The following is a 144179-nucleotide window of genomic DNA, read 5'->3' as shown; positions in this document are numbered from 1 at the left end:
CCCTTCAATAGGACCTGCACTTTCATTCTACCAGAAGTCACCTCACTTCTGAATCACCTCACCAGGCACCGTGGTCTCCTGCCTTACATCAGAGGCTGTAAGAGACAGAAATGGTCAGTGAGTTCGCAAATGACATCAAAATAGATGGTGTAGTGGACTGTGAAGAAGATTACCTCAGAGTACAATGGGACCTTGATCAGATGGGCCAATGGGCCGAAGAGTGTAGATGGAGTCTAATTTAGATAAATGTGAAGTGTTGCATTTCGGTAAGACAAACAAGGACAAGACTTATACAGTTAATGGTAGGACCTTGGGGAGTGTTTCTGAACAAACACACCTAGGGGTACAGGTGCATAGTTTCTTGAAAGTGGAGTCACAGGTAGACAGGTTGATTAAGAAGGCGTTTGGCAGGCTTGCCTTCATTGGTCAGAACATCAAGCATAGGAGTTGGGATGTACTGTTGCAGCTGTTCAGGACATTAGTGAGGCCATTTTTAGAATACTGTATACAAATCTGGTCGCCTTTCTGTAGAAAGATGTTGTTAAGCTTGAGTGGGTGCAGAAAAGATTTACAAGGATATTGCCAGGATTGGAGGGTTTGAGCTACTGGGAGAGATTGAATAGGCTGGACTGTTGGAGGCTCAGGGATGACCTAATAGAGGTTTATAAAATCATGAGAGGCCTGGATAGGGTGAATAGTCAAGGTCTTTTTCCGATGATACGGGAGTCCAAAACTAGAGGGCGTAGATTTAAGATGAGAGGGGAAAGATTTAAGAAGGACCTGAGGGTAGCTTTCTCACACAGAGGGTGGTGTATTATGGAACAAGCTGCCTGAAGATGTGGTGGAGGAGGGTACAATTACAGCATTTAAAAGGCATCTGAATGGGTATATGAATAGGAAGGGTTTGGAGGGACATTTGTGAAATTGTCAGACTGGGATGTTGGTCAGTGCGGTTGAGTTGGTTTGAGGTCTCTGTTTCTGTGCTGTATAACTCTATGATCAATTCTAAATCAAGTTAAGGCCTGTTGTTGGAGAAAGTGAGGACTGCAGATGCTGGAGATCAGAGCTGAAAATGTGTTGCTGGAAAAGCGCAGCAGGTCAGGCAGCATCCAAGGAGCAGGAGAATCGATGTTTCAGGCATGAGCCCTGAAGAAGGGCTCCTGCTGCGCTTTTCCAGCAACACATTTTCAGCTAAGGCCTGTTGTTGACAAGTACTGGCCTTCTCTTGACCTTTTCTGCCTGACTCTTTCTAGATTGATGTGGGGGTCTGGCAAAGTTGACAAATAACTTTGTTGCCAGGACAGAATTACTCAACGCTGAGAGCGGTGGAGCTCCACCTGGATTCAATCTCACCACTTGGCAACAGATCATAGTGGCATTAACAGCCGGTACAGAACAATACAAAAATCAACTGCCCTCTCAGGCTAGGTCACACTTATTGCAAAATTTTCCATATCCACCAGAAAACCCTGAAGGGCATTCCAGCCCATGCCTCCATTTGCTTTCTAGGCATTCTTTATTGCTGGGTTTAGAAAACCCAAAACAGGAACAAAATACTGCAAATACTGGAAATGCTCAGCATATCCGGACAGAAACCACAGAGAAATGTGGCCAGTTCGTATTGCAGGAATAACTCGTTTGTCAAATTAAGAATAAAAAATTTGAATAGTTTCCAACGATGCCGTTAAATTTATCGGTGGCTTTGAAATGAACTGGATTTACTAATGCATTTACACTATTGTAATGTTCCCATATTTCACTACGCTGTGGCTGTGTTCTATTAACTGTACAGAAAAAGGTAAAAACTGAGCAAGCATTGAATGAAGTTTAATGTTTTTGTAGATAAATATGGTATTGCTATTTGAAACACAGAAATTTATGTCTAGACATAACCACTAGATGACGCTATTGTTTACACCTTTGCTCTGTTCAAATCTGATCTACAATTGGTACTCAGCCCTTCTCTGCGTCATATGCTTTCAAATTTTCATAAACTAAAATCTATTTTAAATAATACCTTAATTGTTTTGCATGCACTGCTGCAATTTAAATGTTCTGGATCTTTCATTAACAATATATATTCCCTTTATGTGCTTTCATTGTCTCTGTTTTAAAATGCCGTGTAATATGTCTGATTTACCAAGAATCAGACTATACTATACAAGTATAAACTTGTAACTTTAATGTCAAGACCTCTAAAATCAGACAGTTAAGCCTACTTTTTCTTATCCCTGCAATTAAAACTTTTCAAAGAACCATATTTTATAAGACAATTTTTGCCAGACACTTTAGATAGCTAAGCTTGAATATGCTTGTTAAATTATTATTTCTGTTATCATTTATGTTTAACAATAACAGAAATGAACTCAGGTCAGCTAAGAAGTGAAAATTAATGAGACTAAGTGATTCACCTGTACACAGATGGTGTTTCTGTTTCATTGCAACTGTATTCTTTTTAGACATCAAAAGTAGCAGTAACCAGACAGCATTGTTGACATGGTGTTCTGTTCCTTTCAAATAATCTTTCAGTGCAATAACATTTTAATTAAAAAGAAATGTTAAACCTTTAGGCTTTCCTCTGTGCTGTCAATAGCTATCGTATTTCTTCTTTCCACAAGGGCTGTTAGTCACTTATACACAGTTTTTATTAGTTCACTTCATGATGAACTAATGGACAGAGCATTAATGCTGCATGGGCTCTGCTGAATGTTCTCATTCCAGCAACCATTGTCAGGATACAACTCTGTTGTTGTGGTGGGTTACAATGTCGAACAAACCCAGTGGTGAACTTACAGTGAGTCTAAGGGCTGAATCTTCCATTTTTTGGCAAAGCAATATTTTTGTTGAGTTTCCTGCAGAGTTTCTCTCCATGAGATGGCACATATTTTCTCATGCTACCATTCAACCCTGGCCTCATTAACTCCCTAAGACATCCTTCACATCTAGTGCTAGCCCAATTCTACCACTGACTGTTGCTTGCTGTTCTTGGAGCTGCTGGAGTGTCCTGGGATAAGATGGCATTTCTGGAGCTGGTGCCATCTTGGAACCCGAGCTATTTATCCACTCAAAGCATTGGCAGGGCAGGGCTACCCTTCAGCATCAATCTCATGGCACTGCAGTTACAAAGTGATTCTTCCCAGAGCACATGGATGGCATAGTTGTCACTTCTTTGCACATCTAACTGCATGTTCCTACATTTATCACCGTTTAAATCACACAGTTTAGCTGTCCTTAGCCACATCCCATCTGACAATCCTGTCACGATTACCCTTGCCCCAATGCACACGAGAGCCGATCGTTTTATCGCTGTTCAATGTGGGCCATCACAGACAGGGAATCCTTCATTCACCAAAAAAAATCTCTTTCATTTACAAACACTAAATGCAAACCGAAATCATACAAACAGAAGCTGCATTTGATTCTCAGAACACATAAACTAAACTGCTTTCATATTGAGTACCAGTACATCTACAGTCAATGCGTGATCATTGTTCCCAGCTCCCATCTACTGGAACCGGGTATCAATTAACTCCAGTCTGGCTTGTAACACCTGATGCAGCTGTTCTCTACCATGCACTAGTGATGCTCTTCCTGCCCAAAGTCTTTAGGCTCTTCCTTGGAATTCTGCTGCCACTGTCCCAGTTCATCAGCCCTTATCACATTGTCTCCCTGCATGCTCCAGTAGTGAACATCACAGCATTCTAGGAATATGCAGCACAATCCATCTGGAATACACCACAACACAAGTCCAAACTCCATCAGGCCTATTGCCTGCTCAACCAATGCTCTTAGAGATGAATGAACAGTATTATATCTGCCTCAGTCAGGCTGCTGTATTATGGAGTCATCAGTTACCATTGTAGCTGGTAGCCTGTGCTTCCTACTAACCATCCTTGTAAGGCTTCTGGTCTCTCAAATATAGCAGGAGTACAAGAGTTCTCAAGGGTTGGACGGCTCCCAAGGAATTGGGCACAAACTTCTAGGCAATAGAATTGATGATATCAGATCACTTGTATATTGATGATATGGAACCTTTTTCAATCGATGAACTCCCTTTTTTATAATATGACACTCTCAGCATGACATGTTTTCAAATTCAGCCCAGTCTGTTAGAGTCATAGAGACGTACAGCATGGAAACAGACCCTTTGGTCCAACTCATCCACGCCAACCAGATAGATAATTCCAGTCCCATTTGCCAGCATTTGGCCCATATCCCTCTCAGCCCTTCCTATTTCTATACCTATCCAGAAGCCTTTTAAATGTTGTAATGATACCAATCTCCTCCACTTCCTCTGGCAGCTTATTCCATACACACACCACCTTCTGTGTGAAAAAGTTGCCTTTCAGGTCCTTTTTAAATCTTTCTCTTCTCACCTTAAACCAGTGCCTTCTATTTTTGGACTCCCCCACCCTGTGGCAAAGACCTTGTCGACATACTCTATCCATGCCCCTCATGGTTTTATAAACCTCTATAAGGTCACGCCTCAGCCTCCTCTCCCTGGGGGAATCCAGCTATGTTGTTGAATGCCTTGCTCAGGCTGCAACAGTGATATTTTCACAAGGAATCGAGATAAAGCAATGTTATCTGAGACAAATGGCATTGTCCGCGGTCTTGTTGAATTTGTGCGTTGAGGGTTGAGAAATCCCGCACGGTTCCCTTACAAGCAGGCAGTCCAATAAAAGTTCTCAGCAGCTGGCACTTTGACATCCACTGGAATAGAATGGTGCCCACTCCTTCAGGTCACAGTTCCCATTCCTGTAGTTGATATAACTCAGTGACAGTGTCCCAGGATATCCTGAGTATGAGCTGCCATTGCACCATGTACCTCCAAAGGATAAGTATTGAAGACAATAAACTCTGTCTTTCTTGTATCTCCTGCACATCCTGAAGGGCTCTTCAGCTGTGGTCTCTCTCTCTGTGCAGCCTGTTGAGTATTTGCTGGAGCTTACTGCTGGTCCTGAGCTTGCTGAGGCATCGATTCCTAATTCATTGCTCCATTCCTTTGATAAATTGCAGCAACAGCAATGATACTCTCTGCTTTGGCTGGATCCATCAGTTACAATGAACCTCTGTGGGAAGCAGAAGGAAAGAGCAGTAACATATCAATGTGAGTCAGCAATCTCATCGCATACAAATTGGGGCTTTACTACCCAATCAGACATCGGACCCTGGATTGTTTGGCAATGCTACCCTTGACTGACTTTATCTGAACCTCCCTGACTGACATGACTGAGGAAGTATGCCGCTTTACTTTTCAGAATGGGCCATCTGGTTGAAGCACATGCAATTTGTTTGCCATGTACTCTAATAGCACATTGCTGTAGTTGTGAGATTGACACAGCACTGTGCAGTTCAGCAACATGTCCAGCCCCTCAACTAATGATTCCTGACAACCATGACAAGCTGCCTGAGATTGTCTTTACACTAAACTGTGAGTACTGCAAATACTATGAGCCTTTAAACTGCGGCTGAAGAGGATAAAATGCTAAAATGTAAGACAAGGCAAGAAGCTAAATCTGCAAGTGCTAAGAGAACAAGTGAGGAGTACTGAGATACAGCCTTGTCTAATTCCTGAGCTGGATACCTGTCTCTGACTGCAAAGTGTCCATGTAGCACCTTTCAGGGCTAATAGTTGGGTGTACTCCAAAGTGCAGAAAAGGTCTGTGAATTGGAAATATGCCATAAGTTTGCAGAAAGATCGGCATGTGTCAGATACCAGCCTCTGTGGACATGGGTCCATGCAGTCACTACACCTGAAGCGTGCCCTGAGATGATGCTAGGTGTCCAGGATGGAGGACTGCAGGAGCATGGTCAATAAATAGTCTCCGCAACTTTCATGTCAGGAATTATCCACATGTAGTTTCTGTTCAGCAAGCAATTTAAATAGAAGAGTGCATGTTAATGAGGCAAGATAAGCAATAATGAGGGTGATAATGAGCAATAATTCCTCTTAATGGACCAATCATCAGGATCTCATTCTGACATCCGGAACTTAGTTGGAAAACATGAGTTATTGCTCCCAACATTAGACAAGGTTTCACTCAACCTTTGATACCATTGTCTCAAATTTCTCACCATAGACTGTACTGTTCACGGCCCAGCAAGATTCTGCCTGAAATGTTAATGGCAGCTGGGATTCAAACTCAAAGACTCTTGAGTTGAGACCTAAACCTCTTCAACGTGGGTTTCCTCCGGGTGCTCTGGTTTCCTCCCACAATCCAAACATGTGCAGGTTAGGTGAATTGGCTGTGCTAAATTGACCGTAGTGATAGGTGAAGGGGTAAATGTAGGGGAATGGGCATGGGTGGGTTGCGCTTTGGCAGATCGGTGCGGACTTGTTGGGCCGAAGGGCCTGTTTCCTCACTGTAAGTAATCTAATCTAATCTATAACAACTGGTCCATCATTTTACTGAAAAAAGTAAGATGTGCTTATAAGAAATTTATACAATGGATTATACATGACATAGCACTATAAAGTCTGCTAACTACTTTATCATTAATATTCTCTGAAATCAATGGCATTATACTCGGCCTACAGAAACAAACATGGACACTACAATATATTTTAAAGCTTTACTTCTTTTTTTGGTTTCAAACCATCATCCTTCAAGAAACAAAAGATGAAGTGATACCAGTAATGCTGAGAAAGTGAAAAGCTGGGTTAATGTTTCAGACAGATATTCTTCTGCATATCTTTGCTTCTACTCTCTTCTTATCCGTGTATTTTACTGTGTCATGTGGCATAAAATACACTTCAAGAAACGAAGTAAGCCAAAGAAAGATCAAAATCTGAACTGAAAAGTATTAAAATATGACTTGATTTGAAGCTTGTCCATAATTGTTCAAAGTTAATCTAAGGCCAAATGCAGCTTTGTTATAAATTCATGATCATTAATTATTTTAATATTTCATTAAATGATTTTACCATGTAATGAACTAAGTGATTGATGTCATATTGTTTCCCATAAAATTAGAAGTTACAGTATTAAGGAGACCATTCAGCCCAAATATTTCTGGTTAGTGCTAGCAATTCAACTGATAGTACTGACTTCAATTCCACATCCTTGCACTTTAAATATCCCTTTCTACATTCCTCCTCTCCCCTCCTTTTCAAATATTTATTCACTTACCTTTTAATTCCTGTTAAGGTCCATGTATTAATGGTCACAGATGGTCATGGATAGTCATGCATTCCCATGTCCTCACTGTAATCTGTGTTAAATAACATTCCATTAAATTCCACCATTGTCCTTCTGGTAATAATCCTTGATACTAATTTAATGACCGATGGAGATAACCTTTCTTTTTCACCTACCAAAATCCTTTTAAAATTTTGAACACCTCTCTAGAATTCTCTCTAAATTGCTTTTCCTACTAGGATGCCAATAGTACATGATCTTTTCATTTTAGCTACGACTGATCATTCCTGGTGTCATTGTAATAGACCTTCAGTATACTCTTTCTACAGCTCTGATAAAGTACGAAGGCAAAAACTGCATCCAGTACAAAAATTGTGACCTAGCCCATATCTTATACAAAGTCAACATATTTCTATTTTTGTGTTTCATTGAGAGTGAAAGTCCACCCTGCTGAAAAATAAAATGGACAGTAACAAATTGGGAATCCTTTCACACTCCCACCGAGTTTCTATTGCATTCAATTTGAAACAGAGTCAGGTGGGCTATATAATAAGCAGTTGATTTGCTGCATCTTTAGGTATGCCCTCAACAAAGCTGAACATCATCCCAGTGACTCATGCACATGAAGTAATCTTTTCAACCTGCACTCCATATCTCTTTCCCCAAAACGTGCAATTTCACAAATTTTTACATTGAACTGCATCTATCACACACCTCTGAGTCTCTCTCTCTCTCTCTGTTTTTTTACTAGTCTTCTATGTTCCCCCTCACAGCTACCCATACCCTTTAATAAGATCCTTCCAGCCAACTTTAGTAATCATCTCACTTTTCCTCATGTTAGAATTATCTGTATATCAGTAAATGGAAAACAAATGTAGCCTTGGAATTGATTTCCTTACTTATTTGACTATCCATATTAAACCAAACTAGAAACATTCAATGAATCCTATACTCTGCTTTTTCAGAATCAGAGAATTGTGACAGTACAAAAGAAGACCATCAGACCACTGTGTCTATTCCCAACATATATCTCTGTCAAATCAGGCGCATCCTTGCATTGCATCTTACTAAATACCTCCAGAAAATTAATTTGTACATCTTTCACTACATGACTGTTAACTATATATTTTTGGTTCCACAGGAACAAAAGTATCCATTTCATCCCTCATACCTATTCTGCTGTTGAATTCACTCTTGGCTGATCTGTACTGCAACTTCGTTGCCTTTCATTTACTTAGTAAAACTATACAGGAAAGCATGACCATACTAATGAACTGGGTCATGAATTTTATTGGTTTTACAAGGTGAATTTTAAGAATTTGTTTTGTTGGTGCAGAACTTCATATAAAGGAAACTCATTTTAGGAATTAAGTGCAGCGATAAGTAAAAGCATTAAAATTAATTGATAGAGAGTCTTTTGAATTCTTCTCAGATTTTGTTACTTGAATTGCTAATATGCATTTAAAGCAGGTGTAGAAGTTCATAAAGTGTGTCTTCAGACCTACTAACACCGAAGATAAAGCTACCTGGACTATATATTCCTATCTTTTTAAAAGATATATCCTATGGGTGGAATTCTTCCCTCTTTGGCATACGAGAAGCAAAGGGAAGAAAGTTGTGAAAATGGAGAGAATGAAATAACAGAGTCTTGACATTGAAAAAAATGTTTTGTGATTTCTCCTTAAACTTTAGATTTCAGAGTGATGGCTGCCTAATTTCTGAGAATTTGCACCCCATTAATATCTCAATGTAACTTAATTTCAAGGTACTTCTAATTCTGCTCTTCAGCCCCAAGAATGTAAACTGCACAAATTCCCAACATGGAAATCAAAGTGTGTCGCTGATAGCTGCAGCTTGATGATTGTCTGTCCCAGCCATCATCTGAGTGCAATATCCCTGCAAATTCCATGGCCACTATAGTCCTCAACCTTTCATCCACACAAGTTGGCATTAACAAACCACCAGATTCATCACATCATTGTGCCCCCTCGCTCTTAGACCAACTCACACACCACTTCAGGCCTTCAAGTTTAGAGCTGAGGCACTCCTAAAACCTATGGTTCTGCCAGGTCACCCAGAGACACATATGCATCTCATGTGTCTGCACAGCATGCATCTTATAGCTATTAGTTTGCTTTCTCACTCACTTTGTGCTTACAGACTGTCAGCTTCTCTGTACCTCACATTGATTTTCAGCACGCAGCGTATTCAGTGCTCAGATGCAAGCTGCCAGTCTGTGTGACTTGCATTGTAGAGGGCAACGCAGGAATTTGCCATTTCTGAAGCAAATCCCATTCCTGCTTTTGCCAACTCTTCATCAGTGCTTTTTTTTAGTATTCTGTAACAGAGATCATTTGTGCTCAATTTATTTTCCACATTAAGACGCACGTATAAATTATTTCTTTGTGACTTTTCAGCCTTAGTAGTGTCTCTTCCAAATGTTTCCTCAGGTATATCCAAAGTTCTATTTTTATTTGCTGCTGTAAAAACTGATGAAAAATACTATTAAAATTTATCACAATTTTCTAAGCCCCAACTAGGCTTAATTCATTTCTTAGCTGGCCCAATTTACCTGGACAATTATACATGTGCTGATAAATGCCATTAGTGTTTCTCCTTTATCATCCATTGTTATTCTAACATATTGCTTCACAGTCCTTCTAAGTTCCATTTTAGCTTTCTTTTTATGTACATTTATAATTACCGTAACTTACCTATGAAGGAGTGAGGGTCAAACAATAAGGAATTAATACAGGAATATTAAGGTGAAATTTACTTCTGATACATTCACAGTAGAGAATACTTTCACAAGGTCAGAACTAGCAATGAAAATACATTATGGTGAACTCCCTTTGTAACAAGTGAACTCATTGATAAGAAATACACACACCACAAAAATAATATTCTATAGTCATTGATATTATGCTGACAAGGAAGCACGCAATGCTCATTCTAATAATTAAAACCCAATCAGATAAAATAGTACTGGATCTCATGTCTTATCTTGTTGGTGCTGGACCTTGACTAAGCAAAATTGACCAACATGACTGAAACTTACACTCCTTTTAAAGAACAAATTCAAACAATATGTTGTAGAAAATGAATGGACATTTTCATTATAATAGGCGGTTAATTAATCAGTTATGGGTGGTATTTAATATAAAAGTGCTCCAAAATGATTCTCAGAGATGTGAGGAGAAAGAATCAATGTAGATCCAAAGAAAGTGACATTCGGAGAAAAAAAATAAACAAACACTTAGTCAGCAGCCTTTTTTTATGTGGGTTTTGTAGGAGAGAGAGTTGGAATGGTGAAAGTCTTTATTGAGGGAAGTGCCAGCAGATGGATTTGACTGCATTCCCAATTGGTTTATATTTCTTCTTCTTCAACTGTCTGTGTGCAGGCAGGTCTGACCCCTAGCGATGTGAACTCTAACACATGTAGGGCAAGGACACTGATCCTAAATATACTCCAGATGGAATGGGGATCAAGCCCTGGGCTAGTGACATGAAATGGATCCCCACCAGCCATGCAGCCAACTGAGCTGATCAACTCTGTCACAAGAAGTCTGAGTTGCTGGATCTACACATACTTTCACATGCATGGTATAGCTTGGAGATATGGATCTTTTTTGATTTGATTTATTATTGTCACATGTATCTAGGTACTGTAAAAAGTTTCATTTTATGTGCGGTACAGGCAGATCATACTGTACAAAGTGCATTAGGGTAACAGCACCGAATGAAAAGTACATTGTTGTGGCCGTACAGAAGGTGCACAAAGAGCAAGATTAACGTTAAATTTAAAATTTGAGGGGTTCATTCAGAAGTGTACAGTGCTGTTCTGAAGCAGCAGAAAAGCTTCTATAGGACTGGTTGGAATCGGTGGACTAGTCCATATTCAAGACCTCAGTGGCCAAGCTAATTGAGTATGCCACTATCATTACAGATGTCTATTCATCACATGGCTGACAAGGAACCTCTCCTACCCGTCTTGCTTGCCAGTGGTGTTGGAGAGAATTACAAATTGGTACTCAAGCTATTTGGCCACATTATACACGCACCTTCCTTGGCATGTGACTTGAACCTAGAGCTTCTGGCCCAACAGTGGAAACAGAAGCCATTGTGCCTCAAAGGATGAATTGTATTTAAATTGTTTATAACACACCTGTGAATTGAATACTTGCTTGTTATATATCAACGCATTCTATGTCTGCATACTCAATTGTTGGGAGTTTTATACCTTCTTTTCATGCCCCCCCATCCCACATTTCCCCTCAACAACAGCATGCAAGTGGGATTGGAAATTGGATTTGATGGCAGAGGATTCTGTGCCTGTTACTGATTATTTGCCTCCACTGGCATTTTACCAACAGGGGCTCTCCACATTGTTTTGAGCCTCATGCAGATGAATAACTTTAAAGGAGTGATCTGAGTTCCCAGATACAATTGAAAGTATTAAATGACAAGATATCAAGTTTTAAGACTTGTATTGTAACAAGCAAATTAAAAGAAACATTGTCTAAGCTCTTATTTTAGTAGGTAACATATAATAACTACAGGAAACATATCACCCCCTTTAACTTCTCCATGACCAAAACTCCCACTGTTCACTATTCTCATAGTCGCAGATTTTATAGGAACTGGTCCAGCATCATTCCTAGATTCCAGTAGGTTGCTATGCTTTGTTTCACTGAGTTAAAGTGTCAATTTCTGGAGAATTATCAAATGGAATATAAACGGTACGATTTATGTTAATTATTTCTCCTCTTGGCACTGCAAGGGTAAATCCCTTGGACTGTCCTTCCCTCTAAAGTCTGTCTGGTAGTTCATAGAAAATATGTGTGTGTGTGCGCGTGTGCGCGTATGTGTGTGCGTGTGTGCGTATGTGTGTGCCAGTCCTTTCTGACTCCCCCTCTGAATCAACACAACTGTATTTTCAGGTGTAAGCATTTTATACTTTGCTTACATTATATTTCAGCCTGAATCTCACTATCCTCAAGAGATGGCAGCCATCTGATTGATCAACAATACTTGGATTGGGTCATCCTCCCACATGGAGGTGGAAGCCATGACCTCTGGCAATTAACTGCTTGGTGACTGTACAATCCAATCATGGCTTTCTAAGCTAACGGAGGTAGGCCAACTCTGACATTTCAGCCATTAGGCAGGTCCAGTTCCTACCTGTAAAATCTAACCTTACATCTGCACACTGTGTAGCATCTGCACACTATATGTATTGTACTTAAATCTAGCCACTGATCCACTGATAGACCTGTCATTTTTTTTCCAAATAATTAATGTGGATTTTGTCTGTTTGTTTTTAACTGAAATTTGCTAAATTCCAATCTAAAACATTTCCACTTTTCACATTTCTACTTTTCTAATCATAATGTCATTTTCCAGTTACTTCATTAACCACTTCAGGCAGCAGTTAACAATTAACATCACTGGTATAGGACTACAGTCACATAGTCATCGAGTCATAATCATACAGCACAGAAACAGATCCTTCGGTTCAACTCGTTCATGCTAACCATAATTGCAAACTAAACTAGCCCCGCCACCCTGCGTTTGGCTCATTTCCCTCTAAATCTTTCTTATTCATGTACATATCCAAATGTCTTTTAAACATTTTAACTGTATCTGCATCTACTACTTCTCTGGCAGTTCATTTCGCTCTCAAACTACCCTCAGTGTGAAAATGTTGCTCCTCAGGTCCCTTTTAAATCTTACTCCTCTCACCTTAAAAATATACTGTCTAGTTTTGAATTCCTCTACCTTAGGGAAAAGACCTTGCTCCTCACCTTATCTATACCCCTCATGATTTTATAAACCTTTATAGGGTCAGCCTTGGATCTCCTAAGCTTCAGTGAAGAGTCCCAGCCTCTCCCTATAACTCAAAGCCTCCAGTCCCAGCAGCAGCCTGTAAATTTTTTCTTAGGCCTCTGCAAAAATACTGTACAGGAAAGAACGCATTTGAACAAGAGATTTCTTTCCTTAAAGGACACAGGCAAACCATAGTACAAAACAAACCAATACCTTTGTGATCAATTTTATTGATATTTCATTTGACATTAATTTCATAATTTATTTCAAACTAGATTCAAATTTGCAAGCTGCTGTAATGGGACATGAACTCACATCCTTTGCAGTTTTAGTTGAAGGTGCTGATTTGTTAGTCCAATAACATAATTGTTATTTGTTAGTTGAAATTCTCTTTATAATATTAGTTGATACCAGCCCTTCTTCTTGTTTTTAGTAGAATGGTTTAGTGGGATGAATTTGTTGAGGGTTGATACTGTACTGGATGGTGGAGAACTTTAAAATATTATTAGATGTATTGGGCAATAAAAAGCATGATGGCTCAAGAAGAGTTGAGAGCAGTCTTGAGGTATAGAGAAGTACAGTAGGACAATGTAAAATGACAGAACAGAGTAGAAAGTAATGAAGAGATTGACACTCCTGTGAAGTTGGAGAGATGGTAATGAGAGTGACTAGGAATGCAACATTGAAATTGTTGTTTGAGCTGAGAACTCAAGGCAAAATTCAACACCTTATCAGAATTGTTGGATCTTGAATTTTTTTTTGATACTTGCTTATGGGAAGTGAACATCACTGATAAGGTCAGCATTTGGAATTACCTTTGTGACATTGATGATGAGGCAACCTTTCAAGCTGCCATAGTGTAGGTATACTCAGAGTGCTTTTACAGATGGAGTTCCAGGTAGTTGTTCTCATGACAATGAAGGAAGAATAATATAGTTCAGGGTGGCATATGACTTGTTGGGCAATGTGCAGGTAGCAGTGTTCTTTACAAAAGTACCCAGAAAGTAACTCACCTTAAATAAACAATCAAGATTATTAACATGAATAACATGAATATAAATTCTTATGTCATTTATAGGTGAAGTAAGCCGTTTCCAATGACCTGTAAGCAATGCACCACAAAAGTTATAAATGTTCTGTGAAATTAGATCACCCTTTTCAGAAACAGAAATGGAAAACATCCTGAGCTTTCCTTAATATTGTCATGTCTCACTGAAATCAAAGTACTCATGATAAGTGCTTGCTTCTTTTTGTGCAAGCCAGGAATAGTCAGACTGCAAAATCACTTCATTGCAGCATAGTTATTGTTAATATGCAAAGTTGTACCTTAGATATAAATAAACACTCTGGTTCTACCCATGGCACAATACCTTTATTAGTAAAATATGCTTCCATATGGTCCTGATTCTTTCCTGAATTTACTAAATTTTTAACTTCCTTTGTGTCTGTGCATAAATTAAAAAAAGTGCTGAAATTTATTATTCAACTGAGAGGTAATTAATATGCAAAATTATGCAAATTAAGATGCAATTAGGCATCAATTCTCTTGTGGAATTTTCCATTAAAATTTAATACAATGTAACAGAGTAATTGGTGTCACGTGTAATTACAGTTACTCATATGTACTTCTAAACGTGGGTTGTATTCTCGACAAAAAAAATCCTCGCATATTTCATTATGTTTATTGTTTACTGATGAATTCAAATCGAGGATTCTTTTTGTTGGTAATAGAAAATAGATGGAAGCAGTGTTGTCAGTGCATATATATGTGGTGATAAGACACAAGCCAAAGGCAGGCTATAGCCAAGAGCATGGTTAAATAGCATTTTCTACTTTGATTTCTTTTTTAGAGCATTGTCTTTATTAAATCAAAAATCCAGACACACAAATGTCTGGTTGCACCAATCAAATGGAGTACCGGCTTACTAATAAGGTGTTTGCTAAGATGACTATTGAAGCCTCAGAGTGGTATGTGTTGACAGCAAGAGATTCGCACAAGGGATGAACATCTGTGTTGTATGCTGCAGGCAATAATACCTATTCCAACAAACCCACAGTGCAGACAACAATGGCATTCACAATTAGTCAATAAATCCTCACGTTAACCATTTTAAAATTACTCATTAGCCAGAACCTGCAGTTACTGGCTACACTAGTCTCACCACTTATTTTCTGGTCTTTAATTGCTTAGGTAGCCCATGATCAAGGTTACAATAGGAAATTCTATTGATACTACCTTCAAAAAGGAAAAACAAGAATTAACATTGATCTGCATCTTGTGAGGTGTTCTATGGATTCAATTATAGCATAATGCAGGATTCTATTATTTGGTGGTTTTATTGGAAATGTTTCTGAGAAGGCAAAGTTACCAAATTCTTCACAGCACACATAATGCTGGGTTCTGCAAAGCAATGAGACAGTTTGTTTTGTGCTTTCCCTGATTCCTATATCTATTCCCATTGCAATTAGGCACTTCAATCTATTAGCTAAGCCCTTTCAAACTACAGTTGAGCACAGACTGCAAAAAGAATATTCCTTTTCTATCACAGTTGTAAATCCATTCTTGGAAATTTCATTTTTTTGCTTTGTTTTATAATCTAATTTGTTGTGAACTGTGTGAATAATTGCAAACCATCAGACTCCACACATTTTTATAGATTATTTACAAGTGTATAGCAGCATGCAAACTCCAGTAAGACAGCTTGGTGCTATGGCTTTTAGCACAATATATTACCTTGATGGCTTTGAAACAAGAAAATTGAATCCATCCAAATAGAAGAAGCTAGGAAGGGAAATCTCAATCCTGTTCATTCAGCACATTTTGCAAAGATTACCCAGAGTTCTGTATTAGTTAACCATTTTGCCTCAAGAGTGATAATAAATGCATAGGAAAATGAATTATCAGTAGAGAACATTCTCTGGGGGTTATAGTTAAAGCTCGAGACATTTCTGGTGCCTCTGCAAGTCTATCAAATATCACTTACCTTGCTGAGTACAGAATCTCATCTGATGCTTAAACCTACTATTGCTTATAGCAGAGAATAAAATGACTGTGCTATGTAAGCTTTGACCCCATTTTCTATAATGCTTTCACATTTGACAATGTTTCTGTCACAGCCCAAGTATCAACTGTAGCCACATTTTGGAATGAGAAAGTTTTTTTTCCCCACAAATTACACTAAAATGTTCTTTTTTGACTATGCATTTTCAGCCAATCAGGTATCAGCTCAAGTTGCATGTTGGTGGAGTAAATTTCTATTGGGCAGAAACAAGCTTGTGGTCTCAATGGGGGATGGAATCCTAATGAATTCTAATTAATGTTCATGCTGGGACCTCATGAATGATGCAGGATCCAGAATCTTAAAGGAAGGTACAGCTGTCTCTAAGGAAGTTTAATCCCTGAGAGATCTCTTTGGAAGAGCCTACATGGTCTCTTTAAGGACTATTGGTTCAGATGCATAACACTTTATATCAAAATTACAGCCAACACACAGCATCAAATCCTTATTTACATACTATTTTGGTCAGAAGTCACATCACACCAGGTTGTGACTTATAGCCCAATAGGTTTATTTGAAATCATGAGTTTTTGGAGCACTGCTGCTTCACCTGACAAAGGTGCAGTGCTCCCAAAACTTGTGATTTCAAATAAATCTGTTGGACCATTACCTGATGTCATGTGACTTCTGACTTTGTCCACTCTGTCCAACACCAGCGCCTGCACAGCACAGTGTGTAGGTGTGGAAGAAATGATTTTCTACATTCTAGCCTGCTCTATGACAGTGAAATAGGTATTGATGAGAACTGACCGCTACAAATGAAAACTCACGATGAAAATAAGATTCTAGCTACATTCTGTTACTCTTTTGGGAAACCAACTTCATCCTCATACATTCCTATGGTAGCTACAAAATATGGAAAATACAATGTACTGACCTACAATGTGCATTAAATCTGAAATATGCAATGTTAACTGTCTTATGTGAAAAAATCTTCTTTCACTTAGCCTTAGCAGTGCACCTCAATTTCCAACTTATCATCTACTATGCAAATATGAATTTTTTTAACTTACTTAGCAACACATTTTTGGCCCTTAAAAAAATGGCTGATAATTTACAATATTCTTGGTAGCATTCAGGTTGACAGTGATGAGGAACTAAATCGATATCACCAAAACCCGCATAATTTTGGATGCCAAAACTAACCATCTCATCTCCTCACAGTGATGAGGTAAATGAAGTGCAAAATACTTTATATTTAGTGTATTTTACGTCATCAGAATATCTTGGAATATAAACATTAAATCACAGAAAGAGGCTACTAAGCACATTTTGTTTGTGCTCATTCTTTTCCATAGCAATCCAAATCAAATCCCACTGTCTAATCTCTCCTTAAAGACCGATATCAACCTCTTCTCTGAATGCTTCTTCACATCTCCCTTAAAATGATTTTTTTTCTCAATCAATCCCTGTCTTACAGTGTTGTAGGCTCCAGAAATCCTCAGCATAAGACATTTCTCCTAACTGTCTTCACACTGTTTTGGTGACAATGTTAAGCCAATAGCCTCTTGGGTTGAAGCACTTTACACAATGAATTAGTTTACAAACAAGTGATTGTGATGTTGTCATGTCATTTTCAACAACTAATTGAACTGGATGGTTTAAGTTATAAGGAGAAACTGGATAAGCTGAGGCAGTTTTCCCTGGATATCTGGTCAGCACAGACGAGTTGGACTGAAGGGTCGGTTTCCATGTTACATGACTCTAGGACTCTATAAAAGATGAAATAAATTAGAAGAAAATCATACGAAATACACGTATTCAATAAATAAAAGAGATTAACACAAAAATTAAGAAAAATAAGTATGTTTATCGTCGGTTAGAATTTCCAAAGATCAGCTGAATGCTGAGACAAATAGCATAAATGATCACTATAATGTTTCTGCAGAATTTTCACTGACATTTTGCCAGAATTATGCTGGGAGTTTTTGCTTAAATGCAAAATTTCAGAATCAATACCTTGTAAATGGCAATTTGTTGCAAAGCTGCCAACATCATCAAAGACCCTTCGCACCCCGGTAATGATCTCTACAAACTATTCCATGAGGAGGAAGATATAGTAGCCTGAACACACACACCAGCAGGTTCAGGGATTGCTTCTTCCTGGCCATTGTTAGACTATTGAATGGACTCTCTAGCCTCAAATAATGCTGATCTTGCTAACGTTCATCTCTCTTGTATGCCCTCTGCAATGTTACTTGTACGCCTCCAACTGAATGTTTTGTTTGGTACATCCTTGCTTACTATGATCTCCCTCTACTGCTCATAAACAAAGCTTGTCACTGTACTTCAGTACAAGTGACAATAAATAAATATAGAAAAAATATATAAAGATTATTATTGTTCACGTCAATTTTGTTCCAATTGTCTGACATGTTTAAACTTCATCATAAGATACGCTGATTGACACATCAATGTGTGGTAGCAAATCTCCAGTACTGATCCTATGACCATGGATAATAAATATGAATGGATTCTTTGATCACTTGGTGGAATCTTGTGGAGGTGTCAGGTCTTCCACCAGCCTGCGGAGAGCTGGTGAGTGGTGTGCTCAGCTTCTTCCAGGGAAACCTTGTTGAATAACATGCCAGTGCCAAGGCCACTGGAATCAAGACATCAGGAAATCCTACCCAGCACAAACTTTGTTTTTATTCACTGACATGAAATGGGCATCTCTGGCTAGGCCAGCATTTATTGCACATCCCTAACTGCTCTGAGGTAATTGGCAGTCAAATGTGGTTTGGAGTCACATGCAGGCCAGACCAGATTGCTTTTAGGAACATGGAAAGAGCAGTTTCCTTCCCTAAGTGGCATCAGTGAACCAGGTGGGTTTTTCAGACCTGGTCATCATTAGATTCTTAATTCCAGATTCTTTTATTGAATTCAAATACCACCATTTGCCACAGTGAGGTTTGAACCTGGACCCAAGAACATTAGCTGGTGCTCCAGATTAATTGTCTGGTAATAGTACCATTCGGTCATCGCCTCCCTGGCTATTCAGAGGCTAGCAGCTCTTCTGTTCAGCAGTGCCATGGAAGAGCCCATTGCTACAGATACAGGATAAAGGTAAGAAATGCACTGGGGTTTGGTTCTCGGGTTGGGGCGGTGGGGTGAAGGAGCAGGGGCACTTCATGGGCACTCCCATGTCCAATGTCCAATCCCTTGTTCAGGCACTGATTCCTTTTATTGATGGAAACCCTCTCTCTGAGATAACAATTTCACTACACTCATAAGAGCTATCATGAATGCCATCTAGTAATAGGTCTTCCTGAAGTGGAAGCCCTTAAGTAGATCCTTGATTGTGACCCAGACTTTTCCTAAATTGCATATTAATGAAGTTACTGGTTTGCTGTACAACATGAGAAAACCAGGGATGGTCTCAAAGCATTTCAACAAATCAAACTGACATGGTTTCACAGCTTCATTTTGAATTCCTATAGTGGAGAAAGAGGCCATTCAGCCCATTGAGTCTGCACCAACCCTCCAAAAAGCATCCACCCAGAACACCTTATTCTTGGAACCCTACATTTAGCATAGCTAATCTGTACATCTTTGGGCTGTGGAAAGAAACCAGAGCACCTGGCAGAAAACCACACAGACATGGGGAGAACATGCAAACTCCACACAGATGGTCACCGAAGGCTAGAATGAAACCCAGGACCCTGGCACCGTGAGACAGCAGTGCTAACCACCCTGCCACCATGCTGGCATGTACCACAGCTTTTCATTTTTTTACTATGTCATATTGATCTGCTTTTCAAGAGTAAAGCAGGTAATTTTATCAAATTAATGTGCTTTGATAAATTACTTATACCTGCTGGTTTTATCACAGACAAATCTTTGGTGAATGATTTTCATGTAGCAATTTAACATTTTTAAAAACAAACACGAGGCCTAGTGTTGTTTAGCACCATTAGGCTGAAAAGGTTAATTTGAAAATTTTGGAATAGCTCCGCCTACTGTATCTGGGAAAAGCTCGCCAGTTTCTTGTTTGTTGTTAATCAGTTCTACTGTCTACAGTGTCATAACAGACTTAATTACTATCTCTTCAGAGATAACAATATCTCCTAAATAGTATTAATGCAGTTAACGATTCTTAAACTAATAGAACTTGTTATCTCACAAATATGAAATTAACTATTCTATAGACTGAAGTATATGCACCTTCTGAATTAAACTTATTTACTACTTAACAAGGCCCATGGACTAGTATGAGAATCAGAGTTTGTGGTACTATATCTAGCTAAAAGAATATATTATCACAACCAGGTGTCAGCTGCTGTCATCTCCAACAGCACGTGCTACAACCACTCTTCATTGTAACCAGTTCATAACCTGTCTTTCTGCAACATTGTTAACCTGGAACAGGGTGGCTGTCAGGAGACTGGCCACAAACTTTCATGATGAGCTGGCTCTGGATGCAAACTGAATTCTGAGGGAATGGAATTCCTTTTTATTCAGAAACTAATCACAATAATGTTTGGAAAGTGAATAGGTGCTATCTGTTGCATCTTGTTCTACAAATCAGCCTGCAGTGCAAGTAAAGCCCAGTGGTTTCCTATTCTGTTGTGTTCTCCCATAGGGGAAATAATGTGGCTATATCTTCTGACAGTGCAGAAAGCCTTGGCTACCCCTATGCACTGTGTAATATTGCTAAGGCCACCCACTGCAGCCTGTTTACATAAAGTTAAGGGTCACGATGGCCTTAACTGTCACATGCAATGTTATCCATGCCATGGGTTTGAGGCTGTACTTGTGGTTCCAGTCAGTGTCATAGATCAATGATAGGCTCCTTTTCAAAGAGAAAGAGCCTGAACCATTGCAGCTCTGTGAATTGTAGGTGGGTGAAGTGCTCTTCTGAGGATTTGGCTTCGTGTCCAGTGTCCTCCTCCTCTCTCCCCTCTATAATTACTTCAGTCTTCTTGAATGCATCCCTTCACTCTCCAGCCTCTGAGACGGACCCACCAGACCATGCAAAACAAAATTATCGGTTTGAGAAAGGGAAAAAGTGACACCCCACCAACAAAAATGTCTCCAACAATCAATATTCATACACGACATGAGAAAATAGGTTAACAAATGCCTAGAGTAAACCAACAGCCCTATGAGGAATTTAACCTGTTTTTAGTGAAGGATCCCATTTTGTAGCAACACTGAAGAAACCTTGCTGCATGTTAGTGCCATTAGTTGTTGGATGAGTTTATCATCTGGCCTCAGGGGAAGCACAATTCCACAAATCAATCCTGCAATAAGATTTGGACTCTAATTTAAATACTTTCAGAAAATAACCTGGATGTCAACAGAAGAGCTGGATCCAACTTCGGTACAATGCAGGCAGATGCGAGCTCTCACTTGGATTTTCAAGCATACTTCTGACATCCATATACTAGATACAGCACCAATGAATTGTCAAGCTAAGATTCGGAGATGATGGGAAATTGGGATATAATGCCTATAGAGAACTCAGCCAGAAATTATAAAAATATTGCTCAAACCTTTGCTTACCAGTCAGTCCAATCTTTGAATTCTGTGGGCAGTCATGTGGAGATGCATTTGGAGACAAGACTGGGGAACAAAATGTGGAGAAGTCTCAGCTCCCCAACATGTTCCTATCTTCAAGTCATCATTCTGGGTGTGGAATCAGAGCAACACAGGCTACCCACCCACAGAGTCTGGAGGGGGGCAGCAGCTTCTGGTAACTTCCCACTAGCAGATGGGAAAGCCATTGGGAACGGCAAAAGTGAAAAGGTCCCAGCCTTGGCCATAAGCCACATTCTTTGGGAGAGGTTTGCCCTGTACCTGGATGGTCCTGTGGGATGTGGGCTTTCCATACTGTAAACTCTTCATTCAAACATTAGTGGTACCTCTTGGGCACCCTTGCCCTGTTCTACATATTTCAGCAGCACCCAATTCTTTCAGTGGCCAGTTGTCTAGCCCGCTGTTTAGGCCAGTTGTCTAGCCCGCCAGTGGCCTTGCTACTTTCACAACTCATCCACCATCCTTAATTGGATAATAAACAACGGATCTGATAATTGCCCACTTCAGAGGGAGATCACAGAGCTGGGCAAATGCAAACGCCAGTGCCCAAAAATAGTGCCAACATCTTCCAAAACCAGAAAATTCTCCCCACATGCATAGTTGGGAACATGATCTAGTTGCTGATTTAATTTAATCTTGTTTCTTTATCAGCGTAAATTTCTTCATAAAGTCTCCCTTTCATCATCACTTATTGTTATTTCCAATATTCTTTCTCATACAGTTTTTGGTTTTCCAAATACATGTTCATGAAGTTTGCACAGTGGATATAATTTGTTCTGTCATGTCTGTTTGGAATGTTGGGAGAAGGTAATTTGCCAAACTAGAAGGATTTAATAGAAAGCTAATGCTAGAGAAGATGTCACTGCAGTTCAGTAGGTATTTAGTTTTGAGGCCATCTTGTGCATCAAACTACAGCTTTACCAAGCTCAGGTCACAAACTGAAGCCCTCAGACCTGGAATTTCTGGAGAGTTACAGAGTTAGATGAAGAAAGTGGAAATATGAAACATACCAGTATTTCACAATAGATCCAATGGGTTGAATGACCTGTTCCTGTGACATAACTTCCTTCCAATTCAATTTAATATGGGTGATGTTGTAAATAAGCGCCAGGGAAATATAAAATTGAATATGTCTCCAAGGTCCAATTGAACTGAGGAGGGATCTTTCAAGGAGGGATTTAAGGCAGGTTGGTCAATTTTCCTATTCCATCTTTACTCCTGTGTTGTTTGAATGTCTTGTTATGCCATCAAGTAATTGCAAATAACAGCTGGCACTTTTTGTAGTTTGAATCACGTTTCTTAATTTTATTGAAGGCATTGGAACCAGAATGTTGAAAATGGCAAATTAACCTGATTTCTAATGAAACTGAAATTTCCCCAATAATGATATTTAATTTATGACATAAGTTTGGCTGATGTTCCTCTTTGGCACTGAAATAAGTTTTACTCTGTCTGAAAACTAGATCATTGAAATTTTGCTTTTTATGGGCAGGTGTTCAGAATATGTGACAACAAGTTGAGGCAAGTAGCATAAAAGCATTTAAGGGGAGTGAGATAAATACAAAAGGGAGACAGGACTTAGAATATGTTGATAGATTAGATGAAGTTCAATGAGACGAGAAGGATATGCAGCAGAAACGTCAATGTAGGCAAATTGGGCTTAATGGCATGAGGTGGGAACACCAACATCCACAAGTTCAATTCAAAGTCACTCCTCATTCTGACTAGAATATCTATCACCTTTCCTCCAGTGTCACTGGATCAAAATCCTAGAATTCCCTCCCTAACAGCATTCTGGGTCCACCTACAGCAAATGTACTGTAGAAGTTCAAGAAGGTGGCTCACCACAGCCTTCTCCTGGGCAACAAGAGACAGGCAATAAATGCTGGCTCACTTGGTGATGCCTGCATCTCATAAATTAATAATCATCAAAAACTATGTGGTTTAACAATTATCGTGTTTTTGCAAACAAAAAGTGCTGGAGAAATTCAGCAGGTCTGGCAACATCTGGGGAGAGAGAAACAGACCTAACATTTAAAATCCAATATGACTCTTCTTCAGAACTGAAATTAGCTGAAAAATTATTTTGGTCTTTTGTTTCACTTGCTCCTCCTCCCAGTCTGTCAATAGTATAAAAACGACCATTTCCCAGCTCCTTTTATTTCCAAAGAAGAGTCATATCAGACTGTTTCTTTCTCCACAGATGCTGCCAAACCTTTTGGAATGTCTGGCATTTTCTGCTTTTATTTCAGAATTCCAGCATCTGCAGCATTTTGTTTTTACCAAGAATGAATGGCCTGAAGTGTGGAACATTGGTTGGGTCCTTTCAGGTTTTTTTTTGCTTGTATGTTTTAGACTTTCCATCCACCTCAGGGAAATATATTATCACTCAAAAATGCAGCTGGCCAGTATACAGTTTCCAGCAAGAGTATTAGTCAGCCAGAGCAAATAATGACAAATGACCCACAAAGATGATGATTTAAGTGAAATTCCCTTTTAAAGTTCAGTGTGAAATTCTGAGAAGTATGAGACATCAATTTTACAACCATTATTGAGTAAATAACATGCACTTTTATCCCAGGCTCCCTGAAATATATACTCTTTTAATCTCAACCTACTGTGTTGTAATGAAACTTAGATTGCAAGTAGATCATAATTTACCACATTGTCTGAGATAATTTTGCCTTTTCTTCCTCCTTCCCTGTTTGTTTAATTGTAGATACTAAAATGTCCTCAGATTGGACACATTAGAACAATTGGTTCTAACAGTATAATGTAACCTTCCTGGAACCACTCTTACTCCCCTGTTTTGATGATGACCTCATAAACTGATTTTCCAAGCAAAGTGAGAAAAACAAAGGCTGAGATCTTTCGAATTATTTTCCAAATGTGGTGGCCATAACATAAAGGTCATATCTGCACCATCACCATAAACAGGAAGGGTTCCTGGTTCTTGTAGGTAGGTGGTCATCTGGTGGGCTTCTCAAAGCATCACTTCTCGTGTCAGCCATGCCCCACCCTGTTTGAAGGTATTGTCCAATCAGAGGCAAGCAGCCTCAGTGAACAGCAGTGCCACCTAGAAGCTGAGGCCACTGGCAGTACTGCAACATTGAAGTTGTCCCCCATCTACCTCTAATTCTCACACCTCCTCCTCATCACATGCTGCCCTAACATCCCAGCTGCAACATTTTGCTAATCAGGAAAGCTGCTAGTAACAGAAGTAATCACAGTGGTGGTGTGAAAAAGCCTTTGAGTGGTCATTAATTGACTACTTCAGGGCCTCAGTTGGTGGCAGGGTGGGAGAGCTGAACTTGGGCCTCCCTGTCCTGAACTTAATTTTTGTGGTGACAGGATGCCAAGATGCCTCTCAGGAAGGGAAGATTCCACTCAGAGCCTTATATGCCAACTTCTCCCAAATATAATTACATAGTAAAGCATATTGACAACAGTATCGTACTGATAAGTAGGCTCTCTTAAATGTATCAATTTTTAGTTTGTCTTATTTCTCTTAAAATAAAACCCAGAGCTGAATTTTACTTCTTTTGACAACTTCGTGAATTTTCATGTAGGGTTACTCTCTGTGAGACCTAGCAAGGCCTAATTAATCACCTATCTCATTCCTATGCATTCCTCTCACCCCAGTTATAGCCCCATCTTACCACTCATCAATTCCAGGACAATTTTCCAATCGATAGATATCCGCTGAAAGAATAGCATCCCTTGTGGACATACCATCTTTAAAGTGTCGGCTGTGCATGCAGATAAGCGTTGGCAATCCAGCATTGCCCCTCTCCAGAAACACAGTGGCCACAAAGTTGCACTGTTTGCAGCTCACAGGTGTCATGGCTGACACTCCTTCGCACTTTCAACCCCATTCCCTCCCCCTAGATGCTCGTTAACCACCAAGGCACAGTTTGGCTGTCCCTTAGCTGCACCTTGTCAATGTCCAGTAGGGGATTACCACATACCGGCAAGCAACTGGACAATTCCAACATGAGCTTTTATTCGTAGCCGGTAGAAGCGAATACAAAATACAATAAAAGGCTGCTGGTAAAAAGATAATGTCTCCATAGTCCTACAGGAACATAGGGCTGCTCTCTCATTAGAGAGAGACACATATGGTAGTTTACCCCCACAATGCATCATGACAAACAATTAATTTACATTCCACAATGGCCTAATACGTCCAGCTGTCATCCACTGGATTCATGGTGTCAGTCAGTTCCTGTCTGGATTGTAATGCCTAATGCAATGAGCTCTGTCACACATAAGGAGAAGTCATTCATCCTCAGTGTTCTTGTCGACCTCCTCTGGAGACTGCTACTCTTCTCCCAGTTCCTCAGCCTCTATCACGTTGCCGCATTGCCTGCTCAGTTGAGCACAGGAAAGCGCGCCAGGATGATGCAGTCCACTCTGTCTGGATTTAACTGGAGTGTCCCACAACCACATCTGCTCTGCCGCAGCCTTGTTTAAGTATGAGCAGCACTGTATCTGTGCTCCCCATCAGTCAGCGATTTGTGCAATAGTGTCATGAGCATAGTCGCAGTGCATAGCCCTTGTCCCCCAGTAAACAGCTGTGTAACACACCCCAAACACACCACATACTCAAGAGGACTCCAGAATGCATGAGTCATGGCAGCAGCCAGAGTAGGGGACATATTCCTCCAAGAAGTGGAAAATGTGAATGTTTTGAAGTTAATCAAATAGAACTCTTCTCCATTGGTGAATTCTGTAGTGTTGTGATATGGTCCTCTCAGTGCCACCTATGTACAGTCAATGGCACTCTGCAAATGGGGGAAGCCAACTTTGTTTCAGAATTATACTGCCCAGGCTGCAGCATTGACATCGTCATTCAACCCTTCATCGCCTGCCATCATGAGACTTACATGACAAATGATGAAGTGATTATCTACATCTCCCTAAGTACCTTTTCAAGTTTCACAAGTCATTACGGGTCATCTTTTGGCCAGCACTCCTCTCTTTTATAAGTCATTGTCACTAACTTCTGTGTTCTGCTGAGTGATTGATATGGATCTGGGAAAAGGAAGGGAAGGGAAAGGGTCGAAGCAGAACAGGTCCTCTCTTTTTGATATAATGTTTTGGCTATTCAACCAACATGGCACCTTCACCAGGTTGATACACATACTGATGCTGAAACTGAATGAAGGATTAAGATACAAGGAATGGCCCTTGCTGTTAGGATGCAGTATGTCTCATTGTAGCTTATGTGTCTCCATATCTAATTTTCTTTGTCAAGTCTTTGCAAAACACCTTAGGACATTTTAGTCCATTAAAGGCACTAATTATAAGTTGTTGTAAATTTTTGTTGTTATCAGACAGACAAAAATAGTACTTATATGACAATAATGTCATGCTCATTGATGTGCTGACTTGATTTTGATGTGCATTCTTGCATTGTGTGTCGAGAAACAAATATTTTTTTTTAAAAACTGTCACTTTACACAACTATGAAAACTGACAATTTTATAAACTTAAAAATAAAACAAGAACAGCCACAAAGTGATTCATATGCGCTTAGTTATTTACACAGTAACCAGTAACCATTCAGGAAGATATATCAATTGAGTAACATAATTTACTGCTGCCTCTTCATTGTTCCCTATATTTTTATCAGATTGTAGATATTTATAACACAGAAGGAGGTTATTCAGGACATGGTGCTTGGGTTGGCCAAAAAAGATACCATGTAGTCTAATTCCATTTTCCATGTTTTGGTCTGTAGTATTGAGGGTTATGGCATTTCAAATGAACATCCAATAATGCCTTATTAGATGTCATGAGGGTTTCTGCATCTACCACTTTTTCTGGAAGTGAATCTGGATCTCCATCACCCTCTGTGAGAAAATAATGTCTGCTCAAACACATCAAACTCATCTGGCAATTAATTTCAACCTACACCCATTGATTATTGGCCTCTCTGTAATAAGATAAATAGTTCTCTTTTACTTGTTATGTGATATATTAAGTTACGTATCTTATGTCTGAGTATGTTTCACCTTCATTAACCATTGTCATTGATACCTGTGAACTATATTATAAATTTGCAAGACATAATATTGCTCATAGCAGTTTGAAAATCAAGTAATAGTTTGACATTCCAGAACCTGCAATTTAAAACTGTCCCCAGATCTTTGGTCATACAAAATACATTACTTTGTTAACATCTAGAATGAGAGAAAGACTGTTTGTTTTGCACTGAGCAAATGTCACAAAAGAAATTTGCACCAGTAGAGCATTGTTAAAAATCCTTCTCATCATTTGAAAGGAGTAATGATGTACAAAGCCTACAGATCTAACACTGCAGAGTATTTCCATAGCTTTACCGCAAGTGCACAGGTGGCCCTGCTGCAGAGAGGTTGGCACAAACCCGTAAAGCATCTCAAAAGTGGTAGAGAGGATATGGCTGTGAGGCTGAGCTTGGTCCTGAGCACCTGCCTGAGAACATATAACCATTGTTTTTATTATGAATTAGACCAGTCGTACATTTTGCTATCTAACGCAGACGGCAATCTTCCGTTGTTGCCAGCATTATAATCCTTCTGAATAAAAAATAAATTTTATTTTGATATTTGTTGAATACCTGCTGAGAGAAAAAATATTATGTCACAACAAAAATGCTGTAATGTATCATGATTAAAATTCAGAGTTGGAATTTCATTCACAGATTTAAACACTTTTTTTATTTAACATGTAACAGCTGAAAAGAAAAATCTGGTGAATTTTCTTGTTGATGATTAGTAAAAGATAGAACTGGAGAAATCAGTACATGTGGGAAGTATTTTTTGATAAGGTAGGGCTCAATTTTAACCCTGCAGGTCCTGCAGAAAATTGGACGGTGGAGGGGGGGGGACACAATGGGCCAAATGGCCTCGCTCTGTGCTGTAAACGCTTGCAATTTTGGTAGACAGTTGATTTTTTAAGTGTGCTGGTCCATGAAAAATTGTTTTGAGCACAAGTATGTAAGCAGTAGCTTAATTCTTGTGTAGGGGTGCGTGCTGCACAGTTGAGAAGAAACATGAGTGGGCAGTTAAAACCAGGCATAGACTGACCCACTCCAATCCCAATCCCCTTCTTGGCTTTTTCAGTCTTTACACTGGACCATTCTATAGAATGATGATGTGCCTGCCCTATTGAGGGTAGGAGCTTATGCGATTATGCACATAGGAATCCTATAACGGCAATGGACCCAAATTCAATCTAATTTTGACCTGAGCAATGAAACTGCTGAGGCTTTACCACAGCTGAATCAATGTAAAAGTTCCTTTGTAGACACCATCTCATTAAATATTACTCTGGCACTTGATGCTGTCCCCCACTTGTGAGATCAATATGAGTACCCTGGCGGAGATTTTCAGACAGTTATGGGGCCTGGGCCTGGTGTCGATGGGCTTTTAAAATATGAATTAAGAATAAACGTAGGTCATTCAGCACCATCATTCAATAAGATTTGTGAATTGCTTATTCCAATTTACCCCGATAACTTTTGATTCCCTTGCCAAGCAAGAATCTAACTCTACCATAAAAAATATTGAATGACCCCATCTCCACCACCATCTGAGGCACCGAGTTTCAAAGTTGTACAAAGTTTCAAATGCTCTGAAAGTCACAGAGTCATACAACACGGAAACAGTCCCTTTGGCCCAACTCGCCTGCGCCAACCAGGTTTCTTAAACTTAATTAATCTCCTTTGCCTGTTTTTGGCCCATATCCCTCGAAACATTTCCTATCCATGTACCTGTCCAAATGTCTTACAAAAGATGTAATTGTACTTGCCTCTACCACTTCCTCTGGCAGCTCATTCCATATACCAACCAGCTTTTGTGTGGAGAAAGTTGCCCTTCATATCCCTTTTAAATCTTTCTCTTCTCACTTTAAACTTATGTCCTCTGATTTTGGACTCCTCTACCCTGGGGGGAGAAAAAACCATGGCTATTCACCTCATCCATGCCCCTCATGATTTTATAAACCTCTATAAGATCATCCTCAACCTCCTATGCTCCAGGGAAAAAAAATCCCAAATTATCCAGCCTCTCCTTATATCTCAGACCTTCCAGCCTCAGTAACATTCTTGTAAATCCTTTTTAAAAAAAAAACACTTCTTTGCTGTCCTAAATGTGTGACCCCTAGTTTTAAAACAGGGCCCCTAGTTCTGGATTCAACCATAAGTGGAAATATACTTTCCTTGTAGAACTTGTCAAGACTGGTCTAGATCTCATACACTTCAATTAAGCCACCCCTCACTTATAAACCAATGTAAACAGCCCAGCCTCCCAATCTTCCTTACATGATAATTTGCTCATTCCAGATATTCATTTACTAAACACAGAAATTGCTGGAGAAATTCAACAGGTCTGGCAACATCTGTGTTCTGGTGAAAAGTCAGTGGATTCGAAACATTAACTCTATTTTTCTCTCCACAGATGCTGCTAGACCTTCTGACTTTCTCCAGCAATTTTTGCTTTAGTTTCTGATCTCTGCCATTCACCATTCTTTGTTTTATATTAATCTATTAAACCTCCTCTGAACCACTTCCAATGTTTTTACATCTTTCCTTAAATAAAGAGACCAAAGCCACTCTCAGATTTGAGATGTGGCCTTACCAATGCCCTATATAACTGATGTAGAATATCCTTAACTTTATAAAAACCAAAAGAACTGTGAATGCTGTAAATCAGGAACAAAAACAGAAGTTGTTGGGAAAGCTCAGCAAGTCTGGCAGCATTGGTGAAGAGAAATCAGAGTGAGTGTTTTGGGTCTGGTTCTGAGGAAGGGTCATCAGATCTGAAACATTAACTTGAATTTCTCTTTACAGGTGCTGCCAGAACCGCTGAGCTTTTCTAGCAATTTCTGTTTTTGATCCTTAACTTTATGTTCAATTCTTCTTGTAATAGAGCTTAGCATCCCATTAGCCTTCTTAATTACTTGCTCCATCTCCATTCTGATGTGCACTAGAATAATTACATCCCTTTGCATTTCTGCATTCCACAATCAATCTCCATTTAAGTAATGCTCTTTTTTTAATCCCTCCTGCCAAAATGAACAACTTCACATTTTCCAGCACTATACACTGCCAGACACTTGCTCACTCATTTAAACTTTCTGTATCAGTCTGTAGACTTCCTATGTCTTCTTCACAATAGTTTTTTCCTGCCTACCTTTGTGTCCTCTGCAAATTGAGCCTTTGATCTCCCATTTAAGTCATTGATATAAATTGAAAGAAGTTGAGGCCTGAGATCCCTACAGATCCCTATAGAACCACATATGCTACATTCCACTAATCAGAAAGCAACCATGCAAATTCTCTGTTTTCTGCTAGCCAGCTAATCTTCGACCTATGCTAATAGGTCATCCCCAACATCTTGAGCTCCTTAGTGCAATTAAGGTTTATATGGTGCTTATCCAAATGTTTTCTGGATATCCAAATGCAGTTTGTCATCGGGTTTCTCTTTGTCCACAGCACATGTTATTCCTTCTAAGGTCTCCAATAAATTGCTCAAACATGATTTCATGAAATTGTTCTTCCTATATGCTCTCTACTTATAGAACAAAGCAGGGTTAGATTAGAGTGGTGCTGGAAAAGCACAGCAGGTCAGGCAGCATCCGAGGAGCAGGAAAATCGACATTTTGGGCAAAAGCCCTTCATCAGGAATAGACTTTTGCCCGAAATGTCGATTTTCCTGCTCCTCGGATGCTGCCTGACCTGCTATGCTTTACCAGCACCACTCTAATCTAGTCTCTGGTTTTCAGCATCTGCAGTCCTTGTTTTTACCTTATAGAACAAAGCAGTCCACTTGATTGTATCCAATCTGCAAATATCTACTCCCTCCACCACCAACACTCAGTAGCAGCAGTGTATACTGTCTAGAAGATGCACTACAGAAATTTTCCAACGATGCTTTGACAAGATTTTCCAAACCCACGAGCACTTTCGTTTAGAAGGATAAGGGCAGCAAATATATCGGATCACCGCCACTTGCAGTTTCCCCATCCAAGCCACTCAACATCCTGACTTACAAATATATTCCATTCCTTCACTTTGGGTCAAAATCCTGGAATCCCTTCCCTAAGGGCATTGTGGATTGACATATAGCACATGGACTGCAGAGATTCAAGAGCTGCCACTTTCACAAGGGCAACTAGGATGGGCAATAAATGCTATGCCAGCCAGTGATGCCATGTGTCTTTCTTCAAACTGGTGCCAGTGCCCCATGAACTGGAATCCATTTCTCCTATACCAGTCTTTGAGCCATGCAATCATTTCTCTAACCTATTATTCTTATAACTCGATGCCAATTTGCATGTGACTCAGTAAACAGTATTAAGGTTGAAGAGTCCTCAGTTATGCATATATCAGACCAAAACTCAGGCATTAACTCTTTCGCTCCTCACTATTTCTGTCAGACCTGCTGAGTTTATCCAACATTTTCTGTATTTAGTTTAGATTTCCGGCATCCACAACATTTTGTTTTGATTTGAGAATTACCTTTGAGGTTTTGTCTTCTGATTGAGCACCTAATTTTTCCTTCTCCCTCAGCAGAACCACTTTCCTATTTCTACATACATCATTGGTACTGATAAGGACCACAGCCACTGTATCTGTTCCCATCCCACTGGCATGTTCTTCTTCAGCCAAGAGCAGATATCCCAAAACTTGGACCTGGGCAGATAACAGCTGTGTGGACTCACACTCTTTGCTAGAGATCGTTGTCTATTCTCCCCAATATACTATCCCATAATGCCACCACAATTCCTTTCCTCCCCTCACTTGAAGGGCCTCCGATATGATGTTGCCATGGTCAGTTAGCTCATTCATCTTACTGCCCTCAGTCTCATCCAAACCAGCTACAAACAAAACTTCAAACGTTGGACAATTGCTCCTGTACTCCTGACCTTGAGTTGCCTCACCTGCTTCACTTGCAGTGACAGCCCCCTGTCCGTAAGCACTGATTAAATGAGATGACCGTGTCCTCTGGAGTGTGACTGCCTCCTGTCCAGGTCACATGAACACTGGTCCTTACTTTGGCATAAGGGATCCTCATTTCATCTCCATAGCATTCTAATTGGCAAAGCAGTGGCATGTCCCACCTCCTGGAGCTGTCGGTGTCTATAATTGTATGCTGAACTCACCTCCTGCCCATGTGACCACAGGATATAGGAGCAGAAATAAGCCATTTGACCCCATGCAATAAGATCATGGCTAATCTGATCATTCTCAACTTCACTTTCCTGACTGATCTTTTGATTCACTACTAAATAAAAATCTGTCTATGTCAGCATTGAATATATGTGGCCCAGCCTCAACAATTATCTGCAACAAAGCATTCACAAATTGGCTACCCTCTGAAAGAAAAAGAAATCTCCTCATCTTTGTCTTAAATGTGCAATCCCTTACTCTGAAATTATGCTTTCTCACCTGCAAGGGGTAATATCTGGTCAAATCCCCTAAATATCTCAATTTTTAAGTAAGATTGGCTCTCATTCTTCTAAATACCAATGGTACAAGTTCAATTCAGTCAATCTTTCCTCATTGGACAATCCCTCTTTACCCAGAATGAACACTATGCACCTCCTCTGGAGTGCCTCCAATGCCCCTTGAGAAAAAGGGACTAAAACTGTTCTCAGCATTCCAGGTGTTATCTGACTAGTTTTACCAAAACCTCCCTATTTTTATACTCCATTCCTTTTGAAATTAAGACCAACAGTCAATTTGTCTTCCTTATTATCCACTGAATTTGGAAGTTAACTTTCTTGTGATTCATGAACAAGGACTTCCTAATCCTTCTATGCTGAAGACTTCAACAGTCTTTCTCCAATTAAATAATATTCAGCTCCTCTATTCTTCCTGCCAAAGTGCATAACCTTATATTTCCCTATGTTATATTCTGTCCGCCAAATCTTTGCCCCTTCACCTAATCTATCTACATCCCTCTGTAGACTTTTTGCACCATCCTCACAACTTGCTTTCCCAACTATTTTTGTACCATTCATAAACTTGGCAATAGTATATTCACTTCCATTGTCCAGGTCATGAATATGTCATGTAAATAATTGTGACCACAGTCCTAATCCCTGTGGCACTTCACTTTCAATTGACATCCTGAGAATGCCCCCGTTATTTCAACTCTCTGCCTTCTGTTAGTCAGCATATCCTTAATCTGTGCTAATATCTATTTCCAACAGCATGGTTAACATCTTATTAAGCAGTCTTGCGTTCGGTATCTTATTGAACAGATTTTAGAAATTCCAATTAGGCCATTTCAAAAATCATGTAGGGAGATATATGGGATTGCTCAGATATGGGGTTGAAACCAAAATTCAACCAGGTGTCAGGTACTCAATTTCACATTGACAGTTCGGCTCATCCCATTTCTCCTTCTTGGACATGTCAGCTTACCAGTGATTCTTTAATTAGTGCTAACCAATTGCCACCATTTTAGATTCATAGGTGGGAGTTCTCCTGGGCAGGGGGTGATGGATTGTATGTCTGTACAAGGATACCTCAGAAGTAAGTTAGCTCAGGAGCCTGGCATCATTCTCCCTTTAACTTGGACGAGTTTAAAACAAGTGAGGAGCATTACTCCATGTTTTTTGAAAAGAAAATCATGTTTGAACAATGAGTTGGAGTTCTTTGAGGAAGTAACATGTGTAGTGGATAAAGGGCAAACTGCAGATGTACTGTGGTTGAGTTTCCAAAAAATACTTGCCAATGTAACACATCAAAGGTCAACACAGAAAATAAAAGCTCATGGTGTAGATTGTAGTGGAATGACATAGATAGAGGATGACTGTCTAACAGGAAACAGACAGTTGACCTAAATAGGTATTTTTTCAGGATTGCAAGATGTAACACGTGATACACTAGAGGAATCAGAGCTGGGACCTCAAGTGTTAATAAGTTTTATAAATGACTTGGATCAGGGACCAAAGGTACATTGTCCAATTTGTTGATTACACAAAAGATATGTAAGAAGGTTGTGAAGAGGACATAAGGAGGCTATGAAAAGATATAGATAGATTATGTGAGTGGACAAAGATCTGAAAAATGGGTAAATGTGGAACTCTTCTTAATATACAAGCTGACAATCTAAATGGGGAGAGATTGCACAGCTCCAAGGTACAGAGGGATCTGGATGTCCATGTGCATGAATTGTTAAAGGTTAGTAGGAGGGTACAGCAAGTAATTGAGAAGTCTAACAGAATGTTACCATTTATCATTTTACCTGACGAAAGAGCAGTGCTCCAAAACCTTGTGCTTTTAAAATAAACCTGTTTGTCTACAATGCAGAGTCATGTGACTTCTGGCTTTGTCCACCCGAGTCCAACACTGGCACCTCCACATCATCATTTATTCTGAGGGATATTGGATGTAAAAGTATAGATGTTATTCATCACTCATACAGGGCATTGGTGAGACAACATCTCGACTAGTGTATATTAGATCCCATTTAAGGAAAGATGTAAATGCACTGGAAGCAGTTCAGATAAGGTTTACCAAACTAATAACTGGAGTGATTGGAGTTATGAGGTACACTTGGACAGGCTAAGCTTGAATCCACTGAAATTTTGAAGAGTAAGACCATAAGATATGGCAACAAAAGTAGGTCATTTTGTTCATTGAGTCTGCCTTGCCATTCAATGAGATTATGATCTGATCTGATTTGATAATCCTCAAACCCATTTTACTGCCTTATCTGGCTAATCCTTGATTGACTTGCTGTATTTCAGCTTTAAATATACTTAGTGACTCAGCCTCAACAGCACTTAGACTCACATATTGTCGAGAACCAAGCTAAATACAAAACCTACAGGGGAGAACAGTAGGAAAGAAAATTGATTAACATAAAAAGGGAATCCAATAGTCTTTCAATAAACAGAAAAACAGTAAAAAGATTGTCAAAGGAAGAATGAGACAAATTAGAGGCTAAAAAGAAAGTTTTCCTGTGGAGGTAGAGATTATGATTGAGTGATTACAAACAAGAAGCAGGAGTAGCCGTTTGGCTCCTTCAGCCTGTTCCTCATTCAATAAGAGCACAGCTGATCTGATTTGTAACCTCATATTCCCATTGGACCCTTAAAACCTTTCATTCCTTTGCTTACCAATAATCTATCCACTTCTGCCTTAAAAACATTCAAACACTCCTTTTCCACTGCCTATTAGGAAGACTTTCAAAGACTCTTGAACCTCTGAAAGAGAAAACAAAACCACTTAATCTCTGTATTAAATAGGTCAATTTACGTTGTATCCATTTATGGGTGAAAACTTGAGCCTGACTACTGTCGCAAGTATAATATTTCATGACAGAAAGGTGGGGGCTGTGTGAAACAATTTATATGCCCAGCAAATAAAAAAGCAACTATTTTGTGGGCTGATAAAATGAGACCGTATATGCCAGGCAAGATTTGTGTCCCACAGTCTGCAGAAACATAAACTTCTTTCGTTTAAGTTTATTCTTCATATCCTTATACACCCAAGATGTTCTAACTGTGTATGTCTTTTCTTTGCCACTCATGGGAATGTGTGTAATTCTATACTGGATTTATCTACTTCCATTGCTCATTCATTACATTGCTTGTCAATCTTTGATTCCATTCCACCTGAGACTGATTCCTTTGCAATTCAATGAATCCGGTCCTGCTCTGAGTGGGTTTTTATGCAAGTGTGGCCCAGGAATCAAAATATACTGAAATAATCCAGTGAGTGCTAAACAAAATGAAGGCATTTGAGAAGATCAATTTTGGAGCAGAAAATGACCACACACAACAGCTGCGCAATAATGTTGCCGCAGAAACTTCACATGTCCCGAATATACACTGAAATTATATTATAAACACTTTATTCAAGATACTGTAATCAACCTGACACATGTAGAATAATACCCAAAATAAAGTTGAGGGAAAAATAAAAGCAGAATGTTAATATTAAGGTTAAATTGCCTTTTCACTTCTTTACATAAGTACTCACCATATTTAGAAAATGATATACATATTTCAGTTATTTATTTGAATTTTATATATGCTTATTGGAACAATTTTCCTTGATGCTGAGATTAACTTTGAAAATCAGCAAGCTTAGAAATATTTTAAAATAAATATGCAAGTGTTGTAATTTGCAGCACCTTATGTTGCTGGTACATCAGCGTAGGTCTTTGTTGGTTGCGTAGGTGTATGTAGACATTATGAGCCTTTGCAGGAAGTGTACAACTGTGCTTGGGACTGCTGAGTGTTTGATCGGGTAGACAAGAGTCTTGAATATCATTCTAGTTATATACCTCTCTTGACATCTTGCAAGAAAAGGGAAAGCTGTTACTTTTAACCTGTGTGAGACTAAGCAGTCTGATGGTTATCTACAATAAATCAGTGCAGATAATGCAACTTTCTACCTGATACGTTTAGTAACTGATGCAAGGCTTTGCTGCTGATCTTGGTGAATGTATTTATGGAAGGCAAGCTGTTCATACTGTGTGCTTTGTACAGTCGTTGTGCATCTCAGTATGGGTTTATGTGGGCTGTCAGAATACAAGCAACGGTTTGAATCTTTGCCCCGGAGAGCATGTAAGTTGTAGTCCTGGAACTAGAGCCATTTACATCTCATCGTGTGGTCCAGTGTTTCACATATGAGTGTTCTTTGAAGACAAGCAACATTGACAGTATTGTATATTCTGTAGTATATGTCATGACAATGACTATTGCTTCTCCTGTTTTGTGATGAACTAAAGCAGCATTATGTAGGTCAAAAGTAATGATCAAACAAGTAGATTGTGACAAGCAGTTATAATGTAGATCATGCATTGTAAAAAATGCATGTAAGAAAGTTGTAACATTGAATTGTAAAAAAATTTAAGCCACCTCAAAACATTCTAAGGAATTAAAAGAAAACTTGATGAATTTAGAGCTCAATTTTAAAAACTCTTTTGAAACTACAAATGTATTTCAGTTTCTTGGTGGAATTGTTAAATATGATAAATTAACGATTATAGTTTATTTCTGATCAGAAATTCCTTGACGTTTTGAAGTTCTATGACAAAAGTATGAATGAAGTGGCTTTTATATCACCAGACCTTACAGTTCTGAAGCATGGACTTTTTTTAAAATCAATTTTTGAAGCATGTTAGGTCTTCAGTGTTTTGAAGTTGTAACAAGTATAAATAAAAATTAAGCTTCACTGATTCCTGTTGTTGTGGTTCTGTTCACCAAGCTGGGAATTTGTGTTGCAGACGTTTTATCCCCTGTCTAGGTGACATCCTCAGTGCTTGGGAGCCTCCTGTGAAGTGCTTCTGTGATCTTTCCTCCAGCAAAGATCACAGAAGCGCTTCACAGGAGGCTCCCAAGCACTGAGGATGTCACCCAGACAGGGGACGAAACGTCTGCATCACAAATTCCCAGCTCGGCGAACAGAACCACAACAACGAGCACCCGAGCTGCAAATCTTTTCACAAACTTTGAACATTCACTGATTCCTATTATTTTCAAGTATTTCTAAACTGGAACACCGAAACAAAGAAAATAGGAAAAGGAGTAGGCAATTTGGCCCTTCAAATCTCCTCAGCCATTCAATATGATCATGGGCTGTTCATCCAACTCAATATCCTGTCCCTGCTTTCTCCCCATACCTTTAATCCTTTTAGACCTTAGAAATATATTTAACTCCTCTTAAAAACATTCAATGTTTTGTACTTTCTGTGTCAGAGAATTCCACAAGCTCACCACTCTCTGGGTGAAGAAATTTCTCCTCATCTTAGTCCTAAGTGGCCTATACCAAACCATTAGATTGTGACTCCTGGCTCTGGACTCCCCAGGAGTGTCCTTCCTGGGTTTACCTTGTCTATTAGAATTTCATAAGCTTCTATGAGATTCCCAACCCCACCCTAGTCTTCCACTATTTGTACATTACAGTCTGACTGAAAACTAAGACTGCATTACAAATAGATATCTTGTGACACTAGCTAAGACAAGCGGAAGGATATCTTTCCTGATGAAAAAGAACTATAACACATATTGACCTATGATGCTGTGGGAAAGTAACTCTAGTTAGTGAGTGGGAAGCACAGAGAGCAAAAAGGATTTGTAGTTTGGGAGGATTAGCTGGGTGAGAGCCTTTGAGTGGAGATGCTGCATACAAAAGTGAGAGTTGAACATTTATAGTGAATGGGAGATAGCAGAGAGAAGATGATGGCACATACCACTGGTGAATGCAGACAATCATTGATTTGTTCCTTCACTGCTGGGGTTTCATTTGTTCTGAGAAATAGGACTTACCAGGCTGTTATCTGGATCCAGATGAGTTGAGACTACTGGTCATGATTTCCTTTGAAGGATAGATGGTGGCCTGCTGTCCATCCGTCAGCACTTTGAGATCCCTACTGGAGAAGCAGGAGTGCAAACTTTCCCCTGTGGGCTATGTCCTCTGTGAGAATAGTCCATGTGTGAAGGGCTGTTTCTGCTTTGCAGTTTCTGGAGTGGTGTGCAGCTGGGGTTTAAAATGGTGTCAGCAGCAAGAACAGTATAAGATAAACATTTCCATCTCTGCTGCCAAGTGATTACATGAGACAGGCACCATAGAGTCTAGATACACAATTAATGAGGTGGGAAACAGAGGAGAGCATGGGAAAAGTCACAATGACCCAAGATAGGACAGACACTACAAACTCCCCAAAAATTATACTTCGCCTAACAGTAGGAACATTCAGTGCCTTGTCTCTGCTCCTGAACTATAATCTTGTACTTTTAACAAGAATTCAACCAATATTATGTATTTTAGATCTTGCATCCATGACAACATATCTAGTCACAATTGTCAACAAACACTACTCATTAATCAGTAAATATAAGTAATGTTATAATTATTTCTTTCACTGCACACATAGCAAGAACAAGAAGTTCAATCTATACAATATTGTCAAGTTGCCCATATATAATTTTACTGGCAAATCCTTCGGGTTCACATTACTCATAACTCAAAGAAAACAAACAGAAGATATTATAAAAAAAATAAAGGTCTTGTACTGATATCTTTACAAATTAAATATTATTGTCACAACCAAGCATTAATTGGCTATTAGGAATATCATTGTGACAGAAAAATTACAAAACAGCTACTTAAGCTTACTGATCTGAATATCATAGCGTAAGATACTTTGAAAACAGTTTCCATAGTTAGATCAGAATCACTACATTACTCAAGGTGCATCCAACAACAAAAGTGTTAAGTGGCTTGTTGAGATTTTGCCAGCTACAAGATACAGCAAACAAAAATTATCTCTAATATACTGCACCAGTGATTTTTAAAAACAAAAATTACTGACACAGTAAAAATACATTCAAACCATTGGTACAGCTGAATAGCAGTAATCCAAGTTTACTCAAGCATGTGCTTGGCAAAACCAACACAAACCTCTAATAAACATTTCTGCTGCGCCTCGACAGTTTGTGTTGGTTATTGCCTTGTTCATGCCTGGATTAACGTGTGTACTGTCTTAAGTGGTCCTTGATTTCAATTCCTCTGTCCAAAAAAAAATAATACGACATAAATATGGGAAAACTTACTGCTGTTGGTGGGTTTCAATTGGAAAGGTGATACCATATTAAAACAGTACAGAGCTCAAATGGAATGGTAACTTTATTGTGTAGTCATATAGATGTGAACTAATTGTGCAGTTAAAAATCCTCCTTCTGTGGGGCAACTGTAATGTCATCAAACTTACTTTTAATAAAAAAATCTCAACTCAGGCCTACTTAAAGCATAAACCCAAATTTACTTTGGAAAGAATTATGTTGCATTTATGCACTATTGTCAAAGTAATACAGAATAATTCACCTTAAATTATTGGTATATATGTTTCATTTAGTTTTTACATTGTTGAAGAAATGAACAAAATATATTTTCAAGATAAATGACGTATTAAAAATAGACGTATATGTTGGTACATTTCCCACTGCTGAGTAGTGTATGCGTAAGGAAAATTGCTGATTGCCTCCAGCACTGGTTTAGATTGGTTGTAGCAGATTCATTTGATTGTCCATTTACACAAAATGACCTCAAAACTCCAAACATCTCAGGGGGTGGAAAGTTCAGTAACTGCATGGAAGATTCGCTTCCGTTTAGATGATCCCTCACAATGCTCGCAATCAAAGTTTTGGTAAATTTTTTAGCTGACCTCCCACATTAGAGTAAGGAAAAGTAGCGTCTAGGAAAAATCTTTATGCCCTGCATGTGACTCAACTCATTTGAACTGAGAGCTGGAATTAGTCCCATTGAAGCCAATTGAATATTATATCTAGAAGTAAAACATTCAAGGCACTCCAGTGAAATGCTCAGCCTTCACAAGGAAATGCTCACCATCACCAGCCCCTGGACAGTGCTCATCAATTCTATCAAACCACAGACCCTCCACCATTGCCCAAACCTGAACCGTGGATAGCACTCACGGGCTTTCTCCACCCTCTCCAGCCCTTGATCACAGAGCTCAACCCCATCCCACACCTGCTCTCCTGACTCAACTTCTGAAATCCCTGGCTCCTGTCTGACAAATATCTAAACAGTTAGCATTGTGGAGTGGAGGGTGATATATCTCAAATGGGGGGGTGTGATGGGAGGACAAGTCTACACTTACAGGCGTGTAGTTAGGAGGGTTTTCCCACTAGACAAAGAACTGTTAACTAAGGAATAATGAGTAATTGTAAACATGCAGCCTTGCGATATTTATTTAAACTTAATAGAAAACAACATCTGCTATTGTAAAGAAGGGGGTGTGGTTTGACTTTCCCTGACTATCATGGACTCTGAAGGAATAGCCGGATTTCAGGAATGCTGTGCATTTCTGAAGAAGCTGAGTTGGAAGTGCCAATCAGAAATGTGGATCTTGGTCCTGATGCAAATTAGTAGGAGTGAGGTAACAATCCGACAGTGCTTGTCAATGCTCAGCCGTTTCAATCCAATATTATATTTATCACAAGAAGGTCTTCCAATGAGACAAAAAGTGGTTTTCCTCTGCCACATCGGACTAAGCTGGCCTTGTCAGTTTGTACATTTCAAGAGGATGGAGGCTGCAATCTGCATTTTGAGCAGGAACTCATATGGTACAGGAAGCTAGCACGTCTACATACCATATAAAGCATGAGTCAGCATTGTGATGGATGGTCTGCATGCCCAACAACACTCAAGGAGCTCAACAACTTCCCGGAGAATGTTCTGAGGAAGAGTCACCAGACTCGAAATGTTAACTTTGCTTTCTTCCCACAGATGTGCCAGGTCTGCCAAGTTTCTCCAGCAATTTCTGTTTTTGTTTACCATTCAGCAGAAAGCAGCTGTTTGATTGGCACCCATTGAGAAGGACAAAGGCAGCAACATTTAAATGCCACCATCTTCAAGTTCCCTTGTCTGTAAAACACTACCCGTACTTGATATTACCATTCCTTAATTGTTGCTGAATCAAAGTCCTGGAACTCCCCACTCTAAAACCCTATCAGAATCATCTTCATCACACAGACTCCTGTTGCTCAAGAAGCTGACTCAGCAACACTTTGTCAACGGCAACTTGTGACAATCAATCCCAGGGGATATCCACGTCTCCAGATTCCCTGTAACATAGCTTGCCAAATTATTTTATTGGCACTGACTTCGTGTCAAGTGAAATGCCTATGCTGTTGAGCAGATCGTCTGTGAAAAATGCTCAAATGAAACTGAATGTGGAGCAAAACAATTGTTTTTTAGGAATTTAGTGGATTTGCAGTTTACATAATTTGGAGATTAATATATTCCTTTAACAAGATCTAACTTCTATAATCGAGCTATTAAGTAGGTTTTACTGGCATCAGATTCAAAGGAAAAAAGGCTCATTATCTTAGAATCTTAGAATCCGTACAGTGTGGAAACAGGCCCTTCAGCCCAGCAGGTTCACACCAACCCTCCGAAGAGTATCCCACACAAACCCATGCCCCATTATCCTACATATACTCCAGACTAATGCACCTAACGTACCCATCCCTGAACACTACAGGCAATTTAGCATGGCCAATTACCCTCACCTGCATATCTTTTGGATTGTGGGAGGAAAATTATCTCAAAACTACTTCAGTCAATTTCCCATCCATCTTCTCACAGGTTAAAATTCCCACTAAAGATTGGAAGATTACGGGATGATAAGTACACTAACTTTACAGAAGGGATTGGCAGTAAATAAATCTGTAAAATATATAAGTCACCATCACAACCCATTGTCAGAGTCCCATTAGCAAAAGACTCAGTTTAATCAAGGTATGGGATAAGGAAAAATAGAATCTTGAACTTCATAGAAATGGCAAAAAAAATGTAGTCAGTCTACAATAATATATAGTAAAGAGAAAAGAGAAATACTGGACAATGTAATGGAGAAATGGATATGGACTGGACTCAGGGCATCACCTAAATTCCTAACTGACAATAGAGGTGGAAATTGCCAGTGATGAATTTAGGGGAAAGTGTGAAAATCTAAACATTATGGTAATGTACATGGCTGTAGAAAGTCCCTTTACTCCAACAATTTATAGGTAAAAACAAGGGCTGCAGACTCTAATCTAGAATCCAACAATTTATAGGCTAGCACTGAGTTAGGAGTCTCCAAGTAAAATTTTTGCAATATCTTGCCACTTGGTAAATGGTCAACTGAAAAACAAACCTGCTTTATAGACACAGATTAGATCCCTGTCAAAGAAAATATGATTTGATGTTGGGAGATAGCTGAAGAAATAGAGGAGGCATGAGTGGTGATCTTTCAGAAATCACTAGAATTAGGGAGGGTCCCAGAGGACTGGAAAATTGCTAACGTGACACCCCTGTTTAAAAAGAGACTAAGGCAAAAGATGGAAAATTACAGGCTGATTAGCCTAACCTCGGTCATGGGTAAGATCCTGGAATCCATTGTGAAAGATGAGTTTTTTGAATACTTGGGAGTATACGTTAAAATAGGGGCAGAGTCAGCATGGCTTCATCAAGGGGAGATCATGCCTGACATATCTGCTAGAATTCTTTGAGGAAGTAACGAGCAGTTTAGATCAAAGAGAGCCAATGGATGTTATCTACCTGCACTTCAAGAAGGCCTTTGACAAGGTGACGCACAGGAGGCTACAGAGTAAAATAAGGGCCCATAATGTCAGAAGCAAGGTTCTAGCATGGATAGAAGCTTGGCTACCTGGCAGAAAGGAGAGAGTGGGGATGAAAGTGTCCTTCTCAGGATGGCAGTGACAAGTGGTGTTCCACAAGGCTCAATCTTGGGACCACAGCTTTTCACTTTATACATTAACGATCTAAATGAAGGAACTGAGGGCATTCTGGCTAAATTTGCAGACAATACAAAGATAGGTAGAGGGACAGGTAGCATCGAAGAGGCAGGGAAGCTGTAGATGGATTTGGACAGATTAGGAGAGTGGACAAACAAGTGTCAGATGGAGTACAATGTGGGGAAGTGTGAAGTAATGCACTTTGATGGGAAGAATAGAGGCACAATGGAGAGAAAACTCAGAAGTCTAAAGTGCAAAGAGACTTGGGAGTTCTCATCCAGGATTCTATCAACATAAATTTGCAGGTTGAGTCAGTAGTTGGAAGGTAAATGCAATGATGGCATTTATTTTGAGGGGACTTAAATATAAAAGCAGGAATGTACTGTGAGCCTCTATAAGGCTCTGGTCAGTCCACTTTTGGAGTATTATGCACAGTTTTGGAACCCATATCTCAGGAAGGATGTCCTGGCCCTGGAGTGTGCTCAGAAGAGGTTCACAAGAATGGTCCCAGGAATGAAAATCTTAAAATATGAGGAACATTTGTGCATTCTGGATCTATACTTGACAGAATTTAGAAGGAGGAGGGGGAATCTAATTGAAACATTCAGGATACTGAATGGTCTGGACAGAGTAGATGTTTGGAAGATGCTTCTTTTCGTAGGAGACACTAGCACCTGAGGACACAGGCTTACAGTAAAGGGAAGATCTTTTAGAAGGGAGATAAGGAGGAACGTCTTCAGCCAGAAAGTAGTGAATCTATGAAATTCATTGCCACAGAAGGCTGTGGAGGCCAGGTCATTGAGTATATTTAAGACTGAGATAGATAGGTTCTTGAATATCAAGGGGATCAAGAGTTATGGGTTTAAAGTGGGAGAATTGGGTTGAAACATTTATTAGCCAGGATTGAATGGCAGAGCAGACTCAATGGGCTGAATGGCCTAATTTCTGCTCCTATGTATTATGGTACTGGTGTTTCTTACTACCAATAGGATCAAGTGTAAGTTGATCTCAGAGCTAAAGGTAATATTTTAATGCTGAAGAAGCTTTGGATAATTTAGTTTTAAAATTATGGACAAAATTTACAAGAAATATGACCTACTACATGCATATGAGGCATGGTAGATTGTTAAATTTAGAAAGCAGAGAGGAAATTTCATAGAAAAATATAAAATGGTGGTGAGGTGTCCCCGGTGAGTGAGTAGGAAGTGCAAGAGGACAAAAAGGTTAGTAGTGAGGATGGGAGGGTGAAGTGAGTGAGAGGCACTGATACTTGCAATCATAAGAGTTGTTGTCCATGAGACTTGGTGAAATACGTATATGATGGCAAAGTTAGAGTGAGTGGTGGCCCTGCAAATTTGAGGTAGCACCCTTGTGGAGCACAGAAGATCATTCATCTTCTTCCTGCATTACTGTGTATTGTGTTTCAACCAGTGTCCTACAACGACCTGGGCTACTATCTTAGTCACGGCTGGATGGGTCTGGTGGCATGGTTTCTTTTGTTGATCAGCAGGATAGAGCACTTCACAGTTCCTCACCACCAGCACTTCCAGGTCAGTGAACAGAGAAGCAAAATTTGCCTTTCACAGTCATTTACTTCGAGATAATGGTGCAACACCACAGTGTGAAGGGCATTTCCTGACTTACAGTATCTGAAGTGCAGCTGAGTTTAAATATGGCACCAACAATGTGAACGGTGAAAGGTCCCAATAGCAGCCAATACTTCAAATGCTGCTTCTGCATGATTGCATGGGCAGCATAGAGTCCAGACACATATTTAGAAGATGGAGTGCTGAAGATTACATGAAAAAGTCACCATAGCTATAATAATCTGACACCATGTATCTCAGTCAAAAAGCACAATGCCTAATAATGGGAAAATTCAGTCCTTACTTTCCAATCTTCACCTTAATGTTGATCCAATCCTCTGCAGCCAATGTCAATGTGGATCCAATCCAGTTGGTAGATAAAGTTTGTTGACTACTCAGTCTTACAGCTCCTTCCACCTCCATGTTTTATTAAGTGCTTCCACTTGTATGTGTTCAGACAATTAATAGTCACCATCTATTTTTTTCTTAACCTTGAATAAAGACAGGAATAAACAGAACAATGTGAATAACATGACTCTGTGGAGATTTAACTGAAGTGTAGAAATTATGAGAGGGCAATATAGAGTTATAAGGAAGGGCCCTTTACCCTCAGAAAAGTGATCACTAAACAAAGATAGATTTAAAGTAATTGGCGGAGAGATTAAAGGAAAATTGAGAAATGCCTTCAGTAGAGAGTGCCGAAGTTCTGGAATTCACTGCCTGAAAGAATGGTGGAGACAGAAACCCTCATTGTATTTAAACATTACTTGAAGTGTCATAGCATGTGGGAATACAAAGCAAAAGCTAAAAATTAGAATTGAGTTAGATGACACTTTTTCAGCTGGTGACAACATGATGAGTTAAACAACCTCCTTCTGTGCTGTAATTTTCTATGATTCTATCATTCCAGTTGCAAATTAACGTCCAGTGTCAGCTCCAGCCTCAATTACCTTATCTTACAAGGTGCAGGCTGGGTTTAAGTAGCCAACACTGGTTCTACTGTTAGTTCGTGATTATGTGCTGCCAGCCAAATCATGCCACCTCTCAACAGTGCTACAATCTGCAAACATAATAATTTACAGGCAACAAAAAGTTAACATTCTGCCTGTTCAGATTGAGTCTTTTTTAGGCTAATCACTCATCAAAATCCCTGCATCCTTTATCAGGGGCTATCAGCATCCACAGTATTAGGTTCTAAAGTACACATGGCAAACTCGAATTGTGTTTATGCAGTAGACAGGTATTTCCAATTTGTTTTAAACGAATTCAAATTCTCCAACTGTCCTCATGGAATTTGAACTCACATTCTCTGGCTTATTATCTCAACACCATGGATTACTAGTTCATCAGTATTATCCTGCAAATAACATATTTTATAATCAGAGTAACAATAAAAATACGGCCTTGCTAGCATTTTCCACAACCTGAGAACAGATTTGTTTTTAAAAATGTCGTTTGTTTTTATTTGGTTGAAATTCCGATTAAGGATTCTTCTATCATTCCTTAACTCTTATCTACCTAAAAAAGTTGTGTACAATTTACTGATCAATGCATTCAGCTGCGTCTGTCATTGCCACCGACTGCAGTAGCTCTGTCTGTTTAATCATGTTTTCTATGCCCTAATGGACATGTAAACCATTATTTTATGCATTAAATGAAAACTTGGGATTCAATCTGACATGATGATCCAAAGACAATTACAAAGTCTTCGCACCAATAGCAGGATTTAAAAATCATTTCAGTCTAAAGCTGAAAATTAAGTTTCGGGGGCATCAAGCATTATTTCTCAAAAGTCCAAAGAAATTAAGTGAATAAAACATTTACTTCACTCTCTCATGCTCTACACTAAAATAATTGATTCCCTGGAAAAAATGAGGACAGCTATAATTAGGACTGCTCGGATTAGACACAACTGTTTATTGCCCTGTGAAGGCTGACAGCTCCTGTGTTCAGAATGTTGTTTTAGGCAAGAAGATTTGGATATAAAGATTGTCCTAATTTTTTCTTAACTCACATACCCTTCACACATGCTCTCAGGTATTAACTCATGAATGATAACAAAGAGGCTGGCTCAGATAGAGAATGAGAGGTAAAAAGAAAGCCAGACTTACCTTACCTTTTATAAAACTCTGTTAATGAGCCAGTCTACAAAAGATTGTTAAGAATAAAACAATGATTTTTAGAAAATAAAAACAAACAAAAATACAAAACAACAAACATATCATTCCGTATTTGGCATCATCTAAATTATTGAACTTTCTGTTCAGACCATTAACCAGATTCTCCCATCTCTGGTCCGGAAAGGTTGATGCCTGTTAGGAAAGTTGAGGAGCCTGGTAAAACATCTTTATGAAGTTGCATAGTTAACAATATTGGTTCACACAGATCACACAGATTTGAGGTGAAACCAAAATCAGATTTATTTCTTTATGATAAAATATCGATGCAGGGTAATATCTCTGCACCAGTTGTTGTATACAAAGTACTTGTTTAAAAACAGGGGCCTGTATTCATTGGTTGACTATGATAAATCATAGAGATATAAGTACTCCATACACAAGGAAATGGATTGCATTTATTTTAAACTGCGCATATTTTCAGGATATCCCAAAACACTTTATAGCTCATTAAGTACTTTTGCAGTGTAGTCACTGTTACAAGACTACAACGTGACAACTAATTTCTGTACAGCGAGGTCCCATAAACAGCAATAAGGTACAAGACCAGATAATCCAGCAGTTTAATTAATTATTAATTTTAAGCAATGATAATTGAGGGATAAATGTTGGCCAGAATATTGTGAGAAGTCCCCTGTTCCTCTTTGGTTACAACCATCAGGGCTATTGGAGCTTTGTTTAACATCTATCTAAAAATTCCCTTCCAGTAGTGCAGTACAGTACTTCATGAAATTATGTGCTCAAATCTCTGGAATGAGTCAGGAACCATAACCTTTAAACTCATGAGTTATTGGTAAACACTGAATCAAAACAAACTTAAGGTATTTCAATGAAGCAAAGGTTTAATATTTAGCTGTCACTGGTCAAAATATATTTAAGTGTTGACTTAAAACATAGTATCTGATCAAATACATATTGTTGTAGTTAAGGATATATTCCAAATATAAAATCTAAAATATAAAATCAAGAAGGAGCTCACCACCACCTACTCAAGAAGGAGCTCACCACCACCTATTCAAGAAGGAGCTCATCACCGCCACATCTTCACTAAGGAGCTCACCATCACCTACTCAAGAAGGAGCTCACCACCACCTATTCAAGAAGGAGCTCCCCATCACCTATTCAAGAAGGAGCTTATCACCACCTATTCAAGAAGGAGATCGCCATCACCTATTCAAGATGGAGCTCATTGCCACCTATGCAAGAAGGAGCTTGCCATCACCTATTCAAGAAGGAGCTCATCACCACCTAAGGAAGATGGAGATCATCACCACCTCATCAAGAATGAGATTATCACCACCAACTCTAGAAGGAGCTCACACCACCTATTCAAGAAGGTGCTCACCACCACCTATTCTAGAAGGAGCTCACCACCACCTATTGATGAAGGAGATCGCCAGCACCTATTCAATAAGGCAGCTCATCATCACCTATTCAAGAAGGAGCTCACCGTCACTTATGCAAGAAGGACCGCACCACCATCTATTCATGAAGGAGCTATCCATCATCTATACAAAAAGGAGCTTACCGTCACCTATTCAAGAAGGAGCTCATCGCCACCTATTGAAGATGCAACTCTCCAAGTGTTTTTGGAAGTGGTGATGAAAGGATAACCTGAAAAAGCAGAGTAGACATGCAGGAGGCTGGAAAAACACAGAACAGCAGGCAGCATCAGAAGGTGGAGAAGTCAACGTTTTGAGTGTAATCCTTCTTCAGGACGGGGGTGGGTGTGGGGAGAGCTGCAGATAAAGGGGGAGCAGGGACAGGGTGGTGAGGTGGGGAACCGGTGGAGACAGGTACAGGATATGACCTGGATGGTCAATGGGAGGGATGAATCTAGTAGGAATGGAATGGAGAGGGTGGGGCTGGGAAGGGAGTTGGGGAAAGGTTATTTGAAATTGGAGAACTCAGTGTTGAGTTCTCTGGATTGTAGACTGCCCAGGTGAAAGATGAGGTGTTGTTCCTTCAATTTGCAGTTTGGTTTGTGGAGGGGAGATCACAGGAGGCAATGAGGACACGGAGAGTTGGAGTGATTTTGACAAGATGGGACTGACAAGATGCTGTGGGGTTGTAGGCAAGTGGAAAGTGCCAGAGAGTTGGAATTTGGCCTCTGTGACATAGAGGTCTGTTCTCCAGACTACCATTGCCCCATCTTTGCCAGCAGGTTTGGTGGTGAACTGGGGATTGGTGTGGAGAGAGTGAAGCACTGCACGTTCGGAGGAGGTGAGGTTGGAGGGGGTGAGGGGGGATGTAGAAATTGAAGTGGCCCATGACATGACCTCACCATTTCCATCTCCGGCGATAATCTCCAAACGGATATTTACTATAAACCCATAGACTCTCACAACTACCTGGATTACATCTCCTCCCACCCAGTACCCTGCAAGAACTCCACCCTGTTCTCCCAATTCCTCCACCTCTGCCGCATCTGCTCAGATGAGGAGACACTCCACTCACAAGCATCTCAGATTTCCAGTTATTTCGAATAAATGCTTTACCCTGCTGTCAGTCAGTCAGCCCTCCACCGCACCACCTGCATTCCCTGTTCCAATGCTCTAAACCTCCCCCAAGCAGAATAAAGACTGGGTCCCCCTTGTCCTCACCTATTACACTACCAGTCTCCACATTTAACACATCATCCTTAAACACTTCTGGTAACTCCAGCTAGACCCCACCACCAAGAACATCTTCCACCTCCCCCCCCCCCCCCCCCCCCCCCCCCACCCCTCTCTGCCTTCTGCAAGGACCGTTACCTTTAACAGTCCTTGGTTTGTGCCACTCTCCCCACCAACTCCTCGAATCGCCAGATACCTTCCCCTGCAAATGGAAAAGATGCAAAACTTGCCAGTAGACCACCCCTCCTCACCTCCATCCAGGGCCCAAAAACAGTCCTTCCAGGTGAGACAGAAGTTCACCTGCTTCTCCTCCAGTCTAGTTTACTGTATCTGGAGCTCTTGATGTGGTCTTCCCTACATTGGTGAGACCAAATGTAAAACTTAGGGAATGGTTCGCTGAGCATCTCAGCTGGGTCTGCAGCGACCTCCCATTTCAGTTCCCCCAACCACTCCCTTTCTGACATGACCATCCTTGGCCTCCTCCATTGCCACAATGAACCAACCCACAAATTGGATAAATAATACCCCATTTTCTGCCTGGGCACCCTACAGCCTGGAGGACAAAACGTTGAGTTCTCCAATTTCAAATAACCTACGTTCCTTTCCCCCGACTCCCTTCCCAGCCCTTCCCCCTCCATTCCACACCTCCCAGCTACCAAACGAATTCATTCCTTCCATTGACCAACCAGGTTGTACCCTCTACCTGTCTTCACTCATCTCCATTTCATCATCCTTCCCCCGCCACCCCCTTTTTCTGCAGCTCCCCTCACAACCACCCCCAGTCCTGAAAAAAGGTCACACATGAAATGTCAACTTCTCCACTTCCTAATGCTGCCTGACTTGCTGTGTCCTTCCAGCCTCCTGCCTGTCTACTTTGAATTGCAGCATCTGCATTTTTTTTGTCTCTATCATCAGAGAGCACGGAGCATACAGAGATGAAGTGATAGTTCATGATGGTCTCATGCGAAAGGAAATAGAATCATTATCCATAGGGAGATGAGAAAAGAAATACTGAAACTCATCTGCACAAGTTATTAAGGAATTGCTTCTCATCTGAGGAAGGCAAGACAGTTACTTTACTGGTCAAATATGAACAATGTGATTTAGACTCACATCAGCCAGAGCAGTGCTTGTAGCAAATACCAGGCAGAAGAACCACTTATGAGACATGACATCCTAGACAAATCATAATGAAGCTTTAAGTAGATCACTTTACTCTCACAGGAACTGATTATATTGTTACAGTTAAGTACTACTTTTGTTTAAATTTAAACTATTTTCCTAATCAACTTGTTCAGGGTTGAAACTTTGCATCACTTGAGCAGGTGCAACTTGATCCTGGACCTCCTGATTCAACAGTAAGGGCACTACCACTGTGGCACAAGAGGGCCCTAACAGTTAAGTATGATTCTAATGATAGGCAGTTAGGCTAGTTGATGTCAATTGCTATCAGTGAGATTGTATAATGCCTGAAATCTCACTTCAGTTATTATGGAATTCCAGACAACGTGATCAGAGAAAATGGCCTTCAATGGATGAGTGAAGAATTCAGAGGCTTCAGAAATTGGTTAAAAAGAATAACAGGGATAATCCTGGAAAATACAGGCCTCACGTCTATGGTAAGGAAATTATTGGAAAAGGTTCTCAGAGACAATATCTGTATACATTTAGAAGCAAGTGGACTTATTAGCAATAGACAGCATGGTATTGTGCGAGGGAGATCTTGCCTCACTAAATTGATTGAGTTTTTGGAGGAGGTGACGAAGATCTTCGATGAAGGAAAAATGGTCAATGTTGTCTACATGGACTTCGGTAAAACCTCTGACAAGGTTCCTCACATCAGATTGTTACAAAAGGGGTGAAGTCACATGGTGTCGGGGTGAGCTGGGAAGGTGGATATAGAACTGGCTTACTCATAGGAGACAGAGGGTAGTGGTGAAAGGCTGCTTTTTGGAATGGAGGGTTGTGACTAATGGTGTTCCACAGGGATCAGTGCTGTTCGTGATCTACATAAATGATTTGGAGGAAAACATGGCTGGTTTAATTAGTAATTTTGTGGATGATAGAAAGATTGGTGGAGTTGCGGATGTTGAGGAGGATTGTCAGAGGATACAGCAGGATATAGATCTGTTGGAGGCATGGGCAGAAAAATGGCAGATGGAGTTTAATCTGGACAAATGTGAGGGAATACATTTTGGAAGGTCAAGTATAGATAGAGTTTATACAGTGAATGGCAGAACCCTTAGGTTGGCTGATATGCAGAGGGATCTGGGTGTGCAGGTGCAGAGATCACCGAAGGTGGCAGCACAGGTAAATAAGGGAGTAAAAAAGGCTTATGGCATGCTTGCCTTCACTGGAATGAGTATAAAGATAGACAAGCTATGCTGCAGTTTAATAGAACTTTACTTAGGCCAGACTTGGAATATTGCGTATAGTTTTACTCACCACACTACCAGAAGGAAGTGGATGCTTTGGAGAGGGAACAGAAAAGGTTTACCAGGAAGTTGTCTGGTATGGGGTATTTTAGTTATGAGGAAAGGTTGGATAGACTGAGTTTGTTTTCACTGGAACGCAAGAGGTTGTGGGGTGATCTAACAGAAATTTAAAAGATTGTGAGTGGCATGGGTAGAATGGAGAGTATGAGGTTTTTTTCCCAGGGTGGAGGGGTCAATTACTAGGGGACTCTGGTTCAAGGTGTGAGGAAGATATTTAAAAGAGATGTGTGTGGCAAGTTTTTCCCACAAAGGGTGGTAAGTGTCTGGAACATGCTGCCAGAGGAGGTGTTGGTAGCAGACACAATAACAGAATTCAAGAAGCACCTGGATGAATACATGAATAGGAAGGGAATAGAGGGATATGGATCCTGTAAGTGAAGACAGTTTAGTGTGGAAGGGCAAAATGTGGGGGCACAGGCTTGAAGGCCGAAGGGCCTGTTCCTGTGCTGTATTGTTCTTTGTAGAACGATTTGGGAAATTCAATGCCATACGTCATTCCCACAGTATCTCTTGTCAAACAGAAAGATAGAGGTGGCAGTGAAACCTTCCAGTGGGAACATAAGGAAATTAAGCAAATCCAGTAAAAATATGTTTGAGAGAATATAAATTATGAAAGCATAAAAAATGGTCCAGTCCAATGGCTGATGTCATACCACACAGAAATACTTGCATGATAATGAAAAAAAAAACTACTGAAGTTTTAACAGACAAAAGCCACATCATCAAGGTGAAATCACAGAAAATTAAGTTCCTGTTTGATAAAACTGCCAAGACATTGCCAAATATGAACATTGGAGAGACAGTCAGCATGCAATCATTCAACATTTCAACAAAAATCAGTCCATGCTGGATCCTGTTTTGTGCTATTAACTCCTAGATTGTATACAGAGAATACAAAAGATCAGAATATGTCATTATAATCACAGATGTCTATCTATGACAAGAAAAGCTGTGGCTTCACTGCAGGTAATGAATGTGAAATATGTGAGTTTGCCTCCAACAGGGCAATTTACCCTGATATGGCAATGCTTATGTTATTACTTTTAACACAAGAAATTGTGTGTGGACATCATGGTACAGACGAATCCAACATCTATTCTAACTATTGTTTACAAACATAAATGCCTAGGTCCATACTAAACTATGATTATACAAAAGAGGAACTTTCTTCCAGTAGAGTGTCACATTTCATGTGATCCATGTATGAGCATGATGTGGAGATTGGACTGAGGTGGACAAAGTTAAAAATCACACAACACCAGGTTATAGTCCAACAGGTTTATTTGGAAGCACTAGCTTTCGGAACTCTGCTCCTTTATCAGGTAGCTATGGTGTAGGATCGTAAGACTCAAAATTTGCTATAAATTCTGTGTCTTTTGATCCTGTTCCACAGCTACTTGGTGAAGAAGTAGCTCTCTGAAAGCTTGTGCTTCCAAATAAACCTGTTGGACTATAGCCTGGTGTTGTGTGATTTTTAACCATGTATGAGATCTTTATATCCTCAGCACACAGGATTGATATCATGAGCAGATGTCTTAAAGATACACTGACATGTTGACGATGAGACATAACATAACAATCACTGTCTGCACAGAGTACAGAATGACAGTCAGTCTAAGAAGTCCATCATTCTCCCTGAATGAAAATAAATTAGCAACAACTTTTATCACAGTAATAGCATTTGCTATGGGCATCAAATATTCTGGACAAAGAACACCAATCTTGGAACAAATAGATATCAGCCAATCATCCAACAACTTCATGCATAAGTATTAATTTAAATACCTGGGCATTTTACAGATTATGAGTGGAATCTTAGAGGGGTCTGAGTGAAATGGGCTACACTGAGATTTGTGGGAAATCTGATTGATTGATTGATTGATTGATTTAGTTTATAGTCATGTGTACCTAAGTAAAGTGAAAAGTTTTGTTTGTGAGCAGTTCATGCAGATCATAGGGAGCAAGGATATAGAGATCATAGGGTTCTTGAACAGACAGTGAGGCATACAGGTTACAATGCACAGGAGGCATGAAGCAAGATCAACATTAAAAAGATAAACAATATTTGAACTTAAAGAGTTAACTCAGCCATATAATAATAGAAGAGAAGAAGCTGTTCTTGAACCTGTTGGCACATTGGCAATCTGGATCTTCTGCCTGAGGAAAGAGGTTGTAGAAGACCATTACTGGGGTGGGAGGGCTCTTTGAAGATGTTGGCAGCCTTTCCACAGCAATGAGATGTGTAAATGGAGTCCATGGATGGAAGGTTGGCCCCTGTGAGGATCTGGCCTATGCACACAAATTTCTGTAATTTCTTACAGTCCTGAGCAGAGCAATTGCTGTACTGGGGGCTGTTATGCGCCAGACTGTATGCTTTCTGTGATACATCTGTAAAAGTTGGTGAGGGTCCTTATGGACATTCCAAATTTCCTGAGCTGCCTGAGGAAGGAGAAGCATTGTTCTGCTTCCTTGACCGTCGCATCTACGTGGAAAGTCCAGGACAGATTGTCGGTTCTCGTCACTCTTAGGAACTTGACGCTCTCCACCCTCTCAACGTCAGCTTTGTTGATGTAGATGGAGGCGTGTTCTCCCCCTTTCTTTCTGAAGTCAATGATCAGTTCTTTTGTTTTGCTGATACTGAGAGAGAGAGATTGTTTTCATTGCACCATGACACCAAATCTTCTATCTCCTTTCTGTGTTCTGACTCTACGGTTGTTTGGCTATACACTCGTGGGTGTAGAGGGAGTACTGTAGGGGGCTGAGAATGCATCCTTGAGCAGCTCCAGTGTTGAGCATTATCATGGAGGAGGTCCAGTTGTCTATCTTCACTGATTGCGGTCTGTGGGTCAGGAAGCTAAATTTCCAGTTGCAGAGGGCAGAGCTGAGGTCTTGGGGTTTTCAGATCAGTCTGGAGGGAATAATGCTGTTGAAGATGGAGCTGTAGTCTGATGTAGGTGTCCCTGTTGGTTCAATGTTCCATGGATGAGTGCAGGGATGAATTCAACTGAACATCCAGCAATGTGCTGCTGCCTAGCAAGAAACTTGCCTTGTCCCTCTGTAAGTGCATAATAAATGCAATGAGTTTACATGTGTCTTTTTGACGAAGGAGTTTAATTGTTAAACACCTTACTAATGCGGCAACTTGTCTCATTAAGATTCAGCTCCCTCTGTAACATACCAAACAAGGTTGACATTAAGAATTCTCAATGTAGCTAGTGACTTCACCTCACCGCTGACTGTGAAGATCCTCCATATTGCTCAGAACCAAGTATAATCTCAGAGCACAATCCATGATCACCACCACATGAACCCGTCACCCACGGATATTGGCATCTGACATTCACCAATCCCTTGCGACCATCATGGTACCTTTCTGATCCACTTGCAAGAAATTTAGGAAGCACTAATTTGCAATGTCCGGCACACTGGCAACAAGCATTGAAAGGCCATGGCAGGGACAAGCATGCATGTGGACAGGCACCCAGCTCACACTGGACTCACTTGCTCTCTTAGTGTTCACTGTATTAGCATCCAGCTGAATATTCCCAGCATCCTTGTCTTGCCTTGTCAGGCTGTGCCTGTTAGTGGGTTGTCATTTCAGCCAGAGCCAAAAGCACTCAGTACTACTGGATTGATGTGCTCATTCGCACAGATACCCAGACTGGCTGCTTGTCATGCTTGTCAGTGGGGATCTGTCTGGGAGATCTTGGTGTATGGTAAACCACTGCATGCCTATTCAACTCAATGGTCGTGTTGAAAATTGGGTAGGGATTGGTCCTCGATCAAGTCGAGGAGGTGATGCTGTGGGTCACGGGACTGTAGTACGATCAGTCGGGGCAACGATCACACACAGTGCAGGGATATGGCTACAGTCAGTCACCCGCCTCTGACACTCATGATCAAAAAATCTGTCCAACTGCAGTCCAAGGAGTGGCCAATGTACCATCTTGTAGGGCAAGTACAATTTATCAGGGGTATCGCCTATCATCAGTTGAGTTGCAAAGTCAAGGGCCTGGTCTATTATGCCTATGGGCTACTCAATGATGTTGGTCAGAGGTCTGGACCGAATACAGTCTTAATGGTCTGTGCATGGATTGTTAAGGAGGATGCAAGAGGGTGATAGAATCATTGAATCGCTGCAGTGTGGAAACAGGCCCTTCAGCCCAATACGTCCACACCGACCCTCCGAAAAGTAACCCACCCAAAACCCATTCCCCAACTCTATTATTCTATATTTACTTCTGATTAATGGAACTAACCTACACATCTCTGAACACTATGAGCAATTTAGCATGGCCAATTCACCTGACCTACACATTGTGGGATGAGACCAGAGCACCCGAAGGAAACCCACATAGACATGGGGAGAATGTGCAAACTCCACACAGCCAGTCACCCAAAGCTGGAATCAGGTTAACCACTGAGGCAGTGGGGGGAGTCATTGTGAGAAAGGAAGAGAGAGTCCAACCATCTACGGGGAAAGTAGACGCAACAGTGATGGAGGCAAACGCAAGGTATAAGGAAATATAGAGAACAGCAAATGAAGGCTGTGGGAGAGGGGTTATTGGCAATGATCATCACCATGACCTCCACAGTAGGAGCACAGAGGGATAGAGTGGGCATGTTTATGCATTATTGTTGGTGTTTGGGGAGAGGGAGAGCAGCTGGAGACAATTGCTAGGTTGGGTCTGGAAGGGGTGGAAATGGGCTGTTGGGGTAGAGCAATATAAAAGCTAATTTAGGCAGAGCCCATTCCATTCTCTAGGTGAGAAATGAATCTGGAAAATGCTGAGTCAATGCCCAGTAGCAGAATTAGTATCAGTTTAATGGGCAAAAGTGCAAGAACCACTTCTGCTGGACACTAGTGCACTGTAGGGGTAAAAAATCAAACATGTATTTTCAATTTGCAGCTACCTTTCATTTGCAATCATTTCTTCACCTGTTCGTAATACGTATGGATAGAATATACTTAAAGTGCTAGTCAAACATGGATTGCACTATGCTATTGGTGTTTGCAAATCTAACATTGTCATTTCAGTGCTCAGAAGTCAATGGCAGTGACGTAAAAAGAGACAAATGCTGGTCAACTATGTCTTTTTACTTGTGAAATTTGCAAGGACGCTGTGGAACAAGGAGGGTGGGGTCTCACTTCATCATATCAGATGTCAGTATGATGATGCGAAGTACTGAATGCAATGACAAGTTTCATGGTTAATGTGGATCTGGGACAAGTTAGAGCACAGCAGACACTCCTTTTTTGCTGTAATGTGTTGGTCACTCAGCTGTAGCAGCACTTTCACCAAGTTAATGTGACCAGGGTCATGGTGGAGCTGACAAAAGGGGTGTGTTTCTGTAGCATGGAGCAGCCTTGGCAGGGGAATAGTGTGGACTGCAGGGTGGGTTGTATATTCCAGATAGGATGCTCTGCACCACCCTGCCATGCTGTGCTGTGCACAACTGGAGCAAGTGGCGAGATGATGTGCTGGTTATTCAGCGATAGAGGAATGGGAGCAGTCTTTTGAGGAGAAGGACGAGGACATTGAGCTGGAGTTAACCTTATTTTAAAGGGACCGCTTTAACATTCCAGTTCAAAACAATTTCTGTGCAGCAGGTTTATATCTAACCTCCTCCTTTGTCATTTTATTTTTACCTAAAAATTGCACCTCTCTTTCCCATGTAATTCACCATTATTGCTATTTTTCTGTTTTCATGACCCTCAATAATTTGTAAATGTTTATCAGGACCCTTTAATCTTTTTGTGCTGTCATCCGACCTTAGTCAAGATATCACAGGGAACAAAAACTGACTTTGTTGCTTCTTGATTGGACAGAATGATAAAGAGAGTTGAGGCCTCTGTTCTTGACTGTCATCCAGCTGTGGACAAATATAACTGAGATGTTATCCACAAATAATTTTCTTTCCTTACACATAGTAACATAGTTCTTAATCAATATTTAAAGGTAGCTCTGCTTGCATTTGGAATATATTCGACTTTCAATTAATATTCAATATCAAAAGAACATTGTGATTCTGTCACTTTTAAGATTGGCCGATGTCCTCCGTTACAGTATTGCCTATAATTAAACACTCCCAATCAAAAGCATCAAACATTGCAGTGTCAGCCCTCCTTGTCCTCGGATCTGAGGAGTACTATAATAGAGGCACAAATAAAATCAGAGAAATGGGCAGGCCCCCATAATGCCAGGTTTTAGCTGTCAGTGCTGCGGTGTAAAGTGGCTGCTTCAAGTACATTTCAGAGTTCACAGGGTCACCTGAGAAAGCTTTCCAGAATCATTGCAACAAACTATCTGTTACACAGTAAGGCAATTGATAATAGATGGCCAATAAGTGATAAAGAAGGGCTTATGCCCGAAACGTCGATCCTCCTGCTCCTTTGATGCTGCCTGATCTGCTGCGCTTTTCCAGCAACACATTTTTCAGCAATAAGTGAGAAAGCCTGAAAAGAAGCAGGGTGTCAGGCCGCAAGAGAAAGTTAAAAAAAGAGTTAAATTCCAGATAGACCACAAAACAGCCAGCTGACCAAACCATCCACAGAAATCTAATTCTGGAGATTTTGCCCAAAACTATGAGATAGATTTATAAAATTATTCCATTCCTCCAATTTGATCTTTCACTGGAATAAAACATTTTGTAACATCTGCAAAGAACCATTGAACTCTCCCTGTCACTGACATTCCACCATGTGTCTGAAACATCAAACAGCCTGTTTGTATAGCATATGCTGAACCACTGCATTCCCTGTACAATTTGGAAAAAGAAAATTTATGCTGTCCATCACAATACTTTCCTCCTTTATCATTAGGTGCTTTTGTTTAGCATAGCTAAGTAATTTATGCAAGGGGTGTATGTTACCTATGCACTATCATCCATTACAGAGGTCAGTTCCAAAGCAACCAATATAAGAACTGCATGGCTATAGCAAGCACATAGTGGGTGATCAGAATTACTTACCTTCCTGAGAGAGAGTCTGCCACCTCTTAGCTTTTGCCCTTAAGAGCTATCAGCCAATCTGAAAGCTGGGTGTCCCAGCAGTGCTAGAACTCAGTAGTGGATCCTGGAAACAGACACAGGGAGTAGAACAATTCATCCAGGCCACAGGTAGATCCTGGACTATGAGGGTTTAACGAGACTGACAAGCCTTGGGAAGAGGGCAAGGGGGTTGACAGTGTGTTTAGGAAGCCAGATGAGGAGAGACAAAGTGAATGTGGAGGGATGCATGGCCATGATGCATGTTGGACATCTTCCAATGGAACAACCCTGCACCCTGGCTTCATTTCTGCCTTTTAGAGTCATAGAGTCATTGAGATGTACAGCACTGAAACAGAGTCTTGAGGCCAATTCGACCAATTTAGATATCCTAAAGTAATCTAGTCCAATTTGCCAGCACTTGGCACATATTACTCTAAATCCTTCCTATTCATATACCTATCCAGATGCCTTTTAAATGTTGTAATTGTACCAACCTCCACCACTTCCTCTGGCAGCGCATTCCATACACACACCACTATCTGCGTTAAAAAGTTGTCCCTTACGTCCCTGTTAAATCTTTCACCCCCCACCCTCAAACCATGTCCTCTAGTTCTGGACTCCCCCACTCCAGGAAAAAATCAAAGTTAATTTTTAAAATAACCTATGGAATCTATTATGTCAACACACACATTTGTGTTATGCTATAGGCAGCATAATATTCAGGTCAATTGATTTGTTAACAGCTTCATGACCCATTCATAATTTGTTTGAAAGTAGCTGTGATTTCAGTGCCCATTTGCCCACTATGGGGATGGTTGGTGGTGGTCAGGAAGGGTGTGGGCTTACCACTCATCATATATAACATGTCACTTACTGAAAGTAAGCAGAGCAGGGGCTCAGGCAGGGGCATACAATCCAGCCCTTAGTGTTTCATTTGAATAGTGCCCAAAGACAGGAATATGGCAGGGAAATTGTATTATTTGTTGTGATGAGGTTTTGGGACTTGAGATGGCTGTGGGTCTGTAGCTGGCCTAGTTTCAGATTGGCCTTGCGTGCTGTCAGACTCAAGATAAAGTTACAACTCTTGTTGGTTCTGCAGTAACTGTGAAGACATAGCAGGACAACAATAAAAATCACTGGAGAAAACACCTCCATGAAAGACAGGACTGCTATTTGGCTTCCGCTAGAGTATTGTCTCCAGTTCTAAGTGTCACACTTTGGAAAGGATGCAAAGACATTGGAGAGATTGCAAAAAAGATTCATATGAAAGGCTCTCAGGAGAAGGAACTTTAACTAATTTAAATATGTTGAGGAAGTTAGGAAAGCTAAGAGGAAATTTAATAGAAGTGTTCAAAATCATGCAGGGTCAGAACAAAGTAGATCGGGAGAAACTCCTTATTCAAGAAAGTATCAAGAACATGAGGACACAGATTTAAGGTAATCAGCAAAAGAACAAAAAAAAAGTAAGAGAGTTGTTAGCATCTGGAATAACCTGCTGAAAGGGTGGAGGAAGCAGGATCAACTGATGCATTAAAAGAAAATTAGACTGTCTTGTGAAAAGGAAGAATATTCAGAGATATGGAGAAAAGGCAGAGAGCTAGAACAGTTCTGTGCTTTTGTGAAAAATTATTCTGCAGGTCGCGACCTTGGTCTCTCATTAATTATCGAGGTGTGAATTTTGTTTGTAGGTATCATATTGTTTGAGAAGAACAGAATACGTAAAATCTCTGAAAAAAGAACCCTGTTTACCATCTTTAACCTCAGAAGATGGAATATGGGTGGGGATTTGGAGGCATCAATGATTTCTTCCCTGCTCTGTGGCTACTGCTATTCATGTATATGCCCCTGCCCCCTCTTGCCATACTCTGTAAGGCATAGTGATGAATACATTGGCAAGAAAAGAAAATATCTCTCATTAGCTCAACTTTCTACAGCAGTTGCTCAATTGCCTTATCATCAAAGTAAGGTGTCCTTATGCAACCAGCGCTCCTGTCTGACATGATGATGGATTACACACTGTCTATTTAATTCAGCCACAAAATTGTCATTGGCACTTCAATTTTATAAATGATCTGCTGGCAGCAAAAAAAAACTCCAGAGTATTCAGACAAAAGTTGCAGGCTTTGAAAATGTGAGGAATTGGCATTTCTTCATTAGGAAACTATAGGTCTTCACAGCAGCACATCCCTTTCCTCACTATTCATGGCTGCAGCACCTTAGGGCCACCTGTCGTACACCTCATTGGAACATCTACTTTATGGTAAACAAACCCAAATTGAAGCTGGTTGCTACTGGTATTCTTTGGGATACAGCATGCTGCCCAAATGGTTTACTCCATAGAAATGGCACTAGACAAAATTGCCAATATATCTTTTATGATGTTTGTACTGTATTAAATCCTCAAGAAATTACATCTTCATAAATAATATTCCTGACTGTGTGCTCAATGTGTCATGATACCCTTAGTGTACTATTAATAACTCCCAAATATTTAATCTGAACTTCAAATCTGAACTAATACTTTATTGGAAAGTAACCATCACAACTTAGTTTCTGAATTGTACCAATCAACACTGGCTCATAATTCACAGTTAATTGACTTTGTTCCATCTAGTTACACAAATGCCTCAGCTCACAAAATGAAGCAAACCTTATGTGATCCACAGATTTATAGCTGCACATTAATACTGTATCATCAGCATACATTATTCCATATAGTTATTTGAAGATCCCTCGAAGATCATTTATATACTAATATATTAGGCAAATGTAAACCAAGTGCCGAGTTGTTTTGTTTTGCTGTTACTTTGTTCAACCTGCATCTGGAGAGGATTGAGTCTAAGACTTTGGTGCTTAGTGAAAGTACATGGGTGAATAATTAGTTAGGTATGACCAGAATAAATGGACCTGGCCAAATACTTACATTACAATACTGAGAATAGCAGCCTCATAGGATTATTCTCATAGATTCATAGTCTTTTGCAGAACAGCACATGGACATTCTGACCACACAGATCAACAAAGATCTGACTACTAATTCCCATTTTACATGCACTGGAGGCTATGGCAATGTAAGTGACTATCTATATTAAATGTTACAAGAGTTTTTGAATCAACCACCCTTTCAGGCAGTGAGCTCCAGATTCCAATCATACTCTGGGTAAAACCTGTTCTCCTGAACCGTCCTCTTGGTCTTAATCGATGCCTCCTGATTGTTGACCCTTCTACTAATGGAAAGAGTGTCTTTCTTTCCACTCTATCTACAGCCTTCATAAACTTGTGCACCACTATTAGGTCCCCTGTCGAACTTCACTGTTCCAAGGAAAACAGTCCCTGCCTTTTAATCTTTTCTCATAGTTTAAGTCTCCAGCCCAGACAGTATCCTGGTATATCTTCTCTGAGCCTTCTTCGGTGCATTCACATCCTACATATAAAACAGTGGCCAGGACAGTGTGAAGTACATCAGTTGAGACTTGACCTATATTTTAAACAGTTCCAACGTGATGTAAGACCATAAGATATAGGAGCAGAAATTAGGCCATTCAACCCATCGAGTCTGCTCTGCCATTCAATCATGGCTAATAAGTTTCTCAAACCCATTCTCCTGATTTCTCCCCACAACCTTTGATCCCCTTGATATTCAAGAACCTATCTATGTCAGTCTTAAATACACTCAATGACCTGGCCTTCACAGCCTTCTGTTGCAATGGATTTCATAGATTTACTATTGTCTGGCTGAAGAAGTTTCTCCTTATCTTTGTTCTAAAAGATCTTCCCTTTACTCTAAAGCTGTGCCCTCAGGTCCCAGTATCTCCTATCAATGGAAACATCTTCCCAACATCCACTCTGTCCAGGTCATTCAGTATTCTATAGGCTTCAATTGGAACCCCCCTCATCCTTCTAAACTCAATTGAGGATTGACCCAGAGTCCTCAAATGTTCTTCATACATTAAGCTTTTCATTCCTAGAACATTCTCATGAATCTCCTCTGAACAAGCTCCAGGGCAAGTACATCCTTTCTGAGATGTGGGGACTAAAACTGCACACAATACTCCAAATGTGGTCTCACTACATTCTGATAGAGCCTCAGAAGTACATCCCCGCTTTTATATTGAAGTCCTCACAAAATAAATGCCATCATTGTGTTTGCCTTCCTAACTACTGACTCAAACTGCAAGTTCACCTTGAGAGAATTCTGGACTGGAACTCCCAAGTCTCTTTGCACTTCAGATTTCTGAATATCTCTATTGGTGTATTCTATGACCCAAAAAGAGGAAGTCAGCCAAAAGCCTTTTTGATCACATCAGCTACCTGCCTTCTACTTGCAAGGATTTGTAGATATGCACACTTAGTCCCTCTGATCTTCATTAATTTCCAGGGTCCTACTATTCACAGTGTAATCCCTTGCCTTATTAGCCATCTGCATTACCTCACACGTCTCCAGGTTTAATTTCATTTGCCAATGCTTTGCCCACTTGACAAGTTTGTTGATATCTTGCTACAGTCTATAGTTATCCTCCTCACTGTTCATTCTCTACCAATTTTCCTGTCATAATTGTTGCTATGCTCAGGGTTGGGGGGGTGGTTGGATGTTGAATTGGTAAATCAACAGAAGACTGTTGCTAACCAGTCAATCAAAGAGACTGCTGAGAGAAAGAAGTGAGAGAACTGGTTCTGGCCGGGTTTGGCAGGAGACAATGTGATGTCGGAAGCTTCCAGAGACTGTGCGTCTATTACTTTGCTCTCTCTCCAATTTATCTCCAGTTATCAACTTGTTTAATGTTCTGAGGAAAGAATCTCAGTTTGTAAGAAATAAATAAACATTTGAAAACCCGAAATTGCTGGGAAAACTCAGCAAGTCAGGCAGCATCTGTGGAGAGAAATCAGAGTTAACGTTTCAGTTCCAGTGACCCTTTTTCAGAACTACTCCAGTTCTCCATATTCTGTTTCTTAGAATTCTTTCCCACCATGGAGGTTTGACCAACTGGGCTGTAAGTTTCTGATCTGTCACACCTTCCTTTTTTAATAATGTGTCAAAATGATTTTGCGAAGGATGAACAAATAGGTATAATTGAAACAATACCCAGAATTTAAAATACAGTCCAAGAGGTTTCCATGGAATAAGCAGTCTTTAGATGTGCTGCAGAGGATTATATGCCCGAAATAATATTTGATAATAATCATATAAATCTCAGGTATAGAATAGGTCTTTTATCGGGTACTGTGAATTATGCTGCACATTATATTGCTTTCTGTCTTTCATAGGTAAATTAAGCAGGAATAAAATTACTTTGCAACCTAATTCATGATTTACTGTTTGCCTACTTTTCACAGGATGTAGCCATTCTCATCTATTGATTCAGGCTAGAGTGCTGAATGGTTGAAACCAAGCTTACCGCTATCAGCATATAACTTGTCACAGTCAGTTGCACATCATTCACAGATCTAGATACAGACTTGAGAAGATATAGTAAGTGTGTTATTGATGGAAATAGAAAACTGCATGCAAGTGAAATTTAAGGTAATAAAGATGTTTAAGAGGAAATCATAGAAACTTTCAAAGTCTTTTGTGAAGCCTCTAAATTATTTCAAAAAGAGTTTCTTGAGAACAGAGGGAAGAAAAAAATGGGAAGTGAATAGGGAGGGAAAGGATAACGATCTACAGGAAAGCGACTCAGTACTGTGGCAGGCTATGCCAGCCTTAGACTCTGTGTTAGCAGCACTGACCTTACAACTAATGTCATAGTGTTGAATCTAGCTATTCTCTGATTTTATAAAGGTACTTCACAGACATTAGCAGACAGGTGCGATAGGGTGGTTAAGTGCAACCAACCCACTTTGCTAGTGAATAATATGTACAATAAATAGATGCTTTTGGCATAGGGTTTCACCGTTACAAATTTCAATGCATTTCATAATTTGTCTCATAACAGAAAATAATAAAACATGCCACAGTTTATCTATTAGCCAGCTCAATTGATATAAGGATCAGGAAATCTGGGCCTGTATCTGAAGATATCTTTGGCTATTTGCGAAATGGATTGAGATTTTCCAGAGGGTGGGACACCCACAAGGCCTAGCAAGATTTATAACCTTATCTTAGACCTCACCCTATGGCTTCCCTCACATCTGATTCTAGCCCCATCTTACCATGGATTTAGAATCTAGAACAACACAGAAAAGGCTCTTAGGCCCATAATGTTGTACCGAGGCTTAATCCTAATGTAAAATATTGTAACTTAACCTACGCACCCCTCAACTCACTGCTGTCCATGTGCATGTCCTCAATGTCTTTACTTCCACCACCTCAGCCTGGCAACGCATTCCACGCATTCACAACTCTCTGTGCAAAGAACCTACCTCTGATGTCTCCTTTATACCTTCCCCTAATATCTTCAAACTATGACTTCTCGTACCAGTCAATCCTGCCCTGGGGAAAAGTCTCTGGCTATTGACTCTATCTATTCCTGTCATTATTTTGTACACCTCAATGAGGTCTCTTTTTTTCCTCCTTCTCTCCAGAGAGGAAAGTCCGGGCTTATTCAACCTTTCTTCATAAGGCAAGCCCTCCAGTCCAGGCAGCATCCTGGTAAACCTTCTTTGCACCCTCTCCAAAGCCTCTGTATCTTTCCTATAGTAGGGTGACCAGAACTGGACACAATATTCCAAGTGTGGTTTCACCAGGGCCTTGTAGAGCTGCAGCAAAACCTCGCGGTTCTTAAACTGTTACCCCCTGTTAATGAAAGCCAAAACACCATATGCTTTCTTAACAACTTATTCTAAAACAACTTGCCACTGACCACATATGTGCCAAAAGACCATGATCCTTGACACCTGCATCATGTTTAAAAGATTGCTGTGTACCCTGGGGAGGTCTGGCATTCCGGAGCTGTCCTGTTTGGTGATGGACTGATTCAGAACATGTTGGAGAAATGGAGGATGGCTATTCCAAGGTTGCCATCTGGGGTTCAGTCCTGTTTCAAAGATGCAGAAGAACAGTCTGCACTACCTTCTAGCTTCTCCCTCCATCCAAAACAGCAACAGGATTTTTTATCTGTATGATCTCTCTTTTATGTTTGTGTAGGGTGAGGTTTAAAAGGAGTTACAGTTTTAATTAGTAGAGTATATGCTGATGATTCATAATTGATCAACTACACCTAAAATCTATTTATTTTCAATGGATAATAATTCTCATTCAGTACGAAAACCTGGTCCATGCATTCATTCAACCTGGATATAAAAAAGAATGGTAAATTGGGGAAATTTGCAAATTTTTGTAAAATCTTTAACTTTTGTAATTACTTCAGGAAAAACAGGGCTTGATTTCCTCCGTATTACTCCATTGAGGTTTGACCATTTTTGTGGCTGAGCTAGAATTAATTTGATAGCTAGGCAATGAGGATCGGGTACTGTGTTTGCACATAACACAGTTGAAGGAAAACAATCATGTTCTGTATTGCATGTAAGACATAACACTGCAAAAGGCAAAGGAGTTTCTGCAAGTGACAGTGTTATCCCTGCCAGTCCTAAGGGAACTTCAATGGCATAATTTTAAACTTATATTCATATTCCTTTGCTTTCTCTTCATCTTATAGTTCTAACTTTCATCTTCTCATTTCAATTCTTTTCATTTTCATTTTCTGTCTTCGCCTTTTCTTTATCCTTCTCTGTTGTTTTCTTGTCTTTCTTCTGCCATCTCTTGTTCCTTTATATTCTTCTTAAACACAAGGTGCTTTAATGGTAACTGAGTACAGTTTTACCTGATGCCAATGTTTCACTACCTGGAGTATCTAGTTCCTCTTACACAGTACCCAATTCTCATTGCCTATCAAATTAGAATTGGGTTTATTGTCACGTACTCACATGAGTGCAGTGAAGAGGTTACAAGCCGCCATCTTAGGGACAAAACTTGAAACAGAAATTATCAAAAGCTGATGCAAACTCTATTGGGGAGAATTTGAATCATAATTTAACACGTAGTAGGAAAATGTTTAAATTTGAAATGCCCTCTCAAAATTTGAGGAAAGGAACGTGAACTCATTCTTTGTGTGTTTTTGAGAAAAGTTAGACAAATGACTTGGACAAAAGAACACTAGATACTGTTTGTGAAGAGCAAGTTGATGGGTAAAACATAGAAAAATCATGCTTGGAAAATTTCTCAGAATTATGACACTGTGAAAAGACTGTATTGTCTACATACTGATTAGTACCTGGGACATACAGGCAAAGAGTCTGGAAATTAAGGAAGCAGCTTTATCAAAAAGCATTGAATTTGAAAAGGTTAAGGAAGTAATGCAAGGTTTGTGAAGGTTTGTAGCTCAGGTTGAGGTTTAGGGTGTAGATTTGCTGGCTGAGCTGTAGGTTTGATATCCAGACATTTCATTATCTGGCTAGGTAACATCATCAGTGGCATCCTCCAAGTGAAGCAAAGCTGTTGTCTCCTGCTTTCTATTTATATGTTTGTCCTGGATGGGGTTCCTGGGGCTTTTCCTGTTCATTTTCTGAGGGGTTGATAGATGGTATCTAGATCTATGTGTTTGTTTATGGCATTGTGGTTAGAGTGCCAGACCTCTAGGAATTCTCTGGCATGTCTTTGCTTAGCCTGTCCCAGGATAGATGTGTTGTCCCAGTCGAAATGGTGTTTTTTTTTCCTCCGTGTGTAGGGCTACGAGGGAGAGAGGGTCGTATCTTTTTGTGGCTAGCTGGTGTTCGTGTATCCTGGTGGCTAACTTTCTTCCTGTTTGTCCTACATAGTGTTTTTGGCAGTCCTTGCATGGAATTTTGTAGATGACGTTGGTTTTGTCCATGGGATGTACTGGGTCTTTTAGACAGAAGAGACATTTAACATCATCAACAACACCCTCACAGGCATAAAGTTCACCGAGGAGGAAGAAACCGACAACAAACTCGCATTCCTGGACGTCACAGTCGAAAGAACGGGCAACGGAGAACTACAAACCTGCGTATACAGAAAACCGACAAACACTGACCAAATACTTAACTACACCAGCAACCATCCCAACACACACAAACGAAGCTGTATCAGAACACTATTCCAACGAGCCACCACACACTGCAGAGCACACTCTCAAACAAAAACTAACAAACTTAAAAGACCCAGTACATCCCATGGACAAAACCAACGTCATCTACAAAATTCCATGTAAGGGCTGCTAGAAACTCTACGTAGGACAAACAGGAAGAAAGTTAGCCACCAGGATACACGAACACTAGCTAGCCACAAAAAGATACGACCCTCTCTCCCTCATAGTCCTACACACGGAGGAAAAAAAAACACCATTTCGACTGGGACAACACATCTATCCTGGGACAGGCTAAGCAAAGACATGCCAGAGAATTCCTAGAGGTCTGGCACTCCAACCACAACGCCATAAACAAGCACATAGATCTAGATACCATCTATCAACCCCTCAGAAAATGAACAGGAAATGACATCACCACAAATCCCAGGAACCCCATCCAGGACAAACATATAAATAGAAAGCAGGAGACAACAGCTTCGCTTCACTTGGAGGTCACCACTGATGATGTTACCTAGCTAGGTAATGAAACGTCTGGATATCAAACCTACAGCTCAGCGAGCAAACCTACACCCTACCCCTTAAGGAAGTAATTCTGACAGGTGGATATGAGCATTAGACACTGAAACCATGTATGAACTCTTAGAAGCATTTAAAAATACACTACCTCCATATTAAGAATCCATGCTGAGGATCAAAGAGTTGCAACTGCTAGACAGGCAGCAATAATGCTTATGAGCTAATCTACGAGATTAAATCTTTTTTTGTTATTCTAATAAATTTAGAAAATAACAGAAAAATGGAAGAGTGATAGCCAAGGTCAAGAATGGATAGCTGGGAACCCCCAAGATCAGAAGGGAACATACTGAGGATGGAAGTGAAAGACAGAAGCTGAGGTGATACCTTTGTAATAACGCTCATTCAGCATGCTGGAACTTGTGAGGGAAACCCATGGGACTTGTGGAAGAATGAATGAAAACTCAAAGGAAATGGTTATAGATCAATTAAGGGTAAATGGTCTACTCCTTTTTTTAAAAATTGTAGGTTTAACTACAACTAAGGGATTGGAGAAAAAAACTGCTGTCATACAGTAGAGGTACATAAAGTAGATGAGAGATATAAATGGTTGTATTCTCCATTCTCCTCAGTTTGTGTGGATGGACACGAGAGACTGACCTAACCAGGCAGCCTAGATGAGGAGTGCCTAGGTACCTGACTGATGCACAAGGTGAAGTGTATACTATCAGCTGCTATGTAATATTCAGTCCTGGCTGTCACTTGGTGGTGTGACCTCATCTGGAGACAATGAACGGAAAGGTATATGCCAAAGGTTTCAAGATGGTACAATTCTTAATTACTCCATTATGTTCTGATGCTGCTATGCAATGTACACCTCTGTTGCTGAGCAAGAGCATTATTGAGTCTCAGTGAGAACAAGAAAGATAACAGAACTTCTTTGCACACTCTCTTCATAGTCATAATTCCAGACAACTGTTTAGTATTAAAACATCCCTTAGCAATGTGTATCTCCGTAGTGTGGGCACCTTTAAGAGATCCAGACATTAGGAATTGGCAAAAGCATACCATTGTAAGCTGTCCTGTCAGTACATTTCGGTGCACATGCATATCTCTCCTGGCAGCAGTCCTGGTGGTAGAACACACCTATCAACATTTATGTATCGCAGCTTTAATTACTTGACACCTGTCACTGTACCTGATGGCTCTATTTGCAGTTCTAGTGTAAAGAATTAAATCTTTGACAGCTTTTTTATCAGAATTTCCTGCTGTGATTTGTGCACCTTTTCTGCAATAACCAAGTGTGTGTAAAGGTTGTCTCCATATTTCACCTGGTAACTTCTTAAGAGTGCCACAGATCACAATCTTGGTTTATTTTACACAAATTACACCAAAATGGAGAAATAATGTCTAGCGAGGCCCATGCATTTTCTTTTGCCATTTCTACTGCTACCAAAACTCTTGCTCTTTATCTAATTCCATATCCTATGGAGCTGGAAGACTCAAATGAGTCCAGAAAGTCCTGCTTCACTTTACCCCCTATAAATGCCACCACTCTTTTTGCTGCAGCTTCTACAGTAGCACTTCCAAAACATCATCATAAAAAGGGCAGCTCTCCGCACCGTCCTCTTTACCTGCATTTTGCTTTCAGTATGCAGTTATTCAACCAAGCAGTTATATATTTTCCTTTACAATAAGCAGCATTCCTTCTACTAATTGTAAACAGTAACTCCTTAACAGCCTATGCCGAGCTAAACTGAGACGTAACGCCATAGTGTTCAGTTTATCATGATGCTGGCCACCTGCCCTGTGCCTTTTAATGCAGAGAATATATTGAAATTAGGAGGAGGAGCTAGCCAGTCAAAATTTAGTGAAGTTTTGATAATGGTTTAGTGAACTAACAGTTTGGCACAGCCACATTTTTGTCAGCATCACAAAATAGTGGCTCATGCTTGCTCTCAAACCTCTTTGAGCTTTATCTGTTACATCAACAAACCTGCGAAGACAGATTGTCAGAACTATGAGCAATAATACTGCCTCACTACTGAGGAATCCAAAGTTAAAATGTACATCTTGCAAATCAAAACAAAATTTTCTCTGCTGCATCTGTACATGAGGCTTGTTGACAAGACCACCACAATATTTACCCAATTCTTTCAATGAATGATTGTTAATCACATCTGTGAATAAATTTTACTTTATGCTTTGATGCATAATATGGTCGGAGAGCAGTGGCACTGGGATTGATCCTTGAAAAGATCACTGTTTAATGGCCCATTAACTGTGATAAATAAGCACCATGTATGTTGTCAGCAAAAAGTTCTTGAATTCCACATTTATGCACATAAGGAGAAGAGACTGATGACCTCAGACTTGAGCATTACAATTTCTCTCACAGTTTTCTTTTGCAACTTTAGTTCTTTTTCTGTTCTCTTCCTGAAGACCAAAGACAGCACATGCAGATGAAAAGGGGCAAGAGGTAAGCTTCCATGTGAAGCTTTGCCAATACAGCTTCGGGACATGGAGACAATAGCGAGAGAGAGGGAAAGATTATTTATTTCTTGAATGTGCTAGAGACTGTTTTAAAATTCCCACTGTCAAATTCAATGCAACTTGAACAGATCTGCGCGACTTTTGCTTAGCTCAATTTTTCTAGATGTGCTATTATCCAAACAATGGTCCTTCATTGCTTTTTCCTAAAATGTTTGTAAACTTAAAGTGTTACACTAGTACATCTGTTCATCCTGGCTCAACCACAGCAACTTAGGTAATGTTGAGCTAGGCTCAACCCCTTCTGTTTATTCCTTACCAATTCATTGGTATCTGATTATATCAAAACTTTAACCTGCCCTGTTAGCTCTTTCAGATATTGACAGCCTCACTTCAAATCTTCAGTACTTCTAGTTTCAATACAGGTTCCGCCTATGACATTTTTCTTCATTTTCTTAAGGATTCTGCAGTATAAATGCTTGCTTTAAGTTCCTTCTGCACATTAATTTCCCTCGCTGAACTCAATTTGGCAAGTAATGAGGAATAAGCAGATGGATCAGAATGTCAGGTAAATAGTAATGAGTCTTCCCTTCACTGTACAGGACCTGACAGGGTGGATGCTGAAAGGATGTTTCTCTTTTTGGGGCAGACGAGCTATTAAGGGACACAGTGTTTTTAAAGGAGAGATTGATTTAGTGTCAACTAACAAGAGGGTCAAAGGTAATTGGGGATAGACAGAAAAGTGGAATTGAGTTCACAATTATGACCTTATTGAATGGGCTGAATGGCCTACTCCTGTTCCTAATGCATATGTTCCTAAGTGGGCTTGTATGTTAATTGATGTCTCTCATTCAAAGCCATTAAGTGAACTCTAAACTGTCTTAAATTCTAAAACACATTAAGTAACTATAAATAGGGAAATGCATATTTTCAGCATCGCTAAATAAAGGACATTTAGCTATTTTACACAAATCCATTCTGCGAATAAGTATCGCACAGGAAGAGCAAGAAGTCAAAATTTCTGCTGAAGTGACTAGTGCAAACATAGGTTTTATCACCACAGCATGGGTTCATCATCTGGTGCCAACACATGAAACTCAGCCGTCTGAAAAATCTTTACTGAATGATGTCACTGAATGCACCTTCTGCTGTTCTCTGCAATTGTGCATCAAGAAGTGACATTCCAGAATTTCATAGGAATGGAAATGTTCACTGCTTTACATGATCAATTTGGCCTCATTACGTCTGATGCGATCTTAGTTTTAACTATGGCCAACTACCTACGATTGTTGCTTCTGCATATATGCACTGTTACAGACATGTAGGATGTGTGTACTCAGCTCGAGTTCCTCGTGATTTAAGGTTTCCAATGTAATCCACATATCTTGGAATAAGAATTTGCTCCAAATTTTCACCTTGAGGAGGTTGTGACAGTGGGGATGGATGGTGGAGCTGAGATATATCCAGCACAGTGACGTAAGAGGTACTTCATGTTGCAGGCTGAATGTTTTCAAATGCAGTGTTCATTGCTATGATTCACTAGGGTGATGTGTTGGAAGTCAAGCCTGGCTATTCCCAGAATTATCACAAAAGTTAAACGTTTTTATAAGAAATACACATAAGCCCCAAACTACCTGATTTTCAGACCCAGGTTGATCAAAAGTATGGATCAAACTTAAGTACTTAATAAAAAATCATTAGTTACCTTAGATTTCAGCTACAGGTAAATGACTAAACTAAAGTAAGTAAATTAATTTAATTTAATTAAACAAATTAAAATTCCAACCCCTTTAGAAGCTCCCTCTTACATGCACACAGACAAATAGACATAAACAGTGATAATAAAAGCACATGGGTTGCGGAAACATTGTAAAAACAGTTCTGTAATCTTTGTTTATAAGATTTGTTGAGTTTGTTTGTGCTGATCCAAGGGTTTCTTCCTGACCTTTCTTTTTTTGAATGTTTCCACTGGTTTGCATGAGGCTTCGGGAGATGGGGTGCAAGTTCATATATTTAAGGTCTCTGTCTTATCCAATTTGAAGTCACAACTTGCATTACCTGCTGAAGGAAATAAAAGCTGGTTTTCTTCTGGTATAAAGTGGCTTATGGCAGAGAACTGAGAGAGATTTTGCCCCGTGCAGATTTGTTGATTTCTATTCTGATTTGACAAAGTTTCTCGCTGTCTTATTCATAGCCAAACTGTTCAGCTAACTGATAACCAATCATCTTGTTGCTAGCAGGCAGGAAACCCTTGGCATTGATGATTGGTCCTAGTCTACAAACCAATTCAGCTTCACTTGTAAACATCCCTTGGTTCCTGGTCTGTTGGAACCCACATCTACACACACACAAGGTATCAAATTTCTTACTCTCAAAACATGTTGCTATTCTTGCATATTCCTGGGTTTTATAACAGTTTTTTGTTTCTCACTTCAGTCCACAGTTTGAAAAAGCACCGAAATATAAAGAGATACAGTTTTGACACCATAGACATCTGTTCACTGGAAATGATTGACAAGAAGTTGCCAACAACATCTGCAGAAAGGCACTACACAAAAAACAAGCTCATGGCATAGAAGATTAGTAGCACACATGAAACAGAGGAACTCAGGGCTTTATGGTGCAATGGTAATATCCATGCCTCTGAACCAGGAGGCTAAGGTTCAAGTCCCACATGCTCCAGAGGAGTATGACAACAATACATCTGAACTGATTGATTGAAAAATGATTTGCCCTGAAGACTTCCCTGCAGTAATGTCTGAAATGTTTGACCTCCAACAACCACATCATCTTCCTTTGTGCTAGGTATGACGTCAGCTGGAAGCTTTGTCCTGATTTTCATTGACTCTAGTTTTGCTGGGACTATTTGATGACAAAGTGTGTGTTATATTTAGGCTGGAGTGAGCAGGGTCCAGGAGAGAAATCATGTGCCCTAGTGTTCCCTTTGTCTCTAGTCATCCTAACCCTGTCAAGCATGCATGTCATTTTTTCCCTTTCATAATCCACCAATCACAGGGAAGTCATCATCAATTGATAATGCCCAGTGTTGGCATCTAGTCACAAATATTGTTCTATATATGCAGCATCAGCCATTAACATTAAGAGCAGCAATAATATGCTGTAATTTAGCAATAGTTTACGTACATTCTATAGGTGATCATACTGTGACTATTAAGCAAACCAGAGAGTACAAATTTTATTTTAACAGCATCATGTAATATTGTTAATTTGACAGGAAATTATCCCATTACTTATTTATAATGCTGCGCAGATGATACCACTGATTTTGGTGACTGCCTCAGCCTTCATTAACATGTTCTGCACATTACACCATATGTACACAGTGACAGTAAATTCATTTTTGGGGAAAAAGTCAATACTTACAGCCCAGAATGCAAGCAAACCTTTCAGGTTGTGTGGTATGTATTCTGACTATCTGAAAACAAAACATGCCCTCATGCTGCAGCTTACAATATTTCTTTGTTAGAGCCTTACAGAAGAAAATTAGGGAAGGATGATGGAAGAGAGGAAGAGTAAATAAGGAGAAGGGAGAATCCCATCAACTTGCTGCTGCCTAAGCTCCCTCCTCCATCCCCAGACAGCATTCACTCACGCTGCTCAGGAAACCTCAGTATCACTGAAAGTGAAATTCCAGTTCCCTGGGAGTGGATCATGCTGTGGGCACAGACAACAGCAGGTTTCAGCTTGGTGGGAAGCAAAGTGACATTTACTCCAGGCCTGCTCCAGCCTTATTAATGGTGTAGACTCCCTCCTATTCTTTCATTTATTGTTTCTTCCAGAAGGTGCTGTCACAAATTGATCCGGTTCCTGCATGGTGACCAGCGGAAAACCCGCAGTGAGTGCTTCAGCTCCTCCAATCACAGGGCCCCACTCTCCTTCCATTGTTGATCCTCCAATCAGAGATTCTGCCTCTGAAGAAGCAGCAAGAATAGGAAGGAGAGAATCCCATGATTAGAGGAGCTGGAGAAATGGCTAACTTGAGCACTGAAAGCATAATCCTGGTTGTGTGAATGGTATCCCCAAGAGATTGCATTCAGTTAATCCTGGGAATACATCCAGGGAAGTTGTTTGGCTGGAACTGAGAAATAAGAAAGGGATGATCACCTTATTAGGATTGTATTATAGACCACCCAACAATCAGCAGGAAATTTAGAAACTTATTTGTAAGGAGATCTCAGTTATCTATAAGAATAGTAGGGTAGTTTTGGTAAGGGATTTTAACTTTCCAAACATAGACTGAGACTGCCATAGTGTTAAAGATATAGATGGAGATGAATTTGTTTAAGTGTGTACAAGAAAAGTTTCTGATTCAGTATGTGGATGGGAAAGTGAAAAACCTGACCTATTCTTGCGAAATAAGGCAGGGCAGGTGACTGAGGTGTCAGTGGGGCAGCACTTTGAGGCCAACGACCATAATTCTATTAGTTTTAAAATAGTGGTGGAAAAAAATAAACCGGATCTAAAAGTTGAAGTTCTAAACTGGAAGAAGGCCAACTTTGATGGAATTAGGCAAAACCTTTCAAAGGTTGATTGGGGCCAGATGTTTGCAGGTAAAGAGATGACTGGAAAATGGAAATCCTTAAAAAATAAGGTAACGAGGTTCGAGAGACAGTATGTTCCTGTCAGGGTGAAGGGAAAGGCTAGTAGGTGCAGGGAATGCTGAATGCCTAGAGAATTGAGGTTTTAATTCAGAAAAAAGGATGCATATGTCAGGTATAGACAGCAGAGATCGAGTGAAATCTTTAGAAGTGTACCAAGCAGTAGGAATATACTTAAGAGGGAAATCAGGACAAAAGGGGACATGAGATAGCTTTGGCAAATAGGGTTAAGGAGAATCCAAAGGGATTCTAAAAATACATTAATGACAAAAGGGTAATGAGGGAGAGAATGGGGCCCCTTAAGGATCTATATGGAATGTGGGGAAATAGATGGTGACTTCTTGAAAAATGTCCATATTACTGAGAAGGAAGTGCTGGATGTCTTTAAGTGCATAAAATAGATAAATCCCCAGGACCTGATCAGGTGTGCCCTAGAATACTGTGGGAAGCTAGGGAAGTGGTTGCTGGGCCACGAGCTAAGATATTTAGATCATAAATATTTACAGGTGAAGTGCCAGAAGACTGGAGGTTGGCTAATGTGGTGTCCCTATTTAAGAAAGGCGGTAAGGACAAGCCAGGGAACTATAGACCGGTGAACCTGACATTGGTGGTAGGCAAGTTGTTGGAGGGTACCCTGAGGGACAGGATTTACATGTATTTGGAAAGGCAAAAACTGATTAGCGATAGTCAATATGGTTTTGTGCATGGGAAATCATGTCTTACTAACTTGATTGAGTCTTTTTTTAAGAAGTAACCAAGAGGATTGATGAGGACAGAGTGGTGGACGTGATCTAAATGAACTTCAGTAAGGCGTTCAACATTGTTCCTCATGGGAGACTGGTTAGCAAGGTTAGATCTCATGGAGTACAGGGAGAGCTAGCCATTTGGATACAGAACTGACTCAAAGTTGAAGACAGAGGTGGTGGTGGAGGGTTGCCTTTCAGACTGGAGGCCTGTGACCCCAGTGGTGTGCTGCAAGGATTGGTGCTGGGCCCACTGCTTTTCATCATTTACATAAATAATTTGGAATAGAACATAGGAGGTATAGTTAGTAAGTTTGCAGATGACACCAAAATTGGAGATGTAGTGGATAGCGAAGAAGGTTACCTCAGAGTGCAATGGGATCTTGATCAAATGGGCCAATGGGCTGAGGAATGGCAGATGGAGTTTAATTTAGATTAATATGAGGTGCTACATTTTGGAAAGGCAAATCAGGGCAGGACCTATACACTTAATGATAAGATCTTGGAGAGTATTGCTGAACAAGTATTGCTGTACAAAGAGACCTTGGAGTGCAGGTTCATAGTTACTTGAAAGTGGAGTCACAGGTAAATAGAATAGAGATGAAGATATTTAGTATGGTTTCCTTTATTGATCAGAGCATCGAGTGTACGACTTGGGAAATCATGATGTGGCTGCACAGGGCATTGTTAGGTCACTTTTGGAATATGTGTGCAATTCTGGTCTCCCTCCTATGGGAAGCTTTAAAGGGTTCAGAAAAGACTTACAAGGATGTTGCCAGGGTTGGAGGTTTGTGCTATAGGAAGAGGATGAATAGGCTGGGGCTGTTTTCCCTGGAGCATCGGATGATCTGGGGTGACCTCATAGAGGTTTATAAAATCATGAGTGGCGTGGATAGGGTAAATAGGCAAAGTCTTTTCCCTGGGGTGGGGGAGTCCAGAACTAGACGGCATAGGTTTAGGGTGAGATGGAAAAAATTTTAAAGGGACCTAAGGGGCAATGTTTTCATGCAGAGGGTGATGCGTGTATAGAATGAGCTGCTGGAGGAAGTGGTGGAGGCTGATACAATTACTACATTTAAAACTCATCTAGATGGGTATCTGAATAGGAAGGGTTTAGAGGGGTATGGGCCAAATGCTGACAAATGGGAGTAGATTGGGTTAGGATATCCGGTTGGCATGGATGAGTTGGACTGAAGGGTCTGTTTCCATGCTGTACATCTCTATGAATCTATGACAACAGATCTTGCAGCTTCAAGGAAAGATAACATGGGAGAAAGAAAGCCCTCAGTTAATAACTAACATCTGGAGACCTGTTCATACAGAAAAACCTGTAATTATTTATCATAAAAGGAGGCTTATTGCTAGAAAACCTACCCAGACCAGTCAGGGAAAAGAATAGATATAACCAGAGAACAAAAAGAAAACTTCCATATATCACATACGTGATAGGTACAAACTGTGATTGGAAGAGCAATTCTGTCTTGCCCACTACTGCTGCTCCTCCAATTGCTGTCCTGCTAATCAGATCCAGCTCTCAAACAATGACATTTTTTCAAGATAAATCCTACTATTGCTGACAGTGGGAAAGTAATTTAAGCAACTTTGTGATGAATCGACTTAAAACTGCCAATTGCGTTGCAGTGATTACATTCCAAGAATAGGTCATTAGATGCAAAGTGTTTCGGGATGTATTGTGATTGCTGTGAAAACCACTTAAACCAAACAAACTCTTTTTATTGTTACAGATGAAATAGAAGACTTTCTCCTGGGTGTAAGATAATACACAATTTAAGTATTTTATCTTAGAGCGACAATTCCACTGTGTTTTATCAGTAAACTCTCAGGGTAATAATCAAATGGCTCTTGAGCAACAAGTGGAATGACTGAAATTATAAGTCTTCACTGTCAAAATATTCTTCATCTTGTTATGCTGCTTAAGAATATTTACAGGGTCTGCAGAGATAAAGAAAGCATTAACTTTACAGAAGAAATATTTCATTGTGGCTTTATCTTACCACAATGCTGCAAGAGGCAGCAAGATCATGTGATATTGCATTCCCTCCTGTGAAAAATTATAAAGGGCCTTATTAGTGTTTCACATGGAGATCTTGTGCAACAGTCCCCTCTCCACTATCTCTGATTTTACCCATTTATATTACATCTCAATCTTCAGTTCATTTTACAGGGATAGCCACTAAGAGAGCTTCACTAACCTACCCAAACATCTTTGCAGCTGCTTTGGAGAAGATGGAGAATTTTAGTTGTCTGTGTGCTCTCTCTCTCTTCTGGGCAAAACAAGAATTGTTCAGTTCAGAAATTGGCTGATCATCTAGATATCCCAATGTACAAAGTTGGTTGAATCCTGCAGTATTGTGACTAACTGCAAATCATGCTGTGTTTGTTGAAGCAATTCTCCCCGCAAGGGCACATGAGGTATTTTTTTGCCATAATTTACCAAACTCATTGCGTTAGTGTTTCTGCTCTTATGGCGAGTATCATGTCCAGTTTCAACCCCACCTAATCAAACACTATTTCCAAAACTACTTACTGAAGATCCCGGAATTGATCAGCAGACTTGGCACTGACACTATATTTAATCAGCTGTTGTGCACCCAGACAAAGACTGATAGTCCAGAGCTACCCTGCACCATTCATGATATTTGCCCAGGCATCATACAGAGTGAAATCAGGAAATATTTTGTGGGCACGATTCTGGAAGTCATGTTGAATGGAATGGTGCACAGGCAGGATTTCTCCTTTCCCCAGGAGCACCAGTGGAGGTCACATCACCCGACCATGCCAGCCTGGCCTGAGATTGCCACCCATGCTCAAGCAGTCTCAGCCATGTGGAGGAACACGGTACACAATCTGAAGAAAGTCAAACTCCATCTCCACTCTCCCTCCAATACATGTGGCATAATTTCACTCTGATACTTCATACTATCTCTGCTACTGCACTCCCCCCACCAAGTCTCATGCTCTACTACTATCACTAGTGCATACAACCTCCTGCACACTCATCCTTACCCACCCCAGCCTGTGACACCACTAACCCTGTATGCCCCCCCCTGTGCTGCCTGCTCACTCTATAGGAGCACTCTTAACCTGCACCAAAAGAATAGCCATGCTGTCCACTTTCATCTTCCATAATTTCTGCCCAGGTCATTCTAGAAGGAAAACAGCCCCCAATAGGGCAGGAAGAATCAAATCAAGTAGCATGCTGCCACCATTTGGCTGCTCACCCTTCACGAGTAGATGATCCTGACTGACTGCCCCGAGCAGGTCCTGGAATGGTATCAGATTGCATTTGACTCTAAGCGAAAGCTATCCTTCTTGGCTGGACTGAAGTTTGCTGACAAACCATAGCAAGCTTTCTAATTTTGTATCTGTGCTAAAATGGCAAGGCAAAACAATACTAATGAATCAGGTATCTCTGGCTGAGTGGGCCACAAATACAAAGCAGAGATGTTGTAAGCATCCAGATAGGCTCAGAGGGAGTGAGAACATGGGAGCAAGCAGAGAGCCAAGAAATGCAACCTGGTCCAATCTATTAGAACTCACTCTTGCCTCCTTATTGAGTTTGTGTGGTGAGATTGGGAAGATTGCAACTCAAGGTAAGTTGGACTGTTAGCAAAGTGTCTAACAAGCAATAATCTACATCAATTCAGCACTCACCCCTGCCTAATGAGAATCTCGCCACACTGCTTGAGAAATGTGGACAAGATGAAATAATACTTATGTTGAGATATGGCTGGCCAATTCTGCTAAACATCTCACTATAGTTCTCCACCCTCTGAAGAAGTGCTTTTATTTGGAAACCAGTATTCATATGTTTTATCATATTGCAGTATTTTCAGTTTGGATGAGATAGGACATGCAAATGGTGTCTGGTATACCATTCTTCTAGAACTGCTTGGAAGCAAATCCAAACTGGCTATCCTGGTTTGAAGTCTGATAAGTTGTGTGCTTTGTGACATTTGTTATGGTTCCATATCTGACTGGAATATAATTATCCTGTTTCTCCCTATTTTTCTTCCAAGTCTTCATCTTGTACAAGTGGTATAGGTTTGTGTGTGAGAATTAGGAGTGGGGTTCTCAATCTTCTTCCCTTGAGTTCAAATGAAGTGGGGTGGAGTGAAAGCTCAGAAGTGCAAGTTGCATGTCATCATTCTTCTTCACTTTATGCACTCCTTTTTCAGCTTCACATTTGGCTTAAGGGTATCTTGCTAAGCTGATAATATAGGCAAACCTGTATGATATTGTGCATTCCCTAAAGTTAACACCAACAAACTGTGGCCCTTTATTTGAGGGTACAATGTCTCGGATTCCATGTGTTGCCAAATAATCCATCAGTGATGTAATCAATGCTTCAGACATGTGACCCTGTAGCTGTTTGACTTCTATTCATCTGAAGGAGTAGTCCAATACTATCAAAAATATGGTACCTCTGTGTTCAAAGGGGTCCAGCCCAGGACACTCCCATGCTCTTGATGGAAAGAAAGATGACACCAATGGTTCTCTTCCCTCTTGGCATTGAATAGCACAAATAATACACTTGATATAATCTCTTCCAAAAGATTTTGAGAGACCTGACCACTGAACACAATAGCTTCCTCTTGCTCAACCCTTTCTTAAACCCAGATATTCTTGGTACGATTGTTGCTGTGCATCCAATTTCAGAACTATCAGTCATCTAATCAGATATTTTAAATGAGAATATCACTCATTCGACTGAAGTGTCCCCCTGTTTCTGGTAATGCCTGAGAATGGAATTACACACTACACTATGCAGGCCCCCTTTTGATCTGACCACAGTCTTCCCTGGATTTCTGTGCTTTTTGATTTCATTCAGTCACTGAGCTGGGAAATGTAAAGATTTTCTTCTTTCCATTAAAAACTAGGCTTCCTTAGTTCACGTTTTGCTACAGCAATGTGGGACAAAATATTTGCTGCTTTCCTGGAACATAACCTGTCATTGTGTCAAGTTATTTTCAGTCTAAATCTTTGCACTCATGGAGGTATTTTTGCTAACTTTTAGAATTTAAAAGTGCCACTAAGGGTCTGTAATATGTCTTTATCTTGAAGTGAAGCTGATGCTTTTTTCTCCGTCAATGTATATCTGTGTTCAGTCTCTGTCAGTGATCAGGATGCTAATAAACTTATCTATATTTCTATGTGTATATCTGAAAGAATACAGCTCTCAGTCACAGAGAAGATCCACCTGCAGCAATACTATTAAGTTACTATAGGTCATGGTGAGCTAAAATATTAGGTGATTCCAAATTCTCTTTGATTTTCTCAAAATGGCTACCATCCAGCACCAGGCATTTTGTGTCATAGGGACTAACCTAATGGCTTATGATGATGGTTAGATTGGGCAAAATCTTCTAGCTAGGTTTACCATATCTAAAAAATTCAAATACTACAATGTACAGATTACAAGTGAAGAGATTAGAAATAAAATGGGAGAGGGGAAAGATTTAAAAGTGACCTAAGGGGCAACTTTTTCATGCAGAGGGTGGAGTGTGTATGGAATGAGCTGCCAGAGGAAGTAGTGGAGGTGAGAACAATTTCAACATTTAAAAGGCATCTGGATGGTGTATGAATAGGAAGAATTAGAGGATTATGTGCCAAATGCTGGCAAATCAGACTAGATTAGTTTAGGATATCTGGTCGGCATGGACGAGTTGGACCGAAGAATCTGTTTCTGTGCTGTACACCTCTATGACTCCAAGTCAAGCAATACAATAGAATCAGAAAAAAAGGAAATAAAATTGTGGAATTCAATGCTAGATATGTTTTCTGAAGCAGTCAGCAAAAACAACTGCAAGATAAATTTTGATATGCTTATATGGAGAGAAGGACGTGGAGGATATGGTGAGAAGTCAAGCAGCTAGGTTGATTTGTGAAGTGGGAGTAGATTCTGAGATTCCCTGTTCCTTGGAATGGCACGGTGGCTAAGTGGTTAGCACTGCTGCCTCATGGGACCTGGGTTTGATTCCCACCTTGGGTGCTTGTCTGTGTGGAATTTGCACATCCTCCCTGGATCTGCATGGGTTTCCTCCCACAATCCAAAGATGTGCAGGTCAGGTGAATTGGCCATGCTAAATTGCTCATAGTGCTAGGTGCATTCGACAGGGGTAAATATAGGGTAGGGGACTGAGTTACTCATTGGAGGGTCGCTATGGACTTGTCGAGCCGAAGGGCCTGTTTCCATACCGTAGGAAATCTAATCTAAAAACAGTTCTTAAGTCTGTCTCCACTATGTTAATTTTCTTCACAGATTTCATGAAATAACTAATGAATTATCAAGTTTATAAATATGATAGCTTCTTTTTTAACCAATACAAAACATTTTGCCCCAAGAAACATGTCATTTCTAATACTTTTATGTAAGCAGGTCATTGTTTAAAGCTGTGAAGGGAAGCCAACTGGAATTTATATCTGGTCACTTCTGGTAGTTTCATTTTGTTAAAGTGAGTGGAAAGCCCCTTATTACCAGAAGCTCAGTGACCTTAAATGTTTAGCAAGACCTGTTACACAGTTAATCAGTTTCTCCTTGCATGAACAATAATTAAGCTCAGGTGAAGGTGGCTAAATCTTATTTTTAAAAATTAGCTTTGAATTACACCATTACAATAATGTACTGATACATGGATCATAAATTATGCTGAGATCCTTACAGTCCTACATTATAGAAGCATGATAAAACTATATATGCCTCTGCTGTTTTCTATTTAGTGCCATAATATGTGGAAAGCGAATTGGATAAGGTTTTTAAGCAGAATACTAGATAATTTAATTTACAGCTAAATGTGTGTTTCTAAGTTGGTTTTGGGTGATAAGTGCATGAGCTGCAAAATGTTCGCAAGTTCATATACAACACCATAATATATATATGTAACTTTTCAATGGGTCCTACTTGAATCAACATAATATCTGCGCAAAATCTGTTTTGCATATTTTGTTCATGTTAAGGGTTATTTGTTACATTCATGCATGATAATTGTGGAGGTGAGAAGGCCATTCATACTGAAGAATATATACTAGCATAGAGGGGAAAGCCCAAAGTATGCTAAATGTTTCATTATGGGAATGGAATGTGTATATTCAGTGTGAGGATATATAGGTTAACTAGGTAGAATTGTAAAATGATACAGACAATTATTTTATGAGCCTCTGACCTAATGAAAAGTACTGAAATACATTCCATAAAGCATCAAGTATTTCACAAACTAATGTCTAATACACTCTTCACTGAGCAGCACAATCAGACAAGAAATATTCAAAATGACATTAAGCAATGATGTTTCAGCTGATCTTACAAAACAGTTCACAAACTGTCTCAGTGTCATTCAGCCAAACTGCAATTTTCCGACATATGTCACCTTTCTAGTGGTGTACGTGTCAGCTCCAGATTTATCGAAGTCTCCTTACTGAATCTCAGGCACTCAACCACTAGGAGGCTATGAATCCCTTTGTCACATTTATTTTCAAATGGATGCAAATAATATTTTTGGCAATTAGCTGTTCATCATCATTACCAGGTCAATTGAAAAAAATTGTTAGTGGGTGATAGGTCTAATGTTTATAACAGGCAAATTTATAAAGTAATGTCAATCTTAGTCATATTTACACAGCACTGAGTGAAGAGTGCAAACATTTACTAGGAAATGAAAGAGTTTAATATCAACCTCATTTTCCATTTAATGCACCTCTATTTCCCTGGACTATCCTACTTAGAGAACCTTACACAACATTATTATTTATAAAGCCATACTGGTTTAGCCTATGACATGTGATCTGGCAGAACAGCACAGAATGTGAGGCATTTATTTACATTTCTGACATTTAATGTTGACCTTTGATTGAATTGCTAAAGTTACACAAATAACCTACTCTGCCAGACACAGTGTGTGAAAGAAAACTTAATTATCTTTTCTAAAATGATCAGTTGTCACAAAGGTTTACCAGACACAAGCAGGCTCTCTGGAGAGTAACTTAGTTCTAATCATAATAGCTCAGGACCCATCATTTCACCGGCTCTGAACAGTTGGACACTGAATGTACCATTTAAGAAATATTGTTTAATTAAAGACAAATTAGAGACACTGTGAACAGAATTTAATTTTGCCTTTTATTACTTTAAAAGAGAATATTTACCAAAAAAGACTCTTAACTTTCAATTATTCTTGGTCATTTAATATGGCTTAAATATGTTCTATTTATTAGATTTTAAAAAAAACACTGTTCTGAGTGAAAAACTGAAATTTGAAAAGACAAATGAAATTCTCCTCATTAGTATTAATTATATCAAGATTTAAATGTGCCCGTGAACTGGAATGGCAGATCAGTCGAAACGATGAGAAAAGTTTGATTAACAGGTTGGAGAGGGACTGTAGTGGTAAGCATGCTTGCCCCATTGTATTATCATCTTCCTGTCTGATTCCAGGTGTTGAAACACAATCTTAATATTGCCTAAATATTACTTTAAAAAAAAAACCCCGAGTTCTACTATTTCTAAATATCTTTTGTCGATCTGTGGGTAGTCTCAGGATTTCTGAGTCAGAAGTTTATAAACTGAAGTCCCGTTCCAAGACCACTCAAGCTCAAAGTTTCAGCTGACCCAAAGTGCTGAAGTGAAGAATGCAGTATTCTAAGAAAAGCAGGATGTTTTCGTGGCCAATATTGATCACTCAACCTACCTCAGTGAGAAAACCCAGATTGATCTGTAGTAGCTTTCCGTGATAATGTGTGGTGTGGTAGTGGTCAGGAGACACACTCTAGCAAGGCCGTGCCTGCTACACTTGCTGCAGAGGAAGGCAGAGAGTTCAGAAGGTCCATGGTACATTGACCTCTATTTTCTCTGGGGCTTCTTCTCAGCTTTTTATTTCCACGCAACTTTTCTAATGCACTTCCAGTCAACCACCAGAGGTCACAACTGTCAGTGACTGTCTCCCATTTTAGACTCAGTATCTGTCATCTTCACATATCGATTACAGATGTACTTGTAGAGGTGGTACAGGTGCCCAAAAAGTCGTGACCAGTGACCAATTAACTGCAGAGAAGATCTTTGGGAATATGACCGTCATCTGTCCAAGGAATCAGGCTGAGTCAGTATAGATGTGTTCTCTTAACAATAAGCGCACACTAAATTAACTAGCTCACTGAAAGGTCTTGTCTTGTGGAAACAGTTCTGCTTTTCTCAGGCCTAGCATATGTTGTCCAGGTCTCACCACAGAAGAGGAATGCAATGAGAATGTAGGATTCATAGACCTACAGTTTGGGTTCTTCAGTCAGTTTTGTTGCTTTTCCACACTCTGTTATCCATTTGGGCCATTTGGCAATTGCATATTCATTTCAACATCAAAGTAACAAATAGTTGGTGATGGTGACACCCAGATATTTGAAGCTATCAACAATATCCAGCATGATATAGTTAATGCTGATACATGGCATGAAAGGCAATATCATGGATTATGATATTTGTCTCCTTGATGTTGTTGGCCAAGAACATCAGAAGGCTGAGTTTAATGTACTGTATGTCCTCCTTCTCAAGCACCAGCATTTGGGGCTACAGCATCAGACCGTGCCAGCCTGATCTGAGGTTGCCACCTGGCTCAGTGAAGCTTCAGCCATTTGGAGCAATGTTCAGCACTGTAGGAATAAGGTCAATGACCTTCTCCACTATGCCAACATTAGTGCCACCACCTTGTCCCAAATCTCATTTTCACTCTATCCCTGTTGCTGCACATTTGGTAAGATAAGAAGCTGTCTTACTAAGCATTTAACAAGGATTAATCCCCCTGAATTAGCAACTTGCTTTTGCCTCGCATGAAACTTGCTTCGACCTTGAGCAAACCCATGGAAGATGCAGTGATTTGCTCCAGACATTGGGATAGGCCTTGTCAAACTTCTCAACTGATTCTGCCATAATTCTTATCATAACCCACATTATTCAGACCCCTATACGGTTCTGCCCAGAATAACCATTCAGTAATATATATTTACAGGAGCTTCCTGTCTACATATCGGCTGCTGTATTTTCTGCAGTACTCTGCAATTGTAATTTATTTTCCATATAATGGGTTCATAAAAGGTGCTAGATACAGGTCTTCCTTTTTTTTGATCCGTCTTGGTTGTATTCTACAAAATGACCTTCATCAAATAAACATATGGTGCTAAGTTGGGATTTTAACATATTTGGATAACATTAGCCTCAAAACATGTTTACAAAGATCCATTAGGTGTTCCTATATTTAATTATATGATTTATACAAGTTAATTGTTGCCACATTTTTAAATTATAGAATTTTAAAATTACACAATGGGAGAAGGTCACCAAACCCATTGACAGTGCTGCGCAGTGAAGTCATAATGTGATTTAGTCTCATTGCAAAACTTTCTTCACTTTGTTACAATGACATTTAACTTCAACCTCAGAATGTTACCATTTATTTCCCATTTCTCACACCAGGCACCCATTTGGTCTGAGTGGCTTTCAATTTAGAGCTAATTTGTAATTAACTTCAACAAGGAACTAGAGGGCCCTCTTCTCCCTCATCCACCGCGCGGACACACCTTGGCGTGCCCATTTGCCACCGGGCAGTGGGGATCCCCAGTGGAGGGCTCTCTATGCAGGGGTTCTCCCCCTGTCTCTCAGGGATCTAGAGGGTCCCCTGCAACCGCAGATTGCGGTGGTTCACGGACTCCCAGCCCAACTGCTTGTTCTGTGGTGCTGTGGAGTCCATGGACCATGTATATATTGGATGTGGGCTTTCGCACTCCCTTTTTGATTTTCTTAAAAACCTCCTTCTCTGTTTTTGGTTGCACTTCAGTCCCACGCTCCTGATCTTCGGACACCCAGTACGGAAGGGGGGAGGGCAGGTCTGAGGACCTCCTCATGGGTCTGCTCCTGGGCCTGGCCAAACTGGCCATAAACAGGTCCAGGCAGCGGGCCGTGGAGGGGGTCGTTTGGGCCAATTGCCTGCCCCTCTTCCGCGGTTACGTTAAAGCCTGGGTGTCTCTGGAGAAGGAGCACGTGGTGTCCACCAACACCCTGGAGTTGTTCAGGGAGAGGTGTGCGCCGCAGGGAGTGGAGTGCATTATTACCCCCTTCAACTCTATTTTTATTTAATCCCTGCTCTCCCCTTCACCGTTTGATCACACAGCATTGCCCTTTGATGTGAAGGGTACTGCTTGTCACTGGCCACCCGGGTGTTTCTTTTTTCTCTGGTGGTGGAAACTGAATAAAGATAAAATAGAAAAAAAAAGAGAAAGAAAAGAACTAGATGGCAACTGACTAATATGATTTCACATAGGTACCTCCAGCTTCCAGGGAAATCTTCATTGTATTAACTACATTCAAATTCAAGTCTCAGAAGCAAAATGATAATTCAGAGAAAAACAAACTATATACAGACTTGATTATATTCTATCATATGACCATAACATTAACAACGCAGACTTGTGCAATCTTTGTCTCAGCAAATTGATCTGATGTGCCCCACGAACTGTGGAAAACCAGAAAAGGACATTTAAAGTTAAGTCGGGGAGGTAGAGGTTTCGCTTCAGCGGGTTGGTGTGGACTTGTTGGGCTAAAGGGCCTGTTTCCACACTGTAATCTAATCTAAATCTAGCCTTAAAGTGGGCGGCACGGTGGCACAGTGGTTAGCACTGCTGCCTCGCAGCGCCAGAGACCCGGGTTCAATTCCCGCCTCAGGCGACTGACTGTGTGGAGTTTGCACATTCTCCCCGTGTCTGCGTGGGTTTCCTCCGGGTGCTCCGGTTTCCTCCCACAGTCCAAAGATGTGCAGGTCAGGTGAATTGGCCATGTTAAATTGTCCGTAGTGTTAGGTATGGGGTATGGGTGGGTTGCGCTTCAGCGGGTCGGTGTGGACTTGTTGGGCCGAAGGGCCTGTTTCCACACTGTAAAGTAATCTAATCTAATCTAAAGTTAAGTCGGGGAGGTAGAGAGGATAACTCTGGTCTGATCAGAAAGGAGGTTTTTAAAAGAAGCCTTGAATTTGATTGACATCCCAGAAGGATAAAACAATAAATCTGCTGAATAGCATACTTGTCCGGCCCGACTTGTGCACCTCAATAAGGAGATCCAGTATAGTTAGTATGTTCACTTCCAGTTACTATGTTTCCATTATTCCTTCTGGAAATGACCATACTAGTTATACTGGATCTCCTTATTGAGGTGTACAAGTCGGGCCGGACAAGTATGCTATTCAGCAGATTTATTGTTTTATCCTTCTGGGATGTCAATCAAATTCAAGGCTTCTTCTAAAACCTCCTTTCTGATCAGATCTGAGTTATCCTCTCTATCTCTCCTACTTAACTTTGAATGTTCTGTTCTGGTTTTCCACAGTTCGTGGGGCACATCAGATCAATTTGCTGAGACAAAGGAGTTTAGGAAGAGAAGATTTCAGAGGTAGGGGCAGGCTGTTGAATTCTGTCATCAGGTGAAATGTTTTCAGAATCTGCCCAATACTCAATATGATTTTCCCCAGAGCAGCTTATTAATGACCAGAAGGTGGTTTACCATCTAACTAAGGCCACCACCACTGTGCAGGCTGAGCTGACAGAGCTGTCTCCCTGGGTATAACTGCTGCTATACCCAGGGAGACAGGGAGTCTGGCTGGAGCACTAGGTCCCGACCTCACACTGGCAGACCCCTTTCACGCAGCTAAACTGGTCACTGCTACTTCCAGAAACCTGGAGGCTGAGTGTAAAATCTCAAACAGCCATACAGGGCCATAATTGATTTAACTGACAGCCCATGAAATGGACACTTACATCCTCTGTTTGGAAAAAAATGATCTCGATCAGGATGGAGCAGGAAAATGGCGTGTAGGTCCATTTTAGCACAGACTGGAAATAATACTCCAGGTCTTGAATTGCTGGGGATTGATGCCTGAAAATGCCTGAAGGGAATGCGGCAAACAGCAGGTCTTAACTAAAGGTACAAGAAGTGTAAATATAGTAACTGGAAGGAGAAGGTTGTAGAAAAATTATGTGGATTTGTTTGAAATCAACACACTGCAAGAAAGGGAACTTCAGTGCATTGAGTTTAGGAGTTGGCATATCATGTTGCAGCTGTATAGGACATTGGTAAGGCCACTTTTGGAATATTGATTAATTGAGTATGAGGCTGGAGAACTGATTTAGGAGGGAGAGATTCAGATTTCTGAGGATCTGTACATGCTGGATGGGTGGAATTTTGATGGGCCTGGTTTGGACATTTGACTCACAACTCTGGATGACACAAGTTTCAGTTCAAAGTTAGATGCTTTATTTTCGGACAGCTGGCAAGGGATTCTCCATGACACCAAAGGAGTTGGGTAGTCTACTTATGGTGGCACCTCTCAACGAATCTCTGCTCTATACACGCAAAAAGTATACTTTATATCATAATACTGAAGTCTATAAGTCACATGGCTGATTGCTATTACATTGTTTAAGACAGGTAATTACAATTTTACAATGGCCGGTGATTGCTGACTTGCTGTGACAAATAGCGAATGGTTTACAGGAACTGGTTATCGTATTTTTCACAATTGTATGTTAATGGATAAAGGTTTAGACAGTAGGATTTTGCTTTGTTCTTATTGTTGGTCTTCACATGCCCTTGTTAATAGGTAAGGGAAAGACAACAATGGGAACAGGAGGCAGTTAATAAGGTTATGACCAAGGCTATTAGTCTTGTCCTTTGCCAGAGGTTGAAAGTAAAATCCACATATATGGCTCTAGACCATTTTGTCAGCTTGGAGTCGGCCAGACCCCCTACTGGGATATCCAATCTCACTCTGTCAGAGGACAGGCATGCAATTGATACTGCGGTGAGTCTTTTTAATAGTGGATCTTTAACCCTTGAGTTCCCAATATAGCAAGATAAGCAAGAAAAAATAGAACTTATTATTTTGTGGTTCTCTAACTTCACCACTGGGATTGTTGTCTTTGCAGGCAGCTTTGCTCATGCTATTGCGGTGGTTTTAAACTAACTTGACAAGGGTTGGGAAACCAAACTGAAAGGTTGGTAAAGTTGGCGACAGGAAGTTAAAAAAAAACAAGGGAAACAAAAAGACAGAAGAAACAAATCCACGCATTGAGTATGCTTCAAAAGTGAAATGATGTCAAAAAGACAAAGTTTAGAGCATACTACTTGAATGCATATAGCATTTGCAACAAGATAATTGGTTAAAAAGACACAAATAGAGATAAGAGCAAATTACTCCAGATGCTGAAATCTGAAACCAAAAGAGAAAATGCTGGAAAATCTCAGCAGGTCTGGCAGCATCTGTAAGGAGAGAAAAGAGCTGACATTTCGACTCTAATTGACCCTTTGTCAAAGCTATATGGGTATGATCTTATTGCCGTTGCAGAAACACGGCTGTATTGTGACCATGTCTGGAAACTGGATATTAAGGATATTCAATGCTTTGGAAGAACAGAGAAGAAAGAAAAAGATGTTAATTTGCACTGATGATAAGGGATAGGAACATTACATTAGTAAGAAAGGATCTCAGATTAGAAGAACATTGTGTGGTATCGGTTTGTGTGGAGTTAGGAACCAGCAAGGGATAACATATATTGGTTGTAATTATTTATAAGTCGCTAAATAGTAGTGGTCATCTGGGGCATGGTATAATTCAGGAGATGAGAGAATCATGAGCAACACAGTTATCAAGTATGATTTCAATCTACATATAGTCCAAGAAAACTAAATCAGCTGTAAAACTGTGGAAAAGGAGTTTCTGGAGCTGGTTAGCAGTGGTTTTCTAGAGTAGTGTATTGAAAAGCCAACTAGGAGACAGGCTATTGTAGATCTAGTGTTATGTCATTTAAAAAGGCCTAATTAACAACCTGGTTGTAAAAAAACCTTTCGGAATGAGCGACCACAATATGATAGATTAAGTTTGAAAGTGAGGTAGCTCATTCTGAAGCACGTCTGTTAAGTATTAATGAAGATAATTATGAAAAGCATGAGGCACAAATTGGCTGAGGTGTATTGGGCATGACTGTACATCGGCAATGGATAGTCTTTAAAGAACTATTGCATGGCTTACAACAATTAAACGTTTGAAAACTAACAAAGAAAGTTCAGGATTGTACAAGATTAAAAGAAAAGGCAGATAATGAATCCAGAAATAGAATTGAATCTGAAGATTGGGAAGTTTTTAATGTACACCAGAAAATTGATAAAGAAAGGGAAAATAGAATATAAATGGAATCTAGCAAAAGCAGACTTAAAAGTTTTTATAGGTACAAAAAAAGAGAATGTTTAGTTAAGATTAATGTGTGGCCCATTAAATGTGGAGTCAGGAAAATTTATAATGGGGAATAGAGAAGTGGCAGTGTGGTTAAAGAATTATTTTGTGTCTGTTTTTATTGAGGAAGATACAAGAAACCTCCTAGAAGATCCAAGTGGCTAGGGAAAATGGGGAGTTGGAGGAAATTAGTATTAGCATCACACTAGTGAAATTAATGTGGTGGAAAGTTGATGGATCTCCAGGACCTGATATTATACATCTCAGAGTAGAGAAGGAGGGGGCTATAGAGATAGTCGATACATCAGTGACCATCTTTTAACATTCTATAGGAAAGAAATGATTCTGAAATGATTCCTGAGGATTGAAAAACAACAAATGTCATTGCATTATTTAATAAGGGCATAAGAGGGAAAATAGGGAACTACAGATCTTACATCAGTAAGAGTGAAAATGCTCAAATCTATTGTAAGTGATGTGATATATAGATACCTGGTTAATAATGATCTGATTGGGCATAGTCAAGATGAATGACCTAATGGGAAATCATGTCTGTCAAACTTGTTGGATTCTTTTGATAACCAAATTGATAAAGCAGAACTGATGTATGTAATACACTTAGATTTTCAGAAGGTTTTGACAAAAAAAAACCCATAGGAGGCCAGTATGAAAAAATATTGATATAGAAGAAGTGCATCAAAGGTTCACCAGACTTCATCCCAAGTATAGTGGGATTGCCCTATGAAGAGAACTTTGTGAAATTGGGGACCTGTAGAGGCTAATAGACTTTTGAAGAGACAGAGGTGGTGTCATCGAAACTTACAAAATATTTAAAGGGATAGATAGGAATAATGCAGGTAAAATATTTCCCCTGCTTGGGTAATCTGGAACCAGTGGCAAAATTTAAAGTAAGGCAGATGCCAGTTAGATCTGACATTATGTTATATGAACATCAACCCCTTTCAAAATTTTACAAAATTCAATGCTATGAAGTGGCTAATTGAAAAATGACACCTTATGTTTGTACTGAGCTTCACTGGAACACTGCAAGAGGTAAACAATTTCAGACCATATTCTCTTACCCTATTTTTCCCTTTACGTTACAGGTTTTAATTTTTATTCTTGTTTTTCTAGCAACCAGTATTCATCATACTATCATTCACATCTCTTCAAAATATTTGTTTACTTTCCCCACCTTTCCACTCTTTGTCAGACCCTCCCTCTTGTTCTTTATCCCATGCTATACCACATCTCCTTACATGTGCATAAAATCTTTTCCCAATTATCAAACTGAAATGTGAACTGTTATTTCTCAGTCCAGAGATGTTTTCTGACTTCCTGACTGTTACCAGTACTTTTTTTGTTATATTTCACCAAGTATAGGTGAGCCAAACGTACCTCACCTTCAAGTTGATGCCTCTCCTTTTAGATAAAGGCTGGTGGAGAGGCAGTGAGTGGGGAGTGTAGGTGTTGACTGAACAGCTGAGAAATTTGCTGAACCAACAGAGGCCACGATACTTGTTGTTGCTTCTGTGTGGACACAACCCAGCCAAGATAACACCTTTCCCAGCATGAGACCCCTGCTCAGTGGCAACAGAAGTGGGATAGCGTCATATTCTTACTTCAGGGGCTTGCATTCAGTAGCACCAATAAAGCCCAGTTTGACACTGTGTGCATGCGTTCCCACTTGTCTTTAGCCATAACTCTTTCAGTTGCATGGATTGCAACCTCTATATTATTGATGATGTTCACAATTAAAAGAGAATTTACATCTAATTTAATATGGATATGCCTGCCCTGAAAACCTCCAAGGTTTACTGTAGGTTGATGGGCCACATATCAGCTAACTTAACATCCTGATCAGCAAATTTCATTCTCTCTTCCTTTAAAATGACAGGAAATCCTGTATTAGAGAATAATAAGACATTAATAGTATTATGCCCCCAGAGTATTAGTTTGCATGGGGCAACATGGTGGATTGGTGGTTAGCACTGCTGCCTCACAGCGCCAGTTCAATTCCAGCCTCTGGCAACTGTTTGTGTGGAGTTTGCCCATTGTCCATGTGTCTGCGTGGGTTTCCTCCGGATGCTCCGTTTTCCTCCCACAATCCAAAGATGTGTAGGTTAGATGAATTGGCCAAGCTAAATTGCCAATAGTGTTCAGAGATGTGTGGATTAGGTGCATTAGGGAATAGGTCTGGGTAGGTTACCCTTCAGAGGGTCAGTGTGGACTTATTGGGCCAAAAGGCGTGTTTCCACACTGTCGGGATTCTATGATTCCAGTGTGTAGAAATTGGATTGACCTCAGAATGGGGAATATTTCAGTTCATGCAGATGCTGTAAGAAATTGTGAATTAATTTTGGAAAAGGATCCTCAGGCAGGCCTCAAGCCTATTTCCACATTTAAAGGATCCAGTATCTGAGATGCAGCTCCTGGATGATGATACAGGAGCCTTTAACAATATGCAGATGGTACACATCTAGCATAGAATATCCTGTGCCCGGTAATGTATGTGAACCAGTTGTGGAATCAATAAAGTTATAGTGTGCGGTAGTATCCCTTTAACTGATTGGATTTTGGTACAATCCATGCTTAATGAATCAAACAATTGAATTTTAACCCACTGAATCATATAACCTTGTGCCTTAACTTGTATCTACACATTAACCTCTACTTCCAAAGTGCCATGAAATTCACTCCTTCACTTAATAATTGATATTAACATTAGCTCTTTGCTCTTCTTTCTCTTGATCTTATCAGTGTTTTATTTACACAATATTATACAAAATCACACATCGACAAAAAAACAAAAAAGATGAAAATTAAAAGTAGGGCAGACAAGTTTATACACAGTAGCTAATTGGTATTTGGATCTTTAGGATCCAATATATATATTTAAAGTTACTGAAGAAACTGGCTAAAGCTGGAGATCATTTCAGGATTATTACTTGTAATGATTATCTTTTAGGTAAGAAATACATTGCCCTTTGTTATCTGATCTCTTTTGTTTTCAAATTTCAGTTTGCTTTCTTAGAAAATAGTTAATTAAATCTCTTCCTTTCAAAGTTTTATTGCCAAATATGCCTGCTATTTTGAAGTAATCTGAATAGTAGAAACTGAGAATATAATCCTATATAAGTACCTGACTGTTCTTTAATATATCTTTGCAGTTTTGTTCCCATTGGTCACCAGTGTTGATTTACACTATTTATTATATTCTTCGAGACCAAAGTCTAAAAACAAATCATTTCAAATGCTTGAATAAAAGATTTTGTTGTGTAATATAATATTATGAAAACCTAATTGAATTTCAAGAGATTAGCCGGGGTAACACAGCCAGACAGCTGTTATATTCAGCGTTTCACCAACACATTGTGATGTGGAGGAATATAATGGGTAGATTTTGACTTTGTGTGATCATGTAACATGGGTCATGTTGAATTGTTTATCTGTTTTACATCTCTCCCAATTTCTAATTCCATTGAAGTCACAAGTTTAAAATCAAGAGATGAAAAAGCTGCTGTGACCAATTTGCTCACTAATTTATTTGCCATTACGCAAAGTGAAATCTACCCTAATTATTAGGTGAGTTTCACAGTAGCTAAGTGCTACAGTGCTGTTAAATCGGACAGTTAGTTTCACAAATCTTTTCTAGGGCTCATAGATATATATATGTATAAAATTAGTAAGCAGTAATATGCCTAAAATACAGTTTGAATTGAACAAAAAAGCCTAAAGCAGTGTATATTAACTGCTGCAAAATGTTTCAATCACAGTACTACAGTGCTGATAAATTGTGCTTTTAAATTATCTACATATCACCATTGTACAAGCATATTAATCGAAAGAATATCAGCAGCAATGCCAAATAACAGCATCTAGAAAACGTAGCTACAAACTGCATACAGGTGTGTAGTTAAATATAACTTGAGTCAATTACAAATGAAAAAGATCAAACACCTCTGGCCATCATTTTAATATATTTTTACATCCCCTATCATATCTTTGTATATTCTGATTCATTTTCATGATATTGTGTTAAGAATTAAGAATGCAGACATGTTAAAGCAAGCATATGATTCATTTTGACCATGCTAGTTTCCAATTAAATAAGTGCATCAATAAATGCCATATGGTGGACGGTTGCTTTTCAGACTGGAGGTCTGTGACCAGTGCCACAAGGATCGGTGCTGGGTCCACTGCTTTTCATCATTTAAATAAATGATTTGGATGTGAGCATAATAGGTATAGTTAGTAAGTTTGCAAATGACACAAAAATTGAAGGTGTAGTGGACAGCGAAGAAGGTTACCACAGATTACAACAGGACCTTGATCAGATGGACCAACGGACTGAGGAGTGGCAGGTGGAGTTTAATTTGGATAAATGCCAGGTGCTGCATTTTGGGAAAGCAAATCTTAGTAGGACATATACATTTTATGGTAAGGTCCGAGGGAGTGTTGCTGAACAAAGAGACCTTGGAATGCAGGTTCATAACTCTTTGAAAGTGGAGTTGCAGGTAGATAGGATAGTGAAGAAGACGTTTGGTATGCTTTCCTTTATTGGTCAGGGTACTGAGTACAGGAGTTGGGAGGTCATGTTGCAGTTGTACAGGACATTGGTTCAGCCACTTTTGGAATATTGCATGCAATTCTTCACTGTCCACTACACCTCCAATTTTGGTGTTATCTGCAAACTTATTATCGGAAGGATGTTGTGAAACTTGAAGCGGTTCAGAAAAGATTTACAAGGATGTTGCCCGGGTTGGAGGATTTGAGCTACAGGGAGAGGTTGAATAGGCTAGAGTTGTTTTCCCTGGAGCATCGAAGGCTGATGGGTGAACTTATAGAGATTTATAAAATCATTAGGGGCATGGGTAAGATAGATAGACAATGTCTTTTCCCTGAGGTGGGGGAGCCCAGAACTAGAGGGCATAGGTTTAGGGTGAGAGGTAAAAGATATATAAGAGACCTAAAGGGCAACTTTTTTCATGCAGATGGTGGCACGTGTATGCATTGAGCTGCCAGAGGAAGTGGTGGAGGCTAGTACAATTGCAACATTTAAGAGGCATCTGGATGGGTATATGAATAGGAAGGGTTTGGAGGGATATGGGTCGGGTGCTGGCAAGTGGGATTAGATTAGGTTGGGATATCTGGTCGGCATGGATGAATCGGACCAAAGGGCCTGTTTCTGTGCTATACATCTTTATGATTATGACTATTATTTATATGGATTTCCAGAAGGAGTGTGATAAGGTCCCTCATAACAGTCTGCTAGCTAAAGTTGAAGTACATAGAAATGAAGCTAAATTATTAGGCTGGTTAGAAAATTGGGTGAGTGACAGGTGAGAGAGAAAGAATAGGCAGATACTTTAATTGGCACAATGTAACATTGAAAATGATATGTGTTGAAGTCTCAACTATCTCAAGGATATATTACTTAGAAAGCCACATATCCACATTTGTCAATGACAAATTTAGGTACAATTGTAAGCAGTGTAGCTGGAAACCAAAAATTACAGAATTCGCGATAGATTAAATAACAAGGCAAGACGAGCAAATGGAATTCAATGTAGGATATAATGAGATCATCCATTTTGGACCTGAAAAGAATGGTAAATCATGAAAAATAGAAACAGTGGAGGTCCAAAGGGACTTAAGAGTTCAGGTACGCAGATAATTTAAATGTCAAGCAAGTGTTCAGAAAGTATCAAAAGGGCTAATGGAATTCTGGATCTTTTAAATCTCGAGAGATACAATGTAAGATGGATAGAAAGCTTATAAGCAAAATGACTTTATAAAACTCAGATCATTTGACAATTTTAAACCCAAGATGGTTAGGTTTTTGTTAACCTAAGTCATTAAGGGATTTACCAAATATATCCTCAAATAAAAGCTCAGTCACAAATCAGTCATGGTGTCACTGAAAAGTGGAACAGGCTAAAAAGACTACTCTTGTTCTTATGGACTGAATAGTACTCATTACCAGAAGGTATGGATTTTAAAAAATGATAAGGTTCTCAAAGCTGTGTATCAATAATCCAAAAGAGTAACTAACAGGGACATAAACGGAAGTAGGAATTGCCTCTGTTAAGTATTGTTTGTGGTACAATTACTGCCGTCTATACAGCTCTTGTGTCAGATCAGCCTCAGGTCCTTCAAACTGGTGTGAGATTAGGAGTTTACTAACATTACTGATTCACGGTGAGGATCTAGACTGGGCAAGTTTCTGTGCCTATGTGAGATGCAAACATCAAATATTAATATTGGGAAATTGACAAGAAACAAATGGAAAAGCTGTGTAGAGGTGAGATGAATGTGAATGCCATTTAAATCTCAGTCTGATTTGACCAAGTTTGGCATCAAGGAGCCCTAGCAAAACTGTAATTAATGGCCATCAGGGGAAGTCTTTCTGCTGGCTGCAGTCAAAAAAGATAATGGTTGTGGATATCAGTCAGCTCAGCAGGAATTTTTGAGAGGTAATATTTTTAATCAACCTATATAGATGTGTGAAACCCAGGCCTTCTGGTTCAGAGGTAGGGACACCACCACTGCACCACAATGTGTCAGGGGAGTATCCTAAGTCCAACCATCTTCACTGCTTCATCAATGACTTTCCCTCCATCAGAAGGTCAAAAGTGATGATGTTCGCTGATGCTTTTGCACAACATTCAGCATCATTCACGACTCATCAAATTTTGAAGTAGTCCATGTTCAAATGCGACAAGATCTGGACAATATCCAGGTATGGCTGACAAGCAGCAAGTAACTTTCATGCCAACAAATGCCAGGCAATGACTATTTCCAATAAGACACAATATAACTAACACCCCTTGACATTCAATGGTGTTTCCAACACTGAATTGCCCCACTATCAATATCCTAGGGATTAGCATTGACGAGAAACTCAACAGTGCTACCTAGATAAATACAATGGCTGCAGGAGCAGGTCAGAGTGTAGGAAGTGTGCACTGTGTAACTCAACTGATTCCTCAAGACCTGTCCACCATCCAAGAGGCACAAGTCAGGAGTGTGGTGTAATACTCCCCACTTGCATGAATGAGTGCAGCTCCAACAACACTCAAAAAGCTTGACACCATCCAAGATAAAGTAGTCTGCTTGATTGGCACCATAAACATCTACTCCCTTCACCACTGACACTCAGCAGCAGCAGTGTGTACTGTCCACAAGATGCACTGCAGAAATTCACCAAGGCTCCATAGACTGCACCTTGCAGACATTTGACCACTACCATCTAGAAAGATAAGGGCAGCAAATACATGGTAAAGCTGCCACCTGCAAGTTCTCCTCCAAGCCATTCACCATTTTGAGTTAGAAATATATTGTTGCTTCTTCAGTGTTGTTAGCTCAATATCTAGGAACTCCCTCCCTCAAGACAGTGTGGGTGTTTGCGAAGGCAGCTCAGCACCACCTTCGCCTGGTCAGCTAGTGATGAGCAATAAATGCTGTCTGACAGCAAAACCCACATTTCATGAGTGAATAAAAGAAAACAGCAATATAATGTGTCATAGAGAATGGAATGACAATATAGGTGAAGAGTGTCTGTGAGGGACAGTAAAGAGATGGCAATAAAAGGAGGGTAAATGTCAATGGTGGCTATTCAGATGGAAGACTGAGAATGTGTCCTAAGGAAGAGGAATAAAGATTGTGTGAGCTTGAAGAGTGCTATGCAAGAGAATCCTTAGAAAGTTACATAGTGAGTGGAATTGTATTGGAATGTGGTTTGTCAATTACCTTTCTGGTCATGTAATTGAAAATCTTGTAAAATTGCATTGAGGAGCAAGTCATGACACTCCATCTGTTCATCTCCTCTGCCATTTCCAGCCACCCTGGTCTCTGAAGAAGATGTCTTCATCTCATCTGTTGAGATGAGAATGTATCTTCAGGCCCTTATAGCACACAGCATAATGGTCCAGGAATGCAGCAGAGAACTATGAGGCAACACTTCCTTATCAAGACTCCAACATTCTTATAGTTGGCTCTCTCCTGACAAGTTATGACACACCCTTGGATCAGGTATGTCTTAAACTCAGGCCTCCTGGCTCAAAGGTAAGGTCACTGGTACTACTATGCCACAAGAGAGCTAAAAGTATATTTATTTTTAAATCAACCTGTAGGATGCATCTCCGGAGACAGTGAGACTTGAATCTTGGCCAGAGCTAGGTACACTATCATTGTGCACAGCAGTCCTAAAAAGGTTCCTGTCTGACACAGAATGATTGAGAAGGGGCTTCAACTTTTGATTCTTGACTAAACTTTGTTCCACACCTGATGGAGCTTGAACTCATGATTCCTATGTTTAGGAAGCTCATGCTTTATCCACAAGACTATCTGAGCTGTCAAATGATTGCATACTAAACTTCACAGTGTCTTTTTAGATAGTTTCCTGATTAGAGATGTTATGAAACATCATAGAAAAGAAGGGACTTGAACCCACACTTTCTGGCATTAAAGGACAGGGACTGCACCACAGAACAGTACTGTTCAAATAGCCAGTGAAGCTTCTATCACCAGGTACAGGTCATTACCTCCTCCACTTGATCAGAAAATCTGGAAATGAGATTCTAGCACCATGCCTCAGTTAACAACCCTCTGAGAAACTGTGGCTTGAGCTTATTGGTGCCTGACCTCCCCCCAACTCCACTCCCCCCCCCCCTTAAAATTCACTTGACATCGGTACTTTTTTAATTTGACAAAACTTTACAAATCAATGTACTTGAATGTTATCTTGTCCTTTTTTTTTAAATGCTGAAAATGTGTTGCTGGAGAAGCGCAGCAGGTCAGGCAGCATCCAGGGAACAGGAGAATCGACGTTTCGGGCATAAGCCCTTCTCCAGCATCTGCAGACCTCACTTTCTCCTTTTTTTTTAAATATCTTATAAGTGCTCACACACAAAACAGATTTCTTTTTTCTAATCATTCTTTTTTATTCATCAATTAATCACCATCAGGAAAATCACCCATGTTTTCCAATTAATTAATATACATGCAAAGTCCATTAAGGGCAATGCAAAGTAGCATAGGTGAGGGAGATGTAGGGAGGGGGAAAATCAAAATGGGGTTGTATGCAGAGATAAAGCACTGTATCCCACTCCAGTGCACCTCTCTCTCTAAATGCATCAAGAGAATTGATAGACACCATCTGCTCCCCCTCCAAGGACACCCGGACGGGAACATAACCGCAGAAGGGTGGCAGACAGTCGGCAGATACGATCCCCTCCACAGCCCGCAGCCTGGATCGGTTAATAACCAACTCCAGGCCCAGGAACAGACACACAAGGAGATCCTGTTACTTGCCTCTGCACCTCCACACTGAACGTCCAATGGTCAGGAGAATGAGGCTGAAATAAGGAAAAAGGGTGTGCAATCGCCTACAACCAATGTATATACATAATCCAAGACTCCACAAACCACTGCAATCAGCAGTCACACAGGACTGCTGCATACAACATAATGTTCTGCTCTACTCGTATTAGCCTTATTCCAGTTTGGATTATTTTTAATCAAGTTATTCAGAGATGTTATTATCCGCCTCTGGATCAGGTGGGACTTGAATCCAGGCCTCCTAGCTCAGACATAGAGATACTACCATTGTACCCCAAGAGCCCTTATCTCAATAAGAAAGGCTGTATCACTGGCTGGTCTCAAACCACCAACTTTCTGGTTTTTAGCTGAACATACTGACCCATCACACCACAGAAACTGCTGCTACTACCCTGTTCCATATGGTGTATTTCAACTCTTTCCAGGTGTGATTATCACCTGAATTCAATCTGCAGTAACCTTTAATAATCACAGAATTACAGCCTGTCATTATTACCTTTTTCAAGTGATTATTTCCAGGTTCAAATTAAGGTCAATACAGTGATTTTGTGAAAAAAAGGTAATATGACCCAGCTTGTTATATGATTGTGAGCTGGGAACCCATTACCAGTTATAAAAGTTGCATCCAGACTTTTTCCAAACAGTAAATCTCCTGTCACACAATTTGTTTAAAATAAATCAAAAAGCCTTTGACAAAGAAGCATGAAACAGGAAACAAGAAAGCTTTAGAGAAAATTAGTGCAAAGGAATATGAAACAATTGGTGCTACTTCTCAAAAGGTACTAGAAAATGTCTTGTTTGGTATTGCATTGATTGTTTTTATTGTTGTTGTGGTTGCAATGGCTGGATAATGAACCATTTTTTAAATGGAAACCCCTCAAGATGAAACATAAGATATAAAAAGCTCCCACCATTGGAAGATAAATGTGAACCTGATTGAAGGATTGGTATTTGCAATCTTCAAGGACAATCAATCACGCCTTGATATCTAACTGAAATGCAAACTCTTTTATTCTAATTTCAGTGTCATCGACTTTAAGAGTTTGCAGGTGTCTTTTTTAAAAGAGGCACCAACAATAGACTGTAAATCAATTCAGTTTGAAGAAAACTTATCAAATCAAATACAAATTCGATCCCAAGGGTTGACAGTGCACTCCAATCCCTCTGGTGCTTGCTTATCACAGCTGGCCTCAAGCGTATTGGCGGACATGTAACTGAATGCAAGTGTTTCTATTAGATCCATTCTACTTGAGCATAACTTGAACGTAAGCTCCCATCTGATCAAGGGAATGTCAGAACCTCAGCTGGAAGCTGGGGAGCTTGGACGTAATTAATTCAGTACAGCTTCTGATCTGGCAGTGAAACCACTTTTTGGGCTGCTTTTGTTTTTTGATGCATTTCCTATCCTCTCATTTAACTTCCCTGTTGCATTTTGTTAACAGAATAAAATAAGTTCAAATGATTCTCTTTTTCAAATAAAATCAACTTAACACAAGACTAATAATAGATATTGCAAACAACTAATGTTATCAAGTGTTGCATTTTTCTAATCAGATTAATTAAATTGTCAAGATTCAAGCACGGCTGTGAATTTAATTTTGTCTTCAGAATTAGCTGACATTTTAGATTGGACCAATTTAATGCAATGAATCAACTATTAACTGAGGGAGTGAATGACATAGATCCTCATAATACAATAAAATAGTTTCTTGTAAATAGTGCCTTGGGGGTTAATTTCTTCAGAGCTTATCTTACTGCACTGCTGTAACTGTTGGGGAGACCTTGCTGCTACACGTAAATAGGATTGCATGTCATCTCTTGGTCCAGCATTAATCACCTGAAGTTGGAGGGGAATTTGCCAGAATCTTTACTGGATATTTTCACTGGATTGATTTGCCTGTGCTGGAAGCTGGCTGTAGGATAGATAAGAATGTATCTAGTCACAATGCTCAAGCCTTTGTGCGTTTGGAGCAAGTTTTATGGCCAATCTAATTATTTCCCACCAGAAATTTCACTGAAGTTATAGCAATATTATTGCAAAGTCATCAATTAAATCCATCCTCAGTTGGATACTTGTGTTAGGTTTTTATGTCCGTTTAAGTGAAATAAAGAGAAACTGCCAAATGAACCCTAAGATTGGGACACAACACTGAATCAGCAGCCTTTTGGAAATGATTAACTGAAACAAAAGATCTGTCCATCATGAAAACTTCATTCAAACTTTTTAAGAGAAAGATCAGACATTGCTGCCAGCAAGCCAACAAGACCTAATACAGACTAAATAAGAGATTCCACCAATTGCTTGGCAATTAAATTTGGCTGCAGATTTATGAAGGTCCAAGATAACAACTCAGAAAAAACATACACGTGATTTATTTTTAGTTTTATCCAATTCTTGAGTTCATATGAAGGCATTCCATGTTCTGAGTAAGTACGATAGTAGTTGAAGTCCCATGCCAGGATATGTTGACGTTTCGGGTTGGAGCTCGGAAGAAAGAAAATTTGCTAACGTGGACCACCAGTAGGTGAGAGAGGGTTAGCTGTTGTGGAGGCAGTCCATATGATGATAGGAACACGTTGCAGGAGGGGGTAGCGAAAGGACAAGGAAGAGGGTGTTCAGGCCCTAAAATGATCAAACTCAATGGTTCCCTGAAGTCTGCAGGGTCTCCAAGTGGAAAATGAGGTACTATTCTTTCAGATTGCGCTAGCATATCCATCCCTTCATCTGCCAACTGCTGTTCTCTCTGTGTGTCCTTCAACTCCATATATTGTTTATTCCTTTACTTGCTATCCTTTATCCACTCCCTGTCTTCAGCCTCCAACTTTTCCTTGTGACAATCAATATGAGGAAGCGTCACTGGACCCGAACATTAACTGTTCCTTTCTCTCTGCCGATGCTGGCAGACCTGCTGAGTTTCTCCAGCAATTGCTGTTTTTGTTTCAGATTTCCAGCAGTTCTTTGTTCCTAGAATTCCTAAAGGGCTTGACAAGCTGAATGCTGAGAGGATGGTTCCCCTCTTGGAAGAGTGTAAGACCAGAAGGCATGGTCGCAAAATAAAGGGGTGCCAATCTAAGACTGGGATGAGTAGGAATTTCTTCTCTCAGTGGGTTGAGAGATCTCCTTGCCACAGAGAGCTCTGAGGGCAGAGTCATTAAGGCTGAAATAGATAAATTCTGATGAGTGGGCAAATCAAGGGATAAGGGGAAATCGCAGGAAAGTAAATTTGAGAGAAGTCAGATGGTCCTATTGAAAGGCAGAGAATGATCAAAAACCAAATAACCTCCTTCTGTTCCTGTATTTGAAGGTTTTATGATGTTCTAATATGAGACTCCACTCTGAGTACTATCCATGGAACCATGTATGGAAGTAGTAGCTTTAAAATGGCCAGAGATTAAGTAGTGAAAAAGCAGTAAGTATATCATACAGATATTAACTCCTATTTCTAAATTGCCCATTGTGTTATTGCATTAGTCAGAGGGAAATGGGTCTAGGTGGGTTACTCTTCGGAGGGTTGGTGTGGACTTGTTGGGCTGAAGGGCCTGTTTGCACACTGTAGGGAATCTAATCTAATCACTGGACTTGACCTCGCGTCGACTGTGCCTCATACCCATGCAGGGTCATTCCCATGGTTCCTACACTGAACTTCATCCCTTGAAGTAAACTATTTCTCTTGCTTAATGGAGTCTTGTGTCTGGCATTGATGTCCCTAATGGTATTTCACTCTCCCCACCCAGGTTCAGGAAGATCAGATTTAACCTGGTGCTGAGTCTTCTCCCCAATAGCACCTCTACTGGAGCTAACCCTGTAGTTGTATGAGGGGTGGTCCTACAACTAAATAGGGACCAAGACAGTTTTATATCTAGTGAAGCTGTAGGCTGTTTCATTCAAACAGCCTTCAAAGTTTGGACTGCTCTTTCTGCCAGACCATTTGATGATAGAGGATATGGAGCTGTCCTTATATAAGAAATACTCAAATTTCCTGCTGGCAAATAATGACCCAGTATCTGGAGTCAGTGTGTTCCAAAAGATACTTGGAGTTTTTCTATCGTTGTCCCTATGTTTGAATGACCTCTCTGCATGTCCAGCTACTTTGAGGGAGTTTCCACAATGGTTAAGAACCTTGAGCCCCTGAAAGGAGCTGTATAGTCAATACGTAACTAACTCCAGGGTTTACCCGGCCATTCCCTCGAATGTGGGGGAGCTGCTGGTGGTAAATTCTGTCCTTGTTGGCATTCAGGACACTGCCCACCAAGGCAGCTATGTCTGCATCCAAACCTGGCCACCAAACATAATTTTATGCCAACATCTTCAGTTTGGAAACCTGTGGATGACCCTGATGGAGTTCAACCATGATCTGGTGGTGACCTTTGCTCGGGATAATCACTCTTGCTCCACATAATAATATGCCACCCTCTACTGTGAGCTGGTTTCTCTGGGTCCACAAAATTTTCAGTTCTGGTTGTAATGACTCTCTGGTTTCCCTCAGTACCACTAGCCGTTTCACTTCTGCCAGGACCAGAACTTTCTGACCAGGACATGATATTATTAGCTATGACTAGAAATGCGTCCAGAAAATTTAAAACAACTACAGACTTTTCTAGTGGCATGCAGTTGATCATATATCTGCCAGTAGGAGGTGCCTCAATGAACCGCATTTGTTACCTGGCCTCCCAGATGGTCTTCCAACTTGTAATTATACACACCACATATTATAGCCCATGACTGAATTCAGTCTGAAGCTATAGGCAGCAATGCTTTGTCAAATTCAAGCAGACCTAGCAAGAGATTTGCGATGGATTATTATAAATTTAATGTACATATTATTTACATCCAGGTACTGGTGAACCATCCTGACTCCAAATATGACTGCCAAACCTTCCTTTTCTATCTGGATGTATTTACACTCTGCATTAGCCAAAATCCTAAATGTATACACTGTTGGGCATTCCTCTCCATTGGACCACCTATGAGCCAATACTACCCCAATGTCATACCATGAGGCATTGCATGTCAATACCATATCTTACTTGGAATCATAGTGTGTCAAGGCGGCACGGTGGCACAGTGGTTAGCACTGCTGCCTCACAGCGCCAGAGACCCGGGTTCAATTCCCGACTCGGGCGACTGACTGTGTGGAGTTTGCACATTCTCCCCGTGTCTGCGTGGGTTTCCTCCGGGTGCTCCGGTTTCCTCCCACAGTCCAAAGATGTGCAGGTCAGGTGAATTGTCCATGCTACATTGACCGTAGTGTTAGGTAAAAGGGGTAAATGTAGGGGAATGGGTGGGTTGCGCTTCGGCGGGTCGGTGTGGACTTGTTGGGCCGAAGGGCCTGTTTCCACACTGTAAGTAATCTAATCTACCTTAGAGGATGATAGCTGTTTCCTCATTTCCCTGAAAACGATGGCTCAGTTACACAATGATTTCCAAGATTTGTGGGCGGCACAGTGTCACAGTGGTTAGCACTGCTGCCTCACAGCGCCAGAGACCCGGGTTCAATTCCCACCTCAGGCGACTCTCTGTGTGGAGTTTGCACATTCTCCCAGTGTCTGCGTGGGTTTCCTCCGGGTGCTCCGGTTTCCTCCCACAATCCAAAAATGTGCAGGTTAGGAGAATTGGCCTTGCTAAATTGCCTGTAGTGTTAGGTGAAGGGGTAAATGTAGGAGTATGGGTTTGGGTGGTATACGCTTCAATGGGTCGGTGTGGACTTGTTGGGCCGAAGGGCCTGTTTCCACACTGTAAGTAATCTAATCTAATCTAATCTAATAAAAAACTGGCTCTTTCTTCAACACCAGGAACATCTGGAATAAGGTGGGTGAACTTGCAGCATGGGTTGGTACCTGGGACTTTGATGTTGTGGCCATTTCAGAGACATGGGTAGAGGAGGGACAGGAATGGTTGTTGCAGGTTCTGGGGTTTACATGTTTCAGTAAGAGCAGAGACAGTGGTAGAAAAATGGCATTGTGTGGCATTGTTAGTCAAGAACAGTATTACATTGGCAGAAAGGACTTTTGAGAGCTTGTCTAGTGAGATTGTATGGGTTGAGGTTAAAAACAAGAAAGGAGGGCCCACCCTGTTGGGAGTTTTCTATGGGCCTCCAAGAAGTTCCAGAGACGTAGAGGAAAGGATAGCAAAGACAATTCTGGATAGGAGTGAGAGTAACACGGTAGTCATTATGGGGTCTTTAACTTTCCAAATATTGACTGAAAATATTATAGTTCAAGTACGTTAGATGTGTCAGTTTTTGTCCAATGTGTGCAGGAGTGTTTCCTGACACAGTATGTAGATAAGCCAACAAGGGGCGGGGCTACATTGGATTTGGTCGTGGGTAATGAACCCGGCCAGGTGTTAGATTTTCAGTTGGGTGAGCACTTTGGTGATAGCGACCACAATTCAGTTATGTTTACATTAGTGATGGAAAGGGATAGGTATATAAGGCAGGGCAAGAGTTATAACTGGGGGAAAGGCAATTATGATGCGAAGAGGCAAGATTTAGAATACATAGGATGGGGGAGGGAACTGCAGGGAATGGGCACAATTGAAATGTGGAGCTTATTCAAGGAACAGCTACTGCACGTCCTTGATAAGTATGTGCCTGTCAGGCAGGGAGGAAATGGTTGAATGAGGGATCAGTGATTTACTAAGGAAGTTGAATCACTTGTCAAGAGAAAGAAGAAGGCTCATGTTGGATGAGATGTGAAGGCTCAGTTAGGGCCCTTGAGAGTTACAAGCGAGCCAGTAAAGACCTAAAAATAGAGCTAAGAAGAGCCAGAAGGAGACATGAGAAGTCATTGGCAGATAGGATTAAGGAAAATCCTAAAGCTTTCTATGGGTAAATCAGGAATAAAAGAATGACTAGAGTAAGATCAGTATTGGGAAGTTGTGCATGGTGTCTGAGGAGATAGGGGAAGCGCTAAATGAATATTTTTCGTTGGTATTCACTCTGGAAAAAGACAATGTTGTCAAGGAGATTACTGAGATATAGGCTATTAGATAAAACGGGATTAAGGTTCACAAGGAGGAGGTATTAGCAATTCTGGAAAGTGAGAAAATAGGGAAATCCCCCGGGCTGGATAGGACTAATCCAGGATTCTCTGGGAAGCCAGGGAGGAGATTGCAGAGCCTTTGATCTTTATGTCATCATTGTCTACAGGAATAGTGCCAGAAGACAGGAAGATAGTAAATGTTGTCGCCTTGTTCTAGAAGGGGACTAGAGACAATGCTGGTAATTATAGACCAGTGAGCCTTACTTCGGTTGTGGGTAAAATGTTGGAAAAGATTATAAGATGATTTATTATCATCTAGAAAAGAATAAGTTTATTAGGGATAGTCAATGCTGTTTTGTAAAGGGTAGGTTATGTCTCACAAACTTTACTGAGTTCTTTGAAAAGTTGACCAAACAGGTGGATGAGGGTAAAGCAGTTGATGTGGTGTAAAAGGATTTCAATAAGGCGTTTGATAAGGTTCATCACGGTAGGCTATTGCACAAAATACAGAGGCATGGGATTGAAGGTGATTTAGCGATTTGGATCAGAGATTGGCTAGATCAAAGAAGATTGATGGTTGAAGATTGATGATTGATGGATGAAGATTGGTGGTTGATGGGAAATATTCATCCTGGAGGTCATTTACTAGCGGTGTACTACAAGGATCTGTTTTAGGTCCACTGCTGTTTGTCATTTTAATAAACGTCCTGGATGAGGGCGTAAAAGGATGGGTTAGTAAATCTGCGGAGGTCGGTAGAGTTGTGGATAGTGACGAAGGATGTTGTAGGTTACAGAGAGACATAGATAAAGTGCAGAGCTGGGCTGAGAGGTGGCAAATGGAGTTTAATGTGGAAAAGTGTGAGGTGATTCACTTTGGGTTAATGATAAGACTCTGGGCAGTGTAGATGGGCAGATGGATCTCAGTGTTCATGTACATAGATCCCTGAAAGTTGCCACCCAGGTTGATAGGGTTGTTAAGAAGGCATATGGTGTGTTAGCTTTTATTGGTAGATGGATTGAGTTTTAGAGCCTCGACGTCATGCTGCAGCTGTACAAAAATCTAGTGCGGCCGTACTTGGAGTATTGTGTACAGTTCTGGTCACCGCTTTATAGGATGGATGTGAAAGCTTTGGAAAAGGTTCAGAGGTGAATTACTGGGATCTTGCCTGGAATGGAGGGAAGGTCCTATGAGGAAAGGCTTGAGGGACTTGAGGCTGTTTTCTTCAGAGAGAAGAAGGTTGAGAGGTGATTTAATTAAGACATATAAGATAATCAGAGGATTTGATAGGACGGACAGTGAGAGGCTTTTTCTTCAGATTGTGATGGCTAGCACAAGGGGACATAGCTTTAAATTGAAGGGTGATAGATACAGGACAGATGTCAGAGGTAGTTTCTTTACTCAGAGAGTAGTAGTGGCGTGGAACACCCTGCCTGCATAGGTAGTAGACTCGTCAACTTTCAGGGCATTTAAATGTTCATTGGATAAACCTATGAATGAAATGGAATAGTTTAGGGTGGATAGGTTTCAGATTGGTTCCACAGGTCAACGCAACATTGAGGGCCGAATGGCCTGTACTACGCTGTAATGTTCTATGTTCTATGTTCTTGGCAGCTGATGCAGTGGTGCCAGGATGGAGGCCAGATCTTATATGTATGTTCCATAACAATTCACCAGCCCAAGAAAAAAACTAAACTCCCGTATAGACATGGGAGCTAGGGCATCTTTGATCACCCTCACTATCTTCCAACGGGTGTAACCTGGTCTTGTCAACCCTGTGGCCCAAGTAGGGTACTTGCAGCACCTGAAATATCCATTTTTGCCTTCTAAGGCATAAGCCCACCTGGGAGAAAAATCTAAGGACTATGTCCAAGTTCTCTAAGTGCTCCTTGTTGGTTTTCATATTAATAACACATCATCTAGCTAAATGGTGACTGAGGTAAACCTTATATGATGTTCTCCATCATTCACTGAAAAACTGCACAGGCTGAAATGGCAGTCTCAAATACTGGCCCAAACCCTTGTGGGGATTAATTGTAGAATTCTTCTGGGAATCTTCATCTAATCACAATTACAGGTGCACACGGCTCATCTCCAGCTTCATAAAGGATAGTCTCCCTGTCAACTTTGCATGTAATTCCTCCATGCAATTGATTAGCTATTTATCCAGCTGCAAGAAGTGGTTTACCATTTGTTTAAAATTCCCACGAAGATGAACCAACCTGTCATCCAGTATTTCCATAGAGCAGAGAAACTGTGCCATGTTCTTCATAGCCTTCAAAATGTCAACAACGACAATGCACATCTCGCTAAGATCATCTCTACACCCAACCTGTCTCCAAAGAACTGCCAAACTGTAAACAGGCCATTGTTAGCAGAAAACTACCCAGCATTAAGGACAACATCAACCTCAACACCACAGTGCCAGTGCCACGGCAGCCTCCGCAAGACATGTCAGATCATCAACATAGATCCTACCATCACACAAGCAAACTCCACCCACGACATACACAGCAGATACTCATGGGACTCAGCCAATGTTGTCTACATCATATGTTGCAGGCAAGGATGCCTCAAGGTATATTAGCTGGATCCATGCAGATGTTATTGCAATGGATGAATGGACAATGTGCAACAATCACCAGACAGGAATGTTCCCTCCAGTACAGGAAGCACTTCAGCAGTCAAGGATAGTCAGCCTCTGATCTTCGGGTAAGTGTCCACCAAGGCAGCTCTTGAGATGCACAATAATGCTGAATTGCCAAGCAGAAACTGATAGCCAAATTCCGTACCCATGAAGGTGACCTTAACTGTGGGTTCATGTCGCATTATGTGTCACTCCACCACACTGTTCTGTATCTGTGGAATCATCCTTACTGTCCTGTTTTAACACCATCACATTGATAACTTGTTATGATCTCTCTACCTTAATTAGTTGGTACAGTTTTGGATTATTTGTTAATCCCTCATCATGACACTCTTATGCCTAGCATGTTATTCCAGCTGTCTCCAGCACCACCTTATTTTTCATTTTTTGTAATTATCTCTCTGCCTCAATTAATTAGATTATAGGTCATCACCTTCACCACCTATTCAGCTGTTGACACTTTACTGGGTGGAAAATGTCATTAGGATTTTCTGATGGGTGCAATATGTAATCAATGCAGATTTTTAATTCCGAGCTGCTAAGTTTAAAGGTTAGGTCTGTTCTACCTTTGGAATTGGAGTGGAGTTAACACTCTCCTCACACATTTCTTGCCTGATTAAGATCCTATACAATATCAGAGGTATGACCACGGTTGGCTGATAGCACTTACATGAATTCATTGATGATCCCTGCTTTTGTATGACTTGAACTAACTCTGCAAGGCAGATTGAGCCACATACAGCAAACTCTCAGCTGGCTTGATTCCCACTGAGTCTTTTTGAAGCTGTAGTTTCCAGAGAACCCATCCAACATTTGGTATTTTCTCAAAATCCACCTTCAACACTATTTTCATTTAAAATTACAGGGCAAGCAAAGTGGTATTCCAACGTCAAACAGATCTATCTACATCAAACTTAATACCTCCTCTTCGACAGGCATTAACCTTTCAATTCATATTAATTTATTACAGTTACCCTCATCAGAACCTACTTTTCATTAATCATTCATGGTTCATGTTATTGTCAGGCATTGTTTTACGTTAAATGCTTTGTAAGACAAACATTTTCTGCCACAAAATTGGAAAGTCTCCATTGTCTAGAACTTTGAGTGATCATTATTTCAGCAACGTGATTGTTTGCTTTCATCAACGGCAAGTCCCAATATGATCTACTTAAGGATGATCATTTTCATATGAGTTGCCTTCCAGAGAAACAGCAAATATGTTGTACCCAACTTCTAGATATATCAGAAAGTTGTAATGAGGGATATCAAGTTTGTAAAAATCTGAACATCCAATTTTACAATTTAAACTTGCAAGTAGATATCTAATTAACTAGAAACCTTAAACGATATAACTATTATGCAGAATCATTTATTAGATTAAAATTTTTATAATGAAGGTGATTTCAAGGCCTATATCAATATATTTGTACAATGAGAACTAAGGAATAATATCTTCATTGTAAATTAATCAAAAATCATTGTAAGTGAAGACATTGTTTAAAAACCCTGCCTTGCAATGAAATTTAGTAAGTACATTTAAAAATAAATTCAGTATGGATTCTTCTTGTAATATGGAGCTGTCTATTCTATGCCTCACAGCACATATAAGTTAATAGTAACTAGTGATAGATACTGGTAAGTACTGAATTAAATATTAACTTTGATAAAACAAAGCCATACATTTTGAAAACATCTAATCAATAGAAATAATAAAATGTGTAGCGGCTGCTTGTGTTATTGTCATGTAAATCACTATATTCATTTTGTGGACTGCATTTGGAGTTATCTGGCATAATAATTCTGTCCAATGTCACTTCCAACATTCTTCAAACTTTCATGGGAGCGAGTATTAATCAGTCCGCAAATGTTTAGAAGTTAGGACTGTTGAATAACAAATCTTGGTTTCAGATTTTGAAGTCCCAATATTCAGCAAATTGGTCCATCTGTTAATGCTGTGTAGACACTAAAGGGATTTTGAAAGAATAAGAGCAATATGAGCTATAATGATTTTATATTGTTTTTAATATTTTATTAATGCTTGTTCCACGATGCCAAAATATGATCTCAGTGTCCATGGGGTTACACAGAATCTAATTTTTGAAGGCGATTTCAAAAGAAGGTATTACCATCACTAAAGTACAAAGTTAAAGGTGTTCCTGAGTTAAAGAATGAGATAAATAATTATAATTATTTGTGTTATACTATTGTGCTTTGACCACAAGTCATCTTTGGGACATATTTATTTGTTTAATATAAGACAACTTCCAATGAAATAATGAAGGATTTGGTGTCATGACTTAACATGACAAGGGATATAGAAGGCAAAATACTGGAAATCTGAAATAACCACAAAGTGTAAGAAGCTAATAGGTCAGGCAGCATCTACTGAAGGGGAAACAGAGTTGAGGAGCAGCATTTGATGTTCTCCTATCTAGATTGTTTGGAGATGAGTGGAAATTTGATTATAATATTGATGTCAGATGGGTCCCTGTCACCTTCCTGCTTCCACCCTGATTAAGTCTGTGATGGGAAGGCCTGTAAGGTCTTCATGAAACTGACATGAAAATGTGTGGGTTGCTTGTGGTCTTCAAGTGAGACTCTTGTTCAAAAGTACTCGGTGCTGATTGAAAGACCCAGCATCAGGAAGGGGCCCACTTTGAACTTGCTTGTAACTCTCACTTTGCAAAATACTCTTGCCATCATTTATCTATAGTCTGAGTAATAAATGATTCTGGGCCTCCGATAGGATATTTCTCACAACAGCTGCTAAGTGGTGATAATGACCTGAAGAGCTCCAAGCCTCTGATTGGCTTACAACTCACAGCAGACAAGATTTCCAACTTCTGGATCCTAATCACTTAAGATTTATGAGTGACCTTTTAGTTTCCTGATCAACTCATAATGCAAAGGGCTTTCCCAGGAAAATGCAGCATGGATCCTTCATCGGTCACCCCAGAGCCTACATTTAAAAGTTCACTATGCCTCGGATCAATAAGAATGGGAAAAGATTAGCAATTTGACAGGCTTCAAGCAGAAGGAATGGGTAAGAGTGGAAGAAGAACATAATGGAAATTCTGTCAAAGAGCTGAGCACAGAGGAGTCATTAAATGACAAAAGAGTTGGTTGTGCAGGGACATAGGGAGTAGTAATGAAACAAATAATGATTTCTCCTAAAGAAGTGCCAATGACAGGAATGAATGGCTGTCATTTAAAAACAAATATCAGAAAAACAAAATATAGGCTGAAACATGGAAAGAAGAGGAAGCAAAATGGCCCAGAGATAATGGTTGGAACTATTTCAATAATTTCAAGTCATACTATTGTGAAGATGTTTTATATTTAATATTACTGGAGGAAATTTTAAAGGATTGTGGCAGGAGAAATTTATTTCAAGTGTTGTGTTATACCTGGTATGTTGTCTTCAGAAGAGGTCATTGAAAGTTTACAGTTGACCTTAGTTTCTTTTTTAAACAAGGCTTTCGAGCAATCACATGACTGGTGATGATGACTTTTCTTTTGCTGTAGACACTGCTGGAGGTTAATTTCAAATGTATAGGCTAATCCCTGCAGAGAAATCTCATTAATATCTCTTTTTCTGAAGAGAATGTGTGGATTTTGAAGATATTTTTGGGGATATGCCCTTCAACTATATATGTTAATCAATTATTGTATCATTACTGAATAGGCTTAAATTTGATAATAAACCCTAAATTGACAGTATTTTTTTGTTTAAAATTTTAAGAGATTTGGTAATTAACTGGTAATCTTTGTAAATGGAAGAAATATTTCTACATGTTACAATCAATGGAGGTGTAGCCTCGATATTCCTCCAGCCTTGGTTATTACAATGTCTAATTAGAGGAGGAGGCTCCATGAACACCCCCATGCCCAATTATGAAGGGAGCTGGCATGTGTTTGTGAATATCAAGGCTGAAGGATTTGTCACCATCTTTACCAGAAATGTGAAGGGGATAATCCAACAATTCCTGGCATTCCCATCATCACAGAAGCCAATTTTCAACTAATTCAATTAATTCCATACGATACCAAGAAACAGTAGACCACATTCGATTCTGAAAAGGTCCCAACAGCATCCTAGCTGGAGTGTTGAAGAGTATGTTCAAGAACTGGCTGGACCTCCATTAAAGCTGTTCTAGCAAATCTACGCCTGCCCAACAATGTGGAAAATTGCTGAACTATACTCTGACCACAAAAAGATATCAAATTCAATTCTGCCCATTACCGCCTATCAGTTTCCAATTGTTGCCCACATGATAGAAGTGCCAAAAATGGCAATAAATCAACAATAACCTGCCCAATAATGACAATCTTTGGGTTTTATCAGGACCATTAGGCTCTGTGCCTCAATTGAGGATCCTTTTGTGACACAATGGCATAGTATCCCTGAACCAGGAGGCCTGGATTCAAGTCCCACCTGCTCCAGAGGTATGTAATAACATTTCTGAACAAGTTGATTAGAAAATACAGGTTAATTTAAAAAAAAAATCCATGCCTCAATTGTAGCCTTGGTCGAAATATAGATAACAAAACTGCGATTCAGATTGAGGCGGGAGTGACTGTCTATCACTTCACGACATCAAGTATTTAACTGAGTGTGGCCAAAGAGGCCAAGGAAAATTGAAGTCAGTGGCAGCTAGCATGGGCATGGGAGAGGAGGGAAGAGAAACAACCTAATGTTGATTGAAGTTGTACCTAACACAATGGAAGATGGCTGTGGTTGATGGAGGTGAAACATCTCAGCCTAGGACATCACCAGAGTAGTAATGTCCTGGAATCAACGTTCTTCAACTGTTTCATCGTCGGACTTCCTTCCATAAATGGTTAGAAGTTGATGATTTCACAGCATCCAGTATCATCCATAACTCTTCAATAATGATAAAACCAATGTCAGAATTAATTACATGCATTAATAATTAGAATAGAGATCATGAGTGCCAGGAAATTAATACTTCCAATAAAAGATAATCTAATGTTTCAGGAAGAGTGGCCCTTCCTCAGTTCTAATGAAGGGACACTCAACCTAAAATGCTAACTTTGATTTCTGTCCACAGATGCTGATAGACCCGCTGAGCCTTTCCAGCAATTTCTGTTTTTGTTTCTGATTTAAGGCATCCACAGTTTTTTCGGATTTTAAAGTGTAATCTAATCTCTTTTAGACATTCGATGATACTACCATCACTGAATCTCCCACTATTAGCTTCTAGGGGGTAACCATTGGCCAGAAACCTAATCCAGCCAAGTAGATAAATACTATAGCTGGAAGAGCAAATCAGATGCTTGATATGGTAGTGATTCACCTGACTAACTACAATCTTTCCACCATCTACAAGGCACATGCCAGGAGTGTGATGGAATACTCTTACCTTCAGCTCCAACAACACTCGAGAGGATCAACAACAATCAGAACAAAGTTTGTTGGGCAACTGATATATCATTTTAAACACTCAGTGTTTATACAGTGGCTTGGAGTGTCTTGAGTAAGCATCATCCACAGGATACACTGCAGTAACTGCAAGAACAAGGGCAACAAGTGCATGGATACACCAACACTTGAAAATCCCCTTCCAAGCCACACACCATTTTGACTTGGAAACATGTGGCTAATCTTTCATTGTCACTGCATCAAAATCCTTTAAAGCCCTCCCTAACTGCACGGTGGATCTGCCTACACCACACAAACTGCATGGTTCAAGTAGGTAGTTCACCATTGTCTTCTCCAGTGTAATTAGGGATGACCATAAATACTGACCTTGGTCATGACCCCTGCATCCCACTAAAAGATGAAGAAAAATATTTTGCTCTTTTCTATTTTTCTCTCTATTATGTTGCAGAAAGAGAACTAGGCTAAAGAGCACAACTCCTAAAAGATTGATAGAAGTGGATTCAATTGTACCTCTCAAAAGGGAATCAAATATCGAAGAATTTGGAAGTGTAGAGAAATGTGAAAAGAAGAAGAAGTTTAGTCAAATTGGGTAGTCCTTTCAGAGAGGTAGCTCAGATTTAATGAATTGAAAGGATTTCTATGCTGTGTGATTCTATGAAATGTTTGTGTCTAACATGCTCGAACTGATCCAACTGCGAACTGAAAGCTGTATTGTCAGCATGGTATTTTTGCACACCCACATAGACTTTTACCCCCCAAACATTTGGAATAATTTGTTGGGTGCTGTGACTGTGGTTATCAAATGCTGGAATATATTCACATCAACCATAATCTCACATACAAAAATCCTTAACAGATTAGGTACATTACTTGTTACATTTTAAAATTACTAATCTCCACAAATGTTCATTGTGGTAACATTAGATATTTATACTCATCCAAATTTTAATTGTGGGGCCAATTATCACATTAGAAGACCTTTGTACACATTTTACTAATTGATTGCGTGCTACTTTTCTATATTGATATATTTTTCTGCTTTGTATAATGGGTGATTGCACTTTTGGAACAATACATGTCATTTTTCTATCATGTAGAATTAGATGGTTGAGCCAGCAGTGTTTAGTAGCCTGATAGAAAATCTGCACATTTGCTATAACATTTGCCTGATCCAGAGTTTAATAGATTCCTGACCAATGCTGCATGCACATGAAATATTTTTACACCAATGGCTTTAGGTTCTGTAATTGCTAATGGTACATTTGTGTTAGCGTTTTGTACCAGTTATGGAATCATTTTAGAGTCAGGTGCAAAACTGATTCCAGAAGATGGCAGTCAGAATCCTTTGGGTAGGGCATTTCACATCATATGGCCTGGGACCACATTGAGTATAAATTTAATGCAATGTGGAACTGGGGGTAATAAGTACCCAAAAACCCAATGAACCTCCTCAACTTGATACATGTTTTAAAGGAAAAAATATGATCCAAATATTCTTTTTAAAAAGACCATCTTAAACCTTTCAACAAAAAAAACTTTGCTAAGAAGGCATTGGATAAAACAGCAACAATATTGTACCTGCAGGGAGCAGGGAGAACAGATAGAGTTAAACAGTCTTGATCATTTCAGAGGGAGGTGACATGGCCCTGTTTGTGGGTGGAATAAAACAACTGCATTTCTAAATTAAAACATTTGAGACTGGCATGAAAAAGACCAGTACATTTCTTTCTCTCCCTCACTTGTCTTCTTCTTGCAACTCCACTCAGTGAAATTTCTGAGCTGAAACCCATCAAAAGTAACTTTTATGTTTTGTGGAGAGTTCCTGAAGAAGATTTTCATGGAATCTACCTTATCAACTGAAGCAAATAGAATTGGCTGAATTCCAAGTGTTTCTGGAAAGCATTCCAATGCCATCAGCTTGTGTTTGCAGAATATCTTTAGAATTAGAACATGGTTTGAGACAATCTATGACTATTTATTTTTCTTGAGTTTAACTATGACTCGACTAAAGTACTTCAAAGTATTCTATAGAGTTTTCTTTTTAATTTCGCCGCAGACCAGTGTATGTTAGTTTCTGAGCAAGGTGGATATACATTCAATATTTGCACAATCCAGACTCTTTGTCTTTTTTGCGTACATTTGTTTCTGGTAGATTAGATTAGATTAGATTAGATTACAGTGTGGAAACAGGCCCTTCGGCCCAACAAGTCCACACCGACCCGCCAAAGCGAAACCCACCCATACCCCTACATTTACCCCTTACCTAACACTACGGGCAATTTAGCATGGCCAATTCACCTGACCTGTACATCTTTGGACTGTGGGAGGAAACCGGAGCACCCGGAGGAAACCCACGCAGACACAGGGAGAACGTGCAAACTCCACACAGTCAGTCGCCTGAGGCGGGAATTGAACCTGGGTCTCTGGCGCTGTGAGGCAGCAGTGCTAACCACTGTGCCACCGTTTTGTTGTTAACAAAAGAAACTGGTGAAAACAGGTAAAAACACTGACTGCAGATGCTGGAAACCAGATTCTGGATTAGTGATGCAGGAAAAGCACAGTAGTTCAGGCAGCATCCGAGGAGCAGTAAAATCGATGTTTCGGGCAAAAGCCCTTCATCAGGAATACAGGCTGTATTCCTGATGAAGGGCTTTTATCCAAAACGTTGATTTTACTGCTCCTCAGATGCTGCCTGAACTGCTGTGCTTTTCCAGCACCATTAATCCAGAAAAAGAAACTGGTTGCCTTGTTCTTAACACAAAATACAATGCAGTCTGATAACGTGTTCCTTTTTGTGAATTCTATTTCTTATTTCTTTATCTTATCCTGGAGTTGGACCGACGATTCAATTATGATTATAATGACTTCTGAATGTAGGGCTATGTAAATTGAGATGCCAAGTCACGTTCATCCATTTTGCAGTACTGCACAAAATCTAAACTAGTACTATAATGTCTCAATTGGGTAACCTAGATGACTTCTTCCAGTTTTTTTTAATGTATATTTCAATGTAACGGATTGGAAGAGCTTGGAGAGATCCCCCAGACATACAAAGAGGCCTTGGGCTTCCTGAGCCCTGCTCTTGCTCCTTCTTCCTCTGGAAGTGTGGATTCAACACCAACCCACCCTTTATTTCTTTTATTCCCTTACATTTGTTACACTTTTAACTCCTGTCCATTATAGTTGTCAAAGAATCTACATAACAGGGTAACTATTAACTTGGCTTTGCTTTGTAATTCAGTGACACCCACCATGGTTCAACTGTCAAGACTCGATCAAGAAACTTCCAAGATAGCAATGTTAAAATGTAATCACATTTATGACTTTAAGAACCAGGTATAATAACCCGTCATGACCACCAAGTGTGCAACCTGTTTGAGGGTGCCGTCCAAATGATCCCCACCAAAGTTAAGGGAAAAGCATAGATCAGAGGCTGACCAGATGACTGGGGTCAAACTATAAAAAATACCACATCTGAGAAGGTTAATGAGATGGAAGAAAGTATAGTTATAGAAGAAGCCTCTTATTGAAGGAAGAATATAATTTCTTTGGAGGCAATTCAGAGAAGGTTCACTAGGATGATGCTGAAAATGTGTTGCTGGAAAAGCGCAGCAGGTCAGGCAGCATCCAGGGAACAGGAGAATCGACGTTTCGGGCATAAGCCCGAAGATTCCTGAAGAAGGGCTTATGCCCGAAACGTTGATTCTCCTGTTCCCTGGATGCTGCCTGACCTGCTGCGCTTTTCCAGCAACACATTTTCAGCTCTGATCTCCAGCATCTGCAGACCTCACTTTCTCCTCACTAGGATGATCCCTGGTATGGAGGGGTTATCGTATGAGATTGATACACTACTCACTGACGTTTAGTAGAATGAGTGGCAATTCTTTGACACTTATAGGATTCTTAAGGGGCTTGACAGGATACATGCTGAGAGGATGTTTCCCCTCATGGAAGAGTCTGGGACCAGAGGGCATAGTCTCAGAATAAAGGGATACCAATTTAAGACTGAGGAGAGGAAGAATTTCCTCTCTTAGAGGGCTGTGAGTGTTTGGAACTTCTTATCAGAGAGAGCTGTACAGACAGATTCCTTGTATATATTTAAGGCTGAGATAGAAATATTCTTGCTCATTTGGGGAATTAAGGGTTATGGGAAAAATGCAGGAAAGTAGACTTGAGGAATGTCATCAGTCATGACCCTGTTGATTGACAAAGCAGACTCAAGGGGCAATACAGCCCAGTTCTGTTCCTATTTTGCATGGTCGTATGGCAGGTGTGTGTCTCCTGCAGAGGTGTGTGCTGGCATCTCAACAACTTCGTAATTTACATCAAAGAGTTCAATGACGGGAGCAAAGTTAAATTCACTAATGACACCAAGATAGGTAAGAATATATGATGTGAAGAAGGCATAAGGAAGTTCTAGACAATATAAATTTGTGAATGAGTGGCCAAAAATCTTGCTGATGGAATATAATCTTGGAAAATATGTAGTTGTTCACTTTGACAGGAAGAATGATTCAAGTGGCATTCAAGACGGGATTTGTTTTTTGGATAGTAATGCCATACAGGGATGTGGGGAAAAGGCAGGAGACTGCCAACTCCTTGACACCCACTATCATTCTACTGCCAACTTGATAATCATGTTGATTGGGTCAATCAAGTTGGAAAAGGCAACTACAATAACAAATTCACAGAATGTTTTCTGAGAGCAATATGTCATGGACCCTTTGACAGCAATTTCCAAAGCCACAGCCACAGCCATCCCAAAGGACAAAGACAGCAAAATGTGGAAACACTGCCGCCTGGAAGTTTCCCTCCAAGTCACTCACCATTCTGACTTGAAAATATATTGTCATTCCTTCACAATTGCTGGGTCAAAATCCTGGAATTCACTCTCTAATGGCACTGTGGGTCTGTCTACAGAACATGAACAGTGGTTCAAGAAGGCAGCTCACCCTCACCATCATGGGATGAGCAATAAATACTGGACCTGCCAATGATGCCCATGTCACAAAATCATAGAATCTCCACAGTGTCTGCATCGACCCTCCAAAGAGCTCCTACCTAGATCCAGCCCCCACCTTATCCCCATTTGTTTCCATTGTGAGATAGTTTGGTCTACTGAGCATAATCTCAGAGACACCCATATAATACCACAATGAAAAGGAACTTCTTCTATCAGAGGGTCATGAATCTGTGGAATTCTTTACAGCAGAAGGCTGTTGAGTCTGTGTCATTAAATATATTCAAAACTGAGATAGACAGATTTCTAATCAGAAAGGGAATCGAGGGTTATGGGAAAAAGACAGGAAGTTGTGGATTGTCAGATTAACCATGATCTCGTTGAATGGTGAAGCTGAAGGGCCTACTTCTGCTCCTCCATCTTATGGTCTCATGGTCTTAAGTGAGATCTGAAGAGCTGATAGTACCCTGTTGCTTTCTCCATTGCAAGACCTCAGCCAATCAAAGTAGACTTGCCAACCAACTGCCCCTTTCTCCTATGTTTTAAATTACAGTTATTGTTTGAAATTTGGCATTCTTGTGTATATTCTTATGAGTGTCAAATGAAAACTCTTTGACAACATGTTTCTCTTTTCAGCAATATACAGGAGTAACAATTACTATGGTTATTATGAAGCAAGGTAACATCACCAACACACTGGTCTCAGTTTCTAAGCTTTTGTTGCAACTCAAATTGTTTTCTTGTGCAAGTATAACAGCTTTTCTGGAAAGTTAAGTTTCTACAAACATTAGTGAATCTAATGCTTAGTAAATGCTATTTCTTCAAAGAAAATTGATTCACTTGTTCTGAATATTTCACTAAACATTATTTTTGTGCTGTCCATCCTGGACCACTGTTGGTGTTGTGGTATTCTTTCAGAGAGAATGGTATGTTCTTTTGTGAACTTAGCCATAGAGTCATAGAGATGTACAGCATGGAAACAGACCCTGCGGTCCAACCTGTTCATGCCGACCAGATATCCCAACCCAATCTAGTCCCACCTGCCAGCATCCGGCCCATATCCCTCCAAATCCTTCCTATTCATATACCCATCCAAATGCCTTTTAAATGTTGCAATTGTACCAACCTCCACCACTTTCTCGGGCTGCTCATGCCATACACGTACCACCCTCTGTGTGAAAATGTTGCCCCTTAGGTTTCTTTTATATCTTTCCCCTCTCACCCTAAACCTATGCCCTCTAGTTCTGGACTCCCCGACTCCAGGGAAAAGTCTTTGTCTATTTATCCTATCCATGCCCCGCATGATTTTGTAAACCTCTATAAGGTCACCCCTCAGCCTCTGACACTCTAGGGAAAACAGCCCCAGCCTATTCAGCCTCTCCCTATAGCTCAAATCCTCCAACCCTGGCAACATCCTTGTAAATCTTTTCTGAACCCTTTCAAGTTTGATAAAATTCCTCGTCCTTTACAACAAATGTTGAATTTTCCATTATTGATAAGTCAGCATGAGGGCAACAAATTATTTTCAGTGAGGCTCATGATTTCAGACTCAAGTTTAAATGATTTGGAGCAATTGATTTTGCATCATCAACAATACAGACCTCAAACACCTTGCTCTTTCTAAGTAAATCCAATCAATGGGTTCAAAATGTTTAACAGATATAGGTAGTCATCTTTATAGAGGTTTACAAAATCATGAAGGATATGCATAGGGCAAATAGCCATGGTCTTTTTCCCAGGGTAGAGGAGACCAAATCTCAAGGGCATAGGTTTAAGTGAGGGGGAAAGATTTAAAAAGGACCGAAGGGGCAATTATTTTTTGTAGAAGGTAGGGTTTATATGGAATTACATGCCAGAGAATGTCGTGGAAGTGGGTATAATTACGCCACTTAAAAGGCTTTTGGATGGGTACATGAATAGGAAGGGTTCAAAGGGATATGGGCCAAATACTGGCAAATGGGACTAGATCAGGTTAGGATTCTGATCGATGTGGATGAGTTGGGCCAAAGGGTCTGCTTCCGCTCTATAACTCGATGACTGGTTGAGACCATTGTGAATAACATCTTGAAAGTCTGTTAATCTTTCACATAAGACTGACTGCAAGTCATTACTAACATCAGCCAACCTAACAGTAACAGCTAAATGTATTCAAGCCCATATGTCAGCATAACCACACATAGGGCAGACTGTGTGTCAAACCTAGGCCAGTTAAAACAAGACAGCAGATTGCAAACACGTCTTATATCAATTGAATTGACATGTATTTTGGCTGAAATGAAAAGCAGAATCCATTACCTCAGAGATGTCCAAATTGAAACCATTCTAATCACATGGGGTTTCCTGAGCACTCAAAGACTGATTGTAAGGCCAGTCTAGTGCTCTTTCACTTTTCTTTAATCTTTTGTAGGATGTGGACATTACTGGTGAGGCCATCGCTGATTACCCTTGAATCAAATGGTTAACTATGCTATTTCAGAGGCCAGTTAAGAGTCAATGACATTACTGTGGAGTCACATGTGGGCCAGATCAGGTTAGGATGCCAAGTTTCCATTCCCAAAGGATATACATGTGTCAGATGAGTTTTTGCAACAATCAATGACAGTTCCTTGGATGCCACGATTAAGACTAACTTTATACTATAGACTTATTATTTATATTTAAATTCCATCAGCTGCCATAGCGCAGCATTAATCTGGACCATTGAATTACTAGTCCAGTGACATCACGACACCAAGATCCTTCCCTATACGCTTTAAATTACCTAATCATCAGAGAACAGCAGTGGGTGATTTTACCTATGCTCAGTTATTGAGTTGCAAACTGCTTGTCAAATTGGTGCTTTTTGCAGTTTTAACTTAGTCCTGTGCTCGGCAAGCACCATCACCCTGTCCACTAGCTGAATGCATAGACACAGGGCATGATACCCCTGAGTGGCCAGTGCTGCTTAAAGGCAGTCTGTGATTTTTACAGTCGCATTGTGGTTGTAAGAAATGACAAGAGCTCACTGAAAGCTGAGTCTAAGTTATGATACTTTCAAGAAACAGCTCAATCTGCAAGACAGTGAACACAGACTTTTTCTGACTATATTTTGATATATTAATCAAAGGGATGAAAAGACATAGGTTCTGGATGCTCTCCACATGTCATGGAGAGACAATAGTACAAGTGGGACAATGGGATCAAACATTCATAAAATGTAATAACAATCTGATAAGGTGAGCAAGTTTATCCTCAAATTGCACCTATCCATTGCCCTATGTGCAAAATCCACTATTTAATTCTCAATATCCACATCACCCACCAACAAATATCACGAGTAATAAGTACTCAATCCTTTAATCCATAGATACGTACACTTGGTACTTTAGTTAGCCTCACATCTATATTAATCAATGTAATCAGCTCCTTTCTGCTCAGGTTCTTTGTGAGCAATGCTCCCCCACTTCCTGTTGCACTTCCTCCTCCTCCTCCTCCTCCTCCTCCTCCTCCTCCTCCTCAACTTCTTCCTGCTCCTTCTTCACTCATGCTTATGCTCCTCCGCCTCTTAGCTGACAGGTGCTGGCAAGAGCTGCTTCTCATCATGGCACAGCACAGAGCCACCACTACAAGTCTTTTGTGGCTACTCAGCTGAGTACTATAGTGCATAAAGTGTGGTTTGGGTAGTAGAAACATTGCTTCAGGGTGTCACTGCTGTGCTGTGAAAGGTATTTTGCAAAAGCATGACTATTACTTTTGACATCATGTGTGTGTGGCAGATCCGTGTTATGAACCATTTCATAATCTTTGTCTCCCTTTGGCAGGCTACAGTGGATCAAATATAGGCTTCTCATTTGACAGCTGCAGGATTGAGACATCATGAATGTTTCAAAACAATGGGCATCAAATGATGTGCTCCTGTGGTTGTATAGTGAGGAATAGGAATTCCTTCTGGTTCATAATAATTGCCAAGTTTGCATGAGTTGCACACAAAGCAACTTATGTGCAATTAATGACCCCCTGCTCCATGGGGAAGCTGACGGTGCAGGGTACCATAAGGAAAGGTCATTCGTCTAAAGATTTTATTTCTCTCTCCACAGATACTGCCAAATTGGCTGAATATTTCCACCATTTGTTGATTTTGTTTCAGATTTCTAACAAACACAATGAATTGTTACTATTTGTCCTGCTCTTCCAGATGTGTTCACTGACGTTCATAACACTGCCAAGCTGAGAGAATGCCAACAAACTGTATCTCCTCTTACCTCAGTACAGCCTGTGGTTCTATGCTCTATTACATAGAACATGGAAAAGTACAGAACGGAACAGCTCTTTGGCCCACAATGTTGTGCTGAGGATTAATCTTAATGTAAAATAAAATAATTTAACCTACGCACCCCTCAATTCACTGCTATCCATGTGCATGTCCAGCACTCGCTTAAATGTCCCTAATGACTCTGCTATTTTTAAACAGTTGCTCAAACCATTCAAATTTCCAGCAGAGAAAACCAAACTTATCCCTTACCAACATGGAAATTTAACTATTTTACAGTTTCCAAGTCAAATTTTAGTCATGTGACTACATGTGCAAGCAGCACAAATCACATTGTATCACAATTGCAAAAACTTTGATTTTATCTCCACCCATTTCAAGCAGTAAAAGGGAAACAGCTACGCTTGCATGTTGCTTCAAAAACTATTTCATCATCGCACAGCAATGTACGTGGCAAATTAAAAACTTTGCAACTTCTGGTAATAACGTCATCATTGATTTTTAACAATGGATTACAGGGTACCCCAGGAATGTTCATTGTTAACCATGGAACACGTGGAGCTGAAGTTTCATTTTGCGGTGAAGACCCAACATTTAGTGCATTTCTAGGTTCGGACTCGCCCACCACAATAGAGCCTAGCAACTAACATGATCTTTGAGGCGATTGTGGGTGTGGTTCAGGGTTATAGTACCTATCCAATTAAGGTTGGCCAAAGCAGCTGCAGATAGAGGCAATTTAGCATAACCACTTTCTTCTGTCTCCCACAGGGACAATTTTGGGATAGGAGCCAACGGAAGCAAGAGTGGCCTAATGGATGTCTGCAGGGGGAGAAGCAGCAAGTTGAGCCCACATCATTATAACAGTTGAGCACACACTCCACCAGCTGAGGCACTCTCATCTCTGTAGGTTGCCATGCAGTTTTAGGATGTGTGACACAGGGTGACTGTGATGGAGCAGGATCAGTCAGGGACACAGAGGCAGCTTGGGCAGTCTCCCTCTGATGATAGAGGACAGACAGAACCATGCTCAGCTGGCTGGAGATATTCAACTTCTGAAACCACACAGGATACCACCAGCCTGACCACCAGCATGAAATATGTGCGCACATATCAAGGTTCCAAGAGGCATTGTGAACACAAGAACAGAGAATGGAGGAATTCATCCATCAGATGTGCATTGTCATGTCTCAGGTTTTTCAATTAATCAGCTTCCCATTGAGAGAATGAACAGCCCTGTCCCCCATTTCTCTGAGAATATTAGAAAAGTGCATTGGTGTTGGTAGATTGTGTGACACAATCTGGAGCATTAACCAGTCAGTGGTATTAATGGCCCAAAGATGCAAGGTTTAGTGCACCCTAGTTGTCAGTTGCACCCTAGCTGGTCATTCCTTCAGAGAATTGAGTGTTTAATCAAAGGGCAGAGGGAATCAGTGTTGATTTTGAGGGCCGCTCCTCATGGGTATCCTCATTGGCATTTAATATCTTGGCCTCTCAGACTGCACAAGCATTTACAAATGAACTCCATCTGGTGGAAGCTGCCCTTGCATGGTTACTTATGGAGGAGACTGCAGTAATGTATCCAGGCCAAGGGTGACCATCATGGGCATTTCAGTCACAGACAGACATGAGCAAACAGATTACCATCTTTTCAAACTCACCCACAAATGGAACAGCAAAAATGAACAGCCATAAAATAAAGCTATTGATTTATCAAGGTCACATTAAAGTTCACTTGACTGATGTGTTATGTTCATGCATAATTATGAAACCCAAAACAATGGAGATGGTAATGTTTAATTTTTGACCTGTATATTTCCAGTCTTTTATGAAATCATAGTCAAAGGATGGAAAATGATACAAACATAATAAGATGCTATATCATAAATAGGCCATTTCGCCAACAAGTCTGCTTAACATTCAACAAGATCAAGGATGATCTGACAATCGTTAGAAAGTTGCACTTGTCTGCTTTTATCCCATAACCTTTCATTCTCTTTCTAATTAAAAATCTGTCTATCTCAGCCTTCAATATTCTGAACAACCCAGTCTTCACTTCAACAATCCTCTATGGTAAGGATTCCGTAGATTCAGTACCCTCTGAGAGAAGAAATTCCTCCTCACCTCTGTCTTAAATGGGTGATCCTATATGCTGAGATCTGGTCCTGGACTCTTCCACAAGGAAGAACGCCGAAGAATCTTACATGTTTCACTAAGGTCCCCTCTCATTCTTATAATCTCCAATGAGCACAGGCCCAAATTATTGAACCTCTCCTGATAAGAAATCCCTACAAAATCAGGATCAGTTTCGTGAACCTTCTCTGGAATGCCTTCAATGCCAGGATATCTGTACTTAGAGAAGGGGACCAAAACTATTCATAGTATTCTTGGTGTGGTCTAACTAGTGCCAAAACTCTTCACAGTATTCTCAATGTGATCTTATATAGTTTCTATTTTTATATATCAATCTTTTTGAAATAAAAGCCAGCATTCCAGTTGCATTCCCAATTACCCATTGAACCTCATGCACGAGGACACACAAATCCATCTATAACTCCCTGCGGTCTTCCTCCATTGAAATAATATTCAGCTCCCTTAACATGCTTGTTTCCCTTTGTGGATTCTTTGTGTCATCTCCATCGTTTGATTATCATCTATTTCTGTGTCATCCACAAACCTGATGATAGCACTTTGTCTTCACTCCCTCAAGTCATTAAGTATTGTAAAGTCCATGTCTTTTATTTTTCTGTAGTTTTGATCTAGACTGAAATGAAGAAATGTAATCATTGATTACAGATTACAGTTTTTAAAACCAAGTAACCTGCTGCTCATTGTACGCATAATTTACAGAGCTGTTTGTTCAAGCAGTAATTGAAGTATAGTTTGCAGACAAACTGGAATGAAAGGTTTGTTAAAATTGAGTTATAACTGGCAACAAATAGTAGATGACTTCTGCTTGCCAAGAATGGTGTGATTGGTTCCCAGGTATCTGAACATCTGAGGCTCAGAATAAGATAGTAAGGACTCTTCCAATCTTCACCAGCTGAGAAGGTCCCTCTGTTCTCTACACTAAAAGACACACCTTAAGTCTGAAGCAAACTAATTTATCTTTCCTTCAGCAGTTGCTGGAAGTTGTGACTTTGAATTAGTCTTTTCTATAGTGTGAACCAGCTACCCTGTGCTGCTTTCAAACCAGTGAAACCATTTGGAAAATTCCAAAAAACAGCGTTCTGAACACCAAAAGATCATGTCAGTTACTCTACGAACAGGAACTACAAAATGATTTCTGCAGTGCTTCACTTGTGTTTTGTTTCCTGTCTCTGTGTGTGTGTGTGTAAAGGGAAGTTAATAAAGTGGTTCAAGTTTTATCTTATCAGAGATATATGCTGATGGTTCATAATTGTTTATTTCTAAATAGAGTCTGTTTATATGTAATAAACAGTAATTTTATTAAAGTTCAAAAACCTAGTTCATGTTTTCTGTCTACCTGGGTCTGAAAGTCAGATAAATTGAGGGATTTGCATATTTTCAAAAAAACTTTAACCTTTGTGACAGTACCAGAAAAAGGTTGAGCTTGGTTTCCAGTATGCCACCCCAGTGAGACATTACAATGTATTTTAAAGTGTTGTGGCCGAGCACTGTTCCCTGTTGCAGTCCACTAGTTGGAGGTTGCCATCTTTAAAATTCCATCTTTGTCCCATTCTTTGTTTTTTTTATTTAGCTAATCCTTTGCCAATGCTAATATGCTAGCCCCAACACAATGACATCTTGTCTTATTATATAGCTTTATGTGTGGCATCATAATAAACACCAGGTGGAAATCCAAATAGATTGCCAGTTTCCCTTTATTTATCTTGCTTGTTACTTCCTCAAATAATTCAAATGATTTTGCCAGGCATGATTTCCCATTCCTGAAGCCATGCTGACTCTGTTTGACTATACTACACATTTCTAAATGCTCTGTTATTATGTCTGCTAAAGAAGCCTGTGACATCCTACCAATTATACATGTTAAACTGCCTGTCCTGTTTTGAATAAGTCTAATACTTTGGCATTTTTTCAACCATCCAGAACTTTACTAGAATCTAAGGATTATTGGAAAATTATTACAAATGTATCCACTATCTCTGTAGTTCGTTCCTTTATTATCCTAGGATGCAACGCACCAGATCCAGGACCTTTAGCTCCATTAGTTATATTAGTGTCTCTCAAACATTTTTTTCTCCAAATATAGCTATTGTATTTGTTTCTTCCCCACATTCTTCCCTTTGAGTTAATATCTTTGGAATTCTATTAATGTACTCTTCCATTAAGGCTACTGTCATGTATTCATTCAAATTCTCTGTCATTTCCTGGTTCCCCAATGTTATTTCCCCAACATCATTCTCTAAGGGGCCTATATACAACATTGCCTTTCTTTTCCTTCTTATATATTTAAAGAAGGTATTGCTGCCAAATGTAAATTATCTACAAGTTTGCCCTTACAGCTTAAGACAGTGAAGGTTGTAAGAAATGCAGTCCCCTACTGATCAAGGATCTATCTACATCACTCTTAAGTATACGCATGGATTCTGCTTCCACAGCTGACTGTGGTAGGGAGTTCCAAAACTTCTGAACACTCCGAGAGAAGAAATACCTCATTATTTCAGTCTTATATTGGCACCCCGTTATTCTAAGACTATATCCTTGGGTCTGAAACTCTCCCATGAGGGAAAGCATCCTCTCAGCATTTACCCTGTTGAGTCTTTTAAGAATCCTGTATTTTTCATGAGGTCACTTCTCATTCTGCTAAACTCCAATGAATACAGTTCCAACTTGTTTAGCCTTTGCTCAAAAGACAATCCCTCCATTCTGGGGATCATCCTGGTGAACCTTTTCTGAACTGCTGCAAATGAAATGCTATCTTTGCTTAAATAAAGGAACCAATACTGCTCACAGTACTCCATATATGGTCTCACCAGCACCTCGTACAGTTGCAGTAAGACTTCCCTACTCTCATACTCCAATCCCCTTGAATTAAGGGTCAACATTCCAGTGGCCTTCCTGTTTACCTGCTGCACCCGAATACTAGCTTTCTGTGTTTCATGCACAGATACTCCCAAGTCCCTTTGTCTTGCACTTTCTCCAGTTTCTCTCCATTTAAATAATAATGTCTTTGTTCTCCCTTGCAAAATTAACAATTTCATATTTTCCCACACTACACTCCATTTGGCAGTTTTTGCCCACTTACTTACCTGTTTGGATCCCTCTCACAACTTGCCTTTCCAACTATTTTAGCATCATTTATAAATTTGACTCCAGTACATTCACTTCTATCCTCTAAGGTCATTAACATATATATTGCAAACAGATGCAGTCCCAACACTGATCCCTTTGGAATCCCACTGGTCACACGTTAATTTCTCCCGTTTTTTTGGTCATATTTTGTTGGATTTTAAAATTTTTCCAATCCTTTGGTTTACCACTAATCTGTACCATGTTGTTTCTTTTCTGTCAATTTGATAATTTTTTTATTTTCCCAGTTAGCCAGTTATTTTTTTCCGTTCCCTGAATCCTTCTTCCTTGTTACAATACATCTTTGTTGTGAGTCCTGAACATCCACCACTGTTTATCAATCATCTATTCTACTAATCCTTTACCAGTCTACTCCAGTCAACCCGACCCTCATTCCTTTTTAATTACATTTATTTATTCATATCCCACTCTGGGTATTATTACCTAAGTAACTGCCTTGCTGTAATCTTTTGCTTTGTCAGCCAATTAACCCTCTCTCCAGAACCCTACTCCCACCCTCCCAAATAGTTTATAGCCCTCTGTCACCTAAATTTATTGGGTATTCCAGAAAATGGTTCCAACAGAGTTCAAGTGAAGCCCATCCCACTGGAACAGTTCCCTTCTACCCCAAAACCAATGCCAGCCCTTCACAAACTGAACCCTATTCCACCCCACCAATCTTCAAACTACACATTTAACTCCTTTATATTATTTACCCTATATCAATTTGCCCATGGCTCAGGTCGTAATTCCGCAGTCATTACTTTGAAGGTGCTCTTTTCTAATTAAGCTCAGAACTGCTCACTGCAGCACATCAGAATTACTTCAGCAAATAATAGTGTCACTTGACAGCAATTTTCCAGGCCTCCATTCCCATTATCCCTCACCCGATGAGAACTCAGCTCATATACTTCCAATCATCAGTCAAAGAATATCCCTGCTGGTGTCAGGCACTAGGAATCCCATCTATTCTCATTTCTGCATGCATCTGGTGCCTCCTTCTTTTCCCATTCTAGTTTTTAACTTTACTCTTCCCAGATCCAACTACATCTCCCGCCCAGCTCCTTCACACATTTTGTTTCACCTTCCTCCTTTAATCTGTAGCTCAAGTCCTGACAGCTTATATGTGATAGTACAAGAGGTGAACTAATAATTTTTAACTTACTACCAATGCTGACATTAGCATGCCAGAAAAGAACTGATATGAAGAATGTGTCCTGATTCTGCTGATAAGTTTGATCCTACTAGCTGACATGATATCTAATTTATTGATGGAATATGTAGGTTCTGCAAAAGTCACAGGAGTAAAAATGCTATCCAACTCCATTAAAATAAATTAAAATATATGGTTATTGGGGCTGCACTCAGTGAAGATTTCTAAAGTTAATCCCCTCTAACAGGATTTTCAAGTCGACTGATGAAATCTCCTAGAATGAGATTGAAAGGTATTAAAGTGCCTTCTGTGTTTACATTAACCCAGAATAAAATAAAATCAATGCAGCAATAACATTGTATTCTAATATACTGTATAACCATACATGGTCTAAACAGAATAACCAGCCAGTGAATGTCTTTTATATATCCTTCAAGTCTTCTGGTGAATTTAACAATAATTTTTTTCATAATTTCAATGACACGACCAAACTGCAACTCAAACCGTTACACAACAAAACACTCTTTGTTTTCACTTAAAATTATTTCTTTCCAGGAATGCAGTATTGAATAGTGTTCCCATTCACCCAATCAACAAATATAAATGACCAGGAGACCATGAATTGATCTGTAAGTGTTGAACGCAAACAAAACCAGTTAAGGTCAAATGTTGACACATTGTTTTTGTTCCTGTATACCTCTGGAACATTTTGTGAGAGAAGGATAACAATGGTGTTTGATCATTTGTAGCTTTCCTATTTAAAATGTTTCTTTCAATCTACCATGGATTGAAAAGAATCATGAAAATACTTTGGGATACCTGAGAAATTGATGATGTTGGTAGTCAAGGCTTGAAACCATTTATTTGATTTCCCTCTGCAAACTTCTCTGTTGCACATATTAGGGAATTTATTTAAAATAGACATTCAGATTTGCTTTAAAATAGTATATAGAGAAACATGATATGATCAAAGTAGATGGCAGTGGACTTCCAGGTGTTAAACCTTTGCTCAGTAATACAATCATTTCAAATTTTATGAAACTTCAGTGTTGAAAACTGATACCCCAATATTTACTTTAGATCAAATAGCATTGCTTTCAATGCTCAGTTTTAAATAATTAAAAGGGAGAAATTCAACTCAAGACCATCTGTCCTAATCACATAAAGAATGTAAGAAACTGGAGCAGAAGGAGGTTCCAAACTGGAACCTGTTTGTGACCTTTGATCTCAACTTCATTTTCCCGTGTAACCTCTACATCCCTTCAGTTCCCATACAGGCCAAAACATTATTGACCTCTTCTTGAATAAACTAAACCGGCTGAGTTTCTACAGGTTTGAAACATGTATATTCAGGAATTGAAAATCAAAGGTGGCACCCTGCCCAGTCCCACTGATTCCCATGACTTTCCTCTTCTCCGCTTGATCTCAAAACATTGCGACAGGCCAATAATGTCAGCACTGAGTATTCCTACCCAGGTATGGGTTCCTCACTCATCAGTATGTGCCTGCAACTTGGTGCTTCCACACAAATGATACTTGGTGCCAGATTTACTTTGGGCTTTTAGGACAGTATGAACCAATGCACAAATAAATCATTTCATTGGGCACCTTCAAGGTCAGGCAAATAACAGCAGTAGATAGCTACTGTTCCCAGCTATTTCATCACCTACAACCTCAAAAGGATTTGTTAAGGCAATTTGCACTGAGGTGCTTAGTTATTGAAACTCAATGTTAGAATAGATGATACCATTGCTGCTTTAGATTGGACTTCAGGACCAACTTCGCTGGAACAACAGGTTTGCATTGAGAAATTTGGAGCTTGACAGTTGAGGGAGGGTAGCAACAGCAACGAGTTGCTGTGGAGAAATGTACAATTGAGCCACAGAGGGAGGATCAACATAAAAAAAGGGAAGGAGCAGAAAGTTTGAGCTCGCAGAGGCAATTCTCACTAAGAAGGTGCATAGTCAAAGGTACATTTCCATGATCTCTCAGAAGAGCATTGCTTCTAGAGGCCAAGGTTATTGCATGAGGTGATAGCACACATTCCAATGTCCTCAACCCATTTCAGAAGCAAGTTGGTGGCTAATCATTACTAATAGTGATGAAATGACCTACATCTTCAATGTTTTGTTGCCATATCCTTGCAGGGCACTACAAGAGACACTTCCAGATCATTCAGTTGGTTGTTCATAAATGCAAGCTAGGTTACTGATAGATTGTTTGCCAAGACCAGCAATTATTGTTAAATTTGCTTATGATGATGCTCACAGGATTGAACAGACACTTGAGTTTGCATCTATGGTTGGCTTCCCAAATCCAAGAGGTTTCAACAGCTGGACAAAGGTGTCAATCCATATAGTGAAATAGTGCACATTGTCTTCCAGGACTTTTCATAGACTGTTAGGATTGCATTGTCATAATGTCAGTTGGTCTCTATCCACCAAAAGGTATTGCTTTAGATGTACACCAGATTCCATTCTCCAACAATACAAAAATACCAACCTGTTTTGACCTGCTAGCAGACATAAAGGTTGATAATTGGAGACAAAGAATATCTACTTCTTACTTGACTGACACCTGACTAAAGAAGTCAGAAGATGCTACAGAGAATGTAACAATCATATGCTCTACCGAATAAACAATCTCCACACTCCAAATGGCATATAAGGTATACACAGAAGATGTGGAGAAGTCTTTTAGCATTTACAGGCTAGAATTTCCAAAAAGGGTGTGATATGTTGTGCTGTATACAATGACATTGTACAACAAAGAGAAGTATGGCACCAAGCTCAGACCTTCTTTACAGGAGGAAGATGATGCAGCCAAGGCAGTAGTAGCGGTACACATTGCTTCTCGGGATGCCAGGGATTGGGGTTGCAGCAAGTTGCCAAGCACTGAGCTCACACAGTCTATTGAAGATTCGAATGAATGGTAGAAGGGCGATGTGGAGGTCAAAAAAAACATTTCCATTTTGAGTGACAGATACTCAGATTGCTCATAAGATTTCTTAAGAAGTAGGAGTAGGTATCGGCCATTCAGTGTATTGAGCCTACACTGTTACTTAATCAGATTGTGGAAGATCTGACTGTAACTTTAACATCAATTTCTTGCTTGACCCCACAATCCTTGACAGTGTTGTTGATCAAAAATAAGTCTAACTCAGTGATTAAAGTATTAAAAAAACCAGCCTCCACTGCTCATTGGAGAAGAATGTTCCAATAACTAATGACACTCCGAGACAAAAAAAAATCCTCTTCATCTCCATCTTGAACGGGAAGCCCCTTAGTTTGAAACTGGGTCTCCTGGTTCGAGATTGCCCCATGAGAGGAATCATGTTCAGCCCTTTCAGAACCTCATGTTTTAATAACATCACCTCTCTTTCTTCCAAACTCCAATGAGTATAGGCTGAAGCTGTCCTGATAAGACAACTTCTTCATTGTAGGAACCAGTCGAGTGAACCACCTTTGAACTGCTTGCATAACAAGCGTTACTTTCCTTAAGAAAGGAGACCAAAACTGCTCACAGTAGCCGAGGTGTAGTCCCATCAATATCCTGTACTGTTCTTTTAATTTTAAACTCTACCTCCTTGCAATAAAATCCAGCATTCCATTTTCCTTTCTAATTACTTTCGAGACATGGAATCTAATTGTTAAGAATTTCTGTACAAAGACACCCAAATCTCTTGTAATGTAGCATTCTAGAGTCTCTCTCCATTTAAATAGTATTCTTTGTATTTTTCCTGCTGGTGGGCACCTTCACATTTTCCCACTTTATACTTCATTCTCAAAAATTTTGTCCACTCACTTAACCTACTTATATCCATTTCCACACTGTTCCTATTCACAAAATCTACTCTGTTAGCTATCTTTGTACTGCAGCAGAATGAAAATTGCACTGTGCATTTTGTCAACCTGAGGCTATGAATCAGCAGGCAGACTGAAAAAGAATAAAAGATCCATCTTTTAACAACACACACAACAGCTTTATTTCTTACTAACTGTGATCGAATTTTTCTGTTTCTACACAAGGACCTTATTTATATCATTAGCAAATAATGCTACAATGCAATCCTTCCCTTCATCCAAGCAACAAATATAGATTGAAAATAATTGACCCCAGCGCTGATCTCTGTTCTATTACATGAATTGCACTTTGCCAACCTAGAAATGACGTATTTATCATGACTCTCTTTTTCCTAGTTAGGCAATCTACCATTCATGCCAACATATTGCCAATGATTGCTTGGTCATATCAAAATTTAACATTGTTAAAAAGGAATCATGCAGTCAAAGTCTTTTGTCTTGCTTTTATCTGGATAAATCAATGCATTCGGGAAGTAACAATCTATATATGATGAGAAGAGGGTTTGGTTTGGTAAAATAAAGGGAAAACAACATTTCTGCTGTGTGATAGGAGAGTTGATTTGTTGGCAAGTGGACTTGGGATTAGTAGAGATTTTGCCAACATGAATGCACCAATTAATGATAGCTGATAGTTAGCTGCCAAGATTTATTTAAATGAACTGTCATCACAACTCTTAAAAAGTATATTCCTTCTGGCTTCAGTAGAAATGGAGGCAGGCTGCTCAATTCCTTGTTGTTGAGATGCGCTTGGTTGAAGACTCAGGGATTGAAGGTTGTGAAGTTCCAGCTGAAGACCACCCCACCTGCATCTATGTGGGGGGTATACTTCAAGAAAGGAAATAACTCATTGGAAATTGATTTGGACGAAAGGAGGCAATTGGTGATTAGTAGACAGAATTACCAATGGAATGGAATTCCCAATTAAATATTCTTTTTTCTTGCCATTATATCCCTCACTAGGGAAACTGAACTTCACTTCTAACACACTGCCGAACAGCACTTGGTGCACATCTGTGAAAAAGGGCACAGTTAGGTTGACTGTCATTCAACGTAACTTACTCCCACTCTACTCCCACCTTCATAAATGTCTATCATTGGAAATATTGCGCTAGGAAGATCTACCAGCACTTCACGAGAGATCTGCTGCATTTTGATAACTATCATTTTCATTGACGGCTGTTGGGGTACAGTAACTTGTATTCTCCACAGCTGACATTGGACACCAGGGAACTACACGATCCCAGTCTCTCATTTCTGATTAGAGATTTTGATGTGCCATGAATGATCATTACTTGCTCTTCAGCAGCTGTCATAGTCATAGATTCATAGAGATGTACAGCATGGAAACAGACCCTTTGGTCTAATTTGTCCATGCTGACCAGATATTCTAAACTAATCTCGTCCCATTTGCCTGCATTTAGCCCATATCTTTCCAAACCCTTCCTATTGATATACCTATCCAGATGCATTATAAATGTTGTTATTGAGCCAACCTCCACCACTTCATCTGGCAGCTCATTCCATGTATGGACAACCATCTGCAGGAAAAGGTTACCCCTCAGGTCCCTTTTTAAATCTTTCCCCCCTCACTTTAAATCTACCCCCTCTAATTTGAAGTTCCCCACCCCAGTAAAGAGACCTTGTCTATTTAACCTATCCTTGCCCTTCATGATTTTATAAACCTCTATAAGGTCACACCTCAGCCTCTGACATTCCCCAGGAACATAACCTCAGCCTATTCAGTCTCTCCTTATAGCTCAAACTCTCTAACCCTGGCAATATCCTTGCAAATCCTTTCTGAATGCTAAGTTTCACAACATCCTTCCTCTAGCAGGGAGACCAAAAAATGCATGCAGTATTCTAACAATGTCTAACCAATGTCCTGTACAACCACAACATGACCTACAAAGCCCTATACTCAAAACACTAACCAATAAAGGCAAGTGTACCAAACACCTTCTTCTCTATCCTCTCTAACTACGCATCCACTTTCAAGGTATGGTGAACCTGCACTCCAAGGTCTCTTTGTTCAGAAACACTCCCAAGGGCCTTACCATTAAGTGTATAAGTCCTGTCCTGATTTGCCATTCCAAAATACAACACCTCACATTTATCTAAAGTGATAAATGTGCCACTCCTTAGCCATTTGTCCATCTGATCAAGATCACATTGTACTCTGAGGTAACCTTGTTTGCTGTCTACTCCACCCCCAATTTTGGTGTCATCTGAAAACTTACTAACTATACCTCCTGTGTTCAGATCCAAATCATTTATATAACTGATAAAAAGAGTGGACCCACACTGCTGGTCACAAGCCTCCAGTCTGAAAAGCAACCCTCCACCACCACCACCCTCTGTCTTCTATCTTTGAGCCAGTTTTGTATCGAAATGATTAGTTCTCCCTTTATTCCATGTGAACTAACCTTGGTAACCAGTCTACCATATAGGTCGAATGCCTTACTGAAGGCCATGTAGATCATGTCCACCACTCAGCTCTCATCTATCTGCTTTAATACTTCTCCAAAAAACTTAACCAAGTTTGTGAGACATGATTTCCCATGCACAAAGTCGGGTTGACTATCCCTAATCAGTCCTTGCCTTTCCAAATACATGTTCATTCTGTCCCTCAGGAGTATCTCCAACAACGTGCCTACCACCGATGTCAACTCCAAAATCTGTGGAAAACCTCTGTTGTCCTTGTCTCTTAAATCTTGTATTCCATTATGCAAAGGGAAAGGGCAGACTGGTGAGTGACCATAATGGCCCTCGATGAAAACAATGTATTTGGTGAGGGTGGCTATCAAAATTGTGACAAGCTGAAAGATTAAAGTTGCTGGCAGTGCTGAATGGCTAGATGAGGAAATGAGAAGAGAACAGTGGTTACATTTGCAAGGGATTGGATGGAATAATGTTGATAATGTGACGAGCAGGAGTAGATGAAAGTGCAATTTTTCTCAACTTTCACTCTTGCACCGCAACAAGGTGTAAAATTAAGTTCCTGCTGACTGCATACATCTGAGTTGAGTTCAGGACGTGTAGATCCGCATTACTCCAATTGTAAGGCATTCATCACCAAGTCACAAAGCAACATTTTAATCAGATGACTGTGTTAAAATTCCACAGAAGAACCTACCACAGAGTCTTCTGGTTTTTCTGCTTAAAACCATACTTGACCCACCACAACCACCACCACTCAACCACTTGCTTCAAACATGCAAATGAATGATTAGTTCCATATTGATCGACAGACACTTAAGTAGGAAGTAGGAATTTTTAAAAGAAGCAAAGATTTTTGATGGAAGAGAAATCAAGCTTTCAAAGAGAGTGGAATTGTTTTTAATGGGGTTCAGAAACCTAAGTAGTTAGAAAATTCTTGTTTAACAGAATGAAGTGGATCTCTATTTGGGAAAGCAGGGAGTGTACTATTATACACATTATTACCAAAAGCTCCTTTTTGCTAAGTGAACCTGATCATAACTACTGCTCTGTATGTTTAGGCATGGAGGGAGACACGTTTACCAAAGTATATTAAGTCTCATCTCACACAATGTTTCCACAGCTTGTCTTCAAAGATACTGAGAAATATATGTGTAGAAAAACTGACAGCACAGTTTGAGCCACAAGGGGATACTATTGTTGTAATCCTGGATAATGATATTGTACAAGCAGTGTCAGTCAGCTCCCACAAAAATAAAGTTCAAATCCTAAACAGAAGAAGGCAGCTAAACATCAAACTAAAGTCATGGCAGCTGTTAATAAGCAATATATTATGTACCAGGTGAATGCCGTAGGTAATCTTGATAAAGTGGCAATTGGTATGGTAAACAAAAAAATTAAGCTTTGAAACAATCAATTAAATATACAGTCAAAAATATCTATTATTGATGAAAAAAGCTATTTTGACAACTATGATTTTTTTGATGGTCCTACCCTGCTCTCTTCAAATATCTTTCAGCCAAGTTTGAAAAGGTTAAATGACTTCTCATTTATCTACAGATAAAATGCACCAAAAGCCATTAATCAAGAAAATCTTAAATCCTCACTTGATTAATCTATCACAGAATATAATCAGTCACATTTCAAAAGAAAAGTGACAAGGCAGAGTGTGTTTATAGCAGGACCTTGTGTAATCTAAGTGAGAGCACATTAAATAGACACTTCAGCAAAATGAATGGGAAAAATGTGCACATAAGTAAAACTGAAATGACTTCCAGAGTACCTTGGTTAAGTAGCTAAAGAATATGATGGCTTAATTAATATATCATAAATGTAATAACCGAATTCCAAAGATGTTTCAACTTAATGAAACAATTGGATTCTCCAATTCTCTGCTCTGTTGAAAAGTAAGAACAAAAATCCACTGTGCAGCCATTCTATGAACAGATGGCATTTATACATTTAATTACAACAGTCAGGAAGATGCAGTTGGCCAGCAACAAAGGCAGCAAATTGAAGTGGCCAGAAGACCTCGCACTGAAGGAAGGGACATGGAAAAGTAATTAAGTTGGTGAGGGGATCACAGAAGGTCCCATGGCTGGAGAAGAAGAGTCCAAGGTATTGTGCCTGAAACTTTCATTGTGAGACCTGGAATACTTATGCTCTTCTGATCCCTGAAAGCAATGTTTTTGCTTTCATCTGGATACCTTCCTTATCCTCCTGATTATGACTTACCTGCTGGGAAAATTGCAGCATGTTGAATACTCAAACCTAAGTTAAATTTAAATCAATGAGCCCCCAATTTTATTAGTGAATAAGGCTTCTCATTGGTTTCTGGTGGGACCTGCAGTGACCTAACTATAGACTGCTGTTAAAATGGTGGCTCAAAAAGTGTAGTGCTGGGAAAGCACAACCAGTCAGGCAGCATCTGAGCAGCAGAAGAGTCAATGTTTCGAGCATAAGCTCTTCATCAGGAATGTGTGTTAAAATGATGGCAAGTATAATGCTAGGGGAATATTAACAATAGTTAATTTTACAGACTGCTTCTCCATTCCCCAATTCCTACCAGGTCATTTGTAACAGAGTTAGACGGCACAAAGCAGACCCTTCAGTCCAACTCAGTCACCCCTACCAGGCATCCCAATCTGACCTCGGCCCATTTGCCAGCATTTGGCCTATATCCCTCTAAATCCTTCCTATTCATGTACCCATCCAGATGCCTTTTAAATGTTGTAATTGTACCAGCCTCCACCACTTCCTCTGGTAGCTCATTCCACACACACACACACACACCCTTCTGCATGATAAAGTTACCCCTTAGGTCCTTTTTATATCTTTCCCCTCAGCCTATGATGTTCCAGGGAAAAAAAAACCCAGCCTATTCAGTCTTTCTCTATAGCTCAAACCGTCCATTCCCGGCAACATCTTTGCAAATCTTTTCTGCATCCTCTCAAATAACAACATCTTTCCTATTGTCAAATGCCTTCTTCACCAACCTTTCTATCTGCGATTCCACCTTCAAGGAATTATGCACCTGCACCTCTTGGTCTCTTTGTTCACTTCCTAGGGCCTACCATTAAGTGTACAAATTCTATCTTGGTTTACTTTATCAAAATATAACATGTTACATTTATCTAAGTTAAACTCCATTTGCTACTCCTCAACCCATTTGCCCATCTGATCAAGGTCCCATTGTACTCTGAGATAGCCTTCTTCACTGTCCACCATAGCAACCATTTTGGTGTCATCTGCAAACTTATTACATACCCTTTATAATCACATCCAAATCTTTTACAAAAATGGCAAAAAAGCAGTTGACCATCAAAAACCAATCTCATAATTTAAAAACAGAAGTGTAAATTTTTTATTATTCCTCCTGTATATGAAACTAAGGATGCAACTTTATGTTTTAATTTTGACAGAATATTATTGAGCTGGAAAATGATGTTCTGAAGAAGGGTCACTGGACCCAAAGCATTAATTCTGCTTTGTCTCCATGGAGACCTGCTGAAGTTTTCCATCGATATCTGTTCTTCTTTTGACTGATGACTGACCAGATCTTGGCTGATCTGTACATCTTCCCAACTGACTTCCTTTAGCTGGCTACACTTAAACCTCAGGGCTGAATATGGTCCATGCCCAGACTGCAGGTCTATGAATGCCCTGAATCTGATAGCCCCAAAGGGCGGGATGATCGGAGTAGAATTCTAGAGCTCAGCATCTAGACAGCTGCAGGCACAGTCACCACTGGTGGAGCAAAGGAGACAGAGATGCACACGAGACTAGGACTGGAACAATGCAGAGTTCCCAGTTAGTGGCAGACTTGCAGGAGGTTACAGTTAAACAGAATATTTACTTTCATAATGAGAGAAGTACCTAATATTGGAAGATTAAATATGTCATATAATTGCAGTATAATCTGTTTTATAAAGATTGGCTCTTGGAAACTTCACAAGAGGGAGAAACTTTACAACAATAGTTCAGGGTTGTGTATGATATTAGAGAACTTAATATTGACACAGCTGATGGGAATTGTCCCCATACATGCTGGAAATGGAGGACCTGAATGTTATATAAAATGATGGGAATGGTAGTTGCATTTTTCAAGCAGTAATAATTGATTTTTACATATGCATTGGTCACATACAGTTTTTTGCCCTCAACACAAAATCCAAAAGTTATCAATTATGTCATAGATTCATAGAGATATACAGCGTGGAAACAGACCCTTGTGTCCAACCCATCCATGCTGACCAGATATCCCAACCCAATCTAGTCCCACCTGCCAGCACCCGGCCCATATCCCTCCAAACCCTTCCTATTCATATACCCATCCAAATGCCTCTTAAATGTTGCAATTGTACCAGCCTCCACCACTTCCTCTGGCAGCTTATTCCATACCCATACCACCCTCTGTGTGAAACGTTGCCCCTTAGGCCTCTTTTATATCTTTCCCCTCTCACCCTAAATCTATGCCCTCTAGTTCTGGACTCCCCTGGAATATTCCAACAGTGGCCTATACAATGTCCTGTACAGCCGCAACATGACCTCTCAACTCCTGTACTCAATACTCTGACCAATAAAGGAAAGGATACCAAATGCCTTCTTCACTATCCTATCTACCTGCGACTCCACTTTCAAGGAGTTATGAACCTGCACTCCAAGGTGTCTGTTCAGCAAGAAGATTTGCTTTCCCAAAATGCAGCACCTCGCATTTATCTGAATTAAACTCCATCTTACACTTTTCAGCACTTTCTTTGCTATCCACTACACCTCTAATTTTGGTGTCATCTGCAAACTTACTAACTGTACCGCTTATGCTCGCATCCAAATCATTTATGTAAATAACAAAAAGTAGTGGACCTAGCACCGATCCTTGTGGCACTCCACTGGTCACAGTCTGAAAAACAAACCTCCAACACCATCCTCTGTTTTCTACCTTTGAGCCAGTTCTGTATCCAAATGGTTACTTCTCCCTGTATTCCATGAGATCTAACCTTGCTAACCAGTCTCTCTGATAATCTCAAAAATAAGCAATAAAAAAATGATGATACAGATAGTAGTGTGTAAGGAAGGATAATTTAGAATCCTGTTTATACAAGCATCTAACTGAATCCACCTTCCTTAGTTGGTGCTGTGAATTGGTCCTGGTAGAACATTATCTCAAATGTAATGTCTATTCATTGAATTCACGGCCACATCCCCAGCAGTTCCATTTGTTACTGCCCCTTCAGACCACTTGCACAAATAATAAGCAGAAATAGAAGCATTTCCATATATACAGGTGCAGTATGCAGTTAGCGTGCAGTATCTTAATTAGTCCCATGTTATAACAGTGACTGCACTTCAAAAATACTTCATTGGCTGTAAAGTGCTTTTGGAAGTCCTGAGGTCATGCAAAGCATAATATAAATTGTAAGTCTTTTTTTGTAAATTGATGTATCTAGCTTTGTTGAAACTGTGAATATAATTGTGTAACTGT

Source organism: Chiloscyllium plagiosum, chromosome 5 (genome assembly GCF_004010195.1).
Source record: "Chiloscyllium plagiosum isolate BGI_BamShark_2017 chromosome 5, ASM401019v2, whole genome shotgun sequence".
Lineage (NCBI taxonomy): Eukaryota > Metazoa > Chordata > Chondrichthyes > Orectolobiformes > Hemiscylliidae > Chiloscyllium > Chiloscyllium plagiosum.
The sequence above is the reverse complement of the archived record's forward strand: the minus strand, read 5'-3'. Positions refer to the sequence as shown.